Source organism: Hevea brasiliensis, chromosome 14 (genome assembly GCF_030052815.1).
Source record: "Hevea brasiliensis isolate MT/VB/25A 57/8 chromosome 14, ASM3005281v1, whole genome shotgun sequence".
NCBI lineage: Eukaryota > Viridiplantae > Streptophyta > Magnoliopsida > Malpighiales > Euphorbiaceae > Hevea > Hevea brasiliensis.
In genome coordinates this window covers 82,082,365-82,206,636 of record NC_079506.1, presented here as the reverse complement: position 1 = coordinate 82,206,636, position 124,272 = coordinate 82,082,365, and the positions used below count along the sequence as shown (strand labels likewise).

Genomic DNA, 124,272 nt, shown 5'->3' with positions numbered 1-124,272 from the left:
GTAGAGTAAAATACAACATCGACAATATTTTCACATCATAACAGCAAAACGGTAATTTAAAGCACTCACACACCCAGTAATGTCAAATCATAATTATATGGGAGCTGATCCCCTATACAGCTCTCTTTTTTCCAACCTGTGCCAGCGAAGAACTCAAGCCGGACTGTCGCTTAATAAACCAAATCGGGGTCCCAACGAAGAACTCAAGTCTTGTCTATCCTGAAGGACCGGGTCCCAGTGAAGATCTCAAGCTGTGTCTACCCGTCCTATCCATAGCCAACACCACATCACACGCACGCCAACACACACTGCTCCAAATTACCACAACAACATCCATGGCACTTTAACAGTTGTGAATGCAACATAAAACGTGCCTAGAGTTTAACTACATAGATATATACATATAAGTAATGCATGGGCATGCTTGAACATATAATAATATCGAAATTACAATTAAAATTAATATTTTACTCACAGACTTGACAGCAGTCACTGTAGCGGCTAGACGGAGGAAGAAGGCTGTCCCAGCTTACCTGATAGTTTTATTACAATCATTTAATAAATTTGACTCAATACAAACTAAGAAAAAGACCAAAGACGTCCTAAGTTGTGCTGAAAATCCGATAGAGTCTCCACTATTCCTAGGACCTGCCCAACCTGCAAATGGGTTTAAAACACACTTCTATATCCACCAACCATACACCCATAACTCAATCATATCACACAGCCCCTCCTGGGCCCATCCAAACAGTCATCAATCATAATATGTAAAATTATAGTTTAGTCCTTATAATTGATCCTTTTTATAAAAACTACCCAAATAAACTCTAAAAATTCTAAAACTTTGCCCTGCGGTCCTTAACAATATTACTAGACTAATGCAAAAAGAATCATAATTTTCTGAGCTACCACGAATATTTTATGGATTTTTAATCCCATTTAAGTACTAGAAAATTACGAAAAAGCAAGCTTCGGGTTCACCTATGCCAATTCTGACACCTGAAATGCGTCCAGAACGTCTGAAAATGCTAGAATTGACTGTAATATCAGCCACGTTCTAAGACGGGCTACCGAGCAGCCGGATCTGGCTGAAAATGCAGTCCCGGCACCGGTGAGCCATCCTCGATCCGATCGCACCTAAATAAAGTCCAAATTTTGTTAATAATTATCCTAAAATTATTTTTAAATTTTTGGGAATTGAAAAAGTTCGAAAATCTCATCATGCGATCTGGACCGTCCGATTATCGCCTTTTTCAAACGGTGTCCGATCGGAGCGGGACCAGTCCTATCTCGAAGATCTCATCGTCCTGAGTCCATCGGTGGCCTCAGATTTTTTAACCGACGGTCAGATCGCCGAAAAAGTGACCGGAACCGAGAAACCCATATGATTTTCTTCCAACTTTCCCTTACCGGTTCTCCTTCCTCCTGCCACCAAATGGGGTGCTACTAGTCTCATATAAAAGTTCATCATCTTGGGAGTTCGTGGCACTTGAAATCAACGGGAATGGCCACCGGAGTCAGCAGGGGTGACGTCGCAAAATCGGGCCCCCTGTCGCGCGCGCTCTCCCTCTCCCCTCTATTTCCTCTCTCCTTCTCTCTCTTTCTGCTGTCTCTCTGCCGCTTTGTCACACGCACAGTGGTTGTTCCAGACGGGAAGGCCGCACTGCAAGACCGATCTTTGGTGGCGGTGACGAAAATGAGAGGGAGAAAGTGAGGGGGGAGAGTGGAGTCGGGGAGAGAGAAATGGGGGGGGGGGGTTGCTGCGTTTTAAGTTTCTACATTTTTTTTTTTTTAGGTTGTTACATTCTTCCCCCCTTAAGAAAAATTCGTCCCCAAATTTTTGAATAAACAAGAGATAAGGAAAAAAAGATTATTAGAACAAGTGCAATCATTACTCCTCCAGCTATGCAAAGATTGGTAAAACATTTATTCTTTAAACTCCTCGTATATTATATATGATATTCTACTACTCTCCAATTCTACTATAGTGTCCTAACTGTCATCATCTCTTCCTAGAGATGCTCTTATCTCTTAGCTATTCATTGACCATTTTTCTGATATCTCAAGTATTCATTATAACTCCACTACTCTTGACTTGATATATGATAACCTTAATCAACTTTGGCACTTACCTCACTTTTATTACGCCCTAACGTGTCTCTCGGTGACTTCAATCCTCATTCCTTTGTTTCAATAATCTCTGTTTCCCCAAAACATGACTTATGTTCCTTATCCTAAGGCATCCTATGAGTAGCTTTCCTGTAGCACCTATCATATACATCTCGTTCGAAACCTTTACTTATCCTTTGACGTTAATGGTTAGTACCAGTGCATCTTCTCACTTTCATGATACTTCAAATTTCCAATCTATTTGTGTCATTAGTAAGGTACTTAGACTAACCTCTGTCCATCTTATATAACCAGTCAGGTAGAGTCCCCTCCAAGGGCCAAGTGTATCATTTATCAACATTGGAAAGTGAACTGGGTCTCTCGTTCTAGGTGACAAAAGTGTTTATATTCCCTGAAAACTCAGTCTATGCGACTTTATCGTTTCTCACTCCTTCTATGAAATGAAAATATCTAGACTTCTTCCTAAAACTTCTTAGTATGTGTCCTACTTCTGACACATTGGCACTTAGATCGAGGCTCCACTACTCCTTTAATATATCATCTCATAATAACTGATTTCAAACATCTCTTAAAGTGTTCCTAGCATACCTATTTCTTCTTATCCTCGTCATTATAACTAGCTCTACTGAGCTTTCTTCCTGTCCTTTGAATCTTATCCACTTTCTTTTCCTATTTCTGCTATCTTTGATATCTTTTCAACATACTGTACTTATTCCTTAATCTTAGTCTTATCTCACCCTTACACCTTTTCCTTCAAGGATGTCCATTCCATCATCAACTTTAACCCCCTCTTTTTTTTTTTTCAAGTCTTATATTGACTACTAGTTCCATTACTTCGAGAATTCTAACTTTAGGATTGACTCCTACTAGCACATTCTTCACATTATGTAACACTTGTAATTAACCATAGAAAATTCTTTTTGTATCTCCTTTTTCTAACTTAACTATCAAAACATTATCATTCCCTACCAGCCTTAGTAGGAAATTGCTCATCCTGGATGGATAGGAGCCCCAGAAACTATAAGTTCCATCTGAACTAACACGGCGGTGGGAAATGTGTGCCATGCCTTAATTCTAAATAAGATACTTCACGTGTTCATTCTCCTTAATATAATCACATATACTGCCCATAACTTTTCAAACTTTAGCCTCAACTTTTCCCATTAGCAACAATTTCATCTGTTGATACTTATCCACAATTAGTATTTCCTCTAGCTCATAGTTTAAGATGGTTGCAAGCCTTAGTAGCTAACTCAATTTAACTCCTGTCATTACTCTGGTCGTCCTTTCATACTTAACACTAGGTATGCACTTACTGTCATTCTCATCTCAGGAAATTGTGTATGAATTGGTGCCTACCAAACTCTCAAATAACTAGGTCTCCTTGACTCAGTTTATGTTCCTTATATAACGCTCTAGAATCAAAAGCATGAGCTAAACTTGAAAAGAAAAAAAAATCCTCTTATATTCAACTACGCATGATTGTCCATATAGTAACGTTTAACCTATGTTTCTTGGTCTTTCTCTTCAAATTTCATCATCTCCTAGCATAATTGTGCTCTATCTATAAGGTATCATCTGCATGAACCCTTTACTGTATCATTGTATTTCCTAATATAATATTTATAATTTATTAACTTTACTTATACTCAATCTATGATTCATATCTATCATCATTTATAATGTGCCCTTAACTTTTGTTGAATCCTGAAAGATTTCTCTCAATAATAGATTATTCCAGCACTAATTCCACCCTTATCTATGGTTATTAATTTGATCCTTAAACTTTTTAGTGATTTATAACCACTCATACTTGTCACTTTTTGTTCTACCCCTACTGTTGTTCTGTCATTATTGCTTAGCTGCAAAGTGATTCTGTTGATCACACTAAAAATGTTTGCCTGACATTTATAACGAACCTCTAACTACCTTCTCACTATCTCAAAAATCTAACCTAAAGCCTATGTATCATTATCTATCATTATTTTCCTCTCATCATACCTATTTGATCCCTTAGATTGGCTTTTATTCAACTTATTACTTACTAACTTCTTTTTCTCTGACTAATTAGATAGTCCGCAATACCATCGCACACCTTCAAGCTTTTGCTCATTATTATTGTATTCCTCGCCTAATTTTCTTGATACTGTTAACAAGTTAAAAGAATCTTGCCCCATTGCTATTCACTTCACTTTAGAAATAGGGAATAGATAAAGTATGATCCAAGCTCTATATTTTAGCCCCTGGCACTACCTCAACTACATTATGCTATGAGTATCACATTACTAGATTCCAAACCTCCATCACTATTCTCACTAATGTGGTCCCATTTTGGGTTCTCCATCCTTGTCATTTACCTTGCCAATAATAACACTTAGCCTACCCTATATCTTAACCTTATTCCTTTTTATTCTACACCCTTCAGGTTGTCCTTTCATTTATTTCCTTTGTCTTACCCAAAATAGAACTTGACTATTCTATCCCTGGTTCCATTCTTCTTCCTAATATGACAGCTGTACTTGCTAACTATATCTTTCAGAGTCTCTATCGCGTTATCATATGTCTGTGCTACTCAGATTTGGTCCTTTGACTACTCTAGCTAGTACTTCCATTGGCATTTAGATTATATTGCATCTGTAATCAATTGTCCAAACTTTCATTATGCACTTTCTCTATCCATTGGTCTTCTGTAATTTATCTTCGCTAATTTATTACTTTTAACACTATTATAATTAGATTATACTATTGTTTTGAATAATATGAAGTTAGAAAGAAACTCAAGAAATTGCAGTCACACTTTTATTGTATGATCTCTATTCTTATCCTTTAGCTTACATAATACCCTTACTACCTCGAGAACTAATTTTGCAACAATTTTATTTATTTGTTATTATTATTATTATTATTATTATTTTCCATGTTTACTCAATTAGCCAAAACTTAAGATACCGGGCACCCAAACCCGTCATCCAATTCAAAGGATTTACATCCATCATGATCTGATTATATATGATTCCGATAATGAAACTTGTATCCTCTCCAAGATACCTGAGCCAACTACTCTCTACCACACTCTACAGTCCTATCTGGGGTACTATTTTGTTGGTCACCATTATTAGTAACAAACTTCGGTCCCTTCTGAAAAGATAGGACTATACCCTAACTTACTACAACAAAGGTGCTACATTTACTAACTTGCCAAAACCATGTCAAATTAATGACTCTCTTATCATATCATAGCTCTGTAAATCATTAATTCATAGTTCTGACCTTCCCTAGGTAGTAGGGTTGTACTTTACACCTTGCTAATACACACAAGGTATACTATTCTCACTAAGCTCTAAGCAAAGCGTCTGTCGTACTGCAAAAACCATCCAAAATTCTATACTGAATACTAGATGATCTCACTCTATAGGTGTCACCTTTACTTTATAACTAATCCAAAATCTCTAGTCTAATGGCAACTCTTGATGTAACTCTAGCTCTTGCTAGGGTAACTGAGTCACTGACTCTAGGTACCTTGCAACTGTGACCTTTTGATATTCTAGCTCTAGATCCCTAACCAGGAGTTCCCAACTCCTCTGCAGATATAAAACTCTGTTTTGGCATAATTGTACCAAAACAGAGGCCATCCGCAAACACCCTCATTATGGAGCACCACGGGGATGCACGCAGCTCTACACAATAATCTCATGTCGGTACTATAATCTATAACTTACAGAGCAGACAACGAGAACATTGTATAGTTACTACGATACGTCTTGACAGACTAGGTCTCCTAATCTCTTATCTCTCTTGAATCTACTATTATAAAAAACTTACTCTGAATGGGTCATCCACTGACGACTGCTAGCAGTGGTATCCTCATCCTTATCTAGGGCAACTGTACTTTCAAGACTCACTTTTATGTACTCATGTCTAGCACTAGATAGGCACAACACTTAGACCCATACTGATAGAAATATAGTGTTTCTTGGAGTATGTATCCTCATGATAGACCTCAACATGTCTGCTAACTCTATTTCACATTTCTATGTACTCCACGAAAATCAAGACACAAACTGAGGCACTTTTATATTTCCCGAGATATAATGCAGAATCTAGAAACAAAGAATTACAGAAAAAGACAAACAGAATCCTATACTCCACATGTAACATCCTAATAAGACTCCTTTTACACTCTCAAGTATATTATTTCCCATGAATCTAGAGCCTAAGCTCTGATACCAACTTTGTCACGACCCAACCTATGGGCCAGACCGACACTAGGACTTGGGCCAGCCTAAAGCCCCCGAGGCCCATAGTAAGCCTAACTATTCCTCAACCCATGACTAAGCCTACAATTTAGGCCCAATATGCATATAAAAATAATTTAAATTAAACTGTTATAATTTTTATTTCGGGCCAACTTAGCCCAGAAATTATCAGAAACTAAAATTAGGGGAGCTTAGCTCAACCATGTTACCTCATTTACAAACTGTTTAAATACCATACAAATCTTCATTTCTTAATCTAAAAAATTTAAATTAACACGATTTCTATCAAGGTCCACACTATTACTAACGCATGCGGAGTTCTAGATTTCAAATTTAGAAAAAAAATAGTAAAACATTTAAATAATCGACGTTAAACCTACAAGGAAGAAAACAGGTTGCTCTGTAAAATAACTCCTCCTGTAACTTAAAAAAAATAGATGAACAGGAGTGAGCGTTCAACTCAGAGAGTAAAATATCAATTTTAACCATAATTTCTATAACTATCTAAAGCTAATGCACCCTGTAGAGTGAAATGCAACATCGGCAATATTTTCACATCATAACAGCAAAAAGGTAATTTGGAGCACTCACACACCCAGCAATGTCAAATCATAATTATATGGGAGCTGATCTCCTATACAGCTCCCTTTAATCCAACTTGTGCCAGCAAAGAACTCAAGTCGGACTTTCGCTTAATAAACCAAATCGGGGTCCTAGCGAAGAACTCAAGCTGTGTCTACCCCGAAGGACCGGGTCCCAGCGAAGATCTCAAGCCGTGTCTACCCGTCCTATCCATAGCCAACACCACATCACACGCACGCCAACGCACGCACACTGCTCCAAATTACCACAACAACATCCATGGCACTTTAACAGTTGTGAATGCAACATAAAACGTGCCTAGAGTTTAACTATATAGATATATACATATAAGTGATGCATGGGCATGCTTGAATATATAATAATATCGAAATTACAATTAAAATTAATATTTTACTCACAGACTTGACAGCAGTCACTGTGGCGGCTGGGCGGAGGAAGAAGGCTATCCTAGCTCACTTGACAATTTTATTACAATCATTTAATAAATTTGACTCAATACAAACTAAGAAAAAGGCCAAAGACGTCCTAAGTTGTGTCAAAAATCCGGCAGAGTCTACCCTATACCTAGGACCTACCCAACCTGCAAATGAGTTTAAAACACATTTATATATCCACCAACCATACACCTATAACTCAATCATATCACACAGCCCCTCTTAGGCCCATCCAAACAGTCATCAATCACAATATGTAAAATTACAGTTTAGTCCTTATAATTGACCCTTTTTGCAAAAATTACCCAAATAAACTCTAAAAATTCTAAAACTTTGCCCCGCGGTCCTTAGCAATATTACTAGGGTAATGCAAAAAGAATCATAATTTTCTGAGCTACCACGAATATTTTATGGATTTTTAATCCCATTTAAGCACTAGAAAATTATGAAAAAGCAAGGTTTGGGTTTACCTATGCCAATTTTGACACCTGGAACGCGTCCAGAACGTCTGAAAATGCTAGGATTGACTATAATATCGATCACGTTCTGAGACGGGTTGCCGGGCAGCCGGATCTGGCTGAAAATGTGGTCCCGACGCCGGTGAGCCATCCTCGATCCGATCGCACCTAAATAAAGTCCAAATTTTGTTAATAATTATCCTAAAATTATTTTTAAATTTTTGGGAATTGAAAAAGTTCAAAAATCTCACCAAACGATCTGGACCGTTCGATTATCGCCTTTTTCAAACGGTGTCCAATCGAAGCGCGACCAGTCCTATCTCGAAGATCTCGTCGTCCTAAGTCCATCGGTGGCCTCAAATTTTTGATCCGCCGGTCGGATCGCCGGAAAAGTGACCGGAACCGAGAAACCCATATGATTTTCTTCCAACTTTCCCTTGCCGGTTCTCCTTCCTCCGGCCACCAAACGGGGTGCCACTAGTTTCATCTGAAAGTTTATCATCTTGGGAGTCCGTGGCACTTGAAATCACCGGGAATGGCCTTCGGAGTTGGCCGGGCCGACGCTACAAAAGTCGGGCTCCTGGTCGTGCGCGCTCTCCCTCTCTCCTCTCTTTCCTCTCTCCTTCTCTTTCTTTTTGCTGTCTCCTACTCGCTGTTGCCACCGCCTGATGGTTATTCCGGCATGGGGGAAGGCCGACGGTATCGCACCGGCACTGATGCTGGCCGACCGGACGAAAATGGGAGGGAGAAAGTGAGGGGGGAGAGTGGAGTCGGGGAGAGAGAAATTGGGGGGGAGGGGGGGCGCTGCTGCATTTTAAGTTTCTACTTTTTTTTTTTTTTTTAGGTTGTTACATGAATAAAATATAAATATCACTGAATTATACAAAATTTTATGTTTTGAATGTTTTTTTTTTCCATATTAATTTGATATATTTAAAATTTTTAAACAATTTTAAAATGCTTTTCAATAAAGTTAAACTCTATTTAGTAAAAAAAAATATAACGACATTCTTAATCATTGGACTAACCCCACACTATTGAGATTTTAAATTAAGGGGCAATCTTTTGATTTTTTTTCATAAAAATAAAAAGGGTTTATATAAGAGTGAATATTCGGTTAACTAAATTGAATTTTGAATTAATCAAATTTTTAATTCATTTTAAAAATATTAATCGAATTAAATTAAAATTTTAAAAAATAAAACTTAATAAAAAATATTTAATCGATTATTGATTATAATTGAATTAATATATATATATATATACACATATAAAAATAATTAGTAAGATATTAAAAAATATATTTTAATTATTTTAAATTATAAAAATAAGAAATATTATTTGTTATTATTACAAGAATAAAAACAAATTATATAATATTAATGAAATTATAAAAAATTATAAATAATATATTATTAATTAAACTAAAATTAATATAAAATTAACTATTTCAGTTAATTTAATTAGTAGATTAAAAGTAATCAAATTAATAATTAAAAATTAAAAAATTTTAAAAATTATTAATTGAAACTCAAATTGATTCAAACTCACTCTTTCTAAAATAATTGAGTTTCATTAGTTCACTTATTCAATTATAATTGAATAATATATGCTTCTAAATTTATAATATGAAAACTTTTAAAAAAATTTAATAAAATAGTTAATTAATATTAAATATTGTTAATATCTTTTAATTTTAACAAAAAAAATATAATATATATATATATATAAATAATTAGCACGATATTAAAAAAATATATTTTAATTATTTTAAATTATAAAAAAAGAAATATTATTTGTTATTATTACAAGAATAAAAACAAATTAAATATTATTAATAAAATTATAAAAAATTATAAATAGTTATTATTAATTAAACTATAATTAATATAAATTTAATTATTTCAGTTAATTTAGTTACTAGATTAAAAATAATCAAATTAATAATAAAAAATTAAAAATTTTAAAAATTATTAATTGAAACTCAAATTGATTCAAACCCATTCTTATTAAAACAATTGAGTTTCATTAGTTCACTTATTCAATTATAATTAAATAATATACGTTTCTAAATTTATAATATAAAATTTTTTAAAAGAATTTAATAAAATAGTTAATTAATATTAAATATTATAAATTACAATTATTTTTTACTAGGAATTAAAAGAGAATGAGGCAAGTTCGCTTATTCTTATTCTTATTCTCATTCTTATTATATTTGATTTCGTTTTAAAGAAGAGGGAGAAGTCATAATGAAAGATTTTTTTTTTTTTAAATGGCAAATTAAATAAAAATTGATAATAATTAGGGATGATAAAAGTTTTCTAATCTAATTTGACTTGCTTTGAATTTGATTATTTTATTTTTTAATTTCTCTCAAGGTAGGGATGAAAAGATTTTTTTTTTCTATCCTAAATCTTCGCACAATAACTTATTATAATTTTTTTATGAAATAATAATTTATTTTTATATATTTAAATATTATAATTTTTTTAAAAAAATATAAATATGTTATTAATATTATGTTTGAAACTTTTATTTTATTTTTAATAAAAAATTTAGATTATTTAATAATAAATTAAATAAAAAAATTTTTCGTGAAATAAGAAGTCTAGAATTGGCTTTTTTTTTGTTGATTTTTATTTAAAAGCATTAAATGAATAAATATTGAAATTAAATCAAATCAAATCGTAGTAAAATCTGGTGATGAATATATCTAACTTCAATTCTCAATATATATATACATATATAAGCCCGCGAAGGATTCGAGAACCATTTCAGCACTAATGGGAAACTAATGGGAAACAGAAACTCCCTCTTCTCTACCCATTTTCTTGGTCAACAAACAGAAGTTTCCTTTCCAACCCAAGAAGTCAAAAACAAACTATTTATCAGGTCGCACCATTCATTGCAATTGGGACGATCATGTTATTGGCACTTTATTCTTCAAAAAACAGTAGTTGTTGCCTTTTTGCTTTAAAGGGTTAAGCTTCTTAACTTGACTTCTTCCGAACTTTTCTTGGTTCTGGTGATCGACAGGAGCGAAGAGTTCAGCTTTGTCTTCATGTGGTCGTGCTTTAGTTCAGGAAATAAAACCCAGAATGATGCTCACTTTGGTATGTCTGCAATTTCATACTTTTCTTATGCATATATATTTTCTGCTTTATTAGTAATTAATCCAACATGATTATGTTTGATTCTTTGTGTTTACTTTCTTGAAATTGATATTCTGTTTGGTGGTTGAGAAAGACTAGTATGGGAAAAGAAGCCAGAATTTTCAGTTTTAGACCCTCAAATTTAGTGTATTCTGAGACCCAATTGAGCTTGTTACTGTATGGGCTAACGCAATTTCATTGCATGATTAGTTACTTGCCGTTTAAACATTTGTTTCACCATTCACCATCAAAGAAATTTAACCCGTTTTCCATCATCTAGTCATGTTCTTTTGGGTTGTTCAGATTTTGAGTAGACAAAGAATTGAGCCTAATGAAATTTGGCAGAGGAGATCTACTGGGTTCTTCATCTTTCTAACCCTAGAGTTATCTGAAGATGTATCATTAAGCCCAAATAGCTGAAGCCAACTAATTTGGGGTTGGGATTAAGACTTGTTCTGTTGACATGGGGCTTTTGATTGCAGAAACTAGCAAGATAAAATATAACCATTTTGACTATGTAATTGCAAAAGACACTCTCTCTCTCTCTCTCTCTCTCTCTCTCTCTCTCTCTCTCTCTCTTGTTTCGTTTGATCTTTCAAATCCATTTAATCAGACAAATTTTGAAAGTAGAGAATGATAAGATATAAAAAATAATATTAATTTTTCATGAAACCAATATCAAATGATTAAATTCATGTTTCTTTTGATGTTAGAGTGATGAAATAAGCTACCATTTATCTCAAACTACAGAAGGTGACAGGTTTCTGGCATAAACTGTATTTTTCTTTCTTTTTGGGTATGAAGCAGAAAGAGAAACAAAAGAAAACAGCAGGAACAAATATAGTTCTTATTCCTCTTTCATCTGCTAATAAAGTAAGCTCCAGTTCAAAGGCAGAAAAACACTGAAATTTCACTTGTTCTCTTGAAACTTGAGAGCATACCTGCGGTCTACAGTTCATGTGCAATGGCATTACTGATGTAACAGAAATGCAGAATTTCTTACAGAATTCCCTCTAATGGGATACAATGCTGTAGGTAATGTTAATTATAAGTTTACATTACTGAGCGAAGGAAAGAAATTCTAACACAATGCCATCTTTATTTTTTTATTTCAAATGAATAGTTCTTTATACAAAATATGTTCTAAGTACTGATAAATAGTCTTATTAGTATAATTTAACATCTATACCAATGTCTCTAAGTGTATTTTCAGAATATTATGTTTGGGATATTGTCAAGGTCAAGTGCTCTTTATTGGATAAAATGCATAACAGATAATTAACAGTTACATTGATATTTGACATAAGTCAAATTAGATCATTATGACCACTAACTTTTGGGCCTTTGATCTCTCACATACTATTAGGCTATACAAGTCCATACGTGAACTTATTAGTCCTCAATTGTGTATATCACGCATGTGTGCGTTTGCATGTTTGTTATTGATTTGTATAGAGGTGAACAATAAATGTGTTGGCACAGGTGGGATTGATATGAGAAAGGTCTCATCTGCCACAGTGCCTTCTATTCTCCAAACAAATGGTGGGATCTTACAGTCACCCGATTTGGTGAGCTTTGGCTTTAGTGAACTGAAAGAAGCCACAAGTAACTTTAATCAAGATGCTGTGTTGGGAGAAGATGGTTTTGGTTTGGTCTTCAAAGGGTGGATTGATAAGGATTCACTAAGGCCTGCGAGGCCTGAGACTGGGATGCCCATTGCTGTAAAGAGGCTTAACCAAAAGGGCGTCCGAGGTCAACAAGAATGGTTGGTGAGTATCCATATTCTATACCTAAGCATATGAACTTGTTCTATAGCTTTTGCATGTTTTCCTATAGAACCCTTATATTTCTCCACTTAAGAGTTAAGGTACATGAAGCACTGTGCCTGGGTATTTAATGCTCCAAAATGCCTTCGAAGGTGAAAAATGGTCCAATTATAATTGCAAATGATTTATTAGATCATCTTGTTTGGTTACAGATCTTTATATATCCTTCTGTTTGTGGCTTTATTTTAAGAGAAATACATAAATAATATTTAAAAATAGTATGATTGATAAATTTTGTAGTGCTTCTTGGACAACAGGCAGAAATAAAATACATGGGGCAGCTACATCACCCAAATCTTGTGAAATTGATCGGTTACTGCTTAGAGGATGACCATCGGCTTCTGGTCTATGAGTTTATTCCCAATGGCAACCTGGAAGATCATCTATTTGGAAGTGAGTAATTGTTATCTTCCTTCAACCTCCATTTTAGCAGTTCAACCTTCTTGACTGAAGGTGCGTGTTTTCATGTGACCTCATTTATTTGTGGAACCAGGAAATTCTCACTGTCAATCACTCTCTTGGGATATCTATATGAAAGTTGCCCTTGGTGCTGCAAAGGGTCTTGCATTTCTTCATTCCGAGGCAGATGTAATATATCGAGACTTTAAGACATCTAATATCCTCCTTGATATGGTATGTGAAAATTTTCAGTCACTGAATATGGTTTCTGTGGAAGTTACAACTTGTAGATTTTGTTTGTTTCGCAGAATGGCATGGAATAAATAACTATTTCATGTTGAATAGTTATTCTTAAATTTGGTTCAAATTTAAATGTGAAACATCATTTCATGGGATAACAATTTTATAGTTTTAATTTTTTACAAGATTTTACAATGTGCAATAATTATTATGTAAAATAAATATTTTTTAAATTATTATGATATAAATTCAAAATAGCTATTCAATTACCATGAATAGCTATTACATTAACCAAACAAATCTTGTTATTACTATGACTCTCTGACACATTCTTTTTCTTTTTTAAAACGACAGAACTATAATGCTAAACTATCTGATTTAGGGTTGGCCAAGGATGGGCCAACTGGTTGTAATACCCATGTTTCAACAAGGGTCTTGGGTACGGAAGGTTATGCAGCACCTGAATATATCAGAACAGGTATCATTGGTTCACTACTTTTCTCTAGTTCAAATTTGTCCTATCTATGTCTTGTACAATAACAATAATAACTAAGCCTTAATCCAAAACTAGTTGGGGTCGGCTTTATGAATTTTTTTTCGCCATTCAGCTCTGTGAGACACAAGGTCTGCATCATTATCCAAAACTTGTAAATCCTTCTATATTACTTCCCTCCATGTCATCTTAGGCTTCTCCTTTCCTCTACTAACCTATCACACTTCCATAATGGGCATTTGATTCTCTGCATTGTACGTGACCAAACTATCTTAAACGACTCTCTATCACTTGGTTTCTATGTCTTGTGCACACAAAAAAAAAAAAAAAAAAATCTTTGTTGCTTTAACTACGTTCTTTTCATTCAAATATCCTTCTATTGTATGAGAAATACAAAATATGGTTTCCTTACATGTATCTCACTCCATTCCTTCTATTGAAGGTCATCTTACTGCAAAAAGTGATGTGTACAGCTTTGGGGTTGTGCTACTTGAAGTGCTATCTGGCAGGCGAGCTATAGATAGAAACAAGCCATCCGGAGAACAAAATTTAGCCTGGTGGGCAAGGAGCACTATCAACAAGCACAAATTTTCCCAAGTTTTGAATCCTGCCATTTTAGGACAGTACTCCATAACAAGTGTGATAAAAGTGGCTCAACTTGCATCACAATGCGTGTCAGAGGAGCCAAAGTCTCGGCCAAAGATGAAAGATGTGGTAGAAATTTTGGAATTACTTCTAGACTCCAATGACAATGAGGAATGCAAAGGCTCTAAACATTGTAAATCAAGAAATGGTTCTAAAAATGGCAGGAGAAAACTCAGATGAAGCTCAGCCTTCTAAGGAACCATATGCTTCTTTCCTATTCATATATAAACAATTTTTTTTTTCTTATTTGACTTAGATTGAGATTTAAATTTGAAATCTCATGGAGAAAATGACTCCATTATCACTGAACTAAAATTTATTCATAATGATAACAAATTCTTAATTTGATTTTGTAGTAAACCATGCTATAATGGAGTAGGGAATGTAATAAATTCATGAAATTGAACTTTTCTGGTGTAGAAAAAAAAAAGTAAATATAAGTGAAAATTCAAAGCATGGGGGCTTTTGTGTTAGAAAATAGAAGCCTCTTTTTCAAAGCACAACTTTTCTTTTTTTCAAAGCCACAGGGTTTCAGAAAATAGAAAGCATGTGAAAGCCCTTAGAACTTGGGAGACTTATACTTTTATGGCCGCATTTGAGACTTTTAACTCTTATTAATATTGTTTAAAATTTTTATCTCATTAATATTTATACCTTTTGAGAGTTTAGAATATTTAATTTTGGAGATTAAGTTAATAATTATTCATTTTAAAGGTTAAATGTTTTTAAATGTTATAAGGGTAATATTTAATTCATAATTATTTAATATTTTATCAAACACATTCTTGAATTTATTCTTACCTAAATCTGTTCTACAATGAATCTAAAAAAATAAAAAGTATAATAAAATTCATCTATTAAATAAATGAGTCCCACATAGTTATATTTGAAATATGTAGTGAATCGGATATAAATAAAAATTTCCCATGACTTAAAATAATTATAGTCCAAATTAGGAAACAGTCTAGGGGGAAGACTACTTCTAGCAATTCTATCTAGAGTCATATAAAAAGAAAAAAAAGCTTTATGGTTTATGCAGGCCATGAAGAACAATCTTTTTATTTTTTTAAAATAGAAAGCAACTTATTTTCCAAAATAATGCAACTTCAAACATGCATTATTTAATAATACATTATTTTTATATTAAAATTTTTTATAAATATTATAAAATTAAGCTATAAAAAAAGAAATATTAAAAAGTTGTTAAAAGATGCTATTTTTTTCTTATTCCAAAATTTTTGACAATGACTTTTGATAATGATAATATAAATTATTAAATACTCATTAATTATATCTTATTTAAATGCTTTTATTTTTATTATAAGAAGTTCATTTTTAATTCATTTATGTATACATATAGCATTCTAAAATTTTCACATGTTTTAAAGAAATTTAATAGATAATAACTTTTGATGATGTTAATATAAATTATTGAAAGTTTTAAATTTTTTTATTTTCATTATAATGAGCACATATTTAATTTATTTATGTAATGAATGAATTAATTCAATTTTATTGCTTACAAAGTAACTTTTAAAATTCAATCATTAATTATATGAACAAAATAAAAAGAGAGACTTTTTCATAAATTAAATATTTTTATTTTCATTATACATATAAATTTAGTTTCCACCATTGTTCTCTAAATATGATTCTGTTTGAAGTTGGCTTGAGGATGCAGTCCATTTTCGCTAATCTAACTGTCTGTTAGTGAAGTAATTTCAGCTCTTTATCATATTTTAGTTGGTAATTATATTTAAATAAGGTTCCATTTATTTTAAAAAATATTTTACTGTATTTTTTATATTTTATTTGGGTAATTAAAAGAAAAGAGCTGGAATAGCTTTGGAATGTCATTCTGAATAAGCAGCTTCCCTCTTCTTTCTTTCTCTGCAGCACTAATCAACACCCACTGTTTTATTTAGTATTCATTCTTTCTCCTTAAGTTGCTGCACATCTGGTTCATGTCATTCTCCACCGAGCACAACCTACTCTCCTTGTCGCCGGCGACATTCCACCGGTGGATGGTGGCAGTTCTCACTTCAGAGGATAGTACCGTTTACCAGTTACCCTTTTCTTTTAAGATTTATTTCTCCAATTTCTTGTCACTTTCTTTCTTGTTTGTTGTATTTGCTGTCTAATCTTTTAATATTAGATTTATGATTTCTAGGAAATTTTACGAGTCAAGTCAAATCAACTGTAAGAATCCAAAGCATTAATCATCAGATTTAACCTCAATCTTTTCTATTCTTGTTCTTGTTCTTTGTTTGATCTCCACTTCGTTGGTTTTATCCGTACAGGTATACCCATCTTGCAGGAGTAACCCATGGCTGATGCACTTGTAGGAGGATCATTTCTCTCTTTTTGCCTTAATGTCTTGTTTGATAAGACGGATTCTCGCGCCTTTGTTGATTTAATTAAGGTCAGAAGGATCAGTGATGCCCAGCTGTGTTAATGGAGTGCTGGATGATGCAGAGGAGAAGCAGATTACTAAGCCAGCTGTGATGAAGTCGCTTGATGAGCTTGAAGATGCTGTCTATGAAGCTGATGACTTGTTGGATGAGATTGCTTTTAAGCTTTTCGATTGAAGACGGAAGCTGGATCTCACACCTTTGGAGATCAGGTAAGGAGCTTTTCTCTTCTCTTAATCCATTTAAAAAGGGGGATGGAAGAAAATTTAGATGAGATCCTTGACGGACTTGAATATTTAATGAAACAAAGGGATCCCCTTGGTCTGAGAGAGGGTGTTGGCGACAAACCATCTTTGCAGAAAGTACCCACTGCCTGGTCTTGTTAATGAATCTGGTGTTTATGGATGGGATTATGGTAAGGACGCCATAATAAATTTGCAGTTGTCTGATGATGCAAATGGGGGTGTGATTCCCATTGTGGGCATGGGCGGGGTTGGGTTGGTAAAAAACAACCGTTGCTTAGCTTGTCTACAGTGACAGCAGAGTGCAAGAATGGTTTGAAATCAAAGCATGGGTCTTTGTTTCAGTAGAGTTTCATTTTTTTTTAAAGGTAACAAAAGATATCTTATGGAGGTTACTTCATTGACTTGTTACACAAAGAGTTCAAATCAGCTTCAACTTGAGCTAAAGGAAAGATTGAGGGGGAAAAAGATTTTTACTTGTTTTAGATGATGTATGGAATAATAGGCATACTGTCTGGGATTCTTCCGGCTTTAAGATTGAGCTACCACTATCTTCGATCACATCTAAATCGAGACTTTTGCTATATTTCCCAAAGACTTTGAATTTGAAAAGGAGGAACTTGTCCATTTTTGGATGGCAGAGGGTTCTTTCTTAGTTCATTCCAGTGCAGATAAGGAGATGGAAGAAGTAGGTGATGAGTACTTTCAAAAGAAGATCTTGTATCAAGATCTTCTTTTGAATGGTCAAGTGACCATCATTCACACATCATTATACTGACTTGGCTAAATGTGTATCTGAAGAATTTTGCTGTAGGTTGTAGGATGATGATTCATGCAAGATTACTAAAAGGACTTGCCATTTATCAACAGAAAATGATACTGGTATGATGTTTGAGGGCATCTATGAAGTCCAATTTTGTGTACATTTATACTATGAGTACTATTTGTGTCTCAGCATCGTAGTGTAACTGCATTGCCACTTGAAACATTTACAATGTCTAAATCTCTCTACAGTCTACAGCATCAATAAAAAGGTTGCCTGAGATTGTGAGTACTTTGTATAATTTGCAAACATTAATCGTGTGATTGCATATAACTTGCTGTGTTGCCTGATTCAATTGGAAATTTGAAGTTCTTACGGTACTTGAATTTCTTGGGAACATTGATCAGAAGGTTACCTGAATCTCTGAGTGGCTTGTTCTATTTGCAAACGTTAATCTTTTGTCAATGCCAAGATCTCATTGAGCTGGCAACCAACATGTCAAGGTTAATCAACTTGCAGCGTCTGGATATTAGAGGAACATAATTGCAAGAGATGCCACCACAAATGAGTGAGTTAAACAATCTCCGTATATTAATTACTTTCATTGTAAGAAGACAGTGTGGGTCTAACATAAAGGAATTAGGCAAACTTCAGCATCTGCAAGAAAAACTTCGTATTTGGAATCTTGAAAATATTGTGGATGCTGAACAAGCTTTGGAAATTGGAAGCCAATTTAATGGGTAAGAGACACCACAAGGTGTTGGAGGTGAGATGGAACAATGATACTGATAATTCAGCACTTGAAAGAGGTGTGCTTGAGCAATTACAACCTCATGCAAATGTGGAATCTTTTTCAATTGTTGGTTATTGGAGTGATGGATTTCTGGATTGGAGAAGAGATTCTTCTTTCTCAAGCATAGTGTCCTTGAATCTTTGTGGATGTAAATACTGCTTCTGTTTACCACCACTTGGGCAGATAGCATCTATGGAATTGAGGTTGTTAGTCCTGCATTCTATGGAAATTGCACTTCTATGGTGAATCCATATAGGTCCCTCAAAATCCAGAAGTTTGAAAGGATGCCAAAATGGCATAAATGGATTCCTTGTATAGACAAAGATGAAAGTAGACCTTTCCCTGTCCTCCAAAAGCATTACATAAGAGAATGTCCCAACATATCGACAGTCTTGCCCAGTCACCTTCTTTAACAACACTTGAGATTGAGTGATGCCTGCAGCTTGTGCTTTCACTTCCAAGGACTACAATGATCATTAAAATAAAGTTAAAAGAATGATTCTTATGATGTGCTAATAAAGAAATTGCCTTTAGAGCTGCAGTCTTATAGATTACAACTTCTACTCTTTAGATTTCATATTGGATACAATTGGTAGTTTTTTCACTGTTTCAGAAGAAATTGAAATGATAAACCATGATTCACTCAAATGCTTCCCGCTAGACTTGTTTCCAAGGTTAAAGAGTCTATGCATCACTAAATGTCGCATGCTTGAATCCCTTACTACACCTGAGACAACTCATGAGAATTGCACATCTCTTAGTTCCTAGGAGATCAGGGAGTGTCCTAATTTAGTATTGTTTCTCAAAGGAAGCTTACCTGCCCCAAATTTGGCTCAGCTTCTATTGCTAGGTTGCTCAAATGTGGAAATCTTCCCTGAAATGATAATACCGCCTTCCAGTTTTACCTCTCTTAAATTTTGGGATTTTCAAAATCTGAAATTTCTGGACTAGAATGGACTTCAACATCTCACCACTCTGAAAGAAATAGAGATCTGTAACTGTCGTAAGCTCCAATCCTTGCCAGAAGAGAGGCTGCCCTCTTCACTTTCTTCTCCTTTTGTCTTTATATGTCTCATGCTGGAACAGAGGTGTCGAAGGGAGCAAGGGGAAGATTGGGGCAAGATTTCTTACATATCACATATAAAAGTTAATTTCCACATGATCAATTGACCCCAAAACTAGATGAGTCACTCTTATGTTCATTCAACACGATGACAGGTGATGCTAATCAAAAGTTTATTTGCATCAATCACAATTTTGGACTAACATTTCCACGTTTCTTCTTAATTCTTTGTGATTTTATTGCCAGGCTCTTGATCCATTTTCTTTTGTCCATTTGAGGCTCCTAATTTTGATCTATGCCAACTCAATTTTGCTTGTCAACTATGAAAACAGGACTGAAATTTTGCATGTAAATTGCACTTGTTTCTACTGCATGTTTCATCTTGTTATTCTGTAGAGCTGCCAGGTGGTCTGGTTTTTTCAAGTGCTTCCTGTTCCTGGCTCTAAAGAGACAGAAATGTTAAAGGATATGCATAGTTTTGTTATGTTAGAAATTTATTGAATGGATTGTGTGCTTGTCTTTACATTCCTTAGCATTGAGAGGTCTGCTTTTGCTTTTGGCTTTTCCATGTTAAAATATCCCTTACAGATAGCTGACCTAGATTAGTTAAAAGAATTACAGTTAAGCAACTGCATTCATTCTAACGTTTTAGCTTCTTCTCCCCACAATCTGCAGCATGGTTAATGCCAGTACATGATTGGCATATTTTAAGTAAAACTCACTGCTATTTGTTGAAAAAAGATTGATTTATATTTCTAGTTTGAATGTTGAATAACAAGGTCATTGTCTGGTCTTATTCTCACTAGTCCTTTGCAGGTTTTAAGATCTAAAATTCATTCAATACATTTGAAGCTGAAGAAAGCAGGAGTGAACAGAGGAGAAGAAAAGAAGAAAGCAGGAATAATAAAATAGTTTGTCCTTCCTTTTTTGCTAATTTTTTCAGCATAAGTATGTAAATTACTGGATAGTCTAATCATATTCTCTTACACATTTAGATAGACATGGCCAGCGATCCGGTCCAGGCCATTTCTGGTTCTAGGGTAAGGGCTAACTGGTTCCGGACAAAAGGATTCATTGTTTTGGGTCGATCAGGTTTTAATCAAATTCAAAGTCTGAATTTTTTTTTTTTTTGAATTTTTTAAATGAAAAAACAGGTTTGGAGTGAAACCGGATCAAACTGATCGTTCATTCTGGTTTTGATTCAATTCAATGCTAGTTTTGGTCAATTCAGATTTGACTGGTTTTGTTTCTGAGTTGGACCAATCTGGTTCCAAATTCGAACCTGACTGTGGCCATGATTACATTCAGACAAGTACATTGTTTCTTGTACCGGGTGATTATGCAAACTTTGTGCAAGAAAATGTATATGAACAAGTGTCTACCTGTGTTTATCCATGAGTTCTGATTCTTCTGAATGAAATCAATTCATTTAAAAGCATGATCTCTCTTTACTTCTCCTGGATTCTTCTCTCTCTCTCTCTCTCTCTCTCTCCCCGAACTTTGTTTATGCTTGAATATGTCCTTTAGCAAATCTTGGACAAGAAAATGGAAACTTTAGGCAAACTTGCTTTATTCACAATATTCCCAATCACTACAATTTTTAACGCATGTTGAACTGTTATGAGCTTCATTGCGCTTGCTGAGCTACTCCTCACAGAACCTATATATATATATATATATATATATATATATATATATATCAAATGCTCAGTGTGCTTCTTGATACCTTAACTAAACATCAACCCTGTTCCAGTTTAAATCAGCAAAATAAATCCTTTTCCTCTGTTACACTTAGCTAAATTTAGAGCTACATCCATGGAAAGGTCTCATTGTTGAATCCTTCACTATTTTGAGTTCATGTCATCCTAGGTTGACCCTGAGTCATTGTCTTCTTTCTTGTAAATTTAAAATGACCAACCTTCCACACTGGTACATTTGGTTGATCACTATGAAAATGCCAAAAACATCTCAATTGATCGACTCCTAACGTGGCTACAAAACTTACGATTTCACAAGACAAGAATCAAGCACTTAACCAATGCTTCTGAAAAATAATCTCCCCCTTGAAATTTTTTAGTTGTAGTTTTAGAAATGGTAATGCTAAAAAAATTAAAAAGCAAAAACAAAACAAAAGAAAGAAAGAAAGAAAATTTATCATGGAATGAACTGAAATATTAAAGTCATGTTAGAGTTTGTATGGAGACATAGAGTTTAGGCTAACTCAGAAGTCAGAAGTCAACAAGTGAACACTTATCAACCTAAACATGAGTATACCCAAAGAACAAAAGAGAGGCAAACTAGAATAAGCTTTAAAGATCTTGACAAATCAGAATCAATATTTATTTAAAAAAAAATATTTTTGTACATAAAATATAATATAATTGTCATATTTGGATAAATAGGTATAAGAACAAAAACTTCAAACCTCAATATTTTCTTTTCCTCCTAAAAATAGAGGGAAAGAGCCCAATAACTCTCTTGGGGAAAGAAATGAAAAATAGATACATCCAAACGGGCAAGTGATGCAAACAAAATCATCAGGAACCATACAACTACTGTATGATCATCTCTTCTGGTCGAGGAATAGACTGCCAACCTGCACAGATTTGGACAACAGCTTTCAGGGAATCTGATGGAGCTTCTAGTGTCCATGTTGGATAATATTCACTTGGATGGAACACACATTCTTCACCAACACCGGTTAATAAGCATGACTGAGCTCCATTAAGGAATACATCTCCTTCAGATATTATTAAACCAGACTTGGCCTCTTCCTTGTCTGCTGCCTATAGAACCATCAGAATGGCAACATTTCAGAATATATATATACAAGTGTGTGTATGCGTGCGCACGCGCGCGTAAGAAGGGCAACATTTCAGAATATGTGTGTGTGTAAATTTTTTTTTATAACAAACAAATAGTGTAATACACATCTAATGTCTTTGATACAAAAGTTTCAACCTTGAGTATGACATTATTTCAGCTTTAAAAAGCCATCCATGTCTATGCATCTTCCCTTTTTTTCCTTTTCATAAGCCCTTCAAATAAGGGTGCTTATTTAGAACAGGATGTCTTTAATGCATTTATTGAGTCCCTAATATGGAAATCAATCAAGCTGATTTTAGTACTTGGAACATGATGTCTTTAAGATTAATAACTTTGCAACAAATTACATAGCTGTTCAGCATTGGCTTCCTTTACTACCTAATGGAGCCATTTCTGTGAAATTGTGCTGGATATGATTTGAACTTTATCCAAAACCAGTGCACCCTTAACAAATAATTATACCCAATTTGTTACTGTAGAAAATATTGACTCCAGGACTATTCTTTGTTCAGCTTTAACAGATGATACCATGGATCATATTGAGGCCTTGTTACTCAGAAATTCATCACCTGGAGTATGATTTTCCCAAAAAGATAATAATTATATACAAGTTGCATTCACCAGTAAGTTGAAGGGCACATGATATGATAACTGATATAAGTTTACTCTACATACTATTGTATGGAAGGTGCGGGGAATAATTCACAACTGGTAGTTTAAAAAGGCCATTAAGATTTGTCAGCAACGAAATGATCCAAATATGCAGTATTGGTTGAATTCTAATGTCAAATTCTATAAACTAAGGGATTTGGTTATCGAGTGCCATTGCCGCTTAATACTTCATAATGGATTTCTTACAACTGATGTATAACTTAAAACATCGAGACAACTAAGCCCCAATTGCAAAACAGTTTGTGTTAGCTACATCATTTCTTCATCATTCCACCCAGTCCAAGACCATATTCTACAAGATGCACAGAATAAATTTGTTTTTCACTACTTTAAAGGTCATTGTTTTTACTTTATGTCCTTTCCTGGATCATATTTTTATTTCCTACATTAGATATGTAGTCTCTCCCAGTGCTGATAATTATTTTACAGTCAAAAACTCAAAATCAGCTCTAAGGTTAAGTCAAGAGCATCACTTTACCTTCTCTGTATAATATTCAAAGGTCTTTTTCTTCTGTCCTGCTTCATATATATTGTATTGAGAAAATATCTGATAAAATAATCATAAAAAGAAACAACAATAATTAGACAAACAAATGGTTTTAGATTATGAAGTTCAGAAATTAGTTATATACGCTGCAGATGTCCTCATGGCAGAACATCTCATATCCTTATTTATAAAGTAAAGCATCGTCTTTTACCTGAGATTCTACACTTGCACAAACAGCGTAAATTCCCCAATTCCTTGTGTAATTGTTGTACAAATGAACTTTCCCAAATCTAAGCCGAGGTTGTCTTTGCCGTGTTCCATCAAAAAAACAATGGTGAATTGTTACTCGGATGCATCTATCACCAACATGAGAGGGGTCTGCTCCAATAAGCATTGTCTTGTCATGCTGTGCAAAGTAACATCTAGTGGAAAAGCAAAAAGAAATCATAATCATAAAATATTTTACACAACATTCAGTTTAATCTTGTAATAAGCAAGGAAAAAGAAAACCCACCTCGAAACAGTGATATCGGTGCTTTGTCTGGTGATATCAATAAGTCCATCATCATAATCACGAAGGCTGCATCGATCTATCCAAATGTGCCTAGAATTTGGCTTTATTTGAATGCCGTCAACATCATGTCCTCTACCACCTTCAAACTCAAGGTTACAGATGATAATATGTTCACATTCTTTCAATCTTAAGCCCTTGCCAGTGAGCTTAACCCTTTGACCCCTGCCATCTATTGTCTTATAAGAAGACACACTTAAGTATGATGAAAGATGAATGGTACCCGAAACCTCAAAAACAATCCATAGTGGTTGTCTTCTTCTGCAACCCTCACGGAGCGATCCAGGACCATCATCTAAAAGCCCCACATAAAAGCATTGTAAATTAGCACAAGAACCCGATGCACTAAACAAAGACTCCCAAAAGAAAATTTTGTGAAACCACTTATCAGACTACACAGATCACTGCCATCCTTAATAAAATTTTGCCCAAAATTTAAGAGAAAACCCATCAAATAGGCCATGAATTAGATCCATTTTTCAGCAAATTCCCAGTTCTACCTCCCAAATTAAGATTAAAAAAAAAGCCTTTTGATTACTAAGAAATATCTAATCAAAAGTAGTTTCATATCACATGAACAGATTAGCATGAAATGGAGGGCAAAACCAAAGGGTAATTATTAGGGCAAAGAGAGAGAGAGAGAGAGAGAGAGAGAGAGAATTCAATAAAATGAAGAGTTAAAGAGACAGAGAGATGAGAAGAATACCGGCCAATGTGGTGACGTAATAGAGCGGACCATGGAGGCCACCAATGGCGAAACGGCCGAATCCCTCTGCACGGCCGGCAATGGATCGGAGGCTGAAGTCGACGTCGGCGTACGGCAGCGAGGTCATGTTCGTCCCCTTTGTTTAGGTAGAATTGAAGAATCCTTAATATTTTTTATTATTAGCTTGAAGGTAGTGATCAGGTTTGAATTACAGCTGCTAAAGCGGGATAGATTGCGACCACGTGTTATTCTATTTCAATCACTTTACTATTTTAATTTTGGTTAAAAAAAATCCCGTTAATATGGCGGATTTTTAAGTTTATTTTTTTAACTAAATTAATATTTAATTAATATAAATTTACAAATTATTATTTGTTATATATTATTATTTTATTTTTAAATAAAAATTAAAATATTAATCTTTAAATTTTATTATTATATTATTAAAATTTTTTCCATATTGTTATAAATTAAATTTAATTAATACTAAATAATATATATAACCAATAATTTTATTGATAATAATTATTAATTAATTTAATAATATAGAAAAAATAGAAAATGATAAAAAAATAAATTTTTTTAATTTGCAAATTTATTATTATGAATTTTTTTAAAAAATAAAATTAAAATTGAATAATTTTATTTTAATAAATAAAAATAATTAAAATAAAATAATTATACAAATTGAAAGACTAATCAAGTATTTTTTAAATATCTATTCTAATTTAGAAATGGTATCTTCTCCATTAAAGAGATGTTAGATTTACTTCAGTGGTATAGATTGCACGGCCTAAAGTTGTTCCTCTGTATAGGTGATCTAGATAGAATTTGGTATAAATAAATTTCATAAAGTTTTGTAAAATTTACTTACAAATATAAAATTTTAGTGTTTAATTTAAATAAAAAGTTATTTAAAATTATTATAATTAATTTTATGAAATTTATTATAATTAAACTAAATTTTATCAAAATTAATAAAATTTGTAAATGAATTCAAAATATAAAATCATATATACTTTAAGTGATAAATAGGGATGGCAACAGGTCGAATTTTTATGGGCACCCAAACTGATCGAACCCTAATATGACGGATTTGGATAGTATATAATATAGTTTTGGATGGGTTCGGGTTTGAAATTTAATATCCGTGGCTGGTTAGGGTCGGGTTCGAGTTTTATATGTTGGCTATCCGTTATCCAAACCGATTTATATAGATATTTAATTAAATATAATATATATATATATTTTTAATAATATTTATAAATTTGTATATATTTTATTTTATATAAAATAAAATTGAAATATTTTATGAAATTATTAAAATTTTAAAATATAAATTATTAAAATATAAATTATAAATAAAAATAATTTTTTATATAGATTATTAATTAAATATATAAAATTAAACGGGTTTGGATATTTTTCAGATAATAATAATCGGGTTTGGGACGAGTTCGGGTAGTTGAAAATAAATTTTAATCGGGTTTAGGACGGGTTCGGGTTTTGAGAATATTAATCGGGTTCGGGTTCGGATTTGGATATAGTGATTTTCGCGAGTATCCTACCCGTTGTCATCCTTAATGATAAAACTATCCTTTTATTATATATAATTTCATTTTATTTTATTTATTCTAAACATAAAATTCATTTCATTTAAAATAAATTTTACATTTAATACAAAATATACCAAACAAAGAAATTTTTTTATAAATAAAATTTATCATGTAATTTATTTGAAAATGAAATAAATTTTATCACAAAATTGAACCAAATAAGGTATTAGTTTCTTTCGAGTGTTTCTCTCTTTAAAATAAATAAATAAATCTAGCTGAGACAGGTTAATTGATATATAATTAGGTTTTGAATGAATTTAAATTTAAGAAATAATATAAATCTCAAACTTGAATTTTATGTGGTGAATGTTCATTATCTAAATTTATTTATATAACTAAATAATTAAACATAAATTATATTTTTATAATAATATTTATATTTAAAAATTTCATAAAATTATTAAATTTTAAAATATAAATTATTAATAAAAAATATTTTATACAGATTGTTAATTTAAATATAAAAAGTTAAATGAATTTTAATACTATTAATATAATAATAATTAGGTTTATGGTAAATTTGAATAATATAAAATAGATTTTAATTGAATTTCAGACAAATTCAAATATTAAAAATAATAATTAAATTTAGAAATTGAGTAATTTTTATAAGTATCTTATCCTTTATCATTCTTACACCTCACACCAGCAGCATGGAATAATATCTTCAGAAAATTATAATACTTTGGAAGCTTAACCTTTTGACATTTTTAAAATTATATGCTTAAACTTTTTTTTAAAGGAAAAATATTTAAATTATTATATAATATATATTAATATTTTTATTTTCCAATAAATTTAATTAATTATTTCTTATATTATACAACATTAATTGTTTTAAATTTTAAAAGTTAATAAATTTTTTAAATAATTTCTAAAAATAAATAAATTTAATTCAATTTATAGTATTATTTAATAATTTACTCATAAAATTTAATAAAGTTTATTTTTGTATAAAATTTAAAATACTGGTGCGATATATATTAATATAATTTAGTGAATGTTAAAAATTTAATTTTTAAAAAGTAAAAATTATTTAATTAAATTTATTTATTTTTATTAATATATAAGTGTAACATTTAATTAATTTTTTTATAATTTATTAAGTGAATTAGTGACTTGTCAATTCAGTCTCTCAACTGAGCTAAGATCTGATCGGAGTTTGATAATTACAATATTTTATTGTATTTGAGCATAAAATTAAGAAAAATTGCAAAAAAGAATTTATTTTAAAATATTTACGGTTAAAATATTATATGCCTCTAGAGAGAAAAAATGTAAACAATAATTACTCAAGAAGAAATTATATTATGAAGTCATAATTTCATGAAAGAATTTCCATGGAGGGGTAAATTAATAAGAAATTAGCAACAAATAACAAATTAAAGTCATTCAATTTAAAAAAAAAAAAAAAAAAACAGTTGTTGAGGGAAAGATTAAAAAAGATTATTTTGTTTGTAGATAAATAGGTTATTAGACCGTATAACTTAATTTTATTGGTCCATCACTAGCCACATGTCAAAATAAAGTCAGGTTTAGTTTGTTTCATTAAAAATAATTATATGTAAAAAAATATTTTTTATGAAAATTATTTTTTTAAGAATTTTCATTAAAATATTTTTTATTATTTGATTACAATATTAAATTGTTATGACCCGATTTCACGGGCCATGCAGGTACTAAAATCTGAGTCAGCATAAAGCCCCGAGGTCCATAATAAGTTTTATTATTCTCAAACTTATAATCAGGACCAAAATCAAGACCTAACATGCATACTGAAATAAAATAAAATAATTTACTTGGGCTAACTCAATTCAATATCTATTAGTAATTCCCTACTAGATAAGTCTAGCTCAGCCCTGACCACAGCATGTACAAATCATCTCATATAATAAATTTTTCATTAAATAATACAATATATTCATAATCAATGTCACAGCGAAATTCTAGTAATTAAACAAATAGATAAATAAAGAAACAAATAAATAGACACAATAAAAACTAATAAACTAAGAAGCACAATTTGTGAAGAAAAATATAAGTTAGACTCAAAAAATAAACTCGCTTCTCTTGCAATATGAGAAAAATATTTAAATAGGAATAAACGTTCGACTCAGAGAGTTTAGATATTGATTATAAGTGTAATTTATATAACTATCTAAAACTAATGCAATCCTACCAGAAAATGCACATGCATTACATATAACAATAATTCATCCAATATTCACATGAGAAGTTAATTTGGAGCTACTCACACACTCAATGTATCACATAAATATATATATATATATGGAAGTTGATCCCCTATACAGCTCTTTTAATCCAATATTTGCCAGCGAGGTTAACTCAAATCAGACTTTCTCTTAATAATCCAAGTGCGGAGGTCAGCGAGATCAACTCAAAGCCGTACTCACCCCGATTTATTCATATATAAGGATCAAGTCCCAACGAGTCAAGCTCTAGCCGTGACTACCCGTTCTACCCGTATCTATATCCACACCATACTCATACCAACACACACACACAGAGCTCCAAATTTTCTTCAGGGCGGCAATCACAACAAATAATAATAACTAAATATGCAGCAACAAAAAATGCTCCTAATATATTAACTATTTATGTGCATAATTAATTATTTATAGAATGTATGAGCATGCTAGATATATAATTAATATTGAAATTACAAAAATAATCAATATCCAACTCACAAACTAGTCAACCCGATCATAGCTGGAAGGAAAAGAAAGGCTAGTTGGCACCAATTACCTAGAGAGACACATTCACCTCTTTCAAATTTACTGACAAAAATAATTAATTAATTAATTTAATAAAAAAGGTAAGAATAATTTTTTAAGGTCTTGTCGAAATTTTGACAGAATATCCCCTATAATTGGACCTAACTCACTACAAGAAAAACACAATAACAGCAATAAACATGGCTTTAGGCCCACAATAATAATTATAATTCTCATCTGTGGCCTACAAGAAATCTAATCTAGGTCAAATCTTTCAAACTATAACTTGGGTCCCTAATGCATTTATAGTTCAAATATTTTTTTTTAGCACTTCAAAAATTATAAAAATATTTCTACAGGTCCTCTATATCATCCTTGTATTGATTAAATTTATTTCACTCAATTTTATTAAGTTGGAAATATTTTACAGATTTATCAACTAGCTTAGCCAAGGTAAAAACTACACAATTTGAGTTAGGGACTACCTTTGTAAAGTTTGCCATTTGGAATGCGTATGGAACGTCTAAAAATGCTAGGAACGACTGTAAACATGACCCCTTTTCTGGACAGCTTGCTAGACACCCAGACTAGGTTGAAAACTCAGTCCTGAATGCCGGTGAACTATCATCGATCTGATCTCAGCTAAACAAAGCTCATAAATTATTAATAATTATCATATAATTATATTTAATTTACAAGCATCAAAAAGTTAAAAAATCTCACTAAGCGATCTAGACTGTCCGATGATCGCCTTTTTCAAACAGTGTCCAATCGGAGAGAGGTCAGTCTCATCTCGAAGGTTTCGATGCGTTGAGTCCATTGGTGATCTTGGATCATCGATCTGACGGTCGGATCATCCAAAATCTGATCGAAAAACTCGAAAAGCAAACATTTTCTCTCTCCTCTCCCTCGCTAGAAAACTCCATAAAAACCGGCGAGGGAGCTCCCAAAAGAGCACCCATGGCTCAAGGATTCCAACGCTGATGACTTTGCGCTGAATAACTGCCGAAACCACCAAAAATCAGCACTAGAGGCTCATGGTACATTTCTCTCTCTCAATTTGGAGCTACTTGTCAGCGATCATGGCTATTGGGGAAGATTGCCGGACATGCTGAAGCAACTGGAAGGCTTTGTTAATGCTGTTGAGTCATCGAAAAAGAAGAAAAGTGGGGAGGGGATAAGTGACATGAAGAAGGATGAGGGGAGGGGGAAGAGAACGTTGTTGTGTGATTTTTGATCTTTTTTTTTTACACTTTTAATTACCTAATAAATTCTTAAAGTTTTGTAAGTTTTTCAATTAGGTCCAAACTTGTTTTTCAATAGGATTTAATATTACATTAACTAATTAGATTAGATTTTTAAGTAAAATACAATGAAAACAACAACAACAACAACAACAACAACAACAACAACAATAATAATAATAATAATAATAATAATAATCAAATTAATAACAATTAATCAAATCTTAGAACCAAGGTTAACAATAATGAAATAATATATTTTGTTAATTGATTTGATATTAATTTATAAAACTAATCATTTCAATTAAAATTAGACTATTAAATAATTTATAAAATATATTTAGAAATAACATTAAAAATATATAAATGAAAGTTTTACAAAAATTATAAATTAGTTAGATAATATTAAAATAATATTTAAATACTATATAAAAATATAAAATTTATATTTTAAAATTCAAGTTATTACATAAACTAATGGTATTGTCACACCTTACTCCTCCGTAAGGCGCAATATGATCTCGTAGTATACCTAATGAATTACTGAACTTTACCTACCGATAACTCATTAAATATACTACAAGGGATTTTAAACAAATTCAATTCATTTTAAAATTATAAAGTAATGTTAAAACATTATTTAAAAGCCTTTAGTTGGAATTTATGTCATAAACAAATATTTTGATAATTATGATTTTCCGTAAATTTTATAAAAATTTCGACAGAGTGTCTGCTGTAATTAGATAAAATAGTTCTTCAAAACCTGAAAAGAAAGCACTTCTAATATTCATTTCACAACCCCAACTCCAAAATTCCTCAATTTAACACAAATTCATTTCAATCAATACAATTTAATACGTTTTCAATACTCATCAATTCTTAATTCAACACATTTGGAATAAACATCAAATTTATTTCATTTAATTTAATTTACATATAAAAGTCTCAGTTCAAAGGAAAGAAAACTAGAAATAATATTATTATAAATTTTACTGTACAACTGCTTAACTAATACAAAAGATACATATGAACAAAAATATTTATATCAAAAGTGATTGCAAAGGTATAAACAATATACCCGTAAGAAAATTCTCAAAATGTCCTCCTACCACTAGAGCAGCTCACTCTGCTGCTTTATCCTTTTCTCTATCTGCGACAGCAAATAATAGCCATCGCTGAGTAACTTTTACTCAGTGGTGCACAATAAAAATTTAAAATAGCTGAACATAAAAGCATACATTGAGAAACACATCTTTAAATCCTTTCATAATCACGTTTCATGAAATTAGTGTCAACTTTTACAATGCCATTTCATTAAAATAATTTATAAATCACAGTGTTGTTAATCAATACACAACTTAGATCATGACACAAAATTTTCGATCAATGTCATGTTGCACACAACGACAAAGCAATCTCAACTCCACTAATCGAAATCAATGAGGGAGGTGGCTAGCTAGCTATATGAGTACTCATCCAATCTCAACCTCAACTGACAAGCCAGAGAGGGAGGAAAATAGTCTATCTCAACCCCATAAATGTAGGAGGAATACAATGATACTGTCATGCTAAGTGTGAATCCAAAACTAATTCAAAATCAAGTTATTCAAACATTAAGCAAATTTTCATTTCAATTTTCAATTCACAATTAGGCAACACAGCATTTTTCGAAACTCATAATTAATACAAATAATTCACAATGCACATCTAAACAAGTTTTCAAGTAGAAAACAATAAATTAAAATTTATTGTGCACAAACCTCGTATGAGTCGCCTCTAGGCCTTGACTCACTTTTTCCTTATCCTTTCTGGTCTCTTCTTCTACTGAACAGAATTAGAAACGTCTCAATACTCATCTAAACCATTTCCCACAATTAATTCAACACTAATTATATGCATACTAAATTTCTCTTATAATTTTCTCTTAAGTTTTGAGCTTAAGTTTTGAGCTCTTTGTATGTGGTATGTTAATGATCACTATTCATTTGACTAATTGGTCAAAATATTAACTTTTTCATACTAAATAGGTTTGTTAACCCTAATTGCATCCACATACCACATTTTGAGTCACAATTATGTTGGTATTGATTGCCAATTCAATTTCTAATCGACCTAAGTGAAACTTCAAAAATTTAGTTTTGGGTTATTTATTTGTACTGTTCCATTGGTCTTTCTACAGTGAGAATTTGGCCAACTTTCCTTCACCAAAGTTGTTCCTTAATGTCTTAGCTTTACTTTCCTTCTTGAATCACTCCATTTGGAGTTTTGTAGCTCAAGTTATGCTATTTCTAAGGTGACTGGTCGTATTAGTTCAAACCCAGAATTCTAGGTACCATTTTGATTCTGGCAGTTTTGAGCAACCAACTTTGGTTGACAATTTAACTTGGTTATGGGCAGAATTTGAGATAATTTTCTTCATGAAAGTTGTACTACATTGTCATAGCTTTCTAATGGTATAAAATTCAAGTCATTTGGACCTTCCTAGACTAAGTTATGACCATTTGAACAAGTACTATTTATATAGTCATTTTTGAACCGTGGCAGTGTGCATTACCTAGATTTGACCTAATTTTACACCACTTTATTTTCAGTTTTAGAGTTGGGTTTCTCCATAAAAATTGTAGCTTTGGGTCTTAATTTTCATCTCCAATTGGCGTCACACTAATTGGAGCAACCAATTTTTAGTTATACTTATTTGAATGGGCAAGGGTCAAGCTGCCAACATTTACCCTTACAAATTCACCATCCCATTTCATTTCTAACCATTCAAACACACTCCATTTCATACCAATTGACCATTTTAAGCCTCAATTAGGTCAAATTGCATCAATTTACCATTTCCTCCAAATTTTCCTCCAATTTTCCTAATGTCAAGAACCCTAATTTCCAGTAGCTTCAAATCATGAAATTAAAGTATAAATATAAAGAGAGATTTGAATTCAATTAAATTCAATCAAATTCAATTAAATTACCTAATGTCAACATCTTTAATTCAACTAAATTCAATCAAATCCCATGAACCTCAAGCTGGCCAAAATTTCTTCCCTTCCCATAACATGTCATTTTTATTTTATTTTACACAAATTTTAACTTAGTTGAAGTACCTAAACATAAATATAAAGAGAGATTTGAAGAATTATGACTAACCTTTTCTTGAATTTCTAATTTTCTATTTCTTTCAATTTCTCCCTTTCTTTCTTGTTCCAAGCTTCTTACCAAGGTCCAATTACAAGTTTAATTAAGAGTTTTATGGCTAATTTAGAGGGTTGCTCAAGCTCAAAATGAGCTTTTAATGGAGTTTTGGGAGAGAGAGGAGAGAGAGGAGGTTGGGACGGCAAGAAGATGAAGTGAAGACCACTTTTTTTTTTCTTTTTATTTTGTCTTTTAATTAGTAGAATTTATCCCCAAAATTTTTAATTTTAAATATTCATATTTATGACATCATGCTTGTGTCATGCATGATGTCATAAAACTTTTCATTTTGAATTTTTCTTTTTTTTTTCTTTTTCTTTTTCTTTCCCTCACCTCTTCTCTTTGAATTAAATTTTTAATATTTTAATTTCCTACATTTTATTGGACATTTAGGCCAAAAGTCACCTCTAAGGGTGAATTGACCAAATTGCCCCTATCGGTCTGATCTATTTTTTTCCAGTAAAATTTAATTGCTTCCGAAACCCTAGTTCAATTTTTTGAACTAATTCTTGGTTCTTTTCTATGGTTCTCATAATACCCTTAGCTTCGCAATAATTCTTAGGCCTGGGGTGCTACAATGTCCCACTTGAAAATAGGACAGCGACTGACCTCGTAGTCACTTCCCGTTTTGGTCACCCATCGCTGTGGCCTTGGCTCATTTAACCCATTATGTCTTATTTTCTTGATTTACATTTAACCTTCATGTAATTGCTATTAATTTTTGTTTATGGCTTTTCTAGATGATTTAATTCTGATTCTAAGCCTCTTGACTATCTAGGCCGACACTAGTCACCGGAACAGTAAAATATACAGGACTATGCATGTAGGGGTGTTACAGGTGTGTGTTTATATTATGCATGTATAAGTGTTTTTACATTTTAATAAGATTTATAAATGCTAGAAAATGACTTTCTCTTCTGAAAAGAGGAAGTTATTTTCCTTTAAAATAGTTTAATTTTCTCTTTGACTAGAAAAATTATTTTTGATTGATCCATTTTCTGAGTGCTCCAAATGCTAAAAAATATAGGAAATATTTTCTAATTGAGCCTAAATTATTCCATGTAATAAGAAAATATTTTTTGCGAAACAAATAGAGCATGATTTATTCCATATAAAATGTCTCACATGAAATCATGATTTTATTATATCATTTGTCTTAATTTTTAAAGATCATTTTCAAGAATATGAACTTTTTGAAATTTAACTTTTTGAATTTTATGTACGTAATAAATAAATATATAAATAAATAAATAAATAAAATAATACTACAAATAATTTATTAGCAAAAATATATAAAAAAATTATAATAAAAATAAATTAAATAAAAAATAAGAAAGAAAAAGAAGATGAAGAAGAAATTAGATGAGAAAGAAAAAGAAAATGAAGAAGAAAAATAAGAATGAAAAAGATCATGAAGAAGAAAATAGATGATAAAAAAAAAGTTGATAAAAAGGAAAAATGAGAAAGAAAATAACTATGAAGAAAAAAAATACACAAGAAAGAAAAAATGATAAAAAAATATATTTAAAATGAAAAGATGATAAATAAAATGGATAAGAAAGAAAAAGATTATGAAAATGAGAGAAAAGAGAATAAAGAAAGAAAAAGATGAGTAGTGGGGAAAAAAAAAAAAAGAGTAGTGGTTTATATATGTCAATTAGTAAGTAATTTTGATAACCAATTGTCAATTGCTAATTTTTTTTTAAAAAAATTAAGCATAAATTTTTTGTGGAAAAATTTAGCAATTGATTCGCAATCGGTTGCTATTAGCAACCGATAAGTAAATTGTTTGCAAATAAAAAAAAAAAATTGGGAGTGAATTTTTGGAGAGAAATTTTACAATCGATTCCCTATTATTAGTAACTGATTTTGCAATAAACTTAAATCGATTGCTAATAATAATGAATTTTTACAACCGATTGCAAATTATTTGCTAAATTTTAGAGCCAATAAAAATAATTTTTTAATTTAGCAATCAATTAAGAAATCGATTGTTATTAGTAATCGATTTCTTAATACGTTTGTAATTATATATTTAAGGTTTTTCTAATATCGATTAACAACTGATTCTTAAATCGACTGCTAAATTTTTAAAAATTAACTATTTTGCTAAAACAAAAAAGAAATCACAAATCGGTTATTAATAGCAACCAATTTCAATCGCTTACGAAAATTGACGCAAAACTGATCATTTTTTAATAGTGGGCCTCAAGCTTGAGTCCCAATAAAAACTAAATAAAAAAATTAATAAAAGCTTAACTATTGTATGTAGTGAGTGAAAAGATAGGCAAAAATTTATGTGTTGACAACATTGACGTCAAAGATGTAGGTGACCGATAATGACATTTCTTTGTGTGGCCACATGCCTGAGATGATTAAGGGAATCCAAGGTTATAAAGGGATGCACGTCAAGGAGTTCCAAGTTGATTTGTTTCAATTAAGTTAGTTGAAACTCTCATATCTCTAAGTTTAAGTCCTAATAGAAACCAAATGGAGAAAAAAAAAAAAAGAATTTAATGGAATCTTAGTTATTGTAGGAAGTGACTAAAAAGGTGGTAGAAATATGTCTCTTTCCTGTGTTTACAAAGTTGAAGTAACGTAGATGGTGAGAATTGACATTTCTTTTGTATGGACAAGGGAATCCAATCTAAAGGGATGCATAGTAAGGAAGAGTTCCAAGTAGAGTTGTTTAAATGAAGTTGCTTGAGAAATTTGATAACTTTTCTTCCATATTTTTTTATTAAATTTGTGACTCAAAATCCTAGTGAGATTTAAAAGAGAACTTTTCCTAATTTGAATAAAAGAAATATTCTCATTTGGATTGAGGATTTTTTTTTTTTTTTTTTGCATATAGAGTAGTATTCTTATTTATTGTGATATTCCTAATTTGAGTAGTATTCCTATTTATATTACAGTTGAGGAGACTAACACTATAAATAGAAGTATTATGTAATGGTTATTCAACTTTGCCCATTGAGGAGAGAACATAATCTAAGAAGAAGGAACTTTTGTTCAGTGTAAAGATGGCTTTTGCCATTATGGTTGAAAACACCCTTGGTGGTGTATAAATGTTTCGAGGAGAAAAAGAGACATTAACTGGTATATTTACTATGTGTAGTTTATAATGAAAGATCTCTTTCGTGTAATTGGGTTTATGGATAGATAGCAAAAGCTTATAATTATTGATTATTTTGAAGAAAGTGAAAGATGGTATATGCTCATGGACGTAACTTTATGTTGAAAGGGTACACTGAGTAAATATTAATTAATTATTTATTTATTTATTTTATTTCTTTGTGGATTTAACTCTTCTGCAATTGCAACGAGGTAAAATTAATTATAACAACTGGTATCAGACTATGGGGATGATCTTGATGAGGTTGAATGTAGAGGCAGTGAGTTACACAACTTGGTTGTGTGATGCAAGGAAGTCACACGACCCTTTTGTGTAAAGAGAACTCTAGATCCAGAAGGTTACACGTCCATGTTACCCGACCATGTATCTGAAGTGTGAAATGAGTATTGTTGTCCACATACTCGTGTAATGCTCCACAACTGTGTTGATGTCAAGGTAATGGTGATATAAGCTCAAGGTGGTAGATCTAGAGTATTAAAATTAAGGTGGAACTCTTGATTTATTAAGAAAGTCGATGACATGAAAATTTTTGAAGAAAGAAGCAAGTTAAACCCAAGATTAAGATTTAAGAGTTGAAGACTCAAGTATGGAGATTTGATGATTGAAAAAACCTAAGAATTTTGAGATATGTAATGGTTGATGGATTGTGAGTTAAGGTGAAAATTGTTAGATTTACGACTCAAAATCCTATTATAATTTGGAAAAGACATTTTTTTAATTTGGGTAGGAGAAATATTCATCAATTGAAAGGAGAATTATTTCTTATATAAAGTACACCCTCATGTTATTAAGAATATTATGGAAAGGTTATTTGCCTATCAACTAATAGACAAAGGCCTTCGTCCATTAATGAAGAAAAGATATAGAATTCAAATGGAAAAGATACCTATTCGTTGATGAAAGGGCTATTGTCCATGTGGTTAAAGACCCTTGTGATGTATAATGTACGTAGTTAAATTTATAAACATATTTGGGTTATGTCTAGAGGAGTATAATAGAAATTAGGCAAAATGAAAATTTAACCCCTGAACTTTACCTCATATTAATATTAAGCCCCTATACTTTGCGTTCTGTATTTTAAACCCTTAAACTTGTAAAATTTAAACCCTTTTTTAATTGTTTGTTTGCGTATGTAGTTTATTTGTTGCAGTGTGTTGTGAATAGAAGGGGAAAAAAAATATGATTAGGAGAGAGAAGAAACAAAAAGACTTGTAATTTTATTAAAAAAAAAAAGATAAATGGCACATTCATAATTAGAAGGAGAAACAATGGTTCATTTGTTGTCGTTATTTTGTTTTCTTCTACCTCCCAACCTTGTTCTGTTTCTCTCTCTTCCAGTTCCAAACCCTAAAGAGAGACACACAAAATCACATAGCTTCAAAGAGAGAAAGCAAAATTAATAAAAATTGAAATTCATTTCTAATTTGTGAGAGAAATCAATCAAAAAGAGAGAAAATTTATCATATTTGAAAATACAATTTTCTTTTTCCCAATTTCAGTACCCATTTTCTCTTGGAAATTTAACTTTTCCTTAATTTATACATAAAGGAAAAGGATAAAGAACTCATCAAATGATTTTGAATTCATATCTCTTCTTCTATGCTTGCGTTGTAAAAAGCGTTTTCAGTTTTGATGTCCCATAAGAATAGTGGATATTTTTTGGATAATAACAAGCAAAAGGTCAAGCAGATTTGGAGGAAGCACATTTGGGTGATTTCGATATTGGATTTGGTTATTTGTTCTATTTTGTTTGGAATTTGGTTGTGGGTTTGTAAGAGTTTTAAATGCATTGATAGTTGAATTAGGAGGACAGAGATCAAATAACACATTTGGGAAAAAAAAGTGTAAAGGGTTTACCATTTGCTGAGTTCTATTTCCTTTACTCTCAGTTAAAAAAATGGTATAATGTTAATAAATTTAAAAGTTTAAAGACTTAAAATGTAAGATGTAAAATATACAGGCTTAATGTTAACGTGAAGTAAAATTCACGGATTTAAATATGCATTTTGCCTAGAAATTAACTTATACATTTTTACCATGAATATATTGTAATAAGGGATTTATTTAGTACAATTAGGTTGATGGGTACATAAATCATTTAAGCTTGTAGTTATTGATTTTATTAAAGATAATGAAAGATAACATATGCCCAAAGTCCATAGACGTAACTTTATCTTAAGAGAGTGAATTACATAAATTGTTATGGATATTTTACTTTGTTAAACGCTTCTCTGGCCTCAACGAGGTGGCAATTAGTTTCAACATTTTTTACTTCAAAATTAGAAATAGATATCTAGTAATGATTGAATTGATGGACCATTACAACTTCGTAATTGATATTTCTTTTTTCCTTTTTTTTATTTTTTTTAAATTGAAAAAAAGAACTCATAATTAAAAAAAAAAAAGATATTGTGGTGGGTATAAAGATAAGTATCATATCGTTGAGCTTGAATTAAAAAAAAAAAAAAAAAAAAAAAAAAAAAAAAAAAAAACTTAATAAATTCTCAAGTACCGTATGAAGTGACTACAAGCAGAAATATGTCTCTTTCCTGTGTTCACAACATTGAAGTAAAAGATGCAGGCGATGAAAACTAAGAACTGGCATTTCATTGTATAGCTACATCCCTGAGATGACAAAGGGAACCCAAGTTTATTTCTAAAGGAATGCACAGTAATTAAGGAGCTCTAAGTAGAGTTGTTTCATCGAAGCTGCTTAAGACTCATATCTCTGAGTTTAAATGCCAATAGAAACCAAAGGTAAATATATATATATATTTACCTTTGGTTTCTATTGGCATTTAAACTCAGAGATATGAGTTATTGTATGAAGTGACTAATTAGTTGGCAGAAGTATGTCCCTTTCATGAGTTCACAACGTTGAAATTAAAAATGTAGGTGGTGAGAGTTGACATTTCTGTGTGGTCACATGCCTGAGATAACCAAGGATCCGCAGTTAGGAATAGACAGTTGTTTCAATGATGCTAGTCTCAATACTAAAAATAATGCTGTCAGTGTTACGTGAGTAGTTGGGGGCTGCAAAATAATTAATTTTGGATAAAGTCAAATGTAAGCATGTCAATTTATAATATCAATAGTTCTATGCTTTCCTCATCTAATCATTTGGTTTCAGAAGATCTACTTACTATACACAATTACTTGACAGTAACGATTCATGGAGGTAGTTGAGAAATATTCCACAGATTTAATATTTTAACTTCAAAAATGCCAACAAGGTGAATCTTGCATTGAAAATTATAAATACTGCAAGGTCTGCAGCGCTTGTTGTAGAATATAAGCCTCACATGCAAGCTCCCACATAAACATATCCAAATGGAATCCTCCTCCATGATGATTTGCCTACCTCTTCTTTGTTTAATCACCTTCTGCCTCTGGAAGTTGTTCTTTAGGAATAGAGAAAACTGCTGCTATATGCTGCACTATGAGTGCTACAAGGGTGCTGCAAGAAATTTGACAAATTACAACGGTTAAAATTGTCACTAAATATTGTATATTTGTCATTAAAAATTTTTGGTAACAAAATATTTTCATCATATTGATTGTCATGATAATCGCGTAATATAATATATAATATGGCAAATATTATTATTGTCATGAAAGAATACCCTGATGAAGAGAAAATTGATTGTTATGAAAGTTTATATCTTTAGTGACTTATAAATTGTCATAATTTACGTCCAATTTTTGTCTTTTAATGTTCATTTCGTCAATAAAGCTTTCATTTTTTATTATGAATGGTTGACTTTGTCACTCAACAAATAACTCTTTTGCGACAAAAAAATAAATTGTCACAAAATCTTATATCTTTAATGATATATATTTTGTCATAATTTACGTTTTTTTTATTATTTAATTATTCATTTCGTCATTCAAGCTTATATTTTCAATTACGAATTGTTCAATTTATCACTACTAAATAATATTTATTTATTGACGATAGCAAAAGCATAATAATATTGTGATATTTTTAATAACACTAAAGTTTTCATAATTTGTTTTGAAATTTTGTCACATTAAAATTTATTTCATCATTAAAAACCCTCTTATAATGATAAATTTAGTAACGACTTATATTTGTTACTTAAAAATTTTGCAAATAGTGACAATTTAGAATTAAATTGTCACCAAAATATTGTAGTTACCGATTCAATTATTATAAAATTTTTCACGTCAAATATTAAAAAAAATAAAATTATTTCAAAATATAATAGCTAAAAAATTACTGAAAGAACATAACAATAACTTGTAGAATAACTGGTTGTTATTTTTTGTGGCTTGAATTTTGAATATATTTTTCATGGACCTAAATAATGACCTAACCCAAAAGTTTCGCGCTGCGACCCGATTGGGATAAAAAGTGAAATATGAAGTGGTAGCAAAGGGCACGGACTGATAGGCTCAGGCCCAAAGCCCAAACTGATCTCTTTGGAGGTGTAGGGGCAACACCCTCGCGGTATGGACCAATATAAATATTGTAATATTCTGTCATTTACAGTAGAGTTGTGAGATATTTAGAAAACACATTGGAGTTAGGGTTTGAGAGTTCTGAGTGATTGTATCTTGCTCTTTTCATCATAGTGGAACTTTTTCTCTTATCTTGCCCATAGACGTAGACTTTACTATTGAACTACGTTAAATCCTATGTTATTCTCTTCTCTTTTTTATATTGTGTGATTGTGCAATTTATGTGTATACCTTAGATTTGCGTACTTATTATAACACTGATTTTATTATTGCAATATAAATAAAACAATAATTAATGGATTAACAAAATATTTTCATCACAAAAAGTAACTTTACAAAGTAATATTAAATAGATTTCATAAAACTGGTTACAATTCCATTTTCAACAAGCTAAGGTAACACAATTAACCTTCTCATTCCTAATCAGCTTACATCCTTCAATAGATTCAATAGTTGAGAAAACCTCTTGAAGGAGGGGTTTCATAACTAAAGCGTCAATGTTACCCACATACCTGTAATAAGAAGCACAGAATAAGAATCCTATCAATAAACAAATTCAAAAGCACAATCAAATAACATAAACAACCTATACAAAAAAAAAAAAAAAAAAAAGTGAATATAGAAAGTTTGTCATATAGCATAAATTAAAAGGAAAGAATAAGGGTGTGAAAATGTCACGACCCAAAATTCTGAACCGTGACCGGCGCATAATTTAAGTATTCTTAAATCATGCAAGCCTTATCAGAGTATCTTGAATAAATATATTGTCACTTACTAATCTCAAAAATAGACAAAATCCAAATAAACAAAATGCTGAATAAACATTATAAATATCCCATAGGTAAACTGCGGAGTCTCTACAGATTTCAATAAAAACTTAAACTGTTCAATAAACTAAACTAATTATTAGCCCGAGAAAACATGAATTCGGGCATACCATGAAAACCAATCAAAGTTGTCCCTCTCCAGAAAATGAACTGAATATTTGGATCAATTGCGAATTCTCACGATCCAAGCAGGATAATGACAGAGAAAACGTGGTTTGAGCTAGATGCTCAGTGAATGATAATTATAGCACACAACGGAATAGGAACAGGCAGACGTTTGATTAATTTCACAATAAATTTTCTATTCAATAAAATCATGCTCATGCTGTCAAAATCATTAATAAAATAACTTCATAAAACATATATATATATAAAAATTCATTCAATAAAAATTTTAGGGTACAGTGCACCAGGATGATGATACCCCACATCACCAAAGGCCAGATGGTAAGCGTGCTACCAGATATCAGATACCTTCCTCCTCCTTCACAGATATCAATGCATATGATACTAATGCAAACCAAAAACTGCAATGATGCATGACTCAATAATGTAACCTAATACCGTGATAGTCCACACGGCGGGGCCAGATAACAGAAACAGATACTGGGCACAGGTACCAATTCAAAATAGAAAATCAATTTGTACAAATCAATCAAAATCAATAAAAAATTTCAGAATAACTGATAGTGCAATTCCAATAGTGTATTTCAATAGTTTCAGAGAGTCAATAAAATCAAATCAATCTCAAATCAATTCAATAACACATCGGTAAATCTTATAGTCAAATATCAATCAATATTAATACATTAAAGGCCTGTTCCTGGAATCCTAATGGGTCTAATGCAGAGATAGTTGACAAAAATCAATTATTTAATCAAAATCGAAATAAAATTCAATAATAAAATAAAACTGTAGAAAATCACATATAAAATAATTGTTAAAATATTAATTTAAAATTTCATTTAATAATAAACTTAATGCTAAGAAATTTTGAAAGGGACTAAAACGGTGCCATGTACTATAATTACCACTCACCTGGAACCTTTAAGACAATAATTATTTTCAATGGAAGAGAGACAATTTTAACTGACTGATTGAATATTTGAATCTCCTACATACCCAAAATATAAAAGAAAAATATTAAATAATAATAAAATAAAATAACTTATATATATATATATATATATATATATATATATATATATATATATATGAACAGGGACGCTTCAATTGTCATGTGAACAGGGACGCTTCCAAAAACAAATATATATATATATATGAACAAGGACGGGACGGACGGAACGCTTCAATTGTTGCCGAATATATATATATAATCTAAATTTAAAGATATTATCTCACAGTAATTATGATCAATCCAATTCGATACTAATGATCAAAGAAAATAAATAAATAAATTTCTAGGGTAGTTTTAACAAATCAATGAAAGAAAATAAAATCAAATCCATCCATTATTGAATAAAGAATGAGAATTTTTACCTTGAAAACAGAATCGAACGTGATGAATAGAGAAGGAAAAACTTAGGGATTCTCTATTTGAGAGTATTTGATAGAAAAAGGGGGTGACAAACAGGTTTTGAGAGCAAAGTTTAGCAGAAGAGATGATTAGGGTATATATATATTTCAAGAGTTCTATTAGGTGTAGGATGGGATAAGAGTTATTATTGAACTGGTTTGTTCAGATTACAGATATATATTTAATTTCAAAAATAATATTTATATATATCTAGAAATAAATAAGCAGACCATCCAATAAAATATATATATTTTTTATAAATATGTTCAATTATTATTAGTTAATTAAAATAAAATAATAATAAATAATAAATGTATATGGATTTCCACATACTTCCCCCCTTAAAAAAAAATTCGGTCCCCGAATTTGAATAGATAAAATTCTAACCTAAAGAATCAAATACGTGAAGATATTTGGCTCGCATTTCAGATTCTGCCTCCCATGTGGCCTCACTACTTGAGTGATTATGCCACAAGACTTTGACCAAAGCCACTTCCTTAGACCGAAGTTTCCTAATTTGTCGATCTAAAATCTTTACTGGTTGCTCCTCATATGACATATCATCCCTAAATTGCATGGTTTGAGGTTGTAAAACATGAGATGGGTCTGGTACATACTTCCTAAGCATCGAAATATGGAAAACTGGATGTACATGTGCAAAACCAGGTGGAAGCAACTGCTCCAATTCTCTCCAAAATTTCAAATGGACCAACAAAACGAGGGCTAAGCTTCCCTTTCTTCCCAAACCTCATGATTCCTTTCATAGGGGAAACTCTCAGAAATACATGATCACCAATCATAAATTCTACATCTTTACGCTTAGGGTCAACATAACTTCTCTGTCGACTTTGAGCAGTCAAAAGTCGATCACGAATTAGTCGAACCTTCTCTGAAGTTAATTATATCAACTCTGGTCTAGTAAGCCTTCTTTCTCCAACTTCATCCCAACAAATCGGTGACCTACACTTTCAACCATATAATGCCTCATATGGAGCCATCTCTATACTTGCCTGATAACTGTTATTATAAGCAAACTCCACTAAAGACAAGTGATGATCCCAACAGCCACCAAAATCCATAACGCATGCACGAAGCATGTTCTCTAATGTCTGTATGGTCCTTTCTGACTGTCCATCCGTCTGAGGGTGAAAAGCAGTACTAAAGTCTACTCGTGTTCCTAAAGCTTCTTGGAATTTCTTCCAAAATTGAGAAGTAAACTGAGTACCACGATCAGAGACAATGGAAACTGGAACTCCATGAAGACTAACAATCTTGTTTATATACAACTGTGCAAGTTTAGCAAAGTCATATGTAGTCTTCACCGAAAGAAAATGAGCAGATTTTGTCAATCTGTCCACTATCACCCAGATTGCGTTATAACCACCTCGTGTACTAGGTAAACCCACAACAAAGTCCATGGCAATATGCTCCCACTTCCACTCGGGAATAGGCAATGGCTGAAGTAACCCAGATGGTCTCTGATGTTCTGCCTTAACCTGCTGACAAGTCAAACATTTAGCAACAAAGTCTGCAACATCCCTCTTCATGCCACCCCACCAATAATGCTCCCTTAAATCACGGTACATCTTAGTTGAACCTGGGTGTACTGTGTAAGCAGAATGGTGTGCCTCCTCCATGATTTCTCTTCTCAACTCATCAATATTATAGACACAAAGTCTAGTGCCATAACGAAGAACTCCATCATCATTCAACATGAATCCTTGAGCTTGGCCTTGATGAATATTATCTATAATCTCACACAGCTGAGAATCCCTTTTTTTTTTTTAGCAGCCTTAATTCGATCAATCAAGATAGGCCTAACTCGAAAATGTGCTAAGAATGATCCAGCTATGATTTCAAACTCTACTCCCTGATCTAGCAACTCATGTAATTTACCAATCAAAGGCCTCATCTTGGTAGATATATGGGCTAAACTACCAGAAGACTTCCTGCTTAGAGCATCAGCCACTACATTAGCTTTTCCAGGATGATACTGTATGGTGCAATCATAATCCTTCAACAATTATACCCATCTCCTTTGCCTAAGATTAAGATCACGTTGGTCAAATATGTATTTGAGACTTTTGTGGTCAGTGAAGATTTCACAAGTCTCATCATACAGATAGTGCCTCCAGATTTTCAAAGCAAAAATTACTGCAGCCATTTCCAAATCATGAGTTGGATAATTCTGCTCGTGCATTTTCAACTGATGAAAAGCATACGCAATAACCCGTCCATGTTGCATCAAAACACATCCTAAACCAATCCTAGAAGCATCACAATATACTACATAACCCCCTGATCCAGATGGAAGGGCTAACACTGGTGCTGTAGTTAAGCGAATCTTAAGCACCTGAAAACTTTTTTCACAAGCCTCAGACCACTGAAATTTCACATTCTTCTGTGTCAACTTAGTTAAAGGTGCTGCAATACGAGAGAAGTCTTGAACAAACTGTCTATAATACCCTGCTAAACCCAAGAAACTACGAATCTCTGACACAGTCGTGGGTCTAGGCCAATGAAGCACTGCCTCAACTTTCTTCTTATCAACGCACACCCCATCCTTAGATACTGTATGGCCTAGGAAAGCCACACTATCTAACCAAAACTCACATTTTGAGAACTTGGCATATAGCTTGCGTTCTCGTAAGGTCTGAAGGACAATTCTCAAATGCTGTTCATGCTCCTCCTTACTCTTTGAGTACACTAGAATGTTATCGATGAATACTATAACAAATTGATCTAAGAAAGGCTTGAAAACTCTGTTCATGAGATCCATAAAAGCGGCCGGAGCATTGGTAAGACTAAAAGACATTACAAGAAATTCATAGTGTCCATACCTAGTCCTAAAGGCCGTCTTGAGTATGTCTTCTTTCTTGACCCTCAATTGATGATACCCAGATCGAAGATCAATCTTGGAAAAATACTTTGCATCTTGAAGTTGGTCAAATAGGTCATCTATGCGTGGAAGAGGATACTTATTACGCACAGTTACCTTATTCAATTGCCTATAATCAATGCACATTCTCAAAAACCCATCCTTCTTCCGTACAAATAACACAGGAGCACCCCATGGAGAAACACTAGGGCGAATGAACCCCTTATCTAGTAGGTCTTGTAGTTACTCCTTCAAATCCTTAAGTTCTGCGGGTGCCATACAATAAGGTGGCATAGATATGGGCTCAGTTCCAGGGACTAAGTCTATACTAAACTCTACCTCTCGCTCCGGGGGTAAACCTGATAAATCTTCTGGAAACACATCAGGAAACTCCTTAACCACTGCAACATTCTCCAAACCTGCACCTTCTACCTGAACATCTCTAACATAAGCTAGATACCCCTTACACCTCTTTCGCAATAATCGTCTAGCACTCACTACTGAGATAAAATTACTAAAGGCTATACTGTGATCTCCCTGAAATTGAAATTCTTCCTCCCCAGGAATTTTAAAGAGTACCACTTTATTATGACAATCCAATGAAACGTGATAAGTGGCTAACTAATCCATGCCTAAAATCTCATCAAACTCAAATATATCTAAAGAAATAAGATCTGTAGCTAATTTCCTATCTCCAATGTGAACTATACATCCCCTATACACCATATCAGTGTCTATTGCGTTCCTTATAGGTGTTGATACAGATAAAGGATACTCTAACAAAGTAGGTGGTATACTAAATATCATGGAAAAGTATGGAGAAACAAAGGAATGGTTGTGCCCCAGTCTTAGCCATAGGCATTTGTTCAGATGTCTGATTAATAGTTTGAGGTGGTACCTCCCCTGTTGGATCAAGGTTTGCACCATTAAGACCCTTGGCCCTAGTTCTTCTCTTACGTCTAACAGACCCAGGCACCTATTCATTTTAATAAACAAGCATCAAATTTGAAAATGTGAGCCAAATTAAGACAGGTGAAAAAAAGTACGAAGGACGCAGATATCTGAAGCAATGATAAACTGAAAAGACGTTAAGGATCCTATACTCCGCAAGTTTACTAGACCCCAACCGAGCTCTGATACCAACTTTGTCACGACCCAAAATTCTGAACCGTGACCGGCGCATAATTTAAGTATTCTTAAATCATGCAAGCCTTATCAGAGTATCTTGAATAAATATATTGTCACTTACTAATCTAAAAAATAGACAAAATCCAAATAAACAAAATGCTGAATAAACATTATAAATATCCCATAGGTAAACTGCGGAGTCTCTACAGATTTCAATAAAAACTTAAACTGTTCAATAAACTAAACTAATTATTAGCCCGAGAAAACATGAATTCGGGCATACCATGAGAACCAATCAAAGTTGTCCCTCTCCAGAAAATAAACTGAATATTTGGATCTTGCGAATTCTACGATCTAAAGCAGATAATGCATGAGAAAACGTGGTTTGAGCTAGATGCTCAGTGAATGATAATTATAGCACACAACGGAATAGGAACAGGCAGACGCTTGATTAATTTCACAATAAATTTTCTATTCAATAAAATCATGCTCATGCTGTCAAAATCATTAATAAAATAACTTCATAAAACATATATATATAAAAAAATTCATTCAATAAAAATAAAATAAAATAACTTATATATATATATATATGAACAGGGACGCTTCAATTGTTATGTGAACAAGGACGCTTCCAAAAACAAATATATATATATATATATATATATATATATATATATATATATATATATATATATATATATATATATATATATGAACAAGGACGGGACGGACGGAACGCTTCAATTGTTGCCGAATATATATATATAATCTAAATTTAAAGATATTATCTCACAGTAATTATGATCAATCCAATTCGATACTAATGATCAAAGAAAATAAATAAATAAATTTCTAGGGTAGTTGTAACAAATCAATGAAAGAAAATAAAATCAAATCCATCCATTATTGAATAAAGAATGAGAATTTTTACCTTGAAAACAGAATCGAACGTGATGAATAGAGAAGGAAAAACTTAGGGATTCTCTATTTGAGAGTATTTGATAGAAAAAGGGGGTGACAAACAGGTTTTGAGAGCAAAGTTTAGCAGAAGAGATGATTAGGGTATATATATATTTCAAGAGTTCTATTAGGTGTAGGATGGGATAAGAGTTATTATTGAACTGGTTTGTTCAGATTACAGATATATATTTAATTTCAAAAATAATATTTATATATATCTAGAAATAAATAAACAGACCATCCAATAAAATATATATATTTTTTATAAATATGTTCAATTATTATTAGTTAATTAAAATAAAATAATAATAAATAATAAATGTATATGGATTTCCACAGAAAATCACATAGTAAGTGGACAAAAACTTAATTAAAAGTGAATAATAATTATAATAATCAACATAGAGACTAAAGTTTTCATTATTAGTATACTTACAAGTTCACCCAAATAAGGCATGAATGCTACAACAGCTAATAAAATATTAAAGGGAATTCCTTTTCTGATATAATAATAATAATAATAATAATAATAATAATAATAATAATAAAGGAGAAAAGGCTACTACACTCACACAATGCAGCACGCACTTGAATCAAAGCCAGGAGGCAAATTTTCTCTCAAGATAGGCTTTATCTGCAATAATAATAATAATAATAATAATAATAATAATAATAATAAAGGCTGCTACACTCACACAATGCAGCACACACTTGAATCAAAGCCAGGAGGCAAATTTCTTCTCAAGACAGGCTCTATTTGCAAAAATTTTAAAAAAAAGAATCCCAAACCTTAAAACCCTAGACTCCCATAAAAGCTTAAGAAAAAAAAATTATTATTGTAAATGTAAAATCCTAAACTCCTTGTGGTAGATGCTTGTTATGAGCAAATATTGTAAAAGAGGATCTCAATCAAAGCAGTTAGGTACAAAGCCACACTCTTTAAATTCATCAATTTAACTATTCTATCAATCAGTTATCACCAAAATCCCTAGATAAACCTTCATTCCCCAAACGGCCAACAACCACTTAATAAGAAGTCACAACTTAAAGCAAAGCCTTTTATAATTATACCTACAATAATTTCAAAATAATAATAATAATAGTAATAAAAAATTAATGGAATAAGGATCGATTTGCCCTCTGTACTTATTGGGGAAGTTCAATTTAGGCCATTTTTAACTTTTGGTTCAATTTAACCCAAGTTTTAGTTTATGCTCAAATTAGCCCAATTGATTAATATGTGTCATTTTCTAATAGTTAATTATTTTTTAAAAATAAATATTATTTTTATATTGTATAATTATTTAAATAAAAAATAAAAATATTATTTTTATTATTCAATATTATTAATTAAACTGAAAATATAAAAAAAAATATCTTTATATATTCATATAATTAATTAAAATTAAAAATTATTACTATAATTAATTTTAATTATTTAAATGAAAAAATATAATTTTTGTATTTCATGCTTTTAATTTAAAATTAGAAAATTATAATTAAATAAAACTAAAAATATTATTTTTTTCATATTATTAATTAATATTAAAAAAGTAAAATATAAAATTAACTAATTATAGTTAATTAATTAAGATTAAAAAAAATTAATATTAAAAAATAATTAACTTTAAAAATATTTAAAAAAAATTAAGAAAAAAGCAACTCACACATCAAAGTGGTGAGTGAGTTACACCTTTCTTAAATTTGAGTTAAATTGAACATAAATTAAAATTTTTAAATTAAATTAAATTAAAAATTAAAATTAAGTTAAATTGAATTTCTCCAATAAATACAGAAAAGAAATTAGATTTTATTTTAAAAAAAAGTTAATGAAATTTTATTTTTTTTATTGATTTAATGGAAATTTAATTAGGATTCTAATAGTAAAAATTAATTTATATAATTAATAAAAAATTAAAAAATAAATTATTTAATTTTAAAATTATAAAAATTAAATGATAGATTTTATTATATATCCAGATTAAATTGTAATTTATTTATAATTTAATTTTAATTTTAAATGCAAAGGAAAAGAAATTTGAACATGCGTGAAAGCGTACTCTGACGTGGCTGATATTCATCTGATCAAGTGATATGTGTTGTGGCAGAAATTTATTGGTCAGACTTCAATCCTGATATGAGCAAGACTTCGGGCGCAGATGATTGGAATATGGAGAACACTTTCCCAAATGAATAGCCGATTTTTGCCTAACCGATTTATATATTTTTTTTTTTTTACAAAAATTTCAAATTAATTTCTTCCCATTTATTACAATCAGAAATTATTAAGATTCCACGTAGATTTAAGATAATTTTTAAAAGTGAATTATATTAAATTTATTTTTTAAAAATAATATTAAAATTTTTTAATTAATATTTAAATACCTTATAAATATTTTACACTCTAAATATTTAATTTTAAATATAAAAAAAATATATTAAAATTTCACATAAATTTAAAACAAGAGTAACATATTCTTTATATATTCTTAAACGCTTTTCCCTTTTTCCTGTTTCCTTTTTACATTAACTTCTAAAAGTGAGTTGACTTTGATCGATTTCCTTAAGAAAAATATCTAAATCTGATGAAAATTATTTTCTGATCGTTGAAATCCCGAGATCAAATGAGCAGTAGCAAGCACTTACCAATGGCGTGCATGTTGGAATCCCATTTGGCGCCATTAATTCCCAACGTCAAACAACCCATAGCAAGCAGTTGCCTCTGGGCATGGTATGGCTGACAACGAAACCGCACTACAGTCTAGTCAATTTAACGACCCACCATTATTGCATTGACAAAATAACAATAGATTTCCACTACATTGGCTCCCAGTCCCCACCCTTTTATGACATAGGTCCACCTTGCACACAGCCATTGTAGAGCTGTACAGCATGAAACCCGTAATTGACAAACTCTATGATATCTAACTTGAGAGTTGGTGGACCGATGTGAGGACATTAGATTAGACGTCACGAGCACGGCAGCGTGCTTCCATTGTCAATTCAATTATATAAATATTTGTTAATTAGAAAAAAAATATTTACTAATGATATAAATTATAATTACTTTTTTATTAATTATATTAAATTTTTAATTACTTAAATAATATATATATCTTTTTATTGTTAATTTATAAATTAATATCAAATAATATCTAAATGAAAACTTTCTATTGATTTAATTACATCAAATAATCGAATCACAATTCAACTATCTCTATTTTCTATTATATTTTAATTCAACTTAATTTAATTAACATTTTAAAAATAAAAAAAATGTAATCAATGAAAATGCAATTTGATTCATTTAAATGAATATTCACTTCTAAAATATTTTACGCGGGCAAAGTAATTCTATGACTCAATAAAATTAATATATTAACATTTTATTTTATTTTATTTTATTCTATAATAAAATTCATTTTATTTGTAAATATAGAATTTATTTACAAATATAATAACTGATCCAAATTACTTGTAAATATGTAAGCACACATTATTGAAGTCTATGGATTAATTAAAGAAAATTTTTAAATATCATTACAAAAAATATAAAAATTATTTTAGTATTTTATATTTTTGTAATTACGATATATTAAATTTAATTTTTAATTTTTAATTAATAATATAATAAATTATTTTTTTTATTAATAATTATAAAATTAATAACTCGTAATAAATATATATATATAAATTTTTTAAAAAAGAAGCAATTTAAACCCAAGATTAAGATTTAAGAGTTGAAGATTTGAAAGGTTTAAACTTTAGTATGGAGATTTGATAATTGAAAAAAATCTAAGAATTTTAAGGTATGCAATGGTTGATAGATTTTAAGTTAGGTGAAGATTATTAGATTTAATTTGGAAAATACTTTTTCTTAATTTGAGTAGGAGAAATATTTATCAATTGAAAGGAGAATTATTTCTTATATAGAGTAGACCCTCACATTATTAAGAGTATTATGGAAAGGTTATTTATTTATTAACTAATAGAGAAAGGCCTTATCCATTGATGAAGAAAAGATATAGAATTCAAATGGAAAAGATTCCTATCCATTGTTGAAAGGGCTATTGTCCATGTGGTTCCTTGTGATGTATAATGAACGTAGTTAAATTTGTAAACATATTTGGGTTACGTCTAGAGGAGTATAATAGAAATTAGGCAAAATGCATATTTAACCCCTTAACTTTACTTCATATTAACATTAAGCTCTTATACTTTGCGTTTTGTATTTTAAACCCTTAAACTTATAAATTTTAAACCCTTTTTTAACTATTCGTTTGCATGTATAGTTCATTTGCGGTGTGTGGTGAGTAGAAGGGAAAAAAATAATCTGATTAGGGGAGAGAACGAAATAAAAAAAAAAAAGACTTTTAATTTTATTAAAAAAAAAAAGATAAATGGCACACTAGTAATTAGAAGGAGAAACAACGGTTCATTTGTTGTTATTTTGTTTTCTTCTACCTCCCAACCTTATTCTATTTCTCTCTCTTTTATTTCCAAACCCTAAAGAGAGACACAAAATTGCATAGCTTCAAAGACAGAAAAAGAGAGAAAATAATAAAAATTGAAATTCATTTCAAATTTGTATGAGAAATCAATCGAATCAATAAAAAAAAAAAGAGAAAATTTATCATATTTGCAATGCAATTTTCTTTTTCCCTATTTCAGTACCCATTTTCTCTTAGAAATTTAACTTTTCCTTGATTTATAAATAAAGGAAAAGGATAAAAAAACTCATCAAATGATTTTGAATTCACACCTCTTCTCTTATGCTTGCGTTGTAGAAAGACACACAATCATTTTGGCATTTTCAGTTTTGATGTCCCATAAGAATGGTGGGTATTTTTTGGGTGAAAACAAGCAAAAGGTCAAGCAAATTTGAAGGAAGCACATTTGGGTGATTTCAATATTGGATTTGGTTATTTATTCTGTTTTGTTTGGAATTTGGTTGTGGGTTTGTAAGAGTTTTAAATACATTGATAGTTGAAACAGGAGAATATAGATCAAATAACACATTTGGAAGAAAAAAGTGTAAAGGTTTTACCATTTGCTGAGTTGGATTTCCTTGACTCAGTTAAAAAAAAATGGTATAATGTCAACAAATTTAAAAATTTAAGGACTTAAAATGTAGAACGCAAAGTATAGGGACTTAATGTTAACATGAATTAAAATTCACGAGCTTAATTATGAATTTTGCCTAAAAATTAACTAATACATATTTGCCATGGATATACTATAATAAGGGATCTATTGGGTGTAATTAGGTTGATGGGTACGTAGATCGTTTAAGCTTGTGATTATTGAACTTATTGAATATAATGGAAGATAACATATGCCTGTAGTCCATTGACATAACTTTATCTTAAAAGAGTGAATTACGTAAATTATTATGGATATTTTGCTTTGTTAAACGCTCCTCCGGCCTCAACGAGGTGGCAATTAGTTTCAACATTTTTACTTCAAAATTAGAAATAGACATCTAGTAATGGTTGAAGTGACTACAAGCAAAAATGTGTCTTTTTCCTTGGTTCACAACATTGAAGTAAAATATGTAGGCGATGAAAATTAAGAACTGACATTTCTTTCTATGGCTACATGCCTGAGACGACTAAGGGAATCCAAGTTTATTTCTAAAGGAATGCACAATAAGGAGTTCTAAGTAGAGTTGTTTCATTGAAGCTGCTTAAGACTCACATCTCCGAGTTTAAATGCCAATGGAAACCAGAGGGGAAAAAAAAAAATATATATATATATATATATATATATATATATATATATGAAGTGACTAACAAGTTGGCAGAAATATGTCTCTTTCACGAGTTCACAACGTTGAAATGAAAGATGTAGGTGGTGAGAATTAACATTTCCGTATGGCTGCATGCCTGAGATAACCAAGGATGCGAAGTAAGGAATAGACAGTTTTTTCAATGATGCTAGTGTCAGTACTAAAAATAATAGTGTCAGCGTTACATAAGTAGTTGGGGGCTGCAAAATAATTAATTTTGGATAAATTCAAATGTAAGCATGTCGATTTATAATATCAATGATTCTGTGCTTTCCTCATCTAGTCATTTGGTTTCAGAAGACCCACTTACTATAAATAATTGCTTGACAGTTAGTGACAATTTATGGAGGTAGTTGAGAAATATTCCACAGATTTACCATTTCCACAGATTTACCATTTTAACTTAAAAAATGCCAACAAGGTGAATCCTGCACTGAAAATTATAAATACTGCAAGGTCTGCAGAGCTTGTTGTAGAATATAAGCCTCACAGACAAGCTCCCACATAAACATTTCCAAATGGAATCCTTCTCCATGATGATTTGCCTACCTCTTCTTTGTTATATCATCTTCTGCCTCTGGAAGTTGTTCTTTAGGAATAGAGAAAACAGCTGCTATATGCTGCACTATGAGTGCTACAAGGGTGCTGAGGACAGGAAGCTCGACACAGAATCCTGTGCAAAGATTGTCCTGAGAAACAAGAATCTGGGGCTGGAACAGTACAGGTTTCTTTTACAAACTATTTCTAATTCTGGCATTGGTGAAGAAACTTATGGCCCGAAAAACGTTATTGAAGGCCAAGAACAATCTCCTTCTCTAGAGGATGCCCTTTCAGAAGTTGATGATATCATGTTCAACACACTTGACAAGCTCTTTGAAAGAACAGGAGTTTCTCCATCAGAAATTGACATACTTGTTGTCAATGTTTCCTTATTCTCCCCTCAACCTTCTCTAACGGCTCGAGTAGTTAACAGGTACAAGATGAGGGAGGATATCAAAGCTTTCAACCTTGCTGGAATGGGCTGTAGTGCAAGCGTTGTGGCTTTGGATCTAGTTTGGCAGCTGTTCAAGTCACACAAGAAAGCATTGGCTCTCGTTGTGAGCACAGAATCAATGGGTCCAAATTGGTATCGTGGCAAGGAGAAATCCATGATTCTTTCCAATTGTCTTTTCCGTTCAGGAGGCTGCTCTATGCTCTTGACAAACAATGAAGCACTAAAGCATCGAGCCATCTTGAAATTAAGCCATGTTGTACGTACACATCTTGGGGCAAACGATGAAGCTTATGGATGCTGCATACAATTAGAAGATGATCTTGGCTATGCAGGTTTTCTCCTGACCAGAAACCTAACAAGGAATGCTGCTAAAGCTCTTTCCATGAATCTCAAAGTGCTAATGCCCAAAGTGTTACCTCTACGGGAACTACTACGCTACATTTTCACATCTCTTGGTCGAAAGAGAAGCAGTGTAGCAGGTTTAAATTTCAAGGCTGGAATTGAACACTTCTGTATACACCCAGGTGGGAAGGCAGTCATTGATGGGATTGGTAAGAGTTTAAAGCTAACTGATTACGATCTTGAACCTGCCAGAATGGCACTTCATAGATTTGGCAACACATCATCTGGTGGCCTTTGGTATGTTTTAGGCTACATGGAAGCTAAGAAGAGGCTTAAGAAGGGTGACAGAATACTAATGATCAGTCTTGGAGCAGGTTTTAAGTGCAACAACTGTGTGTGGGAAGTTGTGAGAGACTTGAACGATCTTAATGTCTGGAAGGACAGCATAGATCATTATCCTTCCCAAGAAGGACCAGCCAACTCATTCCTGGAAAAGTATGGTTGGATCAATGATGAACAGTTGATGAGCTTTGTTCAATTTCCGTAGAAGCCACATACTTTGTTCCTACAATATTTAACTCTATTACAACTTTTCTTTAAATCTGTCTTGTAATTTCCCTTTTGGTTCAGGAATAATGCTCCAGTTATGTACCATATTGGAGCATGCATGAGTTAAAAATCTATGCATCTTGATCATATAGCTGAAGGATGCATAAAACTCATGTCTTTCTAATTTCAAAACCTTTGTTTTAAGTTACAATAATATTGTAGTCATGATAATTTTGTTCAGAGTATGTGTGGTTTTTAGACCTTGCTTTATCTGAAAATTTATGAAGCCAGAGGTTTAAAAGTTTAAAATTTATTTTTAATTAATATTTTATATTTTTTTATCATAAAAATTCTGAATAGTTTAATAGCACTTTCAAACTATTTATCTAAATTTTCAAACAATTACATTTTAAATGAAAATATTTTTAGTTCCCTCTACATGATTATTTTATCTCAATCACTCAACTTAAATCTGTGAAACTAAAATCTTTCGACTTTAATTTTATTTTAGAAAAAATTCTTTGACCTGCAATAACAAACTTCAAAGTTATTAAAGTTAAGATAAATTATTATTTAATTTGAATTATTCATTACATTATTATATAAAAATCTTAAATTAAATTTAAATTAATTGATAAATTAGATTTTTTTTAGTTGAAAATACTAATTTTGTTTAAAAAAATGTTTATTTATTAAATAAAATTTATACTACAAAATAGGACCGTACATAAATTTTTGGGGTTTCGAATTGAATTAAATAGATATACTTAGAATCGATTGAATTAAACTTATTTTATTATTTTGGTTTAATTTTTATTTTTATTAAAAACCAAATCAAAATTATATTGAACCTATATTAAATTGGAATCAAATCGAAAATTAATTTTATATATATACTTTTCTATAATTTTTTTAATACATGTTATATATTTTTAATATAATTATATATTTATAGCGATTAATATCATAATATGTATATTATAATTATGGACTATATACAACCTAATTAATATTATTTTTTTATTTATTTACCTTTTCTTAATAATTTTAATTATAAATACTTTAATTTATCTTATAATTCTTAATGACAGATACACCATTATATTATATAATATATTTAATCTTTAATTATATATGTAATTTTTTAAAGATTACATAATTAAGAAATAATTAAATTTATATTATATGATATAATTTTACTATTGTATAATATAATATAATTAATCCCAAACTATATATACTTATAGTTAATAATTATATAATTAAAAATATTTAATTATATGATATATAGACAAAATTATTTAAAAAAAATTGTTGTGAAAATGGAATTTTGTTGTGAAAATGGAGTTTTTTTTAGGGTTTTAGTAAAGAAGAAAGTGAAATCAAATGGGAAAGACAAAGAGTCTCTCTCTACATTTTGTTTAGTTCAATGTAATAGCCTAATAACAATAGCTAAGATTAATTTTTAGAATTTCATTTTTATTATTTTAAATTTACTTGCATGAACCACATCGGCAATATTTGATAACACTGGAGAGTATTAAATTTTCTCTATTATATATTAATAGAAAATTTAAAACTTAAATGATAATTTAAATATAATTTTTTATAAAAATAATTGTATAAAATTATTTTAAAAATTAAAATTTAAATCTAAATCATTTCAAACTGAATTAAAATTAAATTAAAATTATATCAAATTTTAATTTCATTTAAATTTCTCAAATAGAGATGTTTCTCAAATAGATACGCGCATTCCGAGTCCAAAAGGTGATTGAAAGTGAAAATTCTAAATTTTCTCTCTCTAGTTTTACAGAGGAAATTTCTCTCGTCTTTTTGTTTACTTACTAATGAGAGAGTGTTCTTAGCCTAGCTGACAAATGGACATTCTCTGCCCCATCTAAGTAAGGGGAAGGCCTTCTTCCCTTGCCTGAAGTTGTGGATTTGCCTTCTCCAACTCTGGACACAGATTATATATATATGGTCTGCCTCTTCTGTGGTTGGGTGTTTATGAGCTTAATGGAGAGAGGGTCGCTAATCATTGAGGAGAAGTATCCCTAGGGTTTAAGAGTTAGTTGTATGCTTGTCTTTCCCTACGCTATAAGAGACTGAGACGGTAATGACGATGTGGCTTTAAAGAGCACGATGATCTTAGCCATCTGTTAGCTAGGATTTGTTAAGGTTGGGGCTTTGTACTGAACAAGCAGAATAGACTATTGGTAATGGGCCGGCCTTGTTCTTCCTGGACTTGGCCCATTTTAATGAACTAGGGAAAAAAAAAAGCAAAAAACTTACTTAGACACTTGAATATATGTCAAATAAATCCTTTAATTTTTTTTTAAATAGTAAATATTTTTTTAATTTTTAAAAATAAATTGACTAAAAATAGATAAAAAAAAAAATAAATTATAAATTCAGCCAAAAGAGATTTTTTTCAGTGTCCAGAGGTTTTATTAGTAATTTTATGTTTATAATTTTATTAGTAATTTTATGTATCAGTGGAACCTAAAAATCCTCTCTTTCTCACTCCTTTCCAGCCGACGGCCTTTGTCTGCACCTTCTCATACTCTCTCTCTCTCTCCTTTTTTTTATATTATTATCTCAAACTCTTTCTTTCTTCCATTTGATGACCTCTTAGGTCTTTTTCTTTCTTTAACCTCCGTTAAATTTTCAACGAGTCATGGCTTCCCCAGTCGGTGAAGGTATACCCCTTTTCTTCTTGTTCGAGATTGATTTACTTGGTTGCTCTTGATAGTTTGTTTCTTTTTCTGTATTGGGTTTTTGTTTTGGGGGTAGATTTGTTGAAGCGATTTTCTTCTTAGTGAATCTACGAGAGTATCTGTAACTAATTTTTACTTAGATTCTGGCTGCGATTGTAACTAAGAAACTTCACTTCTGCTCTTTTCTGGGGATTTTCGCTTCCAACAAATGGATGGGTTGCGAAATTTACTTGTATTAATCTCTGTCTGATCATTTCACTTTTCTGTTTCCTCGGATATAAATCTCTGTTTGGTTTGAAGGAAAATGGTACTCGATAATTTGGGTGGCAAAAAGTTTTTTTTTTTTTTTTTCAATAATTACTATGAATCTAGAGTATCTATCAATTCTACCCATTTATTCTCAGAAAAAAATTAGAAGGATCTTCAAACATGAGTGACCGAGAAGGGAGAAAAATCATTCTTTACTTGTATCATTTCTGTAATTGAATTAACTTTTTTTGCTTGATGGATTGTGTAGGGGGAGAGAGGGACTTGGAAAAGGGACTAATGCATCCGCAACAAAACCAAAACCCTCTTGCAGAATCCTCTCCAACACCATCACCGTCCTCAACATCATCAGCTCCAGCCCTAGTTCTATCCAACTCTGGAAAACGGATTGATCAGGCAGGAAAAAAGAAGTATGTAAAACAAGTAACTGGGCGCCATAACGACACTGAGCTGCACTTGGCGGCTCAACATGGTGATTTGGCAGCTGTAAAGCAGATTCTGAATGATATTGATTCACAACTGATGGGTACTTTTAGTGGGGAGGACTTTGATGCAGAGGTTGCAGAAATAAGGGCATCAGTGGTGAATGAGGTGAATGAATTGGGAGAGACAGCTCTGTTTACTGCTGCAGATAAAGGGCATCTTGAGGTGGTAAAGGAGTTGTTAAAGTATTCGAGTAGAGAGTGCATTACAAGGAAGAATAGGTCAGGCTATGATCCGTTGCATATTGCTGCTGTGCAAGGGCACCATGGTAACGTTCTTAAGGTTTTTTTTTTTTTGTTATTTTTTTTAAGTGATTGATCTCGATTTGGTTGTGAAATTTTCAAATAAGATAGCAAATCAGTTTTGGAGGAACATCTGAACCAAAGCATCTGTGTTTATACTGTAAATTGTGCTAAAAGTTATTTTGGTATGGATCATGGGCTTTCTGTTTGATTGCTTGGATGCTTTGGTGAATAAATGAGAAGAATCATTTGTTTTTTATCTTCCATGTACAATTCGGAACTCTGAACTTCTTTGAATCAATGTATTTCGCAACTGTGTGAATAATAGTTGGTGGACTGTGAAATTCATACTGCCAAGTATTTTTGTACCTTTTTCCTCTTTATTTCTTGCTGCTGTGTAGAGGCTTTGTCTTCCATGACATAATGCTTAATTAGCAGAAGAACATTAGATTAGATGTATGATTCCTAAGTCATCATGATACAATCAATATTAAAAATCGTCTTTATTTATGAGGACCTAGAAGCAACAAGTTTGCCATAGTAAATGGTAAGTAGTTTTGTAGATTTGTGAAATACACTTAATCTAACAACTAAGAAAAGGTAGCTTTGTGGACCACAATAAAAGGGGGAAACTGGGAGATCTTTCTAGTCTTCTATCATTTTGAGAAAGTACAAATTGAACATGCTCAAGTAATTGCGTAAGGGAAGTTGCCTCCTATAGTCATTAGTGATGCTACCAGGGGTAATGAATTATGGTTATTGAAAATAATGGCTTTGGTTCAGTTTTAAGTCTAAGTGGAAAACAGAAGTATCATTTGGCAACATAATGAACTCAACACAGAAAAGTGGCTTTCCGACTGCAAGGCTGTACTTGCACTAATGAGTTTCTAGTTTTGGTATTTAATATTTTCCTGGTTTCTTTTAAAATGATAGGGATTGCAATATTCCATTTTGAGAATGTGTTTCCATCTTCCACAGTTCCACTCCATCCCAAAGAGCAACTAGGACCAATTTGGTCGCAGAATTTGTTCCATTGTAATTGTAGTAAAATTTGGATGCTTAACCTAATGAATATTTTATTTTTTATGAATGCTACCAGCTGTAGAAGTTACGTTATGCTGCCAGTTGTAGAATTTATGTTCCTATTATCTGCAGTTTTGTGTTAGAATTGATGAGATTACTCTTTAATATGGCAAATGAGTTGTCTCCATAATTTAAGGGATTTAGGAGTAATCTATGGTACTATATTATGTATCTTCCGTTATAAATATGGAGTTCTATGTATTATTTAAGACAGACAACACAAGTAAATAAAATGTAGCGCTTTTGAGGTTTTGCGTACATGGATGTAGGCTCCCTGTAGCCGAACCATGTAAATCCTTCTCTTACTTCTTTTCTCCTGTTTTTTCTATCCTTCTAAATTTCAACATTCTGGATACAAATTAGGAAAGCAATTTATGAAGATTCTTTTATTGCAGCCATTGTCCAAGTTCTACTAGATCATGACCCAACCCTGAGCCAAACATATGGCCCATCAAATGCAACGCCTCTTGTATCTGCAGCTACAAGGGGGCATACTGCGGTAGTCATTGAATTGTTGTCAAAGGATGGTAGCTTATTGGAAATTTCTAGATCCAATGGGAAAAATGCATTGCATTTGGCTGCCAGACAGGGGCATGTAGATGTTGTAAAAGCATTGCTCAGCAAGGATCCACAGTTGGCACGAAGGACCGACAAGAAGGGGCAGACTGCTTTGCATATGGCTGTTAAGGGGCAGAGCTGTGAGGTAGTTAAATTGCTTCTTGAGGCAGATGCTGCTATTGTGATGCTTCCGGACAAAAATGGTAACACAGCATTACATGTGGCAACTAGGAAGAAACGGGTGGAGGTATGACATTAGTCATTTTCCTTCTTTTAGAACTAGAAGTGTTCCTGTTATACTCATTTTATGTTTTGTTCCGGAAATTGTCAAGGTATCATGCATCTTCCTGTTTTAAAATTTCAATGAATCTTAATACTGCTTTTAGAAGTTCAGTAATATCTTAGTTTTGAAATTTTCTATTTTCCTCGCAGATTGTGAATGAGTTATTATTACTTCCTGACACAAACGTGAATGCACTGACAAGAGACCATAAAACAGCTCTAGATATTGCAGAAGACCTTACCCTCTCAGAAGAATCATCAGAAATAAAAGAGTGCCTATATAAATATGGTGCTGTTAGAGCTAATGAACTCAACCAACCAAGGGATGAGTTGAGGAAAACTGTTACTCAAATTAAGAAAGATGTTCACACCCAGCTTGAACAAACCAGAAAGACCAACAAGAATGTTCACAATATTTCTAAAGAGCTCAGGAAGTTACATCGTGAAGGGATCAACAATGCTACCAACTCAGTGACAGTGGTGGCTGTGCTATTTGCAACAGTGGCCTTTGCAGCCATATTTACTGTACCAGGTGGGGATGAAGATAGTGGGATGGCAGTGGTGGTGAGCCATACTTCTTTCAAAATTTTCTTCATCTTTAATGCTATTGCTCTTTTTACCTCATTGGCTGTTGTGGTGGTTCAAATTACACTGGTTAGAGGCGAGACAAAAGCAGAAAGACGTGTAGTGGTGGTGATTAACAAATTAATGTGGTTGGCATCTGTGTGCACTTCAGTTGCATTTATAGCCTCATCGTACATAGTGGTTGGCCGGAAACATGAGTGGGCTGCTATTTTGGTGACAGTTGTAGGGGGAGTGATTATGGCTGGGGTTCTTGGCACAATGACTTATTATGTGGTGAAGTCGAAGAGGGTTCGCTCAATGAGGAAAAAGGAGAAATATGCACGAAGGAGTGGATCCACCTCATGGCAACACTCTGACTTCTCCAATTCAGAAGTTGATCGAATTTATGCCCTTTAATGTGTGAATTTATAACTTCTGGAAAATCTTAAGTTTAAGATTGTAGATTAAAACAATGGATGTTGAAGCAAATGAAGGTGTTATAGTTAAATAAAAATGGTGCTTCCTATGATTTCTTTGATGCCAGCTAACAGTCTCTTGAACCCAAAGGTAAATGAATTTGGAAGGCCTCTGGACTTTGACAGATCAGGTAAGGCAATCCTTCCTTGGAGACATTGCAAATCTGATCAATTCTGTTGAGTCCTATATTGCAATGCTCTGCAAAATTTTAGTTTAATACTCTATATTTAGGTATTAAGGTAAATTTGGCAGGTTTTGAGTTGCAGGCTCACCTCTTCTTTCTTAAGAAGGTCAAGGAAACATGAAAATATCCCATGAAAGGGAATATTAGTTTCTGGATCACATGTTAGGTTTTTGGGTCTATTGATTCCTAGTGTCCCAAAATGCTGTTAATCTAGAAAAAAAGATAATGCCTTTCACATGTCAAATGGGTCAAGCATACTGCCAATGGATAAAGATATGAAAATAACTATATATATTCTTCTTTTATTATTATTCTTGAGCCAGCTAAATAATCAAATTTTTATCTTAATATGGTGTAAGACCCTTGTTTGTTATCTCCTTAATTAAATAATCATTCAAGGAATGAAATAGGCCTCCTTGGTCATGCTTCTAAATTTTATATAAGAAAAATTATTATATTTTGATAAATTAATTATTTAGTTTATATATTTTAAAAATATATTATTTTGTCTTTATATTTTATTTTTATTAAACTCTCTGATCTCTCTATTAAATTTTCTGATAATTGAAGAATTATAATATCAATTAAATTATTATTTAGGCTTTTTATTTTAATAAAAGTAATTAGTTGGTTTTAGTATTTTAAAAAACACTGCTACTAATTCCTCTATGTTAATGAAACTAATTAATTAGTTTTTATAATTGGAAAAACACAATATTTAAAAAAAGATTCTCTTTGTATTTTTTCTAATTATTCAAGTTTATTATTCAATTTCTTAAATATTGTTTGTATTGCCTTTTTCTTAAAAAAATATATTGTAATAAAAGAATTCAATTCAATTTTAATATAATTATATTATTGTTAATATTTTTTTTAAATGAATTTTTTTATAAATAAAAAAGAATTAAATTTTTTCATCTATTAAATTTTTAAATAAAAAATTAATGAAATTAAATTATCATAAAATTTTAACTTCTAAACAGTAGTGTATATATAATCTAACAGCAAATTGAGAAAATGGGTTCTATTTGGTGAGAATTTTGGATAGTTGTATAGTCATGTTTGAGAAGGATCATACCCATTTCAAGGGATGCATATGTACCCACCCATTAGAGAGTTGGGAAGGAAACACTTTTTCTCCCTTGCAGTTGCAGCCTATTAAGCAATGAGTAACTAGTGATTTTGTTTATAATTTTATTAATAATGAAATTTTTAATCAATTTATCATTTTATTTCAAATATTAAAAAATAAATTTTTAATAGTAATTATATAATTTTATATTTAATAAAAAACATAAAAATACATTTCATCTGATTTTAAATTTTAAAATAAATAAATAAATAAATTATTTATTTTTTATTATTTTTTGAATTATTTTATTTATATCAATAAAAGGATAAATAAAGAAAAAAAAACGCACAAGCCATATAGTGATTTTTGAAATATCATTATTAAAATTTTTAGACTTTAAATATAAGAAATATTTTTACAAATAAATATTTAAATTTTACAAATAATTTTTAGAGAATAACTATTTATATATGGTAATATAATTTTAAAAAATTTAAAATATATTTAAATTTATTATGAATAATGGCAAAACTTAGAGAATTTATAGTAATTCACTCTAACGATTGATGTTTAGAAATATATATGATATGATAACAAAGTTTTATAATGTTTGAAATTGTAAACTTAAGAACTATAAAATTCTTAATAGATGTACTAAAATATAATTTTTATTCAATTTAAGTTCATTTTAGTCTAAAAATAAAAAAATTGAGTTTTTTTTTATTTAAAAATTGCAAAGAGAAAAGAGTGAATGAAAAAGAGAAGCATTGAGAAAGAGTTTCCAAGAAAATAAAGAAGAAAAAGAGAGAGAAAGTATCTTTATTTTATATTTATTTTATATAATAATAATAATAATAAAATTAATATTTTTCTCCTCGTCTTTAAACTTATTTCAACTCTATTTATAAATTATAGCCTCATCTCTATTTTAAGAAACTAAAATTAAACTCTCTCCTTTATATATATATATATATATATATATATATATATATATATATATATATCAACAGCATTTAAGGAGTTGACAACCGTCGGATCAAGCAAACACAGTTGATCGGGCGGTTTTTAATTAAAGCACTTTGTGGTCACATTCACACTGAATCATTTACAAAAAATAAATCAAGTTGGCAGGTGCAACAGAGCAAAGTTTGCGTCCTTTTGTTTTCTATGAAGCACTAAATGCAAGATTGTCACTTGTAAATGGCATTGACAAGATTGTCACTTGTAAATGGCATTGATAATTAGTGTACATGAACAGCAATGATGGCAACTTGTGGTTACTGCTGGAATCATTTTAAAACAGCTTTTCATATAGCAATTCTGAAGCAGCAGTGAAAAATCTTCATGAATCAGTCTTGGACAATAGAATCATGCTTTGATTTTAACCACCTGCTTGCATAAGGCATAGCTTTCTTCAAATCTTGTTCTAACTTAGAAATATAGATTTTACACCTAAAAGTTCTGATATCAATTAATTCGAGCCGAGTATAAATCAGTATAAGAATTGTAATATTCTGTATTTGTTTGAAAGACACATTGAGTGAGAGTTCTGAGTGATTGTATCTTGCAAGTGTGATTGTATCTTGCTCTTTTCATCATAGTAAAATTTTTTTTTTTCTCTTATGTTATCTATAGTGTACCTTAAATTTGCTGCTATAACAAACTGAAAAATTACTTATCCTCATTTTACAGTGGGAATTTCGCAATAAATTAATTAAAAATATGAGAAGGAGTTCAATTTTACTCGAATTTGTGCACAACCTTTTGTAAATTCACACTGTCATATTAATCTGCAATTCAAATGGGCTATTATATCATGGCTTCCTTCATCTAAATGGAAATATTTACTTTGCATTTTTGCATTTCAAGGTCTAAAGAAATTTCTCATTTGATACCCCAATTCCATTTTTGTAGGTACATATCACCAGCAAAACACCTAGTCTCATCAAAGTATTATTGGGAAATCTGCTACTGCTTCCCTAAAAGTGAGATACCCAATTATGATATAGGTTGATTGCATGTATTGAGTAGATCAATTATACATCTTATTTTTATAATCTCTAACTAACCAATTAGGTGTGAACTGCCACATCTAAGCTTACTGTATAGTCTAGAAAATTTTTGAATGAGAAGGAGAAACTAATATAATTATGCCTTCCAGCAGATGTGTAAGGCCTACCTTTTCTTTTTCTTGTAGCAATCCATGGAAGTTGGTAGGGAAAAAGGTTTCTTGTAATATGCTTGTAGGTACTCCTTAGTGCTCAACAACATCAATTAACCTTTTTTTCCCTTTTTTTTTCTGGTGCTTCCAATCCTGTCAAAATTCTGGGTGACAGGCTCGCTTAGTTTAAGGCTTAGTACACCCACTAAGAAAATCAAAAGGGAAATTAGCCACCAGTAGCTGAAAGGCTGAAGGCAGATGTCCCTTAGCTACCCTTGAGAGCCAGACAAGAGTTTTCTTTTCTGCATACAAATCATGATTTGATCTGCAACAAACTGATGTTTTATCTTTGCCTAATTTTACATTACTTTGCAGTTTTTATAAAATTGAGATTCATCCACACTTTACGCAGGTAAAAATTGTCAAATTATTTCATAAACTTAATGATGTCAAATTATCAATGAAACAAAAAGTGAAATTATTATTCCTGATAATCATATGAACAATCAAAATTTAATAACTCCATTAAATTCATGATGACAATCTCTTGCATCAGGACACTGTTGGCATGTGACTGGGAACTATTTGTTTTTCATCTGCATGCATAATGGAACTTGTCATCATGTGGAAGATCTATGAGGAATAATTTGTGTGAATAGCTAAAGAAAACTATATTCATGACTTCAATAATAAGAATCTGACCCATAATTTGTAGGTTATATGATAGCTATTTAAGTATTTTTCAGAAGAAACAGTGATAGAAGATGCCATAGCCTACTGCTGGTACTAGAATCTTAAACTGTACAGTACACCTGAAAATTTTGGTATTGATTGCAAAATATTCTTTGAAACAGTTGGAATTATCTTCTTTTTTTCTTGATTATCATTTGCTCCTTTTATCTTTTGACACATTACCTAAAAAACTGATTGCACAGCCCTCATATTGATGTCTTGAGATTGTGCCTAAGAAATTTGAGTTTTGGCGGATACATGAAGCTCTTCTGAAGTGTCTCATTATTCATTAAGCGAAACAAAAATAGCTTAAATGTATTTATATCTACAAATTGCCTATATGGCTCTAGAACAATTGCTTCTGCCACTTTCTTGCCTTGTAAAATGACTTCTACCCATCAAGTATCTGAGAATTTGAATGCTTGTTGATTTGAACTTCATAAATTTCTTGTTAGAAAGTATTCATTCCATTCTAATAGGGTTGAGCATTCAGAGGAACTGAACCGGCAAAACCAAATAATCGAATAGCTTATCATTACTAACCGAGCCGATTTCAGTTTGGTTCTAGTACTCGTTACAAGCATTCAAATTCTCAGATTCTAGCACTCATTATGCCTTAGTCTGGAGAAGAGGGATCTGGAGAAGAGGGGACTTTGCTGGAAATTTTAATGAACTTCCACAGAATTTTCTGATCTAACAGGTAAATACTGGCATTAAAAGCTCTAACCCATGCCCTGAGCAAAAGGATGCACAATATCAAATTAATGGAAGAGGGAAAAAAAAGCATATGAAAAGCCAATCTAATTACTGTTCTGCTTTTTTTTTTCTTTTCTTTTTCTTTCTTTTTTTTTTTACTGTTTATTGAAGTTCAGCCTCTGCAAAGTTCAGTTTTTTCTTGCTCTTCACAAATAGCAATTTTGGAAGTTGACAATGAGTAAAACCCAACTTCTGTTGCTGTCTTTCTTGGGAATATCGACTGCTGAGACTGCTTGCAATGTGCAATTGCTTCTTGAATTGGATTCTCAACCTCTAAATTTACACTGCTGCATCTCTTTAGAAATGGCAGCCCATAAAAGTCATTTGTATTTGTTGAGCCTGAAGATGATGAAGAGCCAGATGATGATGAAGATGATGAAGACTTGTTTGTAGAATGACGTTTGATAGCCATGGAGAATGATCTCCTGTGAAGGCGACTGTTTCCATCATCAGTACTGATCTTCTGTTTGTTAACATTGCGGACACAAGTTGTTGGTATTTGGGATTTTTCCTTCTGAATTTGTCCAAAAGGGACTTTTCTTGATGCCTTCTCCAATTTGTTCAGAGACTCTTTGTTGGCTTTAGAAACAATTCCTTCGTCTGCAACTCTTGATGCTGCTGTACAGGAATCATCTGAGCAGCCAGATTTACCGAAGAAAGATTTGAGATAAGCCCTGGAAGCCTTCAACTTTGAACTAAGCGAGGATTGCTTGATTTGCTTAAGCTTTTTGGTCCAAGACTTCTTTCTGATTTCACCAACGAAATCACTTTCTTCATTTGAGTACTCAAAAAAGAAATCTCCAGGATTTAGCTCTCGACTAACTCGACAAGATTCAGAAGGTGAGATATTGCAGGATTCAAATGGGGTACTGGTTGTAGTTGGTGTTGTTGCAGTGGTCATTAATTGGGGGCTAAAGAATTCTTCAAAGGTATCTTTCCTGCAATCAAAGGGAGAGTTGGAGTATTCCAGGAGCTTTTCAACCATTTGCAGACGAGGAGGGAGGTGAAGTGGAAGTAGCTTTCCTTTGTAAAAGAGCTCATCAGCAGGAGAAGTTGTGGTATCTATATCAAGTGAAATTGAAGACATTTGAAACTCAAACTCTCTTGCTTGTGGAGTAGAGCTTCTGGGGTGACACAGAAAGTTGGAGTATGAGCTAACTTCCATGTCAATGAAGTCATCATCTGCCTGATCATATGATATGTTCACTGCCATTTCTAGCAACTCTCACTGTATTGTTAAGGCAGAGTTCTCTCTCTCTCTCTCTCTCTCTCTACTTCTCTTTGTGGGTATCTGTGAGGAATAGCTTATGGAAAGCTGGGCTTAGCGAGGGGGGGAAATGAAGGGAAGTGCAGGATTTAATTAGTGTGAGGTGATGTTCTAAGTCCTGGAAAACATTGTCAGAATTTTGGAATTTTCTGAAAAACATTATGGGGGATGGACTAGTGGTCCATTTCTGTATTTTTTTTTTTTTCCATGAACTTATATAACTTATGGTTCATTTCCATTTGCTTTGCTTTCTTGCATTTCTTTTTACCACTTCATTCACCATGATAAGTGTTAGGAATCCCACCAACTTTTTTTATAAAGAAAATCTTTAATAAAGTTGATTTAGAAAACTATTTTTTTAGTGCATTGAAAATCTTTATTGGAAATTTTAAAGAAAAGGCATTAGGAATTGTATCTTTAACCTCTTACATTATAAGCAATCATGAGTCATTAGTCCAATAACTTTAGAAAAATAAATCTACATAATAAATATAATAAAGTTAGCTTTAAAATAATAAGCATTGTCATGTGACTTTTTATATTAGCCACACTTAACATAATAAAAGAGGTAAATTAAAGATTTAATAATAAAATTTTCCTTTGAGTCACTTAATGATTATAACATATTATTGCTCTATCATAATTTAAAATTAAATAACATATTATATTAAACTAATTACTTTCAAAATACAAACTCAAAATTCACATTTTTTTTTAAATTTTAAGCCACATTTTCATTATTCATTATAATTATAAAATTATATACTTTATTTCTTATAATAAAAAAATTTGTGACATTAATTATAATTTAATTAAAATTAAAAAATTAAGAACTGTTGTTATAAATTAAAATTATTATTTTATTGTCTACTATAATTATAAAAATATGTATTTAATTCTTTACGATAAAAAAATTATGATAATAATTACAATTTAATTAATATTAGAAAAACTATGAATCAAAGTTATGAACTATATAAACCAATATTACACATTAAAAAATAAATTAGCCACCTAGTAATATAATTTCTAATCAATATTTTCTTTTAAATTTATCAAATAATATTTTAATAACTAAGCAGATGAAAAACACTAAGATAATCTTCAATCTTCATCTTATAAAAATTCTTTTATATATATATATATATATGTATTTTACTGGCATTTTATTCTTTACTTTTTATATTTATTTTTAATTTATATTTTTTATTTATTTTTTATATTTTCACAAATTTTTTTTTATAAATATTTCTTAAAAACATTTCAAATAAATTAAATATTTAAGAGAAACACTATATAATTATATCTTAATTTAATTAAATAATGTATCAATAATAATTATACCCACAATGCACAGAAAAAAAAAAGTCTAATTGTGCAATAAAGGTGTGCTCATTGTAAGAAATATAGAAAGTGAACAGGTGTTAGTGACAAAGCAGTTGGAAGACTGTTTGGATTTAACAGCATTGCACCTTAATTAGTTGAGCTTATTGAATAATGCCACCAAGCAAAAACAATTGATTTTTTTGCATTAGACAATGGCCCCATATCTTGATAGCATTTTCCAATTAATTAATGAATTATTTACTCATAAAAGTTAAAGGCATGCTCATGAAAACTATTAGATATTTCTGCTTGTCTTCTTCAACTGCACTCACCTGTCTCTCTCTCTTTTTAAGTCTTTTAACCAAAATCAAAAGCAGCCCACCTCTTTAAATTCATTCTTATCATATAATAGTTCACTGGTTTCTCTCCATCTGCCCCATTAACTGATTAAATTAAAAAAAAAAGAAAAAAGAAAAAAGAAAGTTTTCCCCTTTGCAATGTAATAATATATAGAATAAGCTAAAAGAATCCCTTTATGCTTTACCTGGTTTTACTACTTTTACAATTTCTTCCATGACTTTATTTACTTTGATATTTATTGGAAAATTTCTTCCATGACTTGTTTCATGGCGTCATCTTATACAATTGATTAATGGGTATGCATCTTTTTTTGTCTTTTTTATCTATTTCTCCATCTTTGTTATTTAAATCTTTATGGTGATTAATCTATGTTATTTTCTTTTTTATCAGATACAGAATCTGGAGTTACACTTCGTTTAAAAAGAATATAAGGCGGTGAAGTAAAACTTTTTAAAATAAGGTAAGGTAAGATAAGATAAAGTAAAGAAAGGTAGGGTTAGATTTTTTTTTTTTTTAATATTACGTTGTTTAAGAAAAAGGGATATAAGGTAAATGATAATTTACTAACTTTATATTGTTTAGATTAAAGGTATGAAAAGGTAAAAATTGATAATAACTAATATTTTATTTATAAAACCTTCCTAATACTTCAATTTGGTAGGTTAAGTTTTAAAAACTCTCAAAAACCTTACCTTTCCCATAAAACCTCTCTCTTCAACAAGTCTATAGGTCTTGATTATATTAAAAAACCTTATCCTAGCTCCAAAAACTTCTCCTAAACAACGTGTAGAGTAAAAAAAAAAAAAATTATTTGTTCTAGGGTTTGAGAATTCATACAAAAGTAAAATCAATATGAAGTCATTTCGAGTTTGAGTCTCTCAATTCTAAAAAAAATATTGCAATGATTGTTGTTCTTCCTTGTGCCAGGATTAAGGGATTTACAAGAAAAAAAAACCTTTCATAATGATTTGGTTTCAAGATTTAAATCTTTATTAATAAATAGAGTAAATCTGTTTGTCAATTAATTAAGCTAAGTCTTATAATTATATATGTTCTTTAAGCTATTTAGTTGCATTGAAATGACAAAAGAATAGAAGATTTTTAAGAGACGATGACTTGTTAGCCTCACTGAGAAAACAACATATGATCCGACATTTTATGGTGGAGAGGAAGGAAATTGTGGCTGAAATGCCTGCAATTCTAGAGACTTTTGTTTTTGCCTTCCCTTTTAACACAATCCCAACATTTATAAAACCCCCTCTTTTCTTTTCTTTTTTTTTTAAATTATTCTTTCTTCACCTTTAAAATGCAAGAAATGAGGAGATCTCGAGTTTGAGAAGAGAGGGTTACCCTTTTTTAGATAACCCTCAATTGTTATTCAAACTTATTATATCTCATTAAAATAAAAAAATATATATATATCTAACTACTATTTCTTTGAATTTTAACGTTATGCTGTTTAGCCATATTGAAGACATCATCATCATGTGTATTGTTATTGGCAAGTTGTTAGCCCATCCTACCCTACCCATTTTTCCATTAATGATCCTCACCTACAAGGCTGAACTAGGAATAAAGTATTTTGTTCATTTGATGAACCCTCTTAAAATTTCAACCGATATCAAAAATATTAGACAATAGCACCATTGGTTAGTAATATGGAATAATGGTGTACGCAAATTATCTCTTTTAGGGACATTTTTTTTTCATTTAGTTTCTCGAACTCGAAACTTCCCAATCCTAAAAACTAACTCTAATTTCATTGAGCTAGAGTTTATTGAAAGAAGAATTTATTTCATCTTGTGTTGTTGTTAAGTGTGTTAATTTGAGGCATTTGTCTCTGCAGAATATGCATACCACTAAAACACCAACACTGGACAAATAAGAACACCCTGATAAGAAGGAAGTATTTGCTTGCTTTTATTATCCCGCAAAGTGAGGGAAATAACAGGAACTGAATATTAACAAGTTAATTCTGAATCAGAACTATAATGATGAACTCAACAAAGAACAGATGTTTCTTTATTTTTAAGAAATTCTTGTGTAGAGTTTAGCTTAGCATTAATGTAATGTTAAGTTATGTTAATGATCACTAAACTAGTCATGAATGTTACAGTGATCACAAAAGATCAACTCTTCTACAATTAGTTCACCACCAAACTTTAACACTATCCAAAGTGCAGACACTAACTTCAATTTTTTATGTATAGATTTCTGATGCATAAATGCAAACTCTAAATTCCCTGTGGTCCCCCTTTGTCATAGATATTGAACTGGGATTCTGCAGGGACACAAAAGGTACAAGCCAAGGGATAGCCATAAATGCACCTATCCTAAAGACCCACCACCCACAAAATCAGGGTGCTAGGGTTTCTTTCAGTCCTTGAAAAATAGAAACCTGCTTCCATTTGCCGGGTATCCCACCAGCACCAAACCAAAGTAGAAAATTGCAGCAGCTAAAAGTATAGAGCAAACCCTTTTGGTAGTCATTGTAGTGACTGCCTTTCTAGAGATCTTGGGTGCTGGCTGGGGGGGCTAACCATCCACTATCTTCTGTACTCTAGTAATGAAAGCATTGCAGGCCCTGCATAATCATGGCGTTGAGCAAAAGATAAGACAAATTCCAACTTATAGATAAGGAAACCTTGTGATAATACATCATCTAACATTCTTTTTGGTTTTCCATAATATTACAACAATAAAGACAATAAATTGCCCACATTCTCTATTTCGTTTGCTATGACACTGTTTGTTATGAAGCATGAAAAGTCACCTTCAAAATCAAATGGTCTTCCGTATTAACAGCATAGAGGCATATTTGCACCAATTGGTGCTAAGCTTAGTTGGTGCACTTAAGGATATTTCTAGCTTGGTGATTGATAGTCCTGAGATCTTCGGAGCCCCTGGTTGAGTGTCACGTGGATTGGATTGCTGGGATGGACTTATACGGCCTTTGGTAATACTAGACAACCACTGAGAATGGGCTACGACCTCTTCTGAAAGGCAGAGAGGATCTGCCAGATAAAAGGTGGTCAAATGGTCTAATGGTGCTAATGGCTAACTTGGTGAGTGTTTAACAGACAGTGATGAGATGAAGAGAGGGGAAATGCTGAAATAAATGAGTCTTGTAAGGTTTTATACCTGGTGAACACTGGAGTAACATAGTGTTGTTCGACTAATAGTAGCGTCACGTAGCCTATCAAGGCAAGTGAACAACTTGAAGCCATCATTGGAATGGTGCACGTACCGAGCTTGGAATGGTGCATGTTCCGAGCAGAAGTCTTATGCTGTTTTACCCTGTAGGTGTCGGTAACAATTATTAGTTGCAGGAATCCACATCCTGCTGTTATCGCTATGTCAGTGTCATGCCCGAGCGGGGATTTGGTGACCTAAGGCAATTGGCGGAGATGATTGTAGGTGGTTATAGTCATTGCGGTCATTGCACAACTTGATACATGCCAATGCGTTTGTCCAGTAATATTGTAGTTCAACATTTACATTCGTCATTTGTTTGTTTCGTCTAATTCCACTGTAAAACATACACTTTTGACAATTTACAGAAGAATGAACAAATTGAAACTTAAACCAATGTTACAAATAAGTTATACCTAAAAGCTCATGATATAAAATTCAGCTTTTGGGGAGATCACGTGTTATGGATTTTTGTTGCAAGTCACCATATCGGAGGGCTTATTGGTCACTTTCCTGTTGCTGTATCACCAGACATCAACTCCCTTTCAAGCTCATCAAACTCCCAGTCGCCAATCTCTTCTGTTGAGTAATCTCGAGCATCCTTCTTGAACTCTGACTCCAGCTTCGCTAGTTCAGCCGCAGGATCAAGCATCTGCTGTTCCTCAACTGCAGATGCTTTAGGTTGCCCATCTGGCTCGGATTTTGGTGAACTAGGATTCTGCATTGACTTTCGGGTGGGGCTTCCCAATGGCTTCTCAGATGCAGTCTCTGCCTTGGGGGTAGGTGGATACTCAATTTCTAGATTTGGCCTCCCAATGGATTCAAATTCCTTTCTCAATTTCTCAATATCATCAAATAGTTCTTTTATCTTTGCATCATCTTTCCTGAAAAGAAACGGGCAAAAAAAGTTCGACAAAATAACACAACATCTTTTCTTGGATATAGAATTTAAAATGCAAAGATTTGAATTTGAATTTTAGTTCAAATTGTATAAATAAAATATTCAAACATCTAAAAGAAAAGGGGAAAGAAATAAATCAATAATGACGCCTTTTGCTATATATTCCAAATTGATATTCAGACAAGTTATCACAGACTCATAAAACAAATTTCCATTCATGAATTTAGCCAACAAAAGAAAATATATGTATTATAAACCTCATTTAAACAATAAAACCTTTCATTTCAAATTCCAATCCATCTAAAGCCTTAACAGATAAATGAAGAAGAAAAGAAAGAAGAAAAATTGGGAGCACGCCAGAATCGCACCTACAAACAGCCCCCTGTTTAGCATAAAGCTGTTCTCTCATATTATCAACCACACTGAAGGTGGTTATAACCTGAAACAAGACAGCAGAATTATTATATCAATTTATCCTTATGATTCTTTTATAGGCATGTCCATACTGGAACTATGGAACATATAGATAAACAATTTCAAAAAGAACAAACATAATGACTATTTTGGGGAATACACAGGAAAAAAACAAGAATGGGTTGTTGAAAACTGCAACTCAGGACAAAATCTGTGCCACAGAAATTCAACAAAGAGTTGGCCTGCATTTTATGTACCTTGGCTTCATCAGAAAGAACAGACATTAACCAAACCACCACCTTACTTACCATGGCTTCATAGTCCATATATTCCTTTTCAAGATCTTTCCTTTGGAGTAAAACTTTAGAACCATCTTGAGCCACACCTGCCACCTCTGATCTGTATTATGAAGTGGGCAAAAAAAATCAGAAAATTGGATCAAAATCTCAAATCAAAGTATTTCAGAAAAAAAATCAACACAAAAAGCACATCACCCTTCACTTAAATTCTTTAGATTTTCCACAGATTTCCCAATGCGACTGATGTCAAGCCCCAACTCTTTCTGCATAACAAGTACAGGCAGCATCAGAACATGAATGTTCACGTGCACACAAGGGAGATAGAAAGAGACAGAGGAGGGGAGGCAGAGATATAGTAATAACCTTAAGTACCATTTTCAGATAAAATATCTGAAAAAGTAAACAATAATACCTTGTTCTCAGAGAGAAGATGGATTGCCAAATTCATGAAATAGTCCTCATGCCTCTCCAGTTCATCACTTGAAAATGCAAATAAGCACCGAGTATCAACAAAAGAAAATCCAGTTATTTCCAGTTTGATGTATAAGATACAAAAGAGAATAGGGAAAACATGCTCTTCCAAAATACATATTAAAAAGTAAACAAACACATACAACAAAATGTTGCTAAGCCAAAAACAAAAGAGCATACTTAATGTCACAAAATTGAAGTACATACTTGACCTGCTTCTCCCTTGTTTCAGTATATGAGTGCTGGAGAACCGAAGTATCTTCCAGAAAATTAATCCAGGTACTCAAGACATTTGCTTCTACCTTGGATGCAGCAATAGATTTTGACAGCTCATCTTCCTATTAACATATCAGAGATCTGAATAACGAGGATCACCGAAGACTTTATGCAATCATTTTTAAACCTGATCAGAACTTGGAAATCAGGAAGATCAGTTTTGCACCTTTGTTTTCAAGTGCTCAATGATCTTATTGTTAGCTTCATCGAACTGGTCTCTCTCTTCCCTAGCATTGCGAAGGCGTGCATTTGCAGCAGCCAAGGAAATATTAACCTAAACCGTGTTGATTGATCAATCTTAATAGTTAGCAATCAAAATAGGATAAGTAGACAAGCAATTACAAAATAAGGCACATGGAGTATGGACTTGCAAGAAGATAATGACTAATCATGGTAAGATGATTTGACTAAAGAAAGAATATCCCAGTTAAAAAATCCAAACAAATTCTAAAACTACAAGGATCTGGAAGTTTTTTTCAACATCATTCACATGATACAGGAAAAACTCTCATGTTGCATTTGGATAGAAGGATTTCAAGTGAAGGGATTTGGATATAATTTTTAGTTCAAGTGGAAGATAATAACTAATCATGGTAAGATGATTTGACTAAAGAAAGAATATCCCAGTTAAAAAATCCAAACAAATTCTAAAGCTACAAGAATGTGGAAGTTTTCAACATCATTCACATGATACAGGAAAAACTCTCATGTTGCATTTGGATAGAAGGATTTCAAGTGAAGGGATTTGGATATAATTTTTAGTTCAAGTGGTTTGAATGTTTTACCCTCCTTAGTTGGTTAAATTCATAAATTGTAATTAGATTAACAAATGCAAATGAGAACTTAATTCAGGTGCATTAGAATTAGAAATAGCACCTTTTATAAGTAATTTAAATCTACCATCAAATTAATTGACACAGATGAAACCAATGCATGATCAAATCCGAATCTCTTCTTTTAAATTCCTTCATCCAAATGTGGTGTCAGATTATATGATATTTCACAATGTAATCACCATGAAATTTGCAATATACCCATATGATGTGGAAATTTGCCATGAACTACAGATTATGGAAACACCAATTATGGCAGTGCCATAATGGACAAGGAAAGCTATATGACAATGCATATGAGTTCCTTATTTGGCAAAAAAAGAAGCACAAATATCAGACAAGAAGTGGTTTACAAACTATATTCCCATGCATGAAATTTTTTTACCACATCCTCCTGAGAAATTTATCATGGTTGTACTGATAATGGGCATTGCCTTAGTGGAGCAGAGGAGCTATATAGGCCTTACATATGAACTCCCATATCATAATGTCACCATTAATGTTATTTCTCAATGTTAATACAAATAATGTTAGATGATTTGGTTTTGACAACATCATATCCAAAACAATTCAAAGATGTATTCTAGTGAAAGTTTTCATGTGACAGCACAATTAGCAACATCAATAAATTTAGAATACAGAAAAAGATCAGGGAAAAGATGGAACAACAATTGTCACAAGAACCAGCTGCTGAGAGAGAGAGAGAGGAGGGAAGGGGAGGAACCTTTTTCAATTGAGCTTCAAGTTCATTTCTTTCTTTTTCAAGTACAGCAATTTCAGCTGATATTTCCTGCAGAGAAAACAAAGAAGAGAAAATTCAGTTTTCCCTCCAATCTCAGTAAAGTAGATACTTGCGAGCATGCATGTTTCGTAGTTTATACCAGAAATATGAAGTAGAACTTACAAAATTACACCCAATAAGAAACAAATTTTATCGAGTAATTTTTAGTCCCTTCAGAAAACAACTTATACATGAGCACTGATACATGAAAGTTGAAACAAATGAAAAAGATCCATGGATAAACAAATTCAAAAAGCTATAAATCATAAATAAAATTGAGCATTAAACAATTGGGTTAATGCTTCCTTTGGATACATCCAGCAATAATATTATCACATATAGACGCTCATCGTAAAACTGGCGATTCCAATAATAAAAGATGCATGCACATTTCGAGAATATTTTAAATGCCTGCATAACAAACCAAACCATCACTCTTTTATATTAATGATATAGCGCCATCAAAAGGCAAGTCTTCTTGTTATACATGCTAAAATTTATAGCAAACTCTTGACAATCCATTCAGTGAAAGAGAAAATGCCAGGATATCTTCCCAAGATGATGGTCTTAACTTCCGCTGTACAGTCTAAGCATAACAAATAAGAAAAAAGCTATGCTTTAGAAGCACATTACCTTCTCTCTTTCATTAGCTTCATCAGCTTTTCCAACACGAACATTCAGGGCCTCTTCCTTTTGTATTCTGCCAATTAACAGCAGGAGGAAATAAAATAAAACCTGACATCAGTTCTAAATGTAATGACAGATTTAATAATGTTTATTTGGTAGAGTTAGTGGCGGATCCACTACGAAAAAAGAGGGGTCAATTGACCCCTTCTTTTTCATAAAATGCTCTTATGCATTAATATATTTGTTTAAATTGACCCCTCATTAATTTAGGTATTAAACCCTCTTTTTTAAATGGAGAATGTATTTTTATTAATAGGAAATTAATTGACCCCTACATAATGAGCAAATTATTGTGTGCTTATGGTGTAAGTTCATATTTACTCACAAAAGGTATAGATCTTATCTTTTTAAATTTAAAACTCAATTGACTTTATATGAGTATTAAGAGTATTATTTTTTGGTGCACCAAATATAATGTATAATTTGCTTATTTATTGACCCCGGAAAAATTTTTTTTCTAGATCCACCACTGGGTAGAGTTAAGAGTTTCTTTATCATGTTTCTGGGTAGAGTTAAGAGTTTCTTTATCATGTTTCTTGGTCTCAAGAAGATAGAAGAGAGTCCAATCTGATGCTGTAGTTTGAGTTCTACAATCTTCTTCATTTATTTCTCAAGGACTGCCCAACTCAGAAAATAAATTATTTGCCATGCCACCTAGCTGACAGGCTTAACTATGTTAATATCAAAAACATCTCACCATATTGTTATACACTTGAAATGAAGATAATGTATACTCTTCAATCTTTTGTGGAACAGAGTGAAAACAAAGGCATTACAAGCCGTCTTTAATACAAGTAAAATAATCCTCTGAAACACCTAAAGAGAAGGATGTGTAGTTTGGGAACAGGAATCATAAAAATTATAATAGGCATCAAAAGGAACTTACAGCCGGTCAATGGCCAAAAATTTCACAAACCAATAAATTCTAAAAGGTACAAGATATGAGTCAGATTTCAAGTGACTAAAAGTTTATGGTCCAAAACTTTTAGAAGGGCATAGACTGGGCGCATAAATGCAGAATTTTCAATTTGATTTTATACCTGTTATCTAAGATGCGCTTATCAGCTTTTGCTGCAGAGCTAGCAAGGGATTCTGACAAGACTTTCAACTTATCAACCTGCTCATCGAGAAAAACAAAATCAACACAACTATAAAGGAAATCAACATTTCCCAGTTAATATGAGCAATAATAGAAAAGGATGAATTTGCACTCAACTCCAAATCATAGATAAAAATAAAAAATTTAAAAACAAAAACTCAAACATTAAGCAATGAATCATCAGCCACCACTTAATTACAGAGTCAGAGAGACAGAGAGAGAGGACAGATAACAGGTACTAAATTTGACCTGGAAGTTCTAGAAAGCAAGCTATAGTCTGGAGCTATGATTAGCAATTATACTACCAAATATGATATGTAACATGGAGATTAGGTCAATTCAACACAGAGCAAACAGTGCAATGGCAGCAAATAAATAAACCAAAATATGGACAAGAAAAGCCTGTTTAAAGAATCTGTTCAATCTGATGCAACACCATAGAGATACTGAAACGGCAAATGCATATGAAGCTCACTGGAGACAGTTCTACAATGATTTTGTCAAAGACTTCTCCATATCAATAGAGCATGTCAAACACTTTGTCACACAACCACCACAGCCATCAATGTCACTAAAACCTTCACAAGAATAGACCATTAGAAACTGCACAGCAAAAATATGGTACCTCTCTTTTTACAGGTACTTATTAGGAATAACAAAATAATTTTTCCTTTTCTGTTTTCCTTTTTTTTTTTTTCTTTTTGAATAAGTTATATGGTAGTTATGCCATGTTATAATGGTCATTATTAGACTTATTAGTATTGAAGTACTCACATTATCAATATCATTATTATTTTACCTTCCTTTTTTTCAATTGGACGATAGGCACTACCCAGTACCAACCTTGCTGTGGCTTGAGCGCAAGACACCTCCAAGATGCAGTGGATATCTAACCCCCTTGTCATTAAGATTATTGTTATTGCTATCATCACTACTTCGAATCCTATGCCTCTTATGTATGCAAATGTCCTTATGTCATGCATAGACTCCCTCTCACGCTCCAACAGTCCAAACCCATCCCGATTCACAAGCAGGCATAAATATCCTCCTCCCCCCTCCCCCCCCCAAAAACAACACAACAAAAAAAAAGGCAATTTGAAGTATAGACATCCAACAGCCCATATCCATGCAGAATTATTCACTGTCTGTCCACACACAATTGCTAGAACAGAGCAAATAAGAACATGGCACAGCAAAATCCATGAAGACAAACATGTGATAGACAACAGATGACAAACAAACATGAAACCAAGATTTCATAAACATAATCAAGAACAACCCCACAGAAATAGCAAACATACCTTTTGAGCATGAATCTCGGGAGAATCTCCAAAATATAAATTTTTCTTTTTCAGTAAAAGCCCTTCCAATCTAGAACAAATACGTATTTGCGCAAGGGCTTCTTTCAGAGCCTACAAATACAAGGATTAGATAAGCATTTCTTACCTTTGCACTAAGCCAATGGTCAAGCTGTGATATGCTTTCAGAACCATGTAACAATAACAAACAAAAATCTAACAATATTTTGAAATAATATTTGCATCAAAAAAATAAGAAAAGAAAAGAAATAAAGCAGTGATTTTACTACATCAATTAAGACCCATTTTTTTATTATTTCCCTTTATGGTACACACAATTAAAACTAAACATAGATGCTTTAACTGTACTTTATAATAACCAAACACACAGTTCTATGTATTCTCTCCCTTCTCATTCTTATTTCGTTCCTTGTATAAGAGCCATTAAAACATAAAATGTGCAGATGTATAATCCAAAACTCACAAGTCAAAATGATAAAATACTGGATTTCCAAAATTTCCAGTAGTATTTCATATTTCAGAGAAAAAATCTAAAGCTAATCATTTGTCAGATAAGGCATATCAACATTGCAAGTACCTAATGAAAAATCAAATCTACATGAGCCTAACCAATAGTATAAGAACAATGTTCATAGTAAGACAACAAAAATGGGAGAAAATAAGGTAATCACAACACCCAAAGATCACCTCCACAGTTGCTTTAGCTGTTCCATCAGATGCTTTGTTCTGATCTTCACTTGATGGCTTATCAGAACCAATCATTCCATCAAGTTTGTTCTTCAGATCAATGGCTTCAGCATCTATTCTGTGACCAGAAAACACCAAAAAAACAGACTTAGAATTTTCCATCCATTCACTTTGCTTCTTCAATTCATCCTGAATAACTCTACATGCAACAAGCACCTTGTGCATCAAATTACTGTAGTGTCTGGATGTAATTTACTGGTGACAACAACTTGCATGTTTGTCCAAAGAATCACCATTTTGAAAATAAATAAGAAGATGAATACAAAATGTTTAAAAAAAAATGAAGATTAAAACTGTTTTAACTCATTAAAGATGAGATCATAAGAATCATTTTTTCCCCTAAACATGAATTCCATTATCATCCACAAACATAATACTTCAAAAACAATTACACAAACTAAAGAAAATAACATTATAAAAAAAAAAAAAAATCTTATTCTTTAACCACCTTCCAAGCTCAGCACTAACTTTGAATCCCGCAACAGCACCTTGTGCAAACTCAAGCAATTCCTCCCGCTTCACCTATAAAGTTACCAAAAAAGGAGAAAAGTTGAAACTACTAATCTTCACTTTCCAGCTGAAATAAGGAACAAATTTCTAGCAGTTCAACTTGGTTTACATAAATTTATCCAGATCAAATGCCTCCCTGTATAGTCATATTGCCCCTCATGGGGTCATTTCTCTCAGAATAGCAGTTGTTATTCTTTTCTCTCTTTCAAGGTTGATCCCCTTTTCTATATTGCACTTTACTTCCAATAATTTTATTTCACATCAAAGGAAAAGAAAATGAACAGAAAACAAGATATGCAACATATGGTAGGTTTTAGCCTTTTTTCTTTTTGGTATTTATCATTCAACATTGATCACACCTGATTCCACATTAAGCAATTAAACATCAGAAGTTTCCAGCACTTTCTGAATAGATTGTATAGTCTGATTTAAGTCAGTATTCTTAATGTCTTTACCAACACTTCATCTTGGTAGCTAGCAAAAGCTGAAGCCAAATCTTGTATGCTGCTCAATATTGCATTATGAACTTCTTTTCCTCCGGTTAGACAGATCCTGAAAGTAACCGAATTTTTAAAGAGGATTCAGGCAAAATCCAGGCTCATTCCAAATATTCAATATTTGCACTATACTTCAACAGACTAAGGCCTTGTTTGGCATTTAATTTCGAAGTAAAAAAAAAAAAAGGGCTTTTCAGAAAAAGCATCATCTTAGATGTTGAAAAAAGCTATTTTGGAAAAGGCTATATACTCTCCAATTAATATATTTAAGAAAGTGTTTTTCACAATAGTAGCTCTAATAGCAATGCTAAATAGATCTTAAATATTCAAGAAGAGACAGATGAACTTTGAAATAAATTGGAAGTATTTTCTACAAATGTTCAAAAAAATGAATCCAGACTTCCGGATTTACTAAGTTTCTTTAAGATGAAGAGTATTATATTTGTTTGAACCACCTAAAAAAGAAAAAGATTTTTTCTTTTTTTGGATTCAGCCCAGCAACATCCTGAATGCATTCTTTAAGCTGAATCATTATTGGAAATTCAGAATAGCCAGCAGACTCACCTAAACATCTCTAGAAGCAAAGAAATTTCTTCATCAGTTGGTGCTTCAAGAATCTGAATCATAGAAAAGAGTTGACCTCTACAATCAATGGTTAAAGAATTGTTGCTAGCAATGTACAATAGTCAAATTAATGTCCTAGTCAAGTTCAATTTGTGGAAGAAAAAATATATATATTCTCAAAGCCCATATCAATTCTTAGTTACACAATCAATAATTATAGGATTTTTGTTAGCACATTTAAAATAGTCAAATTTATATGTCCTACAGTCGCCTTTAATTTGTGGAAGAAAAACACCATATTCTCAAAGCCTAAATCAATTCTTACTTACACCTATGCCTTCCTTTGATTATATAAATCTTTCAAGTAGCATATGAAGACCTGAAAACATTTACTAAGGCTCCATTTACTTCAGAGAAATTAGCTTTTCATGGAAAATATTTCCTGAGAAAATGAATTATTTTCTGTCATTTGATTGTACCAATGAAAATCAACTAGAAACCATTCTCCGGCATTTAGGAAGAATGCTTGGATGTGCAAGGATTCCATTTTTTTTTTACTTGGAATTTTAATTTGCTTGAATAGAAGAGGGTGGAAAAGGAAGAAGGGGGATTGTAAGTTGTCGTGTTGCCAGCAGTCAGCAGCAGCCAACAATGATTCAATGATGGCTGGCTACAATTGAATTTGGCCTCTGAACTAGCATTTATACGTAGAAATGTGGATTTCTTATGGATTCCTTCCAAATTTTTTTTTTTTTTATCTTGTATAAGTATGAAAAATGACTTCTGTTGACCCCGTGTAGCTCAAAATGAGCATTGATTTTGATGATAACAAAACTCAAAGGGAATCTATCTAACACAACTTTAAAGTGATGTGTAGATTCTTTGTCTTATTCCTAAAGAATCTTTGAAGTTACATCTAAGGAGAAAGGATACTCAAAGGCATTTCAAGACAAATCCAAAATGAGAAAAGAACAAGACTATGAAAGCCAAGACTCAAAGAAAAGGTATGAAAGGCATAGTATTAGAGATTGAGTCTTAGGTCTTTTGTAAAAAGAATGGATGAGAATTTAGTCATATGGAGCTCAAAAATGAAATTTTATTTTCTGATTACTTTTTCTCATCATGACCTTGGACACTAATATTGAAACATTTTTTTTAAGGTCTAAATCATTTTACATTGCAAGTTGAGACATGCAGCTGTTGACTTAGTTTGCTAACTGGTTTGCTAAATTTTTTAGTTTGCTAATAAGTTTGCTAAAAACGTTAGTTTACTAACCAGTTTGCTGACTGCTACTAAAATTTCATTAGTTTGCTAATTGATCAGAGCTGCTCAACTTCGCACAAAAGGACAAAATAACGGTTATTTTGTCTTAAAAGGGTTTCAAACGGTTTAAAATGATTTGGGACTATAAATACACATTCTTTACTTCATTTACACTTGATGAAAGCTTACATTTGAACTCCAACATTGATTTTTCATTTATTGCTTTCATTCAAAGAGCGTTAAAGATTTTGAGCTACCATTGGCAAATCAACTCATCTCTTCTTTATAGTTTGATTTGTATTGAGTAAGAGTGAGTGTTACAATATTGAATTGCATTTAAGAGAGGTTGTACAAGCACCTATTGAAGCTTGAGAGAGTAAGTGCTTGTGATAGCACTTGTGAAGGTTTCAAGCTACCTTGGTAAAAACTTGGTGTTAAAAAGTTGTAAAGGGCTTTTGGTCTCTTGCCTTCAAAAGAGCAAATAGTGGAGAGAAGACTCAAAGAGGGTTCTTTGAGAGAGTGGATGTAGGCTAGTTAAGCCGAACCACTATAAAAATTATTGTGTTTGATCTCTCTAACCTTGACCTCCTTACTTTTGTGCAATTTAAATTTTGCTTGTTATATATGATATTGAATATTGGTTGAATAGATTGAATTGATAAACTTGAGAATATATTGAGCAACATGAGAAATTAGTTGTATATTGTATGATGCATGTTTTGTTAGATATTGCCATATACATTGATTGAGGCTTGAATTGCAACTTAGGAACTCATTGTTGAAACACATATCACTATCATTTTGTATAGAGAAGCATCTAGTTGAACAAAGCCACAATTTTTCATTAGGCTACAAGCAAGGGCCGAAAAATTAGTAAAGTCCAATTCACCCCCTCTTGGACTATTTTGGGACAACAACTTCCCATTTTGAAAAACGAAAGCCATTTTCAAGGAAAAGATTTTTTGTTTATCCAATTTCTCATGCACCCAAATGTTGGAAATTTCAAAAATGTTTTCCAGGACAATGTTTCCGTGAAACAAATAGAGTCCAAGAACCACAATTGAAAAGCATGTACATCAGCATTTACTATCATAATAATGTCTACCATAGACTCAAAAATTGTTTGGATTATTGCATAATAAATTCATCTTATACTGATTCTTAATATTGACTAAATGTCTAAGCATGTTTAAATATATGGCTGAAAGCACATAACCATACCATGGACAATATGATGCCCTCCAAAGCCTGGCTTTGAAGAAAAACATCACGAAAATTCATTGGCTCGCCCCCAACATCAGAATCATAATACAATACCTATTTCATCATAGCAAAAAGTTGGAAAAAGTAATTAATAAACTGGAACTTCCAGTTGTTCTGTCATTTCATGCTATGAACCATTTCACATAAGTCATCTCAATTTCCAGCTCACTACACGACTGCACCCAATTTTGAAAAATATGCACCAACATGCAGAAGTTTTACCTCAAAGAAATAAAATGACTTCACGATGGTGCACGATGTATAGATAGCTAAATCTAGTAAACTATCAAATGGAATACAAATAAAAAAGGGAGGTCTTTGCTCACCATAGACTGTCTTCTTGGACTTTCCCTTCCTTCATCAGGAAAAAGGTGTTGCTCAACGGTCCTCTGTTTATCTTCAGAAGAAGCTGCCCATAACTTCTCAACTTCTTTAAGCACAAATAACCATCTTCTCAGCAACAGAACCCTCTCGGGACCTCTACAAGAGACAGCAGCCTCTTCCAATCTCTTAACAGTTTGCTTAACACTTTTGTAATTCCGATTCCCCTGCATAAAAATGAAACTCATATAAATTCAATAAGATTGCACCGCTCAGAAAATGCTTAGGAGATAGAATACTAAACAAAGTAAAGACATAAACAAAAAGCAGAACACCACCAAAATTCAAAACGGAAATAATGTAGCTGTTAGAAGATCACAATGTCTTAGCTTACAGACACAAAGCCTTACAAAAAGCACATTTGGCATCAAACAATAGCAAAGACTCCAGTTACTAAAAATAATTTTCCAGTCACAAAAAGCACATTTGGCATCAAAAAATAAAACCCTTAATTTGACCTCAGATAATTCTCCACAGAACGGAGCTATACAAAGCAACAACTATAATGAATTAACACCGATGAAAATCGTAATACCACTAAAAACAATAACCGTTAATTGCAAGAGCGGAGAGAAAGAGACAAAATTGGTGAAACAAAATTACTAATTGAACAAGGAAATTACAATTCGATCTTGCAAGATTTTGGCTCCTTCAGCGACGGCTTGGCCGGCTTGTTGAACGACGGAGTCGGCGTAGTTCTTGACGGCACGAGTGAGGTTATTCTTGTTCCCTACCTCCACAGCCTTGTTCACGGCGGATCTCAGCCACGACATTTTGGGAAAATTTTGTCAGTTTCTCTTCTATAAAACACAGAAATCCAAAGGAAATGTTTGTAAAAAGCAGCTTCAAACTGATTTTTCTGTGAAGGAAAGAAGATATTGTTAGTTTTGGGGTACTTTGGAGGTTGAAGCGCAAGGACATTTACAAATGAAGTAATTATCAGATAGAGACAGTGCACCATGTTTGCAGTAGAATAACCAATCACATGAACAGATCCTTTGGATTGTTATTAAATTAATCAAATTCACAATTTATATAGCAAATTAAATCAGTTTGTTTGTTTATAAGAACTTGCTAAAAGTAATTAAATTTATTTTATAATATTACTTTTTCTTAAGAGAATTTATTTTATAGAGTTTAATAATTTTATTAAAATATAAAAATACCTATATATATTAATATAAATATAAATTATTAATTTAATATTATAATTAAATAATAACAAATATTTTTATATTTTTTATACATAAATTATTCATTATAAAATAAGAAATCTAATAATTAAAATCGAATTAAACTTCATTTTTATTTTATTTTTTGATATTTTAATTCTAATTCAGTTTAATTTTTAATTTTTTAATTTTAATTCAATTTAATTTAATTATAACTTAGATTATAATTTTAAAATAATTTTATATAATTATTTTCGTGCAAAATCATACTTTAATTATAATTTAAACTTTAAAATTAGTTGCTCATCCACTCTATATTATATAATATATATTTTAAGAATTATAATGTGATTTAATAAATATAGGAATAAAATATATTTTATTTGTCAACACTTAAAATAAAGAACATTATCTTATTCAAAAATCTATACTCCTCAATGAAGTTGAAATGCCTCTCATGCAGCTTTGGAAAATAAAAATATAAGTTTTTTATATCTACATTTACTTCAATAAATTTGTGGATTAATTTTGGATTCAATTTGAAATCTTATAATGGAAGAACAATTTTGTCATTTTTTTAGTTTTAATTAATATATTTTATTTTTCATTAATTGGAGATCTTTGAATTTGTTGAGTTGTCAATTTTAGAATTGTAAATACAACATATTTTTTTAAGGAAAATAGTTGGCTAGCTTTGATCATGAAAAAGAGAGAGAGATGGAGACAAGTGATACAAATACATAGAGTGACATTATTTTGATCTATTTCTTTTTTATTATTTTTAAAATATTTTAAAATTTCATTTATTTTATAAAAAATATTTTCCCTACAAAATATTTTATATATTTTTTAGTGTTTAAAATATTTAAAAAATTAGTTAATGAAAAATATTTATCTAATTAAAAATTATGTTATTTTTAAAGAAAATAGCTTCTTTTCTTTAAAAAAATTAATTTTTTCATTAAAATATAAAAATATTTATATATGCATGATATAAATACATATAAATAGTTAAACATTACAATTAAAGGATGATCATTAAATTATTTTTTTAGAATATATATAATATATTTTTAATTTAAATTATTTTTTTAGAAAAAATAATTTAATTTAAAAATATAAAAAAAATAATTTAAATTAAAAATATTTTATATATAAATTATTTTTTACAAAACAAACAGAATTTAAATCGTCGTATTACTTGTAAATTGATTATTAAAAGTAATTTAAAATTTTATAGACGTGTTTGATATTATTAGAAGAATTACTGTTAAAAAAATTATTTTTTTTAATATATTAGTTAGAGAATATTAAAAAATAATTTAAAATTAAATTTAATAAATTTTAATTATAAAAATATTAAAATAAAAAAACTAATTTTTTAAATTATTTTTTTAATAATATTTAAAATTATATTTTTATTAAAAAAATAATTTTAGACCTCAAATCACAATATCAAACAGACACTATATTTATTAAATTAATATTTTAAAAATTTTTTTAGATGAAATTTATCGATTGATTTTCAATAATTACATAGGAAGACTATGCAATTAATAATCAAATTCATTAATATCTAGAAAATCATTAATGAAATATATGAAGTAGATATTGATAAAAGGAATTAATTGTATGGAGCTCAAAATAAAAATCGACCAATTAATGACTCCATGAATTTTTTGTCGGAAACGGATGTTGAAGACGATACATTCTCAATTTCAGATGCTGAGGTGTCCTTTTCTCAGCGGTTCACTTTACGATGCACCGACGTATATATAATAATTTCTATTTTTCTTTTTGACGAATATATTATAATTTCTTTCACGTGACGATAAATTCGTTTTGGACAGTTTTTCTAATGTGACGGAAGCGAAGTTAGAGGCGAAGGAGCAAAGGGATAGCGTGAATAGCGATGGGCGGAAGTCTGCGGGTAAAGGCGACGTCGTTTTATAAGCATTTGGGCGTGATTTTGTTATTTATAGAGCAATTTATATAGTTATGTATTTCAATTTATTTGAAAGGAAAAAAGAGAGTTAATATATATTTTTCAATATTAATTTATATTGCCCATAAATTTTAATAACAAAAAATTATAAATTTACACAATAAAAAAATTAGAAAATATATGGAATATTATCAAAAAGTTTCTTTTTTTTTTATAAATTGTTCATTCAATTAATTATAAATAACTAGTATCCTACTCCGATCAATAAATAAAATTGAGGTTATAGTGGCATGGAGGAATTAAAGAGCCGATTTCAATTCATAAGTAGACCCTGAATTGAAATTGAATTCACACGCTCCTAACTTTTTTAGTAACAATGATTAGATGTCAGACATATATAAATAGTTTATAATAAATTTTAATTGATTTGAAATGGATTTATTATTGGAATTATTAATTAATGCTCTATTTGTTTCACAAAAAATAATTTACATATAGAAAATATTTTTTATAAATTTTTTTAAAATATTTTATACAAAAATATTTTTTAAAATATATTTTATATGAAAATATTTTTCGTTATTTAGTTATAATGTTAAATTAATGGTATGTGTTTATTTTTGTATATATAAGTGTCTTTATATTTTAATGAGATTATTAAAATCTAAAAAATGAAAAATAATTTTCTTTTAAAAAGACATAATTTTTCTCTTGATTAATAAAATATTGGATTGGAATCGGGTATTTTCCTTTTAATTTTTTAATAATTTAAAATACTTTTATATATTATCACAAATTAATATATGCACTTATTTTAAATTTTAAGTATTATTAGGTTATAGCTAACAAAAAATCAAAAAGTTTAAATAATAAATATTGTGCTTTTAAAATAAAATATTTTTATATTAAAATGGAATTGAAGTAGGGGACAGATATGGGAATGGAAGGCAGTTCAAGGTTTTTTTTTTTTTTTTCATTTGATTTGGATTTTTAATTTCAATTTAGTTCTATTTCAATTTCAAATTTATTAGCAAAATTTTTTAGAAAAATAAATAATGGTTTTTTTTTAAATAAAGAGAAATAATTGTTAAAATATGTAAATATCTTTCTACAACATACAAATATAAGAAAGAAAATGAGGATATAATAATTATTTTCCCTCTGTCTTTTTAAGACTCATATTCTAATAATTTAATCAAATAATATTTGGTCATATTTAGCAACAGTTTTTAAGATAGCATTTAATATTTTTGTCACGACCCAACCTATGGGCCGGACCGGCACTAGGACCTGGGCCAGCCTAAAGCCCCCGAGGCCCGTAGTAAGCCTTAACTGTTCATTTACCCAATTCTGAGGCCCATTGGGCCCAAATTCAAGAAACCAAACGGACAGAGTCCGGCCATAAAATGGACTTTCCAACGGGGAGTTTTTGACTCACCCGACCTGTAAACACAATAAATACTCAATTGGGGAGCTCAGCTCACCCTCCACATACTCATCAACATAAAATAAATGGGAGCTCAGCTCCCTCATCCAATCCATCAAACATACATAACATATTTAAGTTTACAGGTCCAACATGATAAAAATATTACAGACCAAATTCACATAAATACTGCTAACACATGCGGAAATTCTAGGAGTAATTAAAATTACACAAACATGGATAAACAACCTGCGAAGGATAAAAGCAGGTTAACCCAGAACAAAATATCCTCCTGTGGCCTGTAAAAATTTTTGAACAGAGTGAGCGTTCGACTCAGAGTAAAATATCAATCTTAACTATAATCTCTATAACTATCTCAAACTAATGCAACTCAGAGAGTGAAATGCAACATTAACATCATATTCACATCATAGCATCAAAAGGTAATTTGGAGCACTCACACACCTGTAACATCATTCATAGTATATGGAGCCGATCCCTATACTCTCTTAAATCCAACTGGTGCCTGAAGAACTCAAATTTCGGACTTCCACTTAAATACCAAATCGGGGTCCCAGCGAAGAACTCAAGCCGTGTCTACCCCGAAGGACCGGGTCCCAGCGAAGAACTCAAGCCGTGTCTACCCGTCCTATCCATAGTCCACACCACATCACACGCACGCCAACGCACGCACACTGCTCCAAATTACCACAACAACACTCATGGCACATTAACAGTTATCAATGCAACATAATTCGTGCCTAGAGTTTAACTACATAAATATATGCATATAAGTGATGCATGGGCATGCTGAACATATAATAATATCGAAATTACAGTTAAAATTAATATTTTACTCACAAACTTGACGACAAATTACTGTGACGGCTGGGCGGAGGAAGAAGGCTGTCCCGGCTCACCTGACAATTATATTACAATTATTTAATACAAATGACTCAATACAAACAAAGAAAAAGATCAAGTACGTCCTAAGTCGTGCCGAAAATCCGGCAGAGTCTCCCCTATACCTAGGACCTACCCAACCTGAAAAAGGGCTAAAAACGCACTTCTATATTCACAATCCATATATCAACAGTTCAATCATATCACACAGCCCCTCCTGGGCCCATCAAATCAATCATCCATCACAATACGAAAAATTTCAATTTAGTCCTTATTATTGATCATTTTTGCAAAAACTGCCCAAACAAGCTCTAAAAATTATAAAACTTTGCCCCACGGTCCTTAGCAATATTACTAAGCTATTGCAAAAAGAATCGTAATTTTCTAAGCTACCACGAATATTTTATGGATTTTTAATCCTATTTAAGCACTAGAAAATTACGAAAAAGCAAGGTTCGGGTTTACCTTTGCCGATTCCGACTTCGGGAACGCGCTCGGGACGTCTGACAATGGGGGGCTAGCCAAAACCTCGGTCCAATTCGGAGACTTTTCCAGCAGTGCATGCGGCCCGAAATTTGCAGACCCGGTCAACTGTCGAATTTCCGCGAATCGAGGATACCTACACGAAGCCCATAACACGGGGGTTAGTACATAAATTTTTCAGAATTTTCTAAGCTCATTTAATGCTCGAAATTACACTGCGAAGTTCCGTGGGACCCACCGAAAAACGTTGTCGGAAAATTTTGAAATTAATATCCCGCGAAGCCCTCGTCGAGTGGAGCGTGCTGGTAGCCTCGGTTTTCTCGTGGGATTCACGGTTTTCGAGAAATCTAGCCCAAAAGTCGAAATGGGCGAAAATCTTCCCGAGCAAAAATCGGACAATCCGCTCGATGGATTTCGGCGTTCTTGGTGTCTATGGAAAGCTCTCGCCGAGTAGATGATTTTGGACACAAGACCCGGTCCAATCGGTGGCCGGATCGGCCGGATTTGGCCGGAGCTGACGCGGCAGGGAGAGGAGGAGAGAGAAAAGAAAGAGGAAAGAGAGAGACGCGCGCGGGAGAAGAAAAAGGAAAGGGAGCCGGTTCGATTCGACCGGTCCGATCCGGTCCGGTTCGATTCGGCCGGTTCAATTCGAAATACAAAATTTTGAATTTTTACTCTGCCTCGGGACCGAAAACGAGGTCCAAAAATTCCGAAAAAATTCCAGAAAATTCAGAAAAATACGTAGACTCCAAATATATTTTTAGTTTTGCCACGTGGTCTTTAAATTAATTTTTAAAAATCATCAAAGTTTATATTTTCGGAAAATCGAACCCGATTTTTAAAATCCAAAAAATCTCAAAAAAATTCCTAAAATTTAAATAAAATTTAAATATCAAAAATACTCATAATTAATAAAATTTTGGGATGTTACAATTTTGACCATAATAAATATATTATTTTTCTTGTTTATATTTTTTGGTAGTATGATATTTATACTAGCTTTTACAAGTTGAGAAAATGATTTATAAAAGGTTACGTCTTATAACTTTCAGAGATTAAGAGAGCATTTTAACAATGATAAACTAGATGATACCATTATTTTTACATTCAACAGCTAATCCAATAATTATTTTACCGAATATTTCTATTTTAAATCACTATATAAATAATTAATTACTAATATTTAATAGTTATATACTAATAAAAAAGCAGACAACTATTAAAATAAAGGTTAAGAATCCTAAACAAAAGGTTAAGCATACATGAGGGAAATTTAAAATTACTTGGAGGTCCCTTAATATAGTTGCATGGGCTGGAATTTAATGGGCAATTTTCTGGACGCTGATGGGCTTAGAATCCAAATGATGACATCCCTTAGCCTTGCCTGGCAAATTTCATTTTCATATTCATTTCAAATGCTTGCTGCATTTGGGGATAGTTAAAACAGCTAGTTAAGTAATCAACCCAAAAACACCAAACAAAATTTAAGAGATTTAACAACTCATGCCTTTTGAATTAATTTTAATCATTGAATTGAATCCAAGCAAAGTGGACAAATTTAAGTTGTAGTTCTAACCACCTTCAAAATTGGATATTGTTTTGTGTTCATGGCTGTTCATTGACTTGGGAATTAAGTGCTAATCATGTATTAATGGTTTTATTATTTAGAATATTTTGAGAGAATCCCTACAATGAGAATAACAAATATACTATTACAGTGTTCAATAATATTAACTGTTTTAATAGTTATCAGTTATTTTATTATTAAATATTAACTGTTAAAATTAGTTATTTATTTAGTCATTTGTATAGTGGCTTAAAATAGTTACTGAATTAGCTGTTAAATATAAAAATAGCAGTATTGTCTTGTTGACACTAGTCAAAACGCTCCCTCAACTTGTAAAAGTTATGGAAAGTAACTTTTCATGAACTATTCATTAATTTATAAGTACTAGTATAAATATTATGCCATCAAATAATATAAATAAGAGAAATAGTATTTTTAACTATAGCCAAAATATTAAATACTATTGGCACTGTTTTCTAATAGCTATTAGTAGTTAGCTACTTATATAGTAATTTAGAATAAATGTATTCAGTAAAAATAGCAGTTGAATTAGCTGTTAAATATAAAAATAGTTATATCATTTTATTAACTCTAATCAAAATGTTCTCTCAATATCAGTTATGAGAGATAACTTACCATAAATCATTCCATTAATCTCTGATGTAACAACTAGAGAAAAAAAAGGGGGGGGGGGGGGAATGGGATTTTGGCGTGTGACAGTGGGTTTCCACTGTCACATGCCAGCTTTTTTATAAAAAAAAAAAAAATTTTAAAGAAAAAACAGGAGGACCCCCCCCCCCCAATTTTCTCTTCTCTCCCTCTCCTTCCCTCTCTTCTTCTTCTTCTTTCTTTTTCCGGTGACCGGCCAGCGACCTCCCGAGCAGCTCCCCCCCGGCCGGCGACCCTCCGGCGACGGCAAGAGCCACCAGAAACGGCGACAAGAGAGGGAGAAGAGAGAGAAAATGCGCGCACAGTGGGCAGCAGCTTTCCGGCGCGATTCCGGCTTCATCCGATGTCCGATCGAGGCAATTTAGGTGGCGTTAGAAAGCTTGTTCCGAGAGCTTTCTTTTGATACCAATTTTGCAGCAAATGGAGGTCGGATGAGTGAGATATGGAGGAGAGAAGTTTTGGGTTTTTCAAGCTTTTTCGTCAGATCTAGGACGATCCGACGGTTGGATCGACGATCCGAGACCACCTATGGACTGAGGAAGAGGAGAGGAACATGGTGGTATGATCAGATCCGGCAAAAGTCGCCAGCGACCGGCGGCCGACCACCGTGCGCGATGGTTCCGGCGGTGGCTCCGGTGGGCTATGGAGATGATTCAACTTTCAGAGGCTTCCTCATAAATTTTTGGAATTTTTGAGACACAGATAAACTTCGAGTAAGACAATATTTATTATTTCACTGTCTGTGGAGCATAAATACAGTGTTTCTTAAACAGGAAAAATTGGAGAAAAATTCTAAGAAAAATATATGATGAAAGTAAAATTATTTGGAGATATTCTATGGTGTTAGTTGAATTTTTGAGTGATTGTAGAATATTTTTGAGAAATATGGATGGATTTTAGTTAGATTTTTAGCGTATGGGCATATAAGATTGTTTGAAATTAAGATGTTTAAATTTTATATGATTGGTTGAAGCTTGAGGATGGAGGTTTAAATATGTGAATATTAAATTGGGTTGAATTAAGAATATGTTAGCTGTTGGAAACTTATGGAATTGAGTAAAATTCTTGAATAAAATATTCACGGGTGACTAGAAAATTACAATTCATTTTGCAATAGCCTTATAATTTATTAAGGACCGCGGGGCAAAATTTTAGAATTTTTATAGCTTGTTTGAGTGGATTTTTATAAAATGTCAATTATAGGGACTAAAATGTAATTTTTAAGATTTTGAGTATTGTCTGATTTGGAGGGCCCAGGAGGGGCCATGTGATATTGATGAGATGTAATTGTGGAAATTGAGAATTTAGAAGTGTTATTTGAGCCTTTTTGCAGGTTGGGTAGGTCTCAAGTATAGGGAAAACTCTGCCGGATTTTCAGCATGAATTAGGCTGTCTATTGCCTCTTTAGAGTTTTATCTTAACTTAGTACTAATAAATTTATAATTTAATTATTAGGTGATCGATGTCAGCTATTTTCCTGCATCCAGCAGCCACAATAGTCATCGGTGTACTGTGAGTAAAATATTAATTTTAATTGTAATTTCGATATTATTATATGTTCAGGCATGCCCATGCATCACTTATATGTATGTATCTATGTAGTTAAACTCTAGGCACGTTTTATGTTGCATTCATAACGGTGAAAGTGCCATGTATGTTGTTGTGGTAATTTGGAGCAGTGTGCGTGCGTTGGCGTGCGTGTGATGTGGTGTGGACTATGGACAGGACGGGTAGACACGACTTGAGATCTTTGCTGGGACCCCGATTTGGTTATTAAGTGGAAGTCCGAGCTGAGTTCTTCGCTGGCACAGGTTGGATTTAAGAGAGCTGTATAGGGGATCAGCTCCCATATATATATTATGATTGATATTACTGGGTGTGTGAGTGCTCCAAATTACCTTTTTGTTGTTATGATGTGATAATATTGCTGATATTGCATTACACTCCACAGGGTGCATTAGTTTTAGATAGTTATAGAGATTATGGTTAAAATTGATATTTTACTCTCTGAGTCGAACGCTCACTCCTGTTCAATATTTTTCCAGGCCACAGGAGGAGTTATTTTACAGAGCAACCTGTTTTCTTCCTCGCAGATTTAACGTCGATTATTTAATTGTTTTACTATCCTTTCTAAATTTAAAATCTAGAACTCTGCATGTGTTAGTAATAGTGTGGCCTTGTTAGAAATTGTGTTAATTTAAATTTTTGAAATTAATAAATGAAGATTTGTATGGTATTTAAACAGTTTGTAGATAAGGTAACAGGGTTGAGCTGGGCTCCCCTGATTTTAGTTTTTGAAAATTTCTGGGTTAAGTTGGCTCAAAATATTATTATAACAGTTTAATTTAAATTATTTTATATACATATTGGGCCTAAATTGTGGGCCTGGTTATAGATTTGAGGAATAGTTAGGCTTACTACGGGCCTCAGGGGCTTTAAGCTGGCCCAGGTCCTAGTGTCCGTCCGGCCCATAGGTTGGATCGTGACAAAGTTGGTATCAGAGCTTAGGCTCTAGATTCATGAGAAATAATATAATTGGGAGTGTAAAAGGAGTCTTGTTAGGATGTTACATGCGGAGTATAGGATTCTGTTTCGTCTTTTTCTGTAATTCTTTGTTTCTAAATTCTGCGTTATACCTCGAGAAATATAAAAGTACCTCAATTAGTGTCTTGATTTTCGTGGAGTACATAGAAATGTGAAATAGAGTTAGTAGACATGTGAGGTCTATCATGAGGATACGTAATCCAAGAAATGCTATGTTTCTGTCTGTATGGGTTTAAATGGTGTGCCCATTTTGTGTAAGGCATGAGTACATAAAAATGAGTATTGAAAGTACAGTTGCCCTAGATAAGGATGAGGATACCACTGCTGGCAGTCATCAGTGGATGACCCAATCAGAATAAGTTTAAGATTCAAGAGAGATAAGAAATTAGGAGACCTAGTCAGTCATGACGTATCGTAGTAACTATACAATGTTCTCAATGTCTGCTCTGTAAGCTGCAGATTACAGTACCGACGTGAGATTATTGTATAGAGCTGCATGCATCCCCGTGGTGCTCCCTAAGGAGGGTGTTTATGGATGGCCTCTGTTTTGGTACGGTAATACCAGAACAGAGTTCTATATCTGCAGAGGAGTTGGGAACTCCTGGTTAAGAGTCTAGAGTTCGAATATTGAAAGGTCACAGTTGGGTGATAACTAGAGTCAGTGACTCAGTTACCCTAGCATGAGCTAGAGTTACATCAAGAGTTGCCATCAGACCAGAGGTTTCGGATTAGTTGTAAAGTAAAGGTGACACCTATAGAGTGAGACCATCTAGTTTTCTGTATGGAATTTTGGATGGTTTTGTAGTATGACAAACATTTTGCTTAGAGCTTAGTGAGAATAGTATACCTTGTGTGTATCAGTATGGAATAAAGTACAACCCTACTATCTAGAGAAGGTCGAAATTATGAATTGATGATTTACAGAGCTATGATATGATAAAAGAGACATTAATTTGACATTGCTTTGGGCAAGATGGTAAATATAGTACCTTTGTTGCAGCAAGTTAGGGTATAGTCCTACCTTTTCAGAAGGGATCGAAAGTTACTACTAATAATGGTGACTAACAAAATAGTGCCCCAGATGGGACTGTAGAGCATGGTAGAGAGTAGTTGGCTCGGGTATCCTGCAGACGATACAAGTTTCATTATAGGAATCATATATAATCAAATCACGATGGATGTAAATCCTTTGAATTGGATGACGGGTTTGGATGCCCAGAATCTTAAGTTTTGGCTAACTGAGTAAACATAGAAAATAATAATAATAATAATAATAATAATAATAATAATAATAATAATAATAATAATAATAATAATAATAATAATAATAATAATAATAACAAATAAATAAAATTACTGCAGAATCAGTTCTCGAGGTAGTAAGGGTATTATATAAACTAAAGGATAAGAATAGAGATCATACAATAAAAGTATGACTGCAATTTCCTGAGTTCCTTTCTAACTTCACATTGTTCAAAACAATAGTATAATCTAATTAAAACAGTATTAAGAGTAATAAATTAGCAAAGATAAATCATAAAAGGCCAATGGATAAAGAAAGTGCAGAATGAAAGTTTGGACAATTGATTCCAGATGAAATATAATCTAAATGCCAGTGGAAGTACTAGCTAGAGTGGTCAAAGGACCAAATCTGTGTAGCACAGACATATGATAACGCGATAGAGACTCTGAAAGATATAGTTAGCAAGTACAGTTGTCATGTTAGAAAGAAGAATAAAACCAGGGATAGAATAGTCAAGTTCTATGTTGGGTAAGACAAAGGAAATAAATGAAAGGACAACCTAAAGAGCGCATAATAAAAGGAATAAAGTTAAGATATAGGGTAGGCTAAGTGTTATTATTGACAAGGTGAATGACAAGGATGGAAAACCCAAAATGGGACCATATTAGTGAGAATAGTGATGGAGGTGTGGAATCTAGTAATGTGATACTCATAGCATGATGTAGTTGAGGTAGTGCCAAGAGCTAAATTATAGAGCTTGGAGTTTCTTGATTGGATCATACTCTATCTATTCTCTATTTCTAAAGTGAAGTGGATAGCAATGGGGCAAGATTCTTTTAACTTGTTAACAGTATCAAGAAGATTAGGCGAGGAATACAATAATAATGAGCAAAAGCTAGAAGGTGTGCGATGATATTGTGGACTATCTAATTAGGCAGATAAGAAGAAGTTAGTAAGTAGTAAGTTGAATAAAGGTTAATCTAAGGGATCAAAAATGTATGATGAGAGGAAAAGAATGATAGACAATGACACAGAGGCTTTAGGTTAGACTTTTGAGATAGTGAGAAGGTAGTTAGAGGTTCATTATGAATGTCAGGCAAACATTTTTAGTGTGATCAACAGAATCACTTTGTAGTGAAGCAATAGCGGCATGACAACAGTAGGGGTAGAACGAAAAATGACAAGTCTAGGTGGTTATAAATCACTAGAAAGTTCAAGGATCAAATTAATAATCATAGATAAGGGTGGAATTAGTGTTGGAAGAATCTATTAGTAAGAGAAATCTTTCAGGAATCAACAAAAGTTAAGGGCACAATATAAACGATGATAGATATGAATCATAGGTCAAGTATAAGTAAAGTTAATAAATTATAAAATATTATATCAGGAAGGACAATGGTACGGTAAAGGGTTCATGCAGATGATGCATTATGGGTAGAGCACAATTGTGCTAGGAGATGATAAAATTTGGAGAGAAAAATCGAGAAACATAGGTTAAACGTTGTTCTATGGACAATCGGGCGTAATTAAATATAAGAGGATATTTTTCTTTCTTTTTAAGTTTAGCTTGTGCTTTTGGTTCCAGAGGGTTATATAAGGAATAGAGACTGAATCAAGGAGACCTAGTTATTTGAGAGTTTGGTAGGCACTAATTCATACACAATTTCCTGATATGAGAATGACAGTAAGTGCATACTTAATGTTAAGTATGAAAGGACGATCAGAGTAATGACAGGAGTTAAATTGAGTTAGCTACTAAGGCTTGCGACTGTTTTAAACTATGAGCTAGATGAAGTACTATTTATGGATGAGTTTCAATAGATGAAATTATTGCTGATGGGTAATTTGAGGTTGAAGTTTAGAAAGCTATGGGCAGTATATGTGATTATATTAAGGAGAATGAACACGTGAAGTATCTTGTTTGGAATTAAGGCATGACACATATTTTCCACAGCCGTGTTAGTTCAGATGGAACTTATAGTTTATGGGGCTCCTATTCATCCAGGATAAGCAATTTCCTACTAAGGCTGGTAGGGAATGATAATGTTCTGATAGTTAAGTTGGAAAAAGGGGATACAAGAAAAATTTTCTATGGTTAATTATAAGTGTTACAAAAGGTGAAGAATGTGCTAGTAGGAGAAAATCGTAAGGTTATAATTCCTGAAGTAATAGAACTAATAATCAAGATAAGACTAAGAAATAAAATGAAAGTTAAAGTTGATGATGGGATGGACATTCTTGAAGGAAAAGGTGTAAGGATGAGATAGGACTAAAATTAAGGAATAAGTACAGCAGGTTGAAAAGATATCAACAATACCAAAAATAGGAAAAGGGAAGTGGATAAGATGCAAAGGACAGGAAGAAAGCTCGATAGAGCCAGTTATAATGATGAGGATAAGGAGGAATAGGTATGCTAGGAACACACTAAGGGATGTTTAAAATAAGTTATTATGAGATGATAGATTAAAGGAGTAGTGGAGCCTCAATCTGAGTGCCAATGTGTCAGAAGTAGGCCACATACTAAAAAGCTAAAGGAAGAAGTCTAGATATTTCCATTCCAGATAAGGAGTGAGAATCGATAAAGTCGCATGGATTGAGTTGTCAGGGAATATAAACACTTTTGTTACCTAGAAGGAGAGACCCAGTTCACTTTTCAATATTGATAAATGATACACTTGGCCCTTGGAGGAGACTCTACCTGACTGGTTACATAAGATGGACAGAGGTTGGTCTAAGTACCTTAGTAATGACACAAAAGAGATTAAAAATTTAGAGTATCATGGGAGTGAGAAAGATTTATAGGTATTGACCACTGAGGTAAAAAGAAGAGTGAAGATCTCGAACAAGATGCCTAGATTAGGCGCTACAGGAAAACTACTCATAGGATACCACGGAATAAGGAACATAAGTTATGTCATTGGGGAAACAGAGATTATTAAAACAAAGGAATGATGACTGAAGTCACCAAGAGACATGTTGAGGCGTAATAAAAGTGAGGTAAGCACCAAAGTTGATTGAAGTTATGAGACATCAAGTCTAGAACAGTGAGGTATAGCGAATACTTGAAATGTCAGAAAAATAGTCAATGAATAGTTACAAGATAAAAGCCCTCTAGAAGGAGATGATGACAAATAGGACACTATAGTAGAATCAGAGAGCGGTAGAATGTCATATATAATATACAAAGAGAACAAATGTTTTACCAATCTCTACATAGCTGAAGGAGTAATGATTGCACTTGTTATAATAATATTCTTTTCCTCATTTCTTTGTTTATTCGAAAATTCGAGGACGAATTTTTCTTAAGGGGGGAAGAATGTAATAACTAGAGAAAAAAAAAAGGGGGGGGGGGGGGGGGGATGGGATTTTGGTGTGTGACAGTGGGTTTCCACTGTCACATGCCAACTTTTTTTTATAAAAAAAAAATAAAAAAAAAAATTCAAAAGAAAAAATGGGAGGAGGACCCCCCCCCCCCAATTTTCTCTTCTCTCCCTCTCCTTCCCTCTCTTCTTCTTCTTCTTCTTTCTTTTTTCGGTGACCGGCCGGCGACCTCCCGAGTAGCTCCCCACCCGGCCGGGGACCCTCCGGCGATGGCAAGAGCCACTAGAAACGGCGACAAGAGAGGGAGAAGAGAGAGAAAACGCGCACACAGTGGGCAGCAACTTTCTGGCGCGATTCCGGCTTCATCCAACGTCTGATCGAGGCGATTTAGGTGGCGTTGGAAAGCTTGTTCCGAGAGCTTTCTTTTGATACCAATTTTGCAGCAAATTGAGGTCGGATGAGTGAGATATGGAGAAGAGAAGTTTTGGGTTTTTCAAGCTTTTTCGTCAGATCTAAGACGATTCGACCGTTGGATCGACGATCCGAGACCACCTATGGACTGAGGAAGAGGAGAGGAACATGGTGGTATAATCAGATCCGGCAAAAGTCGCCGGCGACTGGCTGCCGACCACCGTGCGCGGTGGCTCCGGCGGTGGCTCCGGTGGGCTATGGAGATGATTCAACTTTCAGAGGCTTCCTCATAAATTTTTGAAATTTTTGAGACACAGATAAACTTCGGGTAAGACAATTTTTATTATTTCGCTGTCTGTGGAGCATAAATACAGTGTTTCTTAAACAGGAAAAATTAGAGAAAAATTCTAAGAAAAATATATGATGAAAGTAAAATTATTTGGAGATATTCTATGGTGTTAGTTGAATTTTTGAGTGATTGTAGAATATTTTTGAGAAATATGGATGGATTTTAGTTAGATTTTTAGCGTATGGGCATATAAGATTGTTTGAAATTAAGATGTTTAAATTTTATATGATTGGTTGAAGCTTGAGGATGGAGGTTTAAATATGTGAATATTAAATTGGGTTGAATTAAGAATATGTTAGCTGTTGGAAACTTATGGAATTGAGTAAAATTCTTGAATAAAATATTCATGGGTGACTTGAAAATTACAATTCATTTTGCAATAGCCTTATAATATTATTAAGGACCGCGGGGCAAAATTTTAGAATTTTTATAGCTTGTTTGAGTGGATTTTTATAAAATGTCAATTATAGGGACTAAAATGTAATTTTTAAGATTTTGAGTATTGTCTGATTTGGAGGGCCCAGAAGGGGCCATGTGATATTGATGAGATGTGATTGTGGAAAATGAGAATTTAGAAGTATTATTTGAGCCGTTTTACAGGTTGGGTAGGTCCCAGGTATAGGGGAAACTCTGCCGGATTTTCGACATGAATTAGGCTGTCTATTGCCTCTTTAGAGTTTTATCTTAACTTAGTACTAATAAATTTATAATTTAATTATTAGGTGATCGATATCAGCTATTTTCTTGCATCCAGCAGCCACAATAGTCATCGGTGTACTGTGAGTAAAATATTAATTTTAATTGTAATTTCGATATTATTATATGTTCATGCATGCCCATGCATCACTTATATGTATGTATCTATGTAGTTAAACTCTAGGCACTTTTTATGTTGCATTCATAACGGTGAAAGTGCCATGTATGTTGTTGTGGTAATTTGGAGCAGTGTGCGTGCGTTGGCGTGCGTGTGATGTGGTGTGGACTATGGACAGGACGGGTAGACACGGCTTGAGATCTTCGCTGGGACCTGGTCCTTCGGGGTAGACACGACTTGAGTTCTTCGCTGGGACCCCGATTTGGTTATTAAGTGGAAGTCCGAGCTGAGTTCTTCGCTAGCACATGTTGGATTTAAGAGAGCTGTATAGGGGATCAGCTCCCATATATATATATATATATATATATATATATATATATATATATATATATATATATATATATATTATGATTGATATTACTGGGTGTGTGAGTGCTCCAAATTACCTTTTTGTTGTTATGATGTGATAATATTGCTGATGTTGCATTACACTCCATAGGGTGCATTAGTTTTAGATAGTTATAGAGATTATGGTTAAAATTGATATTTTACTCTCTGAGTCGAACGCTCACTCCTGTTCAATATTTTTCCAGGCCACAGGAGGAGTTATTTTACAGAGCAACCTGTTTTCTTCCTCGCAGGTTTAACGTCGATTATTTAATTGTTTTACTATCCTTTCTAAATTTAAAATCTAGAACTCCGCATATATTAGTAATAGTGTGGCATTGTTAGAAATTGTGTTAATTTAAATTTTTGAAATTAATAAATAAAGATTTGTATGGTATTTAAACAGTTTGTAAATAAGGTAACAGGGTTGAGCTGCGCTCCCCTGATTTTAGTTTCTGAAAATTTATGGGTTAAGTTGGCTCAAAATATTATTATAACAGTTTAATTTAAATTATTTTATATGCATATTGGGCCTAAAATGTGGGCCTGGTTATGGATTTGAGGAATAGTTAGGCTTACTACGGGCCTCGGGGGCTTTAAGCTGGCCCAGGTCCTAATGCCAGTCCGGCCCATAGGTTGGGTCGTGACATCTAAACACTATTATAAACACTATATCAGCAAACATTAATTAAAACACTAAACGCCTAATTAGATAGTTGAAATAACTTTAACCGGACTATTGGCATTCCTTTCAATGGGAAATGAAAGTAAAGTTTTGATAATGATTCCCGACCGCTAGTTGAAGTTGCCACTAAACTAGCTCCCACGATGCATTATCTAATTGTAAAAGGACTTCATGGAGATCTATGGAAGAAAACATAGTTTCATGAAGACGTGTCAAATAGGGTGCATATTATTTGATTATAATTGAATTGAATCAATAAAATTTAATTATTTTAGTAAGATTTAATTTTTAATTAATAATTATAAATATTTTTTATTATCGATTTGGTTATATTTGATTTGTTAATCGAACTAATTGAAATAATTGAAATTTTTTATTAATAAATATATTAATTATAATTTATTAATAATTTATTATTTATAATTACTATTTTATGATTTTATAATAATATATAATTTATAATTATTTACTTATTAATATTAAATCATAACTATTATTTTCTATAAATAAAAAAGATTATAAATATATTTTTATTAATATTTTATTAATTCATTAATAATATAAAAATATATATATTTTTTTATTAATTTAATTACAATTGATAATTAATCGAATATTTCAATTTTGGTTAATCTCAAATTTCTCTCAATTTTCATTCAACTCAATTAATATCTTTAAAATTAATTATTAATTCGATTAATTAAAAATTTTAATTTGATTCAATTAATCGAATGTTCACCCCCACTTTCAAAGGGCACACTTTATAGATACATTCAAAGTCAAAGAATTGAACTTGTCACATATATAAAAGGATTGAGCTTAACGCCATCTCATTCATAGTTAGTATAGAACACATCAAGAAGAAAGAAGCTTTCATGCTTTAAATGTTGAGTTTCTCACAACCATGGGGTAAATGCAGGCTAAATGTGAGCTCAACATGACTTTAAGAGTAAAGTGGTACATATGATGTCAAAAGGAAGCTGTTGACGAAAGAAATCGTTGAAGGAGCAATAGAAACTTCTAGACTTCAGTTCTCATAAAAACTAACTGGTTAGTTGAATTAGTCATACCACTTCTTTTGACTGTTAATTAGTGTGAGCATTTGGTTTACTGAATTAAATTAAAATTTTAACTAATTAAAATTTTTAACTGACTTTGAAATATTAATTAAATTGAACAGAAATTGAGAAAACTAAATTTAATCGAAAATAAAATATTTAATTGGTTATCGACTATTATCAAATTAATTGAAAAATATAATATATATTTTATATTGTCAAATTAATTATTAATAAAAATATATTTATAATCATTTTGTATTTTACAAAAATAATAAATATGATTACAAATCAAGCATTATTAATAAAATTACAAAAATAATAATTATAAATAATACATTATAAATAAAATTCTAATTAATATATTAACTAATAGAAATTCAGTTATTTTACCAAATCAAATGTAATCAAACTAATAATCGAAAATAAAAAAAATTTTATAATAACTAACTGAAATCCAATTAAACTAAATTTTATCTTACTAAAATAATTAAATTTCATTGATTCGATTTGATTATTTAGTTATAAAAGAATAACACACTCCTTTAAATTTAACTGCTAAGGAATAGGGATGATAACAAGTTGAGTTTTTACGTGTATTTGATTTGATCGAATGCTAATAAAACAGATTTAGGTATTATATAATTGAATTTAGGATGAATTTTGATTTAAAAAAATAATACTCATGACGAATTTAAATTTTATATATTGGACATTTGTTACTTGAACTCATTTATATAAATACTTAATTAAATATAAAATATATATTTTTATAATAATATTTATAAATTTTTATATTTTTTATTTTAAATAAAATAAAATTTAAATATTTTATGAAATTATTAAAATTTTAAAATATAAATTATTAATCAAAATAATTTTATGTAAAATATATAAAATTAAATAAATTTAAATTTTTTTAATAATAATTATTAAATTTAAAACGAATTCAAATAATTAAAAATAAATTTTAATAAAATTTAAAATATATTTAAATTTTAATAATATTAATTAAATTTTATTTAAACAGAATTATTTTTACAGTATTTTAACTGCTGTTATCTCTGCTAAGAAACGATAAATAGCGTTTAAGGAATTACATTTTTATTATTTTATTTTGTTTTTTTATTTGAAATTTTAGGGGCGACGTGATCCGTAAGTTTCCCTATTAAAAAGTCAAGACTCGGAAATACATCCCGAACAAATGGATGAGGGATTGTCAGGGCGCGGAGAGCACACAGCCGAGCCAACCACCGTCCACCTTCAAATTTTAAAACAAAAACACCACAGCATGTCCTTACATGATTGGGCAGGAGCAGGCAACAAAAGAAAGCAAGTGGTGGGTGCAGCGTTGTGGATAATTCCCACTCCGCCATCTACGCTGCAAGTGCTGGTGGTTGAAGAAAACGCGTTTGTTTTCTCTTTCAGATGATCACGAGAGCAGTGAAAAGTGGTGGGGAACAAGAGGATATTAATAATGCACAACCCACTTGGATGATGATGATGTATGAGATTTGATTCTCTCATCCTATAATGAACCATTGGAGGAGGAAGGGGAGGAGGAAGCTTCTCACTACTCTCCTTTCTTCACATCTCCACAAACAAAGCTAGAACATAACGTTACTTTTCTTATAAAAAAATAGATCATTCTTATGAGAATGAATTTTATTTAATTATAAGAAATAATATATATATATATATATTAGATATATCTAAAAGTTATCAGACCAACATCATAGTCCCCTCCTCAATTTTCTGGTCATTTTTTCTCTTCTCCGGCCATTATTTCCGGTGAAATTAGACTCAATATTTCTCTCTTCACGAGATTTTCACGGGTACCAAGCTTGCTTGCTGCCTCGCCATATTTAATAAAACTACAACACAAAAACAAAAATTTCACTTTTTATTTTATTTTTCTATGTCTCCACGGCCTACACTTTAAAAGATTGAAAGGACAGTCCCGGGAAACATAAGGCACAAGTGCACGACATGCCTCGCCACGATTTATCTTCCTTGCAAGCGGCCGTCCGTACGGGTTTTGAGAATTAATTATATCGGTTAAAATTATAATATTGAATTTATTTTTTACCTATTTTTATTTCTTTATTAAGAATTATTGAAATTGTATCAAAATAAATTTAAACTACGAAATTTATTGTATACTTATATATATATATATATATATATATATATATATATATAAAAGTTATAAATTATATAAATTAATATTATTTTTTATTTTAATTACAAATATATTAAACTATTGTAATTGTTAAATTTAATTAAAAGTAGAACAGTTAACCATGGAAACCAATTCATCCACAGCTCTCCTCTAGCTTCTTCATTTAATTGTATAGGGACGTTCCAGCCACTTTTGACTCTCCTTTTCTCTACCATACTCGCCTTTCCCTTTCTATCTTCTCTTTTGTACTCTTTTTTGTTCTTTTCCACTTGTTTTATGAATTTGTCAAAATAATACGTTGGTCTAGCAAAAAAGAAATATTTTTCTGTTGTCTTAGTGTATGATTTATTAATCAAATGCTGGCGTAGCTACGTGTTGCTGCATAATTGTTGTTTTCTTGCCTTTTTGTAATCCTAACCCACTGGATGAGAGGCCTTTAAACCTATTAATTTCATGGGTTCTTGTTCTTTGATATTTCAAGTGATTTTTAAGCTGACCCTTTTATTTATTCCTTCATTTTCTTGATTTTTTTCTGCTGGGTTCTTGCTTTTCTTGAATTTTTCAGCTGGGTGGTTGATATTTTGAAGTGGTGGTGAGGTTATATTGTACTTCTGTTTAATTCTCTTCTGCTTGTAATATTCCCTGCCAGGTTTGTCAAAAACAATCTCGGTGCTATTGGGCATTATTCTCTCTGCTAGCTAGCTCTGTTATGGTTCTTGTGTGGTTCTAGCTTGCCATTTATTTTTCTGTTTCCTATCAAATCTCAGCTTTGAACTTTTTTTTTTCTTCTCTTCATTTGTAAACTGAGTTTCCCAACTTCTTTTGAATTTTTATTTTGTAATCTGGCTTTTGCTTCTTAAAGTTTCCGTCTTACTCTCTGTGTACTTCTGGTGATCTTGACATGGTGAATAGTGGGGGTTCTATGTTGCTTATCTGGGTTTCTTCAATATTATGTGTGATATGTGTTTCATTAGGATACAATCCTTTAGACAACTATTTGATAGATTGTGGATCCTCCACCAATAAATCAGTTGGGGACCGTCTATTTGTAGCTGATCAATTTTATTCCAATCTGCTTTCAATCCCACACATCACTTTTGCCAATGCTAGTTCAAGTCCTAACTCATCTGCCTATGACCCTTCTCTTTTCCAGACAGCAAGAATATTCAATGAAACCTCCTTTTACACGTTTTCAGTCAATAAATCTGGAAGACATTGGATTCGCCTTTATTTCTTTCCTTTTGTGTTTAGAAGCTATAATCTGAGCACTGCCAAATTCTCTGTGTCTGCTCAAAATTTCACCCTTATCAAGGAATATCAGCCAAAGGTTAATCCTGAGGTCAAGGAATTCTCTTTCAATGTAAGTTCTGATAGGCTAGTTCTTAACTTCACTCCTTTTGCCAATTCAATTGCTTTTGTAAATGCACTGGAAGTTTTTTCACTTCCTGATGAGCTTTTTCCTCCTGGTGCCACCACCATTGGTCCCCAGGGCAAATACCTAAATCTGGGGAAACAAGCATTAGAAACAGTTGAGAGGTTGAATATGGGCAACCAAACTGTTTTTCCCCATGATGATACCTTGTGGAGACTTTGGGATGCTGATGGTAAGTATCTTAAACACAGCAATGTAGAAAAGTTTTTGGCAAATGTCAAAGCTGTCAATTTCACAAAAGGACGGCTAACAGAGAATATTGCTCCATCCTCTGTCTATGGCACTGCTACTGTATTGAATTCAGACCCTGATCCTCAGACCAATGCCAATGTGACGTGGCTTTTTGATGTTGATCCTGGTTTTGAATATCTGGTTCGGTTCCATTTCTGTGATATATTGCCTAGACCTTCGGCAAGGTTCTACTTCAATGTTTATATTGGTTCATCTGCAGTTGTTCAATATTTTGATCTTCTTAATCGCACATCAGATGTGGGAGTGCCGTATTTCATGGATGTGATCACAACAGTAAGTGGTAGCCGTATGCTAAATGTTAGCATTGGCCCTTCTAATAATGTTCAATATCCAAATGCCATTCTTAATGGGTTGGAGATCATGAAAATAAGCAATGCTAAGGACAGCCTTTATGTCTTGGATTCTATATCCTCAAAAAGTTCCAAGACAAAAGTCATTCTAATAGTGGGCCTGGCTGCTGGATCGTTCATCATTATTGTTCTTGCTTTAGTTCTATTTCTGCTGTGTAGAAGGAGGAGCCTAGCAGATTTAAGCCATCGGAAGGCAGAAGATCACTTTCCTATGAATGAGGGAGATACTGTTTACACTGTAGGCAGTAAGTTCTCCAATGGGACATTGATATTTTCCACTTCAAAGTTCGGTTATCGCTTCCCGTTTGTGGCAATTCAAGAGGCTACTGATAACTTCAGCGAAAGTTTGGTTCTTGGGGTTGGTGGCTTTGGAAAGGTTTACAAGGGAGTTTTGAGAGATGAGACAAGGGTGGCAGTGAAAAGGGGAACTTCTCAATCACAAGGCATTGCAGAATTCCAAACTGAGATTGAAATGTTATCTCAATTCAGACACAGACATTTGGTCTCTTTGATTGGATATTGTGATGAAAGAAATGAGATGATCATAATATATGAGTTCATGGAGAATGGTACCCTTAAGAATCATCTGTGTGGCTCAAATCATCCCAGCTTAAGTTGGCGACAAAGGCTTGAGATATGCATTGGAGCAGCAAAAGGACTTCACTACCTTCATACTGGCTCTACAAAGGCAATCATTCATCGTGACGTCAAATCTGCAAACATACTACTAGATGAGAATTTTATGGCCAAGGTTGCTGATTTTGGCCTTTCAAAGACTGGTCCTGAGATTGATCAGTCACATGTTAGCACAGCAGTAAAAGGAAGTTTTGGATATCTTGATCCAGAGTACTTGATCAGACAACAACTGACTGAGAAATCTGATGTTTACTCCTTTGGAGTGGTGATGTTTGAAGTTCTTTGTGGGAGACCTGTTATTGATCCATCACTGCCAAGAGAAAAGGTCAATTTAGTTGAATGGGCATTGAAGTGTCAAAGGAGAGGGCAACTGGAGGAAATTGTAGATCCTCTTCTTCAAGGTCAAATAAAGCCAGATTCTTTGAAGAAGTTTCGCGAGATAGCTGAGAAATGCTTGGCAGAATGCGGTGTCTATAGACCTTCAATGGGAGACATCTTGTGGAATTTGGAGTCTGCACTTCAACTCCAGGGGGATGAAGGGAGATCCAGTCATAATGGTAAGATGACTGAAAAATTTAATCGTGCAAATAGCTTGGAGACCTGTGGATCTGCTGCGCAAGTCAGCATAGGAAGCATGGGGGATCTTGCTGGTGTTTCAATGAGCAAGGTTTTTGCTCAGATGGTGAGAGAGGAAATGAGGTAGACTGCAGAGGCTTATATTTTCTCCCTCAAAATAGCAGGAGTTACTCTACTCATGACTACTAAACAAAGTCGGGTTAGAATTGTATACTGTACAGAAGGGGTGAATTCAAATTCCTTGCTAGTGTGGCTGTATTTTACAAATCCATTAGCTTTCCTACTTGTATTTGTCACTTCTTCATTTCAGATCTATGCTCTCTGTGATATTAAATCACCTATTCTTTATTTGAGCATGGACTCTCTCCCTTGATGTATAATCATGCTTCCTACATAAATTTAATGCTTTTTCTTTTTCCTTTTTTTTTTTTTAACTTGTATTATTCTTATGCAATATCATTATAATTTTTCATTCCATTGGTTGTGTAAGAATTTGGAGCAATATCATGTGAAAAGAAAATAGAAAGAAGAGGAAAATAGAAAAATAAAGATAGAAGCCATACTTTCACCTACTCAGGGTCATCAGTACTCATAGACGCAATTGTTCATCAGATTGTTACTCTTCCAAGGCTCAACTTCATGTATCAAATAGTTCATGTAAAAAGAACTTGTAATGGGGCTACAGACTGAGTGGTTAAAACTGCCAAAAATTTAGAAGGCTTCTAATGACAAATATTAAACAAAAATTAATAATTTTAGTGATGGAGTGTTCTAATTCGCAGTATCGAAAATCTACAATCGAAATGCTGACATATATCAATTCAGTGAAGTGGGAAATATTTTTCTATCATCATTTTGCATTGATACAATAAAAATAAAGTGATCAGCTAATTAATGCATCAGATTTTTGTTGAACTAATTTGAGTGATTGGAATTAACTTGGATTTATGGATATTACAGATTTCTTTAAAAAAAAAAAAAAATTCTTTGAATGATCAGGAATAATGATTACTTGATTATTCAAGAACGTTGGAGCTTCACAGCAACAATTTCTTTAGCTGAGCTTGGCCTAAACTGGCAGCTGCAATAGGAGATGGGGATGTGGATGAAAAAATCGCACCTTTCTCAATGAAATTTCAACACATAAACCCCAGATTCTCCAGCCTTTGTAAAACTAACGTATGGGCAGGTCCAACAGGCCTAGTAAGAAGCCATACGCTAGAGATAGTTTAGAAAATAAACTTCCTCCTCTTCCGTTGGGTCTCACAAGTCTTTTGTTCAGCACTCTCTCACTACCTGCCCCTTCCAGTGTGTGTCAACTGGCAACCTCTGAACCTTGAAAATCACTAACTACATCTTGGGTTTCTTTTTTCTTCTTTAATTATCATATGGGTATGGCCTTTTGGTGGTTGTATGATCTTGCCTAAAACCCCATCTGGTGACAACAAGTGAAGTGGGTTCTTAAGTTCAATTCCTCCTCTTCATGCGTTCTCTCTCACTTACCATGTTCTTGATTTGAGGTGAACAGTTCCCTTGCTCTCAATGCTGTTTCTCTACAATGTTCAGTATCATTTTCCTAGTCATGGTATCAAGAGGTTCAAGAACTAGGGAATTATAGAGAATGTTAAGAAGCCATTCCAAGGTTTTTGGTCTAATGCTTGATCACCTCTCGGCGTTGGGCGTAAATCAACATACCCAACTTAGTAATTTTTCTGAATCTGTGTGCTTCGTGAGAGGTTTTCTTTTTTCCTTTTTTATTATTTTTATGCTTGTTTTACGTTTTATTTTATTATTTTTCTTTTACATCGAAGGGTTTATACTAGTACTACTGGTTCTTTGGTGAGTCTTAGATTTGACTTACAGTAGTTAAGGGTACATATAGATTTCTATTAGGTGTGATTAATGACAACTACACCATCCGAAAACATGTGGATGAGGAGGCAGCAATGCCGTTGTGGAGATTGGAAATGTTATATTACTTATGAAGGGGACTCTGAAGAGACATCAATGGCATCCCAGTTGGTAAAGAATAGCACTTTTTAATCTGGGGCTATGGTTCCCCCATTTGTAGGAATGGTGTCTAAGAGTGACGATGATGCATTTGAGTAGTATGGAAGTTTTGCCAGAAGAATTGGGTTCTCCATTAGGAAAGAAAGGTCTTGATTGAGCCCGCAATTGGGTATTTATAAACGTGATTTTGTTTGTTATCATTCTAGATTTGCACCTGCTAGGAAAAAGCCTACTGGAGAACACCATCGAGATAGGAAATCAGTGCGATGTGGATGTGATGCAAAAATGTATTTGTCAAAGGAAGTTGTTGAAGGGGTTTCTCAATGAGTGTTATTGCAATTTAGCAATGTGCATAATCATGAGCTTTTGGAAGATGATCAAGTGCGGCTTCTTCCTGCATACCGGAAAATTCATGAGGCAGATCAGGAGAGAATTCTTTTGCTTTCAAAAGCTCGGTCTCCAGTACATCGTATAGTGAAGGTGCTGGAGTTGGAAAAAGGGATTCAGGGTGGACAATTGCCTTTTCTGGAGAGGGATGTCAGGAATTTTGTTCAAAACCGGAAGAAAATTGGTCAAGATAATGATGCTGTACTCACCGGAAAAAGAGAAAATGATACCATGGAACTTCTTGAGGCATGCAAGGCTACAAAAGAGGTGGATGAAGATTTTATTTATGATTGTACAGTCAATGAGAATGATAAGATTGAGAACATTGCGCGGTCATTTGGTGACTCTGTTCGTGCATATGGTGATGTGGTTTATTTTGACACTAGTTATCGTTCGATCACATATGGTATGCTTCTCGGAGCATGGCTTGGAATAGACAATAATGGGAAAACCATATATTTTGGTTGTGTTCTATTGCAGGAAGAAACACCTAGTTCCTTTTGTGTGGGCGTTGCAGGTTTACACGAATCTTCGGTGTTGTCTTAGTCGTCTCCATGTGTGTATCTTTTCCTTATGATTAACGTTTTGTTGTGCATTTGATACAGGCTTTTATCCGTCTTATGAAAGGAAAATGCCCACAGACAATTCTAACTGACCTCCATATGGGGCTCAAGGATGCCATAAGTAGCGAGTCACCCAGCAGTAAACAGGTTATATCTATGTGGAATATTTTACACAAGTTATATAGTTGGTTCTCTCTTTCTCTTGGCACTCAATATGCAGAATTTAAATCCAAGTTTGATGAGTTATATCACATTGAGAGCACAGAACATATTGAATTTCAATGGAGTCAATTGGTTTCCATGTTCTGCCAATTTTCTGAACCAGGCACGCCAAGAGATGCAATATTTGCTCATGACGACATGCATACACATTGAAGAGCACTCTTGTACTATTCTTACTCCTTTTGCCTTCAGTGCTCTACAACATGAATTGGTGTCAGTCATGCAATATGCTTCATCTGAAATGACCGGTGGATCATATCTTATACATCACTTCAAGAAGATGGATGGAGAGCATTTTGTTATATGGATACCAGAAGATGGGCAAATCCACTGCTCCTGTAAGGAATTTGAATCTTCAGGGATATTATGCAGATATGCTCTTCGTGTATTCATACATAAACACTACTTTCAGCTTCCTGAAACATATTATCTAAGCAGATGGTGAAGGGAAAGTTCACTATTTTTCTATAATGATCGATATGCTCAAACTAACAAGGATGAATGGCTTCAAGAATATCAGTCCCTAACTGAAACTCTGTTCATCAATCACAAAGGAACGTTCTGACTTTGTTCATGGGGAACTTCCAAAAGAATTGACGAGGCTACTTGGTGAGGTTAGAGCTATGCCAGATGGTGATGGGGTCGCAATGGATTTGGCACCATCACCAGCTGGTTAGCTAAAATAAAGATATACAAATTATTGTTTAATGGACAAAGACCATGCTATTTTAATTGGCAAAAAATTAAATAGTTTAAATTTTAAAAAATAAAGAAATTATATAATTATTTTTTTAAATTATATAAATCGAATGAAATTTAAACTCACGAATACTAAAAATAGATAACTAATTTATTTTATTAAAATAAGAGGGCTAAATAGTAATTTTATTAAACCCGGAACCGCCAACCCGTCTGGTTGAATAACAAAACCATGAGATGTTAAAAATCTTCCCATTTGCGCCGCTGCTGTCCTAAGCTCCCATTTTCTCTCTAAACGGAGCGGATAAGTAGAGATAGAGGGGGAGAGGGAGAGGGAGAGAGAGTGAAAGATTGTACTGAACGAAACCCTAGCCATGGATAGGTACTCTGATAAGGATAAATCTTCCAAACGCTCCCGAGAAGACCGCGACCGCGATTCCGCCAAGGATCACAAACACCGATCTCGAGACAAGGACCGAGATGATAAGTATCGAGAATCTGATTCTCTCCACCGCCACCATCGATCGGACCGGGAAAGCCATCGCGACCATCACAAGTCATCGAGGCGTGAGGATCGGGAGAGCTCTCGAGACCGCGAATCTAAGCGTGAGCGATCGTACGACGCGAGAGAGGATAGAGAGGAGAGTAGGGATCGTCGCGAGCGCTCTCACGAACCGCGAAGTGATCACAAATCTTCCTTGTCGAGGCGCGAGGATCGAGAGCGGTCTCGCGAGAGGTCCTACAATCTGAGAGAAGATCGAGAGGGGAGCAGAGATGGACGCGAGAGAGAAGCGAATCGAGAGATGTCGTATGATAGTGGGGATTTGGAGTATGAAGCTAGAAGGAAGAGAAAAGAAAGAGGAGATGACGAGGATAGGGTTGTTGAGAGGGAAAAGAGGGTTAGGGTTTCAGAAGAGAAGAGGGAGAGGAGGAGATTTGAGGATAAAGTGAAAGAAGAGGATGTTACTGATAAGAATGATAATAATATTAGAATTGAAAATGCAAAGAGAGTGGAATCGAGTAAGATTATGGTGAAAGAAGAAGTGAATGATGAGCCAACTGGTGGTAGTACTGCCAATGGCGGCCTTGCAACTGACAATGTGAGTTTTCTCAATCTGAGTTTGCTACTAGGTCATTTTTGTTTTGGATGTGTTTTAATTATTAATATATCTCCTAAATTTTTATTTGCTGTTCTATGTTTATTGCACATACTGTTATTGTTTATGTTAAGATAATGGGACAAAGATTTTTTTTTGTAATGGTATATTTTTGGTTGTTTGAATTGGATTGTTGGTATAGTAGACATGGAAGTTTGAGTTACATTTCTAACTTTTTTCTTCCTTCTCTTGTTGCTTCTTTTGTTTGGTTGAATTGGCTTATGGTAGTGTCCTTCGATTAGGTGGTAGTAGAATAGCGAGGACAGTATTGGTGGCCATGTGAGGTTTGTGATTTCATTTTATTTGCTTTGGGCTTTTAAATATTACAATGGCAGAAAATTTGTCGTGTTTTTGGTGATTTATTTGATGCAGATAATAGGGTGTGTGGGTTGTTCATTTTTTTTTCTTAAACGAAGGGCGTGCATCTGTTTGAGATGGATTATCTGTGTATGTTACAGCTTGAAGATAACTATATGTCTGGTGTTTACATTTCTAATATCTTATTGTTCTTGTTTAGTTGAATGGAATTGTTATTGTGTGTAAATGTAGGTAATATGGTAATGAAGGCTGTGTAGTGAATGTTGTGCGGTTTCTTATTGTATGATAGTTAAATTTTGGTTTATTGAAATGAATATTTTTTTTTATGCATTCTTCTGCTTTTTACATGGCTACTATGTTTGAGATTAATTATTGACTTACTGTAATCACTTGAACAAATTGAATTTTTATGCGAAATGCAGTTGGCCATATATGTATATATATATTGACAAAAGGAAACTACTAAAAGGATAAAGGGAATTTTGATTTCCTTTGGATGCAATATTTTTTTAGCCATTTTAAAAGATAGGTTTTTGTGTCATTGGCAATAGTTATGATGGAGTTCATAATTTAGGCCTTCTTTTAATTTTTAATGGAACTCCAAAGGAAATGGGAGTTCTGCATTATTAATAATGTAGAACATCACGTTCATTTTTTTTATCATGTTGCATATTCATTCGTATAGTTTGTAACATTTTTTATGCAATGTTATATAATGGATTTTGAGTTTAACGTTATATTCTTTATTCTTATAGGTTTACTGATTTCTGTTTAAGTATTTTGTCTGTTGTGCTCTTCCCCTGCCCTTCCTACTTTTGGTTATGAACTTCATTCACTTACTCTCATTTTGATACTCTGGTGGGCTTATGCATTCACATGCTAATTTTATTGTCTGTCCTTTTAGGGTGCTGCCCTGGACTCATTCACTAAGACATCAAGCTTTGTGCCTGAGAATTCAATGGGGCCTGTTCATCCTCTTCCTACCAAGGTATCTTCACTTTCAAACACAAATGAAAATAAGGGAGTTAGTATTACCAGACCTCATGAGGTTCCTGGAAAATCTAGCACAGATGGGACATCTTCAGCTGCTGGAAAAAGTGGAAGTCTATCCCTTGATGCTTTAGCAAAAGCTAAAAAAGCTTTACAGATGCAGAAGGAACTTTCAGAGAAGCTGAAAAAGATACCACTTGTAAGTTCCCATATATGGTGTTTGTTGTGTTGCTATTTGTGGAACGAATCTCACTCTCTTGCTCAAGTTGCATGTACTGTAATCTTTTCTTTATCCCCAGTTAAACATTAACTTTTGTTAAATCTGCTTATGTAGTTGAGCAAGGGTGCTAGCTCAAGTTCAGATAATAGGGCACCACCCTTAGTAAAGGAGGAACTGAAAGTACAGTCTTCTGGTACTGGTGCAGTACAAGGGGTAAATCCACCCATGCCCACTATTACTTCAGCAGGGACAATGTCAAGTTCATTGGCTACTGGGAAGCCACCTGCAAGTGGTATGGAATCTCTTCCTGGGCTTGCTAGTATACCCAATATTGAAGCTGTTAAACGTGCTCAGGAGCTTGCTGCTAAAATGGGGTTCCGACAGGATCCTGAGTTTGCTCCTCTTATAAACTTGTTCCCTGGCCAGGTGCCAGCAGAAGTTTCTGTACCACAGAAGCCTACCAAGGTCCCTGTTCTTCGTATAGATGCACTTGGTCGGGAAATAGATGAACATGGAAATGTAGTTAATGTGACTAAGCCAAGCAACCTTAGCACCCTAAAGGTTTGTTTTATGTTTAAATTTTTTATATTAACTAATACTGATTAGGTGTATATTTGTCAATGCTGCAAGTGGTATTTATTTCATCTAACATTATTGCCGTAAACTTTACAGGTAAACATTAACAAGCAGAAAAAGGATGCATTTCAGATTCTTAAACCTGAATTGGAAGTGGATCCTGAATCAAATCCTCACTTTGATCAAAGAATGGGCATAAATAAGAATAAGCTTTTGAGGCCCAAACGGATGAGTTTCCAGTTTGTAGAGGAAGGGAAATGGTCGAAGGAAGCTGAAATGATGAAATTGAAGGTACTTATTACCTCTTTGCACTTTCTTTTTAACTTCATTTGCTGTTTACCTGTTTCTATCGTTGTTTCATGCGATAATTGCAGAGTCAATTTGGAGAAGAAAGGGCAAAAGATATGAAGGCAAGACAAGCGCTGCATGCAAAGGCAAAAGCGGCTCCTGATATAAATCCCAATTTGATAGAGGTATCAGAGAGAGTTATAATTAAAGAAAAGGTCAAGGAGCCAATTCCTGAAATTGAGTGGTGGTAAGTTGAGATTTTATTTTCTTAGGATTGTGATTCCTATATTAAGAAACCGCTTAATCTTTAATTCATTGATTCGCACTTTTTGCTGTAGTTGAGTTGACCGAAATTGTTCAACTATTTAAGTTTGCACCTTTTGGCTCCTTAAATTGGTTTTGGTACTTTATAAGGGCTTGTGATGCAGACAAGGACACTCGAAACTAGTCAAGTTTAAGCACTCAAGGACCTTAGAATTTTTATCTATATGAGTATTTTAATATAGAGATGGGAAGAAAGATCTACACATGGTTTTTATTGATTTGGAGAAGGCTTATGATAGTGTTCCAAGAGAGGTCTTATGGAATGCGTTAGAACAAAAGAGGGTATCTATTAGGTACATACAAGTATTGAAAGATATGTATGAAGGAGCAACTACTATTGTGCGCACAGTGGGAGGGGACACAAGAGATTTTCCGATTTCAATTGGATTACACCAAGGATCAGCCATAAGCCCTTACCTTTTTACATTAGTTTTAGATGAACTGACGAAATATATACAAGAGAGTATTCCTTGGTGCATGATGTTTGCGGATGATATTGTTCTGATAGATGAGACACGAGAAGGAGTCAATAGGAAGCTAGAACTTTGGAGAAGTACTCTAAAGTCAAAGGGTTTTAAGTTAAGTAGAACGAAGACAGAATACATGCATTGCAAGTTCAGTGAAGGCCAAACTGGTGATAGGGAAGGAGTTAGTTTGAATGGAGTGGCACTGTCCCAAAGTAATCACTTTAAATATTTAGGCTCAGTCCTTCAAGTAGATGGGGGATGTGAGGAGGATGTTAGTTATAGGATTAAAGCCGGATGGTTGAAGTGGAGACGTGCCACGGGAGTTCTATGTGATCGTAAGATTCCCAATAAATTAAAAGGAAAATTTTACCGCATGACCATACGACCGGCTATGCTATATGGTAGTGAGTGTTGGGCACTGAAAGAGTCGTATGCATCTAAGATAAGAGTTGCAGAGATGAGAATGTTAAGGTGGATGAGTGGCCATACTAGACTAGATAAAGTCCGTAATGAAAGTATTAGAGAAAAGGTAGGAGTGGTGCCAATTGAAGATAAGTTGAGAGAAGGGAGATTGAGGTGGTTTGGTCATGTGAAGCGTAGACATACGGAGGCTCCAGTTAGACAAGTAGAGCACATTAGGCTAGAGGATAGAAAGAAAAAAAGGGGTAGACCTAAATTGACTTGGAGGAGAGTAGTACAGCATGACTTAGAAGCATTACACATTTCTGAGGATTTAACTCAAAATCGTTCAGAGTGGAAAAAGCGAATTCATATAGCCGACCCCAAATTTTTGGGATAAAGGCTTAGTTGAGTTGTATGAGTATTTTAATACATGGGTCTGCTAATAATGTTCAGCTTGACTGGAATACGTTGGCTAGATGTCTTTAGGAGTCCTTATTTTTTACTATGAAGCCTAATGTTGGATCCTTGGTTTAGGATAATATTATTCCTTATATTTTTTTTTTTCCTTGGGAGTCCATATCCTTTGATGATTAGAACAAATCTTAGGGTCCAATGACTTAAGGTTTGGCTTTCTGTGTTCATTTGGCCTATTTTTAATCAAACTGAATCAAATATTTAACAGTGTTGCCTTTCATTGTTTTATTTTCCTCAGTTGCCCTTTTCTTGGCCCTCTTTTTTTACTCCCTCGCGTGTTTGTTGTTGCCAAGACTATAATCTGGTTATGGTTGCCGAATTTCAGGGATGTACCTCTTCTGCCTAGTGGTGCCTATAGTGACATTGAGGATGGTGATATAATTGACAAGTTGAAAATGGAGAAGATCACAATCTATGTAGAACACCCACGTCCCATTGAGCCCCCAGCTGAGCCAGCTCCTCCACCGCCTCAACCTTTGAAGCTAACAAAGAAAGAGCAGAAGAAGCTTCGTACTCAACGTCGTTTGGCTCGGGAAAAAGATAGACAGGAGATGATTAGGCAAGGCTTGATTGAACCCCCAAAACCTAAAGTCAAAATGAGCAATTTAATGAAAGTTCTTGGCTCTGAAGCTACACAGGATCCCACAAAACTTGAGAAGGAAATCCGTAGTGCAGCTGCCGAGCGTGAACAAGCTCATATTGACAGGAATATTGCACGCAAGCTTACTCCTGCTGAGCGCCGTGAGAAGAAGGAGAAGAAGCTCTTTGATGACCCAAATACTGTAGAAACCATGGTTTCTGTCTACAAAATCAATGACCTGTCACACAAGAAGACCCGCTTCAAAGTAGATGTTAATGCTCAAGAGAACCGATTGACTGGTTGTGCTGTGATTTTTGAAGGAATTAATGTTGTGGTTGTTGAAGGAGGAAGCAAATCCATTAAGAGGTATGGGAAGCTAATGCTTAGGCGCATAAACTGGGCTGAGGCTGTGGAAGACGAAGAAGAAGATGGAGATGGCAATGAGGAGAAACCTGTGAACAAATGCATTTTGGTGTGGCAAGGCAGTGTTGCCAAACCAAGCTTCAATAAGTTTTCTGTACATGAGTGTGTAACTGAAGCTGCAGCTCGGAAAGTGTTAGCTGATGCTGGTGTTGGCCACTATTGGGATCTTGCCATCAACTTCTCAGATGATCAAATGTGAGTGGCGTCCTTAATTAAAAAATTCGTGGTCATTAGTGATTTTTTTTTTAGCTAGCTAAAACGTTTTGGCAGTCAAGAGTTCTCAAGTTACTTAGATGCATCATTTCAGCTGATTTTCAGTGGTGATCTATTGATTTAGAGTTTATGTAAATTGGGCTTGGGCAGAAAATGCATCAAGTATCTGTAACTTTAAAAGCTAATACATTGTTTTGCAATTGAATGGCACATTAAGTACGAGCCTTTTTGCAATCTGTTGGCTAGGCTTTGATAAAAAAAAAGGTCTACTCCTGTTGTTAAGATCTCACGCTCATACTGTTACGGTTGCTATCTTTGTGTGATTTGAAAAAACTGTCAAGTGTTTTGTAGGTGCCTACTAAATGAAGCTAATCTAGGCATGTAGCACGTGATTACGATAAATTAGTAGTTCATCAGGTTTTTATTTTCAGTTCTATTACTAGAATAATGGTATAAATTAAGTACAATAATGTTTTATGTTTGGTAGATCATATAATGCAATTAAATACGCAGACGCGGAGAAGGATGTGGGACGAGAGAATTTGGTAATCTTTGTAATTAATGGAGACCTATAAATTCAAATATTCAATGAAGATTGTACATGCTTGATGGGTTGCACTATCAAAGCCGAAACAACAAAAAGCATGTAAATTGTCAACCTATATGAGCTATAGGTCATGCCAAAAAATACATCAGCTTCGGCTCTGTATCTAATAAAAAGCAGAAGAAAATAATGTTTTGCTAAATCTGAAAGGCCAGAGCCGGAACATGAACATCACAGTCCGTCGTCGGAAGGTGGGTATACTTTTCATCAACTTTTGTCTCTAACTAAATCTTCCCTTGTAATATTTGATCTTTTTAACAGGTTCGATACGCGAAGCAACTAGGGATGTCTTTTTATTTTTACCTTCTAGAATATTGGAGCCGGGATGGAAACTTCCCTATAAACGATCGCAGAGCGGAGTGGATTTTTGGCCGAGATTTTTTTTATTATTTTTTATTTTAATTTATTATTATACAACATAAATTTATTTATTATAAAATAAATAATAAATTAAATAAGAATAATAATAATATTATTATTATTATTATTATTATTATTATTAAAATAAGAAAACCGTTCCATTTCCCACTGCACAATATTAAGAGTGGGTGAAGTTCAAAAATTACAAATATTAACGTAATAAATAATTGATTTAATTAAAAAAATGATAATATTAATTTTAAAAAAATTATATAAATATTTTATTATATTTTATAAAAATAAAAAATAAAATTCAAAAAATAATTATTTTTTTAATTTTTTAAATATAATAAATAATTTTAGATAAAATTTAAAATTAAATATAATTATTATTTATAAACGGATAAAATATTATTACTTTCTACTAACAAAAGTAGAATTAGGAGCGTGTATTGGGTATCGACTATAAATAATTTTTAGATATATATATTAATTATAGAGTATTAAAATTAAATTTAATATATTTAATAATTAAAATTTTAAAATAATAAAATAAAAATTTTCAATCAGTTATTTTTAACATATAAAATAATATTTTTGACCAAACAAGAGAAATTTGACTCATCATTTTTCTCCAAATTAATAAAATCATTCATTCCTTTTAGAATCTAACATTATCACTTATTTAATTGTTTTAACAGTGGCTTTATAGCCAAAATACTCTAATTGAATTTGATGGAACTATGATGTATTATTTTCACAAGTGAATATAAATTGTTAAAAGTTGAGTTCATAATCTATTTCAATGTGCACTCAATTAAAATAATTCAATTTTAAATGATTCATAAAAATAAAATTAATGAATTTGATCCAATTAACATGAATTTTAATTAAAATTATTAAAAAAATAAAATTAATTTTTTTTAATTGATGTTTTAATTTCAAACAATATGTAAATAAATTAATTTAAAATTATTTTTATATATAATAACTAGATAAATAATCTAAATCAAACCACAATCCAAGTTGACTTGTGGCCAACCAATTCCCCATCCCTACCTAAAAGGACTAAAAATAAGCCCATAAAGCTAAAACTAGCAAGGTGCTCATTTATGATTTCCCAAAATCCTTAGCTTGATTTTTTAATGGGTAGTTATTGTCCCTTAGGTGTAAGATGCCTATATCTTACTTGGTGTTATTTATAATTAATATTTTTTTATATCATTAAAATATTATAAAAAAAATTCCTTAAATTAATAAATTTTTCACAATTAATTTATAAAAAAATCATTTTATAAAAACTTCTTGATATGAATTGTGAATTTATATTAAATCATTTTATTTTTTTATAATAAAATAATTTTAATTTGTATGAAATGTAACCATAAGACATCTTAGAAATTGGTTTTTAATTACACATATTGATTGTGCACCAAGAAAGAAGTATTGATTCTCAGGAGCCAGCCTAAAACTATGGGTTGAAATTGCAGTTATGTGTAAAAACACATTTGTTCAATTTGACTTTGCCCAATTATCAAATACCAATTCAAGCGAAAAGGGTAAGGATCACAACCTCTAAACCTTGGAAGATTGAAACTTTGGCACAATTATTTTGACCAAAACAGTTGAGAAATGAGGCCCATGCTTGCTGCCCATATACAATGTTTATAATAGTTGTGCCCATCTTCTGTTTTGAATTTCTTTCAATTGCCCTTTGTAGCATAGGTAAGGATTAGCTTGCAATTTGGTAAGTGAAGGTAGCCTATCTATATCAACTACCAAGCTATAGTCTATGTACCCTTAAAAAAACTTGTCATGCTTCCTTTTGTTTCTTTTTTATGTTTAGTAAGTTTGAAATTTACCATATCTATTTGTAATACATGAATTCCAATGAATTTTTCCTTTTTTTTTTTTGGAATAATACCAAAGAATTTCATTTTCGTTTTAGGAATAATTAATACCAAAGCGATACAA

General features: G+C 32.3%; 8 protein-coding genes, 2 long non-coding RNA genes and 2 pseudogenes across 15 annotated transcripts; 8 read left to right on the top strand and 4 right to left on the bottom strand.

Moving 5' to 3' along the window:
• Nucleotides 1-10,650: 10,650 nt before the first annotated feature.
• On the top strand, nt 10,651-14,999 carry LOC110670517 (probable serine/threonine-protein kinase PBL9). Of its 2 annotated transcripts, none has more exons than XM_058133498.1 (6): nt 10,651-10,997; nt 12,519-12,805; nt 13,120-13,255; nt 13,356-13,495; nt 13,856-13,979; nt 14,468-14,999. In XM_058133498.1, the coding sequence occupies exons 1-6, from the start codon at nt 10,946-10,948 to the stop codon at nt 14,512-14,514; spliced, it is 786 nt and encodes a 261-aa protein (XP_057989481.1). In that variant the 5' UTR covers nt 10,651-10,945; the 3' UTR covers nt 14,515-14,999. The 2 variants fall into 2 exon arrangements, with proteins under 2 accessions (XP_057989481.1, XP_021688280.2); XM_021832588.2 differs by having other exon boundaries at nt 10,652-10,997; nt 14,437-14,999.
• Nucleotides 15,000-22,235: 7,236 nt separating this feature from the next.
• Nucleotides 22,236-25,377, bottom strand: LOC110670487 (probable pectate lyase 4). The gene is made up of 5 exons (XM_021832559.2): nt 25,174-25,377; nt 24,411-24,762; nt 24,108-24,318; nt 23,888-23,956; nt 22,236-22,697 (listed from the first exon to the last, which is right to left on the bottom strand). The coding sequence occupies exons 1-5, from the start codon at nt 25,298-25,300 to the stop codon at nt 22,464-22,466; spliced, it is 993 nt and encodes a 330-aa protein (XP_021688251.2). The 5' UTR covers nt 25,301-25,377; the 3' UTR covers nt 22,236-22,463.
• A 29,783-nt stretch (nt 25,378-55,160) lies between these two features.
• On the top strand, nt 55,161-56,824 carry LOC110670536 (3-ketoacyl-CoA synthase 19). Its single transcript, XM_021832619.2, has one exon. It carries the CDS (start codon nt 55,218-55,220, stop codon nt 56,580-56,582), a length of 1,365 nt encoding a protein of 454 aa, XP_021688311.2. The 5' UTR covers nt 55,161-55,217; the 3' UTR covers nt 56,583-56,824.
• Nucleotides 56,825-59,089: 2,265 nt separating this feature from the next.
• On the top strand, nt 59,090-63,312 carry LOC110670515 (ankyrin repeat-containing protein ITN1). Its single transcript, XM_021832587.2, has 4 exons — nt 59,090-59,286; nt 59,822-60,322; nt 61,775-62,184; nt 62,370-63,312. Exons 1-4 carry the CDS (start codon nt 59,265-59,267, stop codon nt 63,198-63,200), a joined length of 1,764 nt encoding a protein of 587 aa, XP_021688279.1. The 5' UTR covers nt 59,090-59,264; the 3' UTR covers nt 63,201-63,312.
• Nucleotides 63,313-67,768: 4,456 nt separating this feature from the next.
• Nucleotides 67,769-69,630, bottom strand: LOC110670509 (probable membrane-associated kinase regulator 4). Its single transcript, XM_021832578.2, has one exon. The coding sequence runs from the start codon at nt 69,376-69,378 to the stop codon at nt 68,278-68,280; it is 1,101 nt and encodes a 366-aa protein (XP_021688270.2). The 5' UTR covers nt 69,379-69,630; the 3' UTR covers nt 67,769-68,277.
• A 4,940-nt stretch (nt 69,631-74,570) lies between these two features.
• On the bottom strand, nt 74,571-87,508 carry LOC110670532 (nuclear matrix constituent protein 1-like). Of its 4 annotated transcripts, XR_009143050.1 has the most exons (19): nt 87,240-87,508; nt 86,562-86,783; nt 86,194-86,289; nt 83,709-83,761; nt 83,103-83,199; nt 82,586-82,659; nt 82,078-82,195; nt 81,373-81,483; nt 80,013-80,089; nt 78,919-78,985; nt 78,229-78,294; nt 76,838-76,945; nt 76,603-76,733; nt 76,337-76,403; nt 76,120-76,187; nt 75,934-76,024; nt 75,580-75,650; nt 74,727-75,194; nt 74,571-74,647 (listed from the first exon to the last, which is right to left on the bottom strand). XR_009143050.1 is itself a non-coding variant. In XM_021832612.2 (18 exons), exons 1-18 carry the CDS (start codon nt 87,387-87,389, stop codon nt 74,816-74,818), a joined length of 2,046 nt encoding a protein of 681 aa, XP_021688304.2. In that variant the 5' UTR covers nt 87,390-87,508; the 3' UTR covers nt 74,571-74,815. The 4 variants fall into 4 exon arrangements, 3 of the variants coding, with proteins under 3 accessions (XP_021688304.2, XP_021688305.2, XP_057989480.1); XM_021832612.2 differs by having other exon boundaries at nt 74,571-75,194; XM_021832613.2 differs by lacking the exon at nt 86,194-86,289 and having other exon boundaries at nt 74,571-75,194.
• Nucleotides 87,509-91,192: 3,684 nt separating this feature from the next.
• LOC131172530 (uncharacterized) lies at nt 91,193-92,616 on the bottom strand. The gene is made up of 3 exons (XR_009143049.1): nt 92,528-92,616; nt 92,021-92,079; nt 91,193-91,458 (listed from the first exon to the last, which is right to left on the bottom strand). It is a non-coding gene; the product is annotated as an uncharacterized LOC131172530 (long non-coding RNA).
• A 3,423-nt stretch (nt 92,617-96,039) lies between these two features.
• On the top strand, nt 96,040-97,025 carry LOC131173272 (uncharacterized). Its single transcript, XR_009143528.1, has 2 exons — nt 96,040-96,293; nt 96,827-97,025. It is a non-coding gene; the product is annotated as an uncharacterized LOC131173272 (long non-coding RNA).
• Nucleotides 97,026-107,898: 10,873 nt separating this feature from the next.
• On the top strand, nt 107,899-111,419 carry LOC110669865 (probable receptor-like protein kinase At2g39360). Its single transcript, XM_021831704.2, has one exon. It carries the CDS (start codon nt 108,677-108,679, stop codon nt 111,146-111,148), a length of 2,472 nt encoding a protein of 823 aa, XP_021687396.2. The 5' UTR covers nt 107,899-108,676; the 3' UTR covers nt 111,149-111,419.
• A 797-nt stretch (nt 111,420-112,216) lies between these two features.
• LOC131172529 (putative protein FAR1-RELATED SEQUENCE 10) lies at nt 112,217-115,013 on the top strand (annotated as a pseudogene).
• Nucleotides 112,718-114,674, top strand: LOC131172528 (putative protein FAR1-RELATED SEQUENCE 10; annotated as a pseudogene).
• A 128-nt stretch (nt 115,014-115,141) lies between the features above and the next one.
• On the top strand, nt 115,142-121,553 carry LOC110669866 (protein RDM16). 2 transcript variants are annotated; one of them, XM_021831705.2, is made up of 6 exons: nt 115,142-116,002; nt 117,282-117,566; nt 117,702-118,148; nt 118,260-118,454; nt 118,538-118,698; nt 120,444-121,553. In XM_021831705.2, exons 1-6 carry the CDS (start codon nt 115,277-115,279, stop codon nt 121,318-121,320), a joined length of 2,691 nt encoding a protein of 896 aa, XP_021687397.2. In that variant the 5' UTR covers nt 115,142-115,276; the 3' UTR covers nt 121,321-121,553. The 2 variants fall into 2 exon arrangements, with proteins under 2 accessions (XP_021687397.2, XP_021687398.1); XM_021831706.2 differs by lacking the exon at nt 115,142-116,002 and having other exon boundaries at nt 117,282-117,365; nt 117,448-117,566.
• The last annotated feature ends 2,719 nt before the right edge of the window (nt 121,554-124,272 follow it).

Coding starts and splice junctions, on each gene's coding strand:
- LOC110670515 (XM_021832587.2), top strand. CDS start 59,265: ATGGCTTCCCCAGTCGGTGAAG. Junction 60,323..61,774: donor TGCTGTGCAAGGGCACCATG/GTAACGTTCTTA, acceptor CTTTTATTGCAG/CCATTGTCCAAGTTCTACTA. Junction 62,185..62,369: donor CTAGGAAGAAACGGGTGGAG/GTATGACATTAG, acceptor TTTTCCTCGCAG/ATTGTGAATGAGTTATTATT.
- LOC110670536 (XM_021832619.2), top strand. CDS start 55,218: ATGGAATCCTTCTCCATGATGATTTGCCTACCTCTTCTTTGTTATATC.
- LOC110670509 (XM_021832578.2), bottom strand. CDS start 69,378: ATGGCAGTGAACATATCATATGATCAGGCAGATGATGACTTCATTGAC.
- LOC110670517 (XM_021832588.2), top strand. CDS start 10,946: ATGTGGTCGTGCTTTAGTTCAGGAAATAAAACCCAGAATGATGCTCAC. Junction 12,806..13,119: donor GAGGTCAACAAGAATGGTTG/GTGAGTATCCAT, acceptor CTTGGACAACAG/GCAGAAATAAAATACATGGG. Junction 13,256..13,355: donor GGAAGATCATCTATTTGGAA/GTGAGTAATTGT, acceptor TTGTGGAACCAG/GAAATTCTCACTGTCAATCA.
- LOC110670532 (XM_021832612.2), bottom strand. CDS start 87,389: ATGTCGTGGCTGAGATCCGCCGTGAACAAGGCTGTGGAGGTAGGGAAC. Junction 82,660..83,102: donor GCTACCAAGATGAAGTGTTG/GTAAAGACATTA, acceptor GTAACTTTATAG/GTGAAGCGGGAGGAATTGCT. Junction 75,651..75,933: donor ATATGGACTATGAAGCCATG/GTAAGTAAGGTG, acceptor GTCTTGTTTCAG/GTTATAACCACCTTCAGTGT.
- LOC110669865 (XM_021831704.2), top strand. CDS start 108,677: ATGGTGAATAGTGGGGGTTCTATGTTGCTTATCTGGGTTTCTTCAATA.
- LOC110669866 (XM_021831705.2), top strand. CDS start 115,277: ATGGATAGGTACTCTGATAAGGATAAATCTTCCAAACGCTCCCGAGAA. Junction 118,455..118,537: donor CTGAAATGATGAAATTGAAG/GTACTTATTACC, acceptor CGATAATTGCAG/AGTCAATTTGGAGAAGAAAG. Junction 118,699..120,443: donor ATTCCTGAAATTGAGTGGTG/GTAAGTTGAGAT, acceptor GCCGAATTTCAG/GGATGTACCTCTTCTGCCTA.
- LOC110670487 (XM_021832559.2), bottom strand. CDS start 25,300: ATGACCTCGCTGCCGTACGCCGACGTCGACTTCAGCCTCCGATCCATT. Junction 24,763..25,173: donor TTACGTCACCACATTGGCCG/GTATTCTTCTCA, acceptor TGGGGCTTTTAG/ATGATGGTCCTGGATCGCTC. Junction 22,698..23,887: donor TTGAATATTATACAGAGAAG/GTAAAGTGATGC, acceptor ATGGTTCTATAG/GCAGCAGACAAGGAAGAGGC.